This window comes from Pleurodeles waltl, chromosome 7 (assembly GCF_031143425.1).
Source record: "Pleurodeles waltl isolate 20211129_DDA chromosome 7, aPleWal1.hap1.20221129, whole genome shotgun sequence".
In the NCBI taxonomy this organism is placed as follows: domain Eukaryota; kingdom Metazoa; phylum Chordata; class Amphibia; order Caudata; family Salamandridae; genus Pleurodeles; species Pleurodeles waltl.
Genome location: NC_090446.1, coordinates 698,830,979 through 698,956,874, shown reverse-complemented (window position 1 = coordinate 698,956,874; position 125,896 = coordinate 698,830,979). Strand labels below are relative to the sequence as shown.

Sequence of the window (125,896 nt, the reverse complement as noted above, 5' to 3'; positions counted from 1 at the left end):
ATCCTGCCTCTGTCAGGAATCCACCACCAGTACACCGCCTATAGAACTGTAACATCTAAATATGGGCGGCTGGACGCTGCTAGCCTGATGGCTGGGAGGAGAACTCCATTGTGGCAGTCGGCAGCTCAGTTGCAATATATCTTCGTACAGGGGTGGACCACTGCTATCTTGATTGGAGTACTCGGGCACACTGTGGCAATTTTGCAGTAATACCGTCAAGATCTAAATCAGGCTCTTAGTCAATCATTCCGGAGCGGATGGTTAAAAATCAAGATAGTTCACAAAGGAAATAGATGTCAGAACGCAGGAACTTTTCACTTCTTTATTCTTAAATATTCTCCAAATCGTATTCCTTTACTAAAAGACCCAGCCAATGTGTTTCGTCCCTAACATGGGACTTCATCAGGGCAATATCTAGAGAAGTTATGCATAATTCCAACTGTTGCTGCAATTCATTGTACCTTAATTCACATCCAAATATGATATCACGAACTTTCTTGGATGACAAACAGGCGCTCATCATGCCAACAGCAATATCTTGCAAATTTGGATGCGAATTTATGTACAAAATGGATTGAAGCATTGGCTGGGTCTTTTTGTAAAGCAATGCAACTTGGAGCATATAAGAATAAAGAAGTGAAAAGTTCCTGCGTTTGGACATCTATTTCCTTTGTGAGCTATCTTTATTCTTGACCATCCACTTGGAAGTGATAGACTAAATTTGTTGTATGAAAAAATAAATTGTGGAAAATAAGCATTGCCCTCCCTCGGAGAGTTTGAGTAAATCAATTTGGGATTTGTTGGCTGACAGACCTCAGGGAGTATGCATATGGACCAAGACATCTGGGACACAGACCAGTGCAGTGCAATAGTAGAATTAATGCCTTTGGAGTGAGGAATTTATTCCTTCCAATATTGATGTGGCTTGGTAAAGCCCTGTTAGTTACACAGAAATGGTGCAACACCAGCTGTATAACAAAGGTGTATGGGATGCCTTAGTAGCACTTCTATGACTTTGATGCAAGGCCTAGCTAAGCGGTGACAAGCACATACAGCATGGTTGGAGTATCAATCATCCAGGCAATTGTTACTTCTCCCCTGACACCTGCAGTACATTGATCGTTTGTGTAGATGTGTTTTGTTTTTGTATGGGGTTTCTATTTTCATTTTGGAACAATTTTGTTTTCTCACTAATGTGAAACAGTGATTGAAAATGTTAGATTTTAGGCAGGCATTCATAAGATCGGAGCACTTAACTGCAGCCGTTTATTGAACACTGGTGTTACGCTCAATCTTGTCCTACCTAGCTATGTTTTACTACAACAAAAATGTTATTTATTATAAGCCACTGTAAAGCACTTGAGTCTCTCACCTACCAAAGGACCAGTTTTCAATTGCTCCAATGAGATTGTGTGACCCGCTAAGAAATTAGACTTGCATAGAGGTGTCAGGACTGACCAATTAAGGGTACGGCTGCTTTGATAAGAAGTGCTGATACTGTCAGTGACTAGCATTTCAGTCCTACAGAGAAGTATAGATACTGTCCAGTAGTGGTGTAACAGCCCTTCCTACTACCCTATTTCATTTGACCAGTGCATCCGACACTCATCCCCACCCTCTTCAATGTCTACATGGCACCACTCGCAAACATCATCCGATCCCACGGCCTCAACATCATCTCCTACGCGGACGACACTCAGCTGAACCTCTCTCTCATGAAGGACCCCGCAACCACCAAGACCAACCTCCACACCGGACTTCACGCCATCGCCAACTGGATGGAGGCAAGCCACCTCAAACTGAATTCGGAAAAGACCGAGATCATCATCTTCAGCTCCAACAAATCAGCATGGGACGACTCCTGTTGGCCTGCCGCTCTGGAAGCCACCCCAATGCCCACCACCCACGCACGCAACCTCGCCTTCATACTGGACTCAACGCTCACTATGACCCAGCAAGTCAATGCCATCTCATCCTCATGTTTTAACACACTTCGCATGCTTCGCAAGAACTCAGATGGATCCCCATTGAAACCAGAAGAACGGTCACCCACGCCCTCGTCAGCAGCAGACTGGACTACGGTAACGCTCTCTATGTGGGAGAAGGATCTGCCGCCGACTGTGGTGCAGTGGACACGGGGACGGTGGCGAGGGCAAGGTTGGCGAAGCGGAGCTGACGTGTCGGGGTGTGGAAGTTAAGACGCTCGTTGAGGTAGGCAGGTGTGGCATCGTGGAGAGCTTTGTGAGCGTGGGTTAGGAGTTTGAAGATGATCCTTTTGTTGACAGGGAGCCAGTGGAGGTCTCTGAGGTGGGCTGAGATGTGTTGTGGAGAGGGAGGTTGAGGATGAGTTGTGCAGAGGCGTTCTGGATGCGCTGAAGTTTTCAGCCAGTCCACCTTACAGTGAATTAATAATCCCCAGGGATGTGGCTACCTCTCTTATGTAGGACTGAAAGGGAAACTTCTCCACATGTGCCTTTCAGCAATCGTGTCATCCAGTTATCTTTCTCAGTAACCCATCTAGCAGCATGCTGAATATGTGCTGCACAGCAGCATATTTCCAGACCTGAAAGTCCAAGACCTCCCTCCCCTAATTCCTTTTTCAGGATTACAAGTGTCACCCTACTTCTCTTCCCTGCCCATACCAGGATCTACAGACTGTCCAACAGTCTGAATGTGGACAGTGTCAGAGAACAAAGCGAGTTCTGAGAAAGGCATAATGGAAGAACTGCGAATTTTGCAACTACCACCAGGCTCATGATTGACAAAGAAAGAGAAGTCCAGAACTTTACTGATGTTTCAAGGTCCATCACATCCCACACTATATTGTAGCTTTATTACTTCTGAGGCATGTGTGCCACCATGTTACACAAGTAGCAAAACCTATCTCCCATCCATGAACGTCAATTCATCAAAAGGCCAGGGGTAGCAGAAGTTACATCACACCATTTGACATTTACGTTCACTCACACACCCACCCACACACACACATTCTTACACATAAACACACAATCACACATACAGACCCTCACATAAACACAAGCTCAAATGCAAGCATGCACAAAGTATACACTTAAAAGCATTTTTTACTTACCTCTGCTTCCAGAGAGGGTCATACTCCAGCTAACCGCATTACATTTTTATTGCACTAAAAATGAATAAAATAATATTATTCACTATTACTGTAAAAAACAAACTGGCAAAAGAACAAGAAAAGTGGAGCCGCAACCAACGTCCATACATGTGAAATGCCCATGTTCCTTCCAGTATTTGTGCCACCTCTGAAGTCAGGGATCACAAATGCAGTGCCAGTTGTCACAAGGGAAAAGCCAGGAGGTTGCAACGGCGACCTCTAAATGACATCCATTCTCTCATCAAACTCCCAATTCAGGCAGTTCTGACAAGGGACAACATGTCAATTCCCCAACAGGAATGGGACACTTTTCTGCTAATTCACCTTCAAGCCAGAGACCTGCCTGAAGCTCTGAAAGCATGCCATTAGTCTAGGAATGGGGTCCCTGTGAAACTGCAAATAAGTGCAATATCACCATATATGTAGGATATATGAGTGACTTCCCCGAATCCCTCATTTCCCCATCCCTGCTGGAATCCGGATCAGTAGATGCTCAAGAGCCAATTCAAACAGGAAAGGGAAAAGAGGACACCCCTGCCAATTTCGTCCACCCAACTTCCACCCAAAATCCAATGGCCCTGGGGCCAGGACCAGAATCATATAGCCTCTCTGCAGAGATGGTATGACCCTACACCTCCCTGTAAGTTGACGTACCACATTGCAGCAGTATTGTCTATTAAGACCTGCACTGACTGTCTGCAAATGGAAGGGAGGAAGGCGTTAAGAGCCAGACATATCGCCTGCAATTCCAACTGGTTATTGTGCAACAACTGTTCTTCTGGAGCTCAAAGTCCTTTGATCTCCAGAACCCTCAGATTCATTGGAAGTGCATGAAATAGCAGTTTATATTACTTCCCTAACTCTCCACTAGACCATTCGAAGCAGGACTATACAATGGAACCTTGATGTGCGTGTATTATATTTGTTGAAAAACTCCTGCATTTCCTCAGATATAAAATGTGGTCCATTGTCAGTGAAAATAGATTTTAGTGCACCTTCAATACACAATACTTTTCCAAAAAAGTGTTCACATTGACTTCAGAAACGCATAACACATCCACTTTGAATAGTAATCCACTGCTACAATTAAATACTTTGAGTCAATTTTGAACAACTTGTATGGCCCAGCAAAATCCAAACCAATTTTTACCCTGGGACCTTCAGACTAAGGCATGGGAGGCAGGGATACCAATGCCTACTTCACAAATAGGCCCCTTGAACATTGTTTATATGTGTCTGAACCATTCCAACATCAACAGTTAACACATTGCTCACACTTTTGAACAAATCTTTTTCGTCACTTGTGATTTGGCTCACTTTAGTTTCCACACTTGGGCAAACAGCTTGAAAGTACCCTATTCTCTTACATAAATTACAATTTCTTTTCCTCTGAAGGGCACGCAGGATTATTACTTATGTGGCTTCTTGAACCACACCTGAAATAATAACTTATATTTTTCTTGTCTTGAGATTTAGCAGACTTGTTTTTCCTAGAAACAAGACATACACTGGGCTCCTCATATTAATTGACACACAACATACTGTCCTTTGTTTCTTCAGATTGCTTTTGTGTACTTAGGAGACCTCTCTATACTCTTAGTGATATCTAAGAATTCATTGAGTGTGGGATTCTTGCAACTCTTTTCGAGGTGCAATTGGACCCAAACTGGCCTCTGACATAAACATCAGGATTACTGCCATGTTCACATTTAGCTGCAACTAACCCAAGAACAACTAAATTGTCCTCTACTGACTCTTCCATTTTTATTTTCCTTTTGATAAATGTGTGCCTTTCTAACATAAGCAGTGACTCATTAGAGTAATATTTGGTTATACGAGCCACTGCTTCTGTGTATTCATCCCATGTTTCAGCTTCTGCAGCGGTCTGAACAACTTGAGGTAAATTGTCATACATCTTGCCCTGCATCAAATCAAATCAGGGTTTGTAAAAAGCAAATACTCACCCGTAAGTGTCTCAAGCCACTATGGGCGTTTGTCCTCTGAGCTTCAGTTGAAGAGCCAGGTCTTAAGGTCCTTCCTGAAGTGAGGTAGCGATGTTGACTGCCTGAGGTGCAAGAGCAACGTGTTCCAGCTCTTTGCGTCGAGGTAGGCGAAGGATCTTCCACTAGCTGAGGACTTCCATATGCAGGGTAAGGTGGCTAGTGCTTGTTGAGCAGAGAGGAGTGGCGAGGATCCCCAAGATGATTGAATAAAGCAGTACATCTAATCGCATCATATTTTTTACACATTGATAACCATATAGTTTTCGAAAATCCTAAGCCATTTTTTCCATAACATTGGTGGTTTTCCTGGAAGCTGCAAAAAAGGTTGCGTTGTTTGCATTTGCCATATTTTAAAATGTATTGTAAACAGTTAATGTACTCACAGTACTCAATATATCTGCCAAAGTACATGCCTATTCTTAAACTAATCCTAAAATAAAGTTACCTGAGTTTTATATTTTTCTTTATTAAAATCCAAGCGTCACAGGGGAAGCAGATGAGCCATTGAGGGTGCGCGTAGCTCCAAAACATGTTTATCTGGTACAAACAAATGCAAACTCAAAATACTTAATTCCTGTCTTGCTGTGTTTCCCAATCCAAAATGGCTGCACGTTGGCCATGTGATGATATTAGCAGGCAGCCCTCCCAAGTTTCCCAGGTCCATGTGTGATGTGCTGCTCCAATTCAGTTTTTTCTTTGAATTCTGGGACTTGTAGTCTTGTTTATTTTATGATAAAACCTGGACCAGAGCACCACATTGGCGTGGTTTCTCTTGTCCTTCAGTCATTTGCTGCTCGCCCTGGCCGCTGCAGGCTACCTCCCTGAGGTTGGGAACTCTGGGGAGCAGCTGTGTGACTGGTGCCCCGCAGAACTCAGAAACACTTCAGAAGTTGTCCTTCTCTGCTAAGCCACTTATGGGGTACTACAGGGATGCTGCTGCCTCGCTTGGCAAGAGGATGGTGATATCATTGTGGGGTTGGATCTGTGGAATTGCTCACAGACATACCTTGGTTCGTAGTTGCAGAATGTCAGTGCTGCAGTTGCCATAGACTGATCGGGAGCCCTCCCTCAGAATGAGTCGGTTACTCTCTTCCAGGGAATCACCAATTTGCAATACATAGCCTAGAATCTGTCAGAGTATCTTCTGTCCCACTTCATGATTATTAAGGTGGAGTCTTCACACAATGAGGCCCTACACCCAGCCCCAGACCCGCCAGGAGACTTTCCCGTACAGCGGCTCGGTGGGTCTTCATCCCCCAGCATTCTGCACTACTTGGGCAGGCCCTTGCTGCCTTAGATAACCATGGGCCAGATGTAGCAAAGGGTTTTACCTATTCTGTGTCTATGGGAAAATGTGTTCGTACATATGGCCCCATGTTCGCTTTCCCGAAGCGCAGGACGGACCCAGGCTTTTGCCTGGGTGAAGACTGGTCCAAGACGGGCTGATCTCAGCCCATCAGAGCCCGTTAGAGGCTGGACAGGGCCCCCTCTCTTGGTTTCCGGACTATGACCCTTTTGGAACAATTGCCATTCGGCGATGGTCTGTTGACAGCGCGTTTTTTTCCAGGGGCTATGGGGGAAATAAAAGGCAGCTCAATTAGGGGATACAGCTCCACAAAATAAACAGCCAGGCTCTACAGTTGATAATTTTTTGGTAAGGGCTGCTGATTAGGCCACTAATGAGATTAAACTTGCTGGGCAGAAACTTTCATTAACTGCTGAAACTCTCTTGGTGTCTCCTTCATTGACAACGGCGAATTTGCCATAGGTTAATGGACGTCAAGACAGTGCAACCCCTGTAGCTCAGACACTGGATCCCGGAATTATAAATGAGGTTCAAGGGGCTGGGAGGTGTAAAAACCGAGAGCTGGGGGTCTCTGCTTTTATGCAGCAAGAGGAGGGTAATATTATTTTAGAAAACACTCAAGCCCCTGTATTACGCCTCTTGGAGGTAGAAACAGAAAGATCATCCAAGTGGCCGAAAGGAGCGCCCAAGTTGGACTTTAAAAAGGGAAGCAGCTGCAGGATTCGAGCGGGCAGCAACATCTTATACGACCCTCGCCTTTCCCTGCTGATTTTTGGAAACTTTTTAAGTCTTGCTTAAATGATGGTTCTAGATGTTAAGCTTCACCCGGTTCGTGAGAGTCTAGCTAGTATTGAAGCCAATTTAACACAGTTAATTCAATCATCAAACTCTTGGAACAGCTGTTTCTGGGTCAGGTATATCGCATCCAGCACTTTCGGTCTGGCGTCCCCCTGCAGCCACTATTTCACAGCACTTATTGCAAGAGGTGCAGCATTCTGGTAATACAAGTTTTAGAGGTCCTGAGGAGGTGCTTAGTAATACAATTCAGCCCATTAGACCAGGGGGAAGAGCACGTTCCTCTCAATCTCCTCTCAAAGGGCTAGTTCTCTAGCATACAACCAAAATGGGAGACTAAGGAGGCGAAGTAATGCTATCAACTCAAGCCCTCTACCTGTTATTGATCTTCCACTAGCTTCGTGCTCCTATGTTATAATATTGGCTAAGGTACAACGGCTACCTACAGGCTCCTTGGAAACAACAGCATCCTTAAAGAGTAAGGTGTTGTTTTGGGTAAATCGCATGGTAAATTCTCATCGGGATTTGGCCCATGAGATTTTATTTGTAAGACGAGTGGGTGGTATTGACCCTCGTGAGAAAGGTTATCCAGGAGATACTGTAATTGTGAACTTTCACAGGGGAATATTTTTATTCAAAGTATGTACAGGCATGATAAAATCTGATCCTTTGATGATCCTACCGCTTGGGCATTTTTATTGGTACTTATATCCATTCACTCATCACCCTAGCGGGGTGAAGTGTCCAATCTTTACTCAGTCTAGCAGGCAATTAGTCCCTTTACTCCCATTGGAGAATCGCTTTTCTGTGTTGTCCGATTTAGAGATGAACAATTGACTCCATCAAGGATAGTTCGGTGTGCTCCATATATTACAAGGGGAGGACAGGAATGGTCTGGACCAACAAAATCGCTTTTAAAGGCCTGCTTTAGAAAAATGTAACCTGTTAATGCCCAATAGTGCTGAACAAGGTGTGCCCTTTTTGTTCTGGAATGTTGCGGGAATTCGTAACAAATTGTAAAATGAGGACTGGTTTACTTATTGGGAATTACAATGTGATTTGCTGTCAGGAAACTTGGGTGGTGGATAACTTAGCTATTAATGGTTTTAAATCTTATTGTATGAGTGCACCTCCAGCTATAGCGGGTAGAGCAAAGGGGGGCCTTGTAATTTTTGTGACAAATGTTATTAGGAATATGGAGAATAAATTAATAAACTCGAGGCCTTGTTATCAAATTTTAACGCTATACTCCACTGGTCAGTTTAATATTCTTTTAATACATTTTTAGTTTAACTTTTTCTCTTCACATCCCTTTTGCATCATTGAAGAGTCGGGCAAGAAAATTGTGGATTGTGCTGATAGAGAACATTTTTGTATCAGATGTTCAGAGGGAAACTAACAAAAATCCACCTGCCTTCACAGGAAGGTGTAAGGGGTCTACGATTGATTTTATCCTGATATCAAGAGACTTTGCTCACTGTGCTCTTGGCTATGAAGTCCTCCCACTTCCATTTAGCAACCATAACCCCATTGTATTAAAACTCCATCTTTATCAGCCGGCTAGTTCATATGGACAAATGGCATCAATAGCTCACACAGTAAATAGGGGGGGGGGGTTGTTTACGATGGGGCTCCATTGACTCTGTAAAGTTTTGTGAAAATGTAGTTGCTAATAATTGTAAGGTGGTGTTGGGTTTCCTTGCTGAAACAGAGGATCGTGTATATGTTTTGCATAATTTTAAAGGACTTCATAAAGCAATATTCAACAGACTCATTTCTAAAAACCTCTAAAAGGTCAAGTGGGTAATTCATGTTTCTCACACGAGTGTACAGCAGCACTGCAACTACCTAAAATAGGCTACCAAATGAGTTCTGCGTAATACTGCGGATAGCAGATCAGCAAGGTCAAATTATAAACAAGCTTTAAAACAGAGAAAACATGAAATCTGGGTGAAAGCTTGGGATGATTTATATAAGGCGGTACAACTGAAAGATTCTAAATTATTTTGGAGCGTAGTCAACTGTCCATTTTTTGCAGACAACCTGGCTAGTGAGATTACATGCCACATTCCGGACCAAGACTGGGTTGACCATTACTCTGCAGTTTTTAATCCTGAGAATAAGGAGGGATTGACCACAAACAAATGTGGGTATGAGTTCGAAGATGGTTGGGTTGCAGATTTGGTAGATTTAGCATCAGTATTGGATGTCATAGTAAGCGCCACCATTGGTAAAACTCCTGGCCCAGATGGGGTCCCAGTTGATCTGCATAAATCTAATGTAGACCTCTGTGCCTCTTTGGTTACAAATGTTTTGAGGGCAGCAATAAATGGTGGCCTGGTCACTTCATGAAAGGAATCAATAATTGCCCCTATCTACAGGGAGTGCAGAATTATTAGGCAAATGAGTATTTTGACCACATCATCCTCTTTATGCATGTTGTCTTACTCCAAGCTGTATAGGCTCGAAAGCCTACTACCAATTAAGCATATTAGGTGATGTGCATCTCTGTAATGAGAAGGGGTGTGGTCTAATGACATCAACACCCTATATCAGGTGTGCATAATTATTAGGCAACTTCCTTTCCTTTGGCAAAATGGGTCAAAAGAAGGACTTGACAGGCTCAGAAAAGTAAAAAATAGTGAGATATCTTGCAGAGGGATGCAGCACTCTTAAAATTGCAAAGCTTCTGAAGCGTGATCATCGAACAATCAAGCGTTTCATTCAAAATAGTCAACAGGGTCGCAAGAAGCGTGTGGAAAAACCAAGGCGCAAAATAACAGCCCATGAACTGAGAAAAGTCAAGCGTGCAGCTGCCACGATGCCACTTGCCACCAGTTTGGCCATATTTCAGAGCTGCAACATCACTGGAGTGCCCAAAAGCACAAGGTGTGCAATACTCAGACATGGCCAAGGTAAGAAAGGCTGAAAGACGACCACCACTGAACAAGACACACAAGCTGAAACGTCAAGACTGGGCCAAGAAATATCTCAAGACTGATTTTTCTAAGGTTTTATGGACTGATGAAATGAGAGTGAGTCTTGATGGGCCAGATGGATGGGCCCGTGGCTGGACTGGTAAAGGGCAGAGAGCTCCAGTCCGACTCAGACGCCAGCAAGGTGGAGGTGGAGTACTGGTTTGGGCTGGTATCATCAAAGATGAGGTTGTGGGGCCTTTTCGGGTTGAGGATGGAGTCAAGCTCAACTCCCAGTCCTACTGCCAGTTCCTGGAAGACACCTTCTTCAAGCAGTGGTACAGGAAGAAGTCTGCATCCTTCAAGAAAAACATGATTTTCATGCAGGGCAATGCTCCATCACACGCGTCCAAGTACTCCACAGCGTGGCTGGCAAGAAAGGGTATAAAAGAAGGAAATCTAATGACATGGCCTCCTTGTTCACCTGATCTGAACCCCATTGAGAACCTGTGGTCCATCATCAAATGTGAGATTTACAAGGAGGGAAAACAGTACACCTCTCTGAACAGTGTCTGGGAGGCTGTGGTTGCTGCTGCACGCAATGTTGATGGTGAACAGATCAAAACACTGACAGAATCCATGGATGGCAGGCTTTTGAGTGTCCTTGCAAAGAAAGGTGGCTATATTGGTCACTGATTTGTTTTTGTTTTGTTTTTGAATGTCAGAAATGTATATTTGTGAATGTTGAGATGTTATATTGGTTTCACTGGTAATAATAAATAATTGAAATGGGTATATATTTGTTTTTTGTTAAGTTGCCTAATAATTATGCACAGTAATAGACACCTGCACACACAGATATCCCCCTAACATAGCTAAAACTAAAAACAAACTAAAAACTACTTCCAAAAATATTCAGCTTTGATATTAATGAGTTTTTTGGGTTCATTGAGAACATGGTTGTTGTTCAATAATAAAATTAATCCTCAACAATACAACTTGCCTAATAATTCTGCACTCCCTGTATAAGAAAGGTGATCGAAATCTGCGTGCATGTTATTGCCCACTTTCTCTGATAGATACAACAATGAAGTTATTGGGCCGGGTAATTCTGAAGAAATTAGAGTCCTGGGCAGAGGAAAATCCTCTTTTTTAGCCAAGTACAATATGGTTTCCGCTCTGGATTGGAAATGGCAGAGCAGGCATTAAATCTTAGCCTGATTTTTGGTAAATATGTGAAGACCAGGAGAGGTGTGCTGCATATGGCTTTCATGGACCTCTCCTGTGCCTTCAATTTGGTAAATAGGGATTTATTGTGGGTTCTGATGGAGCAGGCAGGTCTAGAAACGCCATTATTAAATCTCCTAAGGGAGATGCATCAGAATTGTTCCACCAGAGTGCGATATATGCGTAATAGGGATTCTACATCCCCCTTTAGGGTGGTAAGAGGAGTTAAGCAGGGCTGCATAGTTGCCCCCTTTCTCTTCTTATTTTATATTAATTCCCTGGATACAATTTTAAGCAGATGTACTGAGGGTGTACCAAGGATTGGAAACAAGCCAGTACCAGTATTATTATATGCGTATGACGAGGTTTTGTTGCAGCGCACCGCGAATGGCTTGCAAAAACATTTGGAATATTTCAACAATTTCATGTTGTTAAGCTTGAGGTAAATCACCAAAAGTCTTTTGTGATGTCATGCGGCCCAAAACTTTTGAAGTCTAAGACTTTTTAGGAGGGAGACCCATTGTAACCACATCAACCTTTTATTATTTAGGTATTTTATTTGAGTCAAATGGGAAGTGGGATAGGGTAATAGCACAGAGTGCAAAAAATGGTAGGAGCGGGAGAGGCTATATTTAGGTATGCAAAAATATTAGGAAAAAATACCGTGCTGGGGTTGGTTCAGCTCTATAAAAGCAAATGTTTAGCAGTAGGAACTTATGGAGCTGGAGTTTGGGAGGTCAGAGCAATGGGGATACTCTAGGCCACTAAAAATAGCTATTTGTGTAGGTTGGCAGCGATTTCTAGAGCAACTGCAAGTTTTATTGTCCATACTGAATTGGAGTGGGCCTTATTGAGGATAGGATAAGATTGGGCCTTTACTTTTGTGGTTGAAAATATGGAGTACTCCTCAAGCCCATTTTTCTAGAAGTGTGTTGGCTGACTGTCTAAGGTTGGACAATATGGACTCTTTCATGGATGGCTTTTATAAAACGTACCTATCATAATTTAGTTTGTAGCATTTGCTTGACAATCCTGAAAATATTGTTGCTAACGATAAAGCAAAACAGAAAATAGAGCTTTATGATTCGACCAAAGACGAATTTAGATTGGTGGGTGTTCTAGGTATGCCTACAGTCATGAGATATATGTAGATTTGTTCAATATCTAGTATGGCGCCATATTTGTTGTGGATAGTGAAACCAGAATATAGATTTTATTTTACTAGATTAAGGCTGAATATAATCCATCACTTAGTGGCTTTCTCGGTCTGCAGTACTTGGCATACATCATTCCCTCCATGCCCTTGTGATGGGTTAGCCAAACAATCTACCCCACAGCTACTTTGCACGTTGTACTCCTTCATGAGGTCGAGATTTCTGCGCCCTATTTTGCAGCATAAACACCTTACATCGTACAAAGAGTGGCTAATTTACTTGCACACCATGTCTTCTGTTGATATATGTACTGCAGTGCTCAGTTATATAATTGCTGCTATTGCCATAAGAAAAGGCAATGCACTTTAATGTTTTAAATATTGTTCTGACATTGCTGCTAAACGTATTTAACAAATAATTGTTTTTAATTTCTGATGTGTTATTTATTTGTGCTTTTATGGCCCAGTATTTTGGCCGAATAAAGTTTGATTTGAAGTGCGTGTACAGCTCCAGGCACGTAATGCGCGGCGAAAGCTCATGAAGAGCCAAACAGCTTACTGTCAAATCATAGCTGCCAATATTTCAGATTGCTATGTGAGAAATTTTCATAATTTCAGTGTAATTATGAGTGTCTTTTCAACAACTATGACTGTCACTATCTCGAAAGCAAGATCAACAAACAGCACGGCATTGGCCTAGCCTCAGGAGAGGCACACTGTATTATTTCAAAAATAAAACTATCACTGACTTAGCTCACTCACAGTATAAAAATCATTGATGAGTGGCTGACCGCCCTGGTGTCCGGCATGTCGTCCGCAGTTGCATCAGTGGCTCTAGTCTAAAAAATCTAATAATTAACATATCATTATTTATGATTTATGAGTAATTAGCACAACAAGTGCAGGTTTACTTTAGGGCAGTTAGAACTTAAGATCCGCTCATCTCTCTCAGGTATTTACATCTCAAGGCAAGCCGGTGCTGCGACAACAAGTGGCAACCAACCCCACCCCTGAATGATTCTGGTTGCACACACTGATGGTGACAGTGGTAGGGGCCGCTGATGAAGGGCGGCTGCCGTGGTCCAGGCTCCTTGTATTTCCTAAACCAGCAGAGCTTTCTGCAGAGGCCTGTGCAAACAGAAAAGCACTTAGTTAAATAAAATGATAGTTGTTCAGCCTTGAATTCACTGGAAACAAAAACACAGTTGCATTTCCTCTCCTCCGTCTTCACTGCGCACATGCAATGAGAAGGCATTGGTATGACTCTGGGATGAGGAATAAGGAGTAGGGATGAGGTATGAGGAGTAGGATTGATGGAGTATGTATGAGAAGTATGGATGAGAAGTAGGAATGATGGAAACAAGTAGGGATAAGAAGCAGGGATGAGAAGTAGGGATGATGGAAGAGAAGTAAGGATGATGGATGAGAAGTAGGAATGATGTCTGATGGATCAGAAGTAGGGATGATGGATGATTAGTAGGGTTGAGAAGCAGGGATGATGGATGAGAAGTAGGGATGATGTATGATGGATGAGAAGCAGGGATAGTGGATGACAAGTAGGGATGATGTATGATGGATGAGAAGTCAGGCGGATGGATGAGAAGCAGGGGGCGAGAAGTAAGGATGAGGAGTGAGGAATGAGGATGGCCTAAAACGGATGCTGTATGCACTGCTGTTCAGTTGCCCACTCAACTGAGCCAAAACTTTTTAAAATACCGCCAGCTCGCACCACAGGCGGCAGCAGACGGTTGGACACGTGATTCACCCTTCGCCTATTAAATTTTGTCTCTAAGAATTCACTCACACTGTAAGCCAAGCCATTGGGCGCACTGACTCCTGTGACCTCAGTAATTCCACGTGGGATTGGGCCCAGGGGTGTGTCCTGTGTTAGTTACAATACATTGTAGCAGAGGAGAGCTGCGAGCAGATCATGAGCCAGCCCCAATCCTGCCAGGAGCAGCAGGACGCACCGCGCTCTGCCACTGCAGTTCAGTCATGGTGCATTAGAGCATTTTTTTATGTTGTGTTTTTTTTCTTTTTTATGTTGCTGAGTACAATTTCAGCCTGTTCACCACCAAGCATCAATATCCAAGGACGGTCCTGAAAAGCAAATCTCCAGTTGGTGGTTTTCACCCCTACAAGTTGAAGGTATCTTTTTCTCTCATTGGCAATATGTAGAGTGAGGATCTTTAAATAACAGAGACTCGAAACTCCGATGTTCCTGAATTGTAGTGTATTCTGTAAAGAGACCATGACCACTCCCAAGGACGTCTCTGCTTTGAATGCCTGGAAGAACTCCAGAACATTCACAGCTGACATCCATAACATTCTACAGTATACTTTTATAGACATACAACAGCTGCTTACCCAACAATAAAGTTTTGCAAAAACCATGATTGAAACAAAATAAGCACTGACAAACCCAAGAGGTTGGCTGAAAACACTAGAGCTGTTGTATTTGCCAATGCTTGTTTCACGAGGAATCATGTTTTCCTTTATAAAAGCAGGACTAGCCGGAACGAAAATATATCTGAACTGGAGTCTCTACCCAAGCCTGGACCAGTGTGACTTTGGAAGACCTGCAGATGACCTTTTTTAAGTTTTGCCAACACAGCGCTTGCGCTGTGCTAGGGAAGTCTAATGTATTTTTTTTTTAATCTTAAAAGAGGCCTAATCTCCACACATTACTAACCCCTTCTCATGATTGACTGGCTCCCACGTGGGTCTCACATCCCTCTTGTTTCCTTATACTTACCATTGGCTGGCTCCTACATCACTCTCGTTTCCTTACCTACTATTGATCAGCGCCTCTTTTTGCCTCCATCTTTTTCCTGGGCTTCGAGTCTTTGTGCCATCCTGCAGTAGAGTCTTTCCCAAGTACTGCTTCCTGTGGCTTGTGTCATTACACTGCAGGGTCCTGCAGTGCAGGCACTCTTTTCTTCACCTTTCCACATGCACTCTTTTCTGACTGCGAGCGTTGTTGATGGAGAAATTCCACGGCGAGAGGTGTCAGAGGCCTTGGGCCCTGGCACCGGTTTTAAGGTGAACATAGTCAGGATGAAGGAAATCATCTTCCTGGTGCGGTAAACTTTGGGGAGGAGGTCCTAATTCTGCCCGACCTGACTCGGATGGGTGAAGGATGGCAAGTAATGTATTTGTTTGGTACACTCTTTGTGAGTGTGAAAGTGAGACTCCAGTTCACAACACCTGCTCTCGCTACTAAAACCGCACACTTAGCCTCTCCGTATTTGCCTGAAACTGTAATGTTTTCGCTTGCTTTAGAAACTTGAAGAGTAAAAATATTTTGTGACTCGAAACTCTGCATTTTAAAAGGTCCAGATGCATTGTTGTCTCCAATTTTGCTTCATCCTTCATTGTTGCGGTAGATTATTCTTTTCAATTTACATTTCAGTGCTGTTTCATGGGGAGTGTTGTAGTTAGTATAGCACAACTTTGGACCAGGAATGTTCCCCTTTTGAGAGAGTTTTGTCTTTTTTATATTGTTTTTTTTAACCATATTTGATTATTGTGTTTGTGATTTCTTTGTTCTCAGCGTTGGTATAAAGTATGTAATGCCTTATAGTTTTTGTCAACACGACTTCAAATAAAGTGTAAAAACAAAGCAATGTCAAGTTTACAGAAAAGTGCAGGACTGGGGTGGAACATTTCTTATATAAGGGGGATTGAAGAGCGTTGTTCTTGACCAGAGGTGAGGATATCTTTTTTAGCAGGAGTAGATCTGACTGAGATTTTCTGGGCGACTTTCCAAGGAGTGAGGAACACCACAAAGTAGGGCAACAGATATAATGTGGAGGCCCGGGCTCATACTGAATGCACAGTGGTGGCCAATGATGGGGAACGCACAGCTGCTTCAAGGCAAATGTTTTCAGTTGTTGCAAAGAATGCACACTAGTAGCTAGTGTGCAGTGAATGCGTGATAGCGACTGGTAGCAGTGGCAGGTAGTGTGTAGCTTACGGTAGTGGTGAAAGTTCAGTAACAATTTACTTTATTAGCTAGTGACTGCACAATGGCGGTTAGGAGCAACTGATTGTAAAGTGGTGTAGGCAAACGTGTGACAATAGGGACAGTACTGTGCATAGTGTTGGCTATACGCAACAAATACACATCAATGTTTTGGCCGCAGTGAATGTATTCATGTGACTGAGGGAGTGAGAATATACTGTCTCGGCTGGAGAGACAGGTCTCTGGCTGTGGTTAATGTTGAGTGTAGAGCAGTGTCAGGTGTGATCCAAAAGCTGACCGTTGCTTAGTAATCACTGCAGTTCCTAATAATTATGTCAGGTGAGAGTATTGAATGATGGCTTCATGGTTGCAAAGAACGATGTGTCTTTGCCAGGTGTTTGCTATGGCGGAAGATTACAGACGAGTCTATTAATCTCTCCTTGCTGTGGTGGCCTCTTGTTTTTACACCATGTTTGTTGCTCGCAAGGGTAGTCACAATTTCAGCAGTTGTGGGCATTACCTTTGCTGTCCAGTTTAGGGCGGCTCAGTGCTGGCACCTATGTGAGGATTCAGTCACTCGAGCCTCTTCCACACTCCACTGTGGGGCTAAAGGATGGAAAACCAGGAATAAAAAAAAGATGAAATTCCAGATTCAATGCTGCATGATAAGGAAGCACCAAATGCCCGCAACTATTGTGGTTAGGCACAGCAGCACTCTGCCTCCTCTTGGGTGCTTTTGGGGTAAACTGGACACGCAGAGATTTAATTTGTGCAAAATCATACTCATGAATCAAAGGGGGAAGCCAATGTGATGCGATGCAGCTATTGAACACAGACAAACATTTAATTGTTACCGCTGCATTCAATGCACATACCAAACATCTACTGGTGAAGGATTTCGTGCTGTTCAATGTAATAATAATTGCCTTTTATTAGGTTATTCCCACCAGTACTTGATGTACACCTATAAATTCCACACTTCATAACTCAAAAAGTAACAGTATTTATTACTGAATGTCCATAGGGTGTAGAGAAGGTGGACATGGTGCAAAGTGGTTTGCCACCTTGGCTTGAGGCACACTGGGAGAGCTATTTAGGGACTTTAACAGTAAATAGAGAGCAGCACAGCAGGCTGGCGGAGCTAAGAATATGGCCAAGCAGGCTTGAGGTACACTTATGGAACTGTGTTCCAAAGCCTACCAGCAATATCTCATGAAATTGCCTAGACTTGTTCCAAATGTATCTATTTATTACTTTCCAATTCATGACTAGTTTGGTGTCTACTGCCCTGCTGTAAATCAGTGTAAAAATCATATTTCTCTGCCCTAATCAAGCTTGCGGTGCCCCACATTCCAACGTTTGAGTCTTGTCATTGGCTCAACATCCTGTGAGTCTGGGCAAATCACTCAATATCCCTGTGCCTAAAAACAATATGAATGTGTCATTATGTAATGTAACTGGTGCTCATGTAAAGTGCTCCAATGCCTTTGGGTCGAGTTTGCTCTATATAAAACTGCAAAAGAAAAACAACATCAAATAGACACCATTTCACTGGCCAACAAAAACTGATGCTTCCTTGTCTGGTAAATTACCTTTGTCTCCACCCATTCATAATTCCTTCTCAAGGGGTTAATGTCCTCTACCTGGGGTGATGATGCCCAGGTCCTGGGTTTTGATGTTCCTTTCATCAACCAACCGCTTCACAGGATGCCTTAATTCTCCCTCAATTGTTTCATGATGCAGTTCTAATTGGTGCACGCAGGTCATGCTCCTGAGCGCTTCTCTGGGTTTCTGTCTACGTGGAATGTAAACAAATCCCTCCATTTCTTGATTAAGTATTTCTAATTTACCATGAATTGATTTTAATGGATCCCATAGTGCAACCTAAGGGTTTTGCCAATGCTTGTTTTATCTCTTTCTCTACATGCTTCTCTTTATTTCGAGCAGTATAACATTTTCAATTCTATAAAGGACACGGAGGCGAGGATTATGCTTCTCTTTCTAAGCTTTATTTTTCTCAGCAGACAATAAAAAGAGATACTATATTAAAGCTACATTCCCCAGTAAACTATAATGATCACATGACCAACCATAGAGGATCCCCCCTATAAAACCTGGTGACATCAAAACGTGTCCTCTTTCTTTGCACTGGATATGTAACAATGCCTCTGAACATGAGACAACCATAGCTTGAACTACAGTCCCAAAGTCCTTAGAACACTCCCAACTGACAGAGGCTGGAACCAGGCCCCCCAAGGCAACCACGAAAATCCCACGTGATAATCCAACTCCAAATCAGAGGAAGGTGAGAGGATGAAGAATTCCCAGAAGAACAATCCAACAGCACCTCAAGTTTGCTTCTGCTCATTGCCTAGAGATAAAGAAAGAAAGCCATAAAAACTATTCCCAAAACTCACATACAATAATGTCATAACAGGGGGAATTAAAACTTTGTATATTCAAACATTTCAAACAATATAATTATACCTTACGATGTACAATAACATCTCAATAGAGTGGGAAAATCCTTGCCCCCATGTCCTTAATAGAATTGAAAATTCTTGATGGACAGCTAGAAAATGTTATATTCTATGTCAGGACTGGAGGCTCCGATTATCTGGTTCAAATCTGTGCCACCACCACTGACACTACATCAAATCAAATCATTAACATTTATAAAGCGCGCTACTCACCCGTGCGGGTCTCAAGGCGCTAGGGGGAAGGGGGTTACTGCTGCTCGAAGAGCCAGGTCTTGAGCAGTCTCCGGAATGCGGAGTGGTCCTGGGTGGTCCTGTGGCTGGTGGGGAGGGTGTTCCAGGTCTTGGCTGCCAGGTAGGAGAAAGACCTCCCACCCACCGTGGAGCGGCGGATGCGAGGAACGGCAGCGAGCGCGAGGCCGGTGGAACGGAGGAGACGGGTGGGGGCATAGAAGCTGAGGCGTTGGTTGAGGTATTCAGGTCCCTTGTCGTGGAGGGCTTTGTGAGCGTGGGTGAGAAGTCGGAAGGTGACCCTTTTGCTGACTGGGAGCCAATGCAGGTGTCTCAGGTGTGCGGAGATGTGGCTGTTGCGGGGTATGTCGAGGATGAGGCGGGCGGAGGCGTTTTGGATACGTTGCAGACGTTTTTGGAGTTTTGAGGTGGTCCCAGCATAAAGGGTGTTGCCGTAGTCCAGGCGGCTAGTGACTAGGGCGTGGGTCACGGTTTTTCTGGTGTCGGTGGGGATCCAGCGGAAGATCTTGCGGAGCATGCGGAGGGTGAGGAAGCAGGAGGAGGACACAGCGTTGACTTGTTTGGTCATGGTGAGAAGAGGGTCCAAGATGAAGCCGAGGTTGCGGGCGTGGTCTGAGGGGGTCGGTGCGGTGCCAAGGGCCGTGGGCCACCAGGAGTCGTCCCATGCGGTCGGGGTGTTGCCGAGGATGAGGACTTCCGTTTTGTCTGAGTTCAGTTTTAGACGGCTGAGCCTCATCCAATCTGCGACGTCCTTCATGCCGTCTTGTAGGTTGGTCTTAGCGCTGGCGGGGTCCTTGGTGAGGGAAAGTATAAGTTGAGTGTCGTAGGCGTAGGAGGTGATGATGATACTGTGCTTGCGTACGATGTCGGCGAGGGGGCTCATGTAGACATTGAAGAGTGTCGGGCTGAGCGAGGAGCCTTGAGGGACACCGCAGATGATCTCGGTGGGGTCTGAGCGAAAAGGTGGGAGGTAGACTCTTTGAGAGCGGTTGGAGAGGAAGGAGGCGATCCAGTCCAGGGCCTGGCCTTGGATCCCGGTGGAGCGGAGGTGGGTTATTAGGGTGCGGTGACAGACGGTGTCGAAGGCAGCCGAGAGTTCGAGGAGGATGAGGGCGACTGTTTCACCGTTGTCCATCAGGGTTCTGATGTCGTCTGTGACTGAGATGAGGGTGGTTTCAGTGCTGTGGTTGGTTCGGAATCCGGATTGTGAAGGGTCGAGAAGGTTGTTGTCTTCCAGGAAGTTGGTAAGCTGTTTGTTGACGGTCTTCTTTATTACCTTGGCAGGGAAGGGGAGGAGCGAGATGGGGCGGAAGTTCTTCAGGTCGCTTGGGTCAGCCGTGGGTTTCTTTAGTAGGGCATTGACTTCAGCGTGTTTCCAGCTTTCGGGGAAGGTAGAAGATGAAAATGAGGAGTTGATGATGGTCTGGAGGAGCGGGGCGATGATGTCGTCGGCTTTATTGAAGATGAAGTGAGGGCAGGGGTTCGAGGGGGCGCCGGAGTGGATCGAGTTCATGGTGGTTTTGGTCTCTTCAGTGTTGATGTGGGTCCAGGCGTTGAGGGTGATGGCAGGGGGTGTGGGTTCGGTGTTGCTTGGCTGGGTCTGGTGTCCGAAGCTGTCGTGGAGGTCGGTGATCTTGCGATGGAAGAAGGTGGTGAGGGAGTTGCACAGGTCTTGTGATGGCGTTGGCGTTGGGGTTGGAGAACTCTTTAACGATGCTGAAGAGTTCTCTGCTGTTGTGGCTGTTTTTGTCCAGTCTGTCGGTGAATAAATTCCTTTTGGCTGCGCGGATCAGGTGGTGGTGTTCGCGGGACGCGTTCTTGAGGGCGGTCATGTTGTCAGCGGTGTGGTCCTTGCGCCAGGCTTTCTCGAGGGCGCAACAGGTTTTCTTCGATTCCTTAAGGGTGTCAGAGAACCAGAGAGGTTTTTTGGTGTTGGCCTGTCGATGCGTGCGTCTGAGGGGAGCAAGGTTGTCTGCGCAGTTGGTGATCCAGTTCGTGAGGCTGAGGGCTGCGTCGTTGGGGTCGGTGGTGAGGGTAGGTTGGTTGACGGTGAGCGCGGAGAAGAGCTGTTCTTCGGTGTAGGAGGCTGGACTGGCTTGTAGTGAGTACCAAGGGGTACTTACACCTTGCACCAGGCCCAGTTATCCCTTATTAGTGTATAGGGTGTCTAGCAGCTTAGGCTGATAGATAATGGTAGCTTAGCAGAGCAGCTTAGGCTGAACTAGGAGACGAGTGAAGCTCCTACAGTACCACTAGTGTCATATGCACAATATCATAAGAAAACACAATACACAGATACACTAAAAATAAAGGTACTTTATTTTTATGACAATATGCCAAAAGTATCTCAGTGAGTACCCTCAGTATGAGGATAGCAAATATACACAAGATATATGTACACAATACCAAAATATGCAGTAATAGTATTAGAAAACAGTGCAAACAATGTATAGTTACAATAGGATGCAATGGGGACACATAGGGATAGGGGCAACACTTACCATATACTCCAAAAGTGGAATGCGAACCACGAATGGACCCCAAACCTATGTGACCTTGTAGAGGGTCGCTGGGACTGTAAGAAAACAGTTAGGGTTAGAAAAATAGCCCACCCCAAGACCCTGAAAAGTGAGTGCAAAGTGCACTAAAGTTCCCCAAAGGACATAGAAGTCGTGATAGGGGAATTCTGCAGGAAAGACACAAATCAGCAATGCAACAACAATGGATTTCCAAACGAGGGTACCTGTGGAACAAGGGGACCAAGTCCAAAAGTCACAAGCAAGTCAGAGATGGGCAGATGCCCAGGAAATGCCAGCTGTGGGTGCAAAGAAGCTGCTACTGGACAGTAGAAGCTGAAGATTCTGCAGGAACAACAAGGGCTAGGAACTTCCCCTTTGGAGGACGGATCCCTCACGCCGTGGAGAGTCGTGCAGAAGTGTTTTCCTGAAGAAAGACCGCCAACAAGCCTTGCTAGCTGCAAATCGTGCGGTTAGGGTTTTTGGATGCTGCTGTGGCCCAGGAGGGAACAGGATGTCGCCAATTGCGTCTGGGGACAGAGGGGGCATCGAGCAAGACAAGGAGCCCTCTCAGAATCAGGCAGCACCCGCAGAAGTGCCGGAACAGGCACTACGAAGTGGAGTGAAACGGTGCTCACCCGAAGTCGCACAAAGGAGTCCCACGTCGCCGGAGGACAACTTAGGAGGTCGTGCAATGCAGGTTAGAGTGCCGTGGACCCAGGCTGGACTGTGCACAAAGGATTTCTGCCGGAAGTGCACAGAGGCCGGAGTAGCTGCAAAAGTCGCGGTTCCCAGCAATGCAGTCTGGCGTGGGAAGGCAAGGAATTACCTCCACTAAACTTGGACTGAAGAGTCACTGGACTGTGGGAGTCACTTGGACAGAGTTGCTGGATTCAAGGGACCTCGCTCGTCGTGCTGAGAGGAGACCCAGGGTACCGGTGATGCAGTTCTTTGGTGCCTGCGGTTGCAGGGGGACGATTCCGTCGACCCACGGGAGATTTCTTCGGAGCTTCTAGTGCAGAGAGGAGGCAGACTACTCCCACAGCATGCACCACCAGGAAAGCAGTCGAGAAGGCGGCAGGATCAGCGTTACAGAGTTGCAGTAGTCGTCGTTGCTACTTTGTTGCAGTTTTGCAGGCTTCCAGCGCGGTCAGCAGTCGATTCCTTGGCAGAAGGTGAAGAGAGAGATGCAGAGGAACTCGGATGAGCTCTTGCATTCGTTATCTAAGGAATCCCCAAAGACAGAGACCCTAAATAGCCAGAAAAGAGGGTTTGGCTACTTAGGAGAGAGGATAGGCTAGCAACACCTGAAGGAGCCTATCAGAAGGAGTCTCTGACGTCACCTGCTGGCACTGGCCACTCAGAGCAGTCCAGTGTGCCAGCAGCACCTCTGTTTCCAAGATGGTAGAGGTCTGGAGCACACTGGAGGAGCTCTGGGCACCTCCCAGGGGAGGTGCAGGTCAGGGGAGTGGTCACTCCCCTTTCCTTTGTCCAGTTTCGCGCCAGAGCAGGGCTGAGGGGTCCCTGAACCGGTGTAGACTGGCTTATGCAGAAATGGGCACCATCTGTGCCCATGAAAGCATTTCCAGAGGCTGGGGGAGGCTTCTCCTCCCCAGCCCTAACACCATTTTCCAAAGGGAAAGGGTGTAACACCCTCTCTCTGAGGAAGTCCTTTGTTCTGCCTTCCTGGGCCAGGCCTGGCTGGACCCCAGGAGGGCAGAAACCTGTCTGAGGGGTTGGCAGCAGCAGCTGCAGTGAAACCCCGGGAAAGGCAGTTTGGCAGTGCCAGGGTCTGTGCTAGAGACCCGTGGGATCATGGGATTGTGCCAACTATGCCAGGATGGTATAGAGGGGGCAATTCCATGATCATAGACATGTTACATGGCCATATTCGGAGTTACCATTGTGAAGCTACATATAGGTGGTGACCTATATGTAGTGCACGCGTGTAATGGTATCCCCGCACTCACAAAGTCCGGGGAATTGGCCCTGAACAATGTGGGGGCACCTTGGCTAGTGCCAGGGTGCCCACACACTAAGTAACTTAGCACCCAACCTTTACCAGGTAAAGGTTAGACATATAGGCGACTTATAAGTTACTTAAGTGCAGTGTAAAATGGCTGTGAAATAACGTGGACGTTATTTCACTCAGGCTGCAGTGGCAGGCCTGTGTAAGAATTGTCAGAGCTCCCTATGGGTGGCAAAAGAAATGCTGCAGCCCATAGGGATCTCCTGGAACCCCAATACCCTGGGTACCTCAGTACCATATACTAGGGAATTATAAGGGTCTTCCAGTATGCCAATGTAAATTGGTAAAATTGGTCACTACCCTGTTAGTGACAATTTGAAAGAAATGAGAGAGCATAACCACTGAGGTTCTGGTTAGCAGAGCCTCAGTGAGACAGTTAGGCATCACACAGGGAACACATACCTATAGGTCACAAACTTATGAGCACTGGGGTCCTGACTAGCAGGGTCCCAGTGACACATAACAAACATACTGAAAACATAGGGTTTTCACTATAAGCACTGGGCCCTGGCTAGCAGGATCCCAGTGAGACAGTGAAAACACCCTGAAGTACACTCACAAACAGGCCAAAAGTGGGTGTAACAAGGCTAGAAAGAGGCTACTTTCTCACATTCGGGGATTTTGTTCCACTGTCGACGAGGGATGGGTTGAGTGCGGAGGTGGCGGGTCTCGCGTCGGAATGTGAAGTGGACACAGCTGTGGTCGGTCCAGTGTAGAGAGGAGGCGTGGCTGAAGGAGACGTGTTTGCTGGCGGAGAAGATGGGGTCAAGCGTGTGTCCGGCGATGTGGGTGGGGGTGTTCACCAGTTGCTTGAGGCCGAGGTTGTCGAGCAGGGCGGTGGTGTTGGGGTCGTTGTTGTGTTCCAGATGGAAGTTGAGGTCGCCTAGGAGAGGCGAGGGCGTGCGGGGAGACGAAGTCGGTGATGGAGTCGCTGAAAGGGCCGCGCGGTCCGGGGGGACGGTAGATGAGGGATCCTCTGAGGGTTGTCCTGGGGTCGGTGCGAATCTGGAAATGCAGGTGTTCTGCGGCGAGGGGGGTGTCTTCGGTTCCATTAATGGTTTGTAATAAAATGACTTAAAAGTGGATTCAGAGGACCAATCTGCTGCTTTAGTGATTTTGTCCAATCGAGAACCCAGAGAAAAGGATTTTGATACCATAGTGTCTCTAGCAGAATGAGCCCCAACACTGAAATATCATTGCCGGCCTCAGAAAGTCGCCAACGCATCCATCTACCCTAAGTGGCAGACGAAACTGGCTTGAATGGCTTTTGCAAGGCGATAAGCAATTGCCCATTAGCATCCAGACAGAACTTGCTGGTAGCTGCCTCATAAGCCTTAAGACACTGTACCAAACAGAGTTTATAGTCCTGGGGAAAAGACGGACAATAAATCAACTTGGTATTAGTCTTGGTTCTCCTAGAAATAGAAAAACATACTCCTTCCAGAGAAATTTGTCAATCCTTGAGATCCAAAGCCCTAACATCTGAGACCCTTTTACAAGAAATCAGACACAATAACATAGTTAGTTTTGCTGATAACTGTTTACGTGATAGATACTTATTATCATGCCATGATTTCCAAAACCTGAGCACTATACCCACATCCCATAAGGAAGTATATTTAGGTTGAGGGGGCTTGGAAAACCGAATAACCTCAGTAATTTGCACACCAGGTTTACCATTAACTGGGATATGACCTGCAGAGATAGCAGACCTGTAATTATTCACTAATCTATATGCCAGCCCGACTCAGCTAAAGAAGATAAAAAATGTATCATGAAACAAACATCTGCCTGAGAGGGATCCAAACCCCTTTCGCTACACCAATTAGCCCATCTCCGCCATGCCAAAGCATATCACTTGTGGGTATTACTGGATCATGATTGCTCAATGTAAGCAGAAGCCTGTAGCAAAATGGCTGGCTGTTTCAATCTATCCCTGAAACCCTCCAGGCCACCAACCACAATTGTTCAGAGAGAATCAGAGGATATTGAAGGCCTACTGGGTCCAGCAATAGATTCCGACGATGAGGAATAAGAAGGGGAGTTTCGAAGGACATCTCCAGGACTGAGGGAAACCAAGGCTGAGCCCTCCACAGAGGAGTCACCAACACAAGGTCGGCTTTCTGTCGACATACCTGGTCGAAAACCCTGGGAATCATACTGAACGGCGGAAAGGCATACCCCTTGTGGGATGAACAATCCTGCAAGAACGCATCCATCGCCAGGGCCTCCAGATCGGAACACCAACTGAAAAAGGCAGGAATTTGCCGACTGAGCCGGGAGGCAAAAAAGTCTACTGAACATGGACCCCAGGTGCGATTGAGGAGAGCAAAGACCCTTGGATGTAACCTCCAATCTCTGAAATCCCAGAGATGACGGGAGTACCAGTCCGCCAAAGAATTCCTGGTTCCCGGCAGATATTCCGCAATGATCAAGATCCGGTGTTGCAGGCAGAAATACCATAGGTCCTTGGCAATCTCTGCTAACATCTGAGAACTTGTATTCCCCAGTCTGGTGATATATTGGACCACTGATACATTGTCCATTCTCAGCAGTATGCAACAGTCCGACTTGACAGGTGACAGGCTCCTGATCGCAAAGGAACCCACCAGTCATTCCAGGCAGTTGATATGGAGTTAAAGCTCAGGCTCCGACCAATGACCTCCCGTGGAGAGGGGACTCCATCTGGCACCCTATCCCCATCTGCTGCCATCTGACTCTAGAATGACATCTGGGGTACTGCCAAAAATCGCCCTGTCATTTCAGGCCTCCATGTGATTTAACCACCAATTCATCTCCATCCTGGCCTCCTGTGAGAGCTGAATCTGGTCTGCATACGCTATCCCCTTCTGCCAATGTTGTATCTTGAGATGTTGAAGAGCCCCGTAATGGGGGGAACTCAGGAATATCGCTTGAATGGACGAAGCCAAAAGGCCCACAATCCGAGCAACTGATCTCAATGATATTGTCTGGTCTTGCAAGGCAGACCTCAACTTCCTCTTGATGTTCTGAATCTTTTTGGGAGGGAGAATCAATTGCGACAACACCAAATCTATCTGGAATCCCAAGAATTCCATCCGTTGGGATGGAACCAGACAGGACTTCGGTTGATTGATGACAAACCATAATTCCTGTAAAAGCCGGATTGTCCATGACAGCTGACGAGTAAGAGTCAGAGCGTCCTGAGCCATCAGAATTAAGTTGTCGAGATAGACTATCAATCTGATGCTTTTGGCGCAAAGAGCTTCCACCACTGGTCTCATCAACTTGGTGGAACACCATGGGGCCGACGAGAGACTGAGGGGAAGAACCATGTACTTGTAACATTGACCCTGCCAGAAGAACTGCAGAAAGCACCTGTGGGGAGCGAAAATAGGTACGGACAGATATGCGTCCTTTAGATCTAAACGGACCATCCAGTCACCCTCGTAAAGCAGATCTCTCAGGAGATGGATATCTTCCATCTTGAAGTACCTGAAAATTTTCCAAGAATTTTAATTCTTGAGATTGAGCACCAAACGAGATCCTCCGCTCTGTTTGCTGACCAAGAAAATGGAACTCACGAAGCCCTATAGATGGGGTCTGGACAGACAGATTGCATCCTTATAGAGCAAATATCAAATTTCCTCCATTATGAGCTTTTGATCGTGTACGGGAAAATACAGTTCTTGAGGAGGGGAAGTCTGAAAAGGGGAACTGTAGAACTCCAGTTTTTACCCGTGAACAGACTCCAGAACCCATGGATCCTGGGTCAGAGGCGCCTAATTGTGCACAAAATACTCAATCCTACCCCTCAATATTAACTCTGAATAAGGTACAGTGCTCACCTGAATATCCTGAATCCTGGGAGCCTCTCTGTTGGCCTCTGCCATAGTCCCTGTGGAATCGCTGACAGCCTCCCAAAGGACAGGTGGGGTAGAAGGTCTGGTCGGAGGAATGATCTTGCCAGTTACCACAAGAGCAGTTGAAGGTCTCACATGGGGAGCCCTGGTAGAATCTTCGGCCTGACGCATGGACCCTAAATTGTCTGGCCCTCCCAAAAAGGGTGTTGCAAAAAACCTTTTTGAAAAACAGATGTGCATTGTTCAACGTATTATATGTTGTAGCGAATTTCGCTAAAGCCTTAACAAAAGGACCTCTGAAGGGGAGACCCTGCGCCACCGGCCCAGACTCAGAGGACGCTAAGTCATTCAGTTTTGGGTCAATGCGCATCAAGATTGCTCTCCGTCTTTCTGTCCACATTGCCACGTTGGCATTACCCAACTGGCAAACAGCATGCTGCACCCAACCAATTAGAATGTCCGGGTCGACCTCTACACCAGACTCCTTAGACTGAAAAACACATTCTAATATCTTTGTAAGAGGTCCTGATACGCCCAATAACTTGTCCTGACAGGACCACCAGGTTCTAACCAGGCCCTTCTTGGGGTCTCTGGCCCACTTCTTCATGAAGTTTACCATTGTAGGATCAACCTCAGGAGTATCAGAAACTTACCAACCAGGTCTGGCCTCACCCTGACCTCCTTGTCGAACCCTTGCCGGAGATGAGACTGAACGTAGCTAGCAACCTCCGGAAGGGGAGTCCAATTAGTGGACTGGGATGCACAATCTCTGTTGGATTGAAGGTAAGAACCTTACGGGGGCTTGGACAGCGATCCGATCCGCGATCAAGACACTTTTCCTTGCTGGGGCCCAGGGAATCATCTTGATCGCTGTCCGATGAACCATTGGAGGAGTCATAACCTACGGGATCGGATAATTTGAAAGATTCCTCAGACGTTGAAGCTTGGGGCTGGGAGTGACTGTACCCATGCTCCTCCAGGACAGAAGCTGAAACTGTTCGAAATCATCAGAGTGCCAACGCTTCCCCTTAAATTTCCCTTTAACCTTGCCCTCAGATGGGTTGGTAGGTTGAGACATGGGCTCTGTTGAGGCAGGGAGAGGGGGAAGCCAGCCCTGCTGGTGAGCGAATCCCTTAAGATCCGAGATCAGGGGGCCTACGGCCTCAGCTAAGGCTTTTTTGACTGATAGCTGCACATTATTATCTAGGACTAAGATTGACCTCAAAAGAAGGAACAAAATCCTGATATTCTCCTCTATCTTCCTCATAGGAATCATATTGGGCCATGATGCCAGGCCAAACAGTAAATAACAGGACCAAAATGCACCAAAATAGCTATAAACCCAAGTCAAAAAGGAAGATCTTCCTGGAGTCATTTTGAAGTCATCTGATGACTTCAGCTGGGCTATTCCTGTAATTATCCAGTGAAGTCATCCTAAACCATCCTGAAGTATGCCTATAGGGCGAAATATTTAAATGAGATGACTCCACAGTCATCACAGTAACTACTACAGGATGGCCTTCTGATTACTTCCTTGAAAATGTGTGATTATCTTTAAAGACTACAGGATGACTCCATGACAGCTAGGTGCTGAGTGAAGATTACTTCATGATGACTCCATGACAACTAGAGGATGACAGCAGATTACTTCAAGATGACTCAATGACAGCTAGGGGATGAGTGCAGATTACTTCATGATGACTCCATGACAACTAGGCCATAAGAGCAGATTACTTCATGGTGATTCCACGACACCTAGGGGAATGGGTTAGATTACTCCGTGAGGACTTCATGACTACTTCAGGATTTCTTTGTGCTACTTCAAAATTATTTTATGACTACTTCTGGGTGCCACTTTATTACTTTAGCGCCCCAAGTGCTTCTGAATAGGTTACTATGACATGATTCCATGATGTTTGCGTCACTGTCACTTTTTGTGATTGATAGGTCTCCCTCCCACAGTAGTTCCTGTAGACTTGAATAGCAATGGAGTATACTAGTAAGCAAAAAGATATTAACATCTAGTGGGGAGGGGGAAGCATGGGACTGCAGGTGTAACAATTAGTGTATATCAAACATCATCCAGACACAATGTAGTGGTAATACTACAATTCTAATAACTTATCACAGCAACTACTAACTGATATACCATAAATTTAGAAATAACATCAAAATCACATTTTCATACATCATTCCTATTTTAAAGGGATTTGCAGCAGGTTTCTGTGATGTATAGAATCATTTTTTTTCCTCTAAATTGAAACTATTATGTTAATTTCACAGATGCGTAGAGCAGCACTGAGGAGCTAAGGATGAGAGAGTGTTGCGAAGTATTGTGAGTGGACTTCATATGCGTTCTGAGTTGGGTGAGTGGGCAATATTATCTATGCAGTAGGGTGTCACCTGAGAGTTTTATTGTGAATGGCTTTGGTGTGTATGGGTTTGCACGTTTATGATGTTGTGTAGGTGACTGGTACAGTGTGAGTACTGAGTAGGTGTGAGCAATGTGATAAACGGTGGTCTTTACAATGGTTGTTTGCTGTGAATAATGTTATGACAAATGAAGTTTGAATAACTGATATCAGTGGTAGTCAAAGAGTACAGGGTGTCCCAGGAGGTATTCTAATTATCTGTTGGCAAGTGCTCGTGAGAGTGGTTTAAGTTGTGCTGTATTTATAAGCATATGGTTTAAGTTGCTTTTGATGATTGAGTACTATAAGTAAGTGTGGGTGATGGACTGTGGAGTTGTAAGTAGTGGCAGTTACATGTGTGGCAGTAAGTAAGGCAAGCAATGAGAAGGGTTCTAAATCACAGTTGGAAGTGGTACAATTTGTGTTGTGAATAAGAATGGGCTTTAAGTGTAAATGGATATTGAACTATGCAACTACAGAGTGTAAGAGGATATTCATGTGGAAAGTCTATGTAGAAAGCAAAGGCAGACTGCGGAGAGAAGATACTAACATGTAGTGGGGGGGGGAAGCATGGGACTGCAGTTGTAAAATTATCATGCTAAGGCCACATATGTCAAGTGTTGAGTCCTGTTGGTGGATGGTAGAACAGTACAGCACAGGACGGAAGAGTAAGGATATGGTGTGTGAAATGTGTTGTGCAGAGCAGATTTGGATAGGAGATGTGAAGAGTGCATGTAAAGAGCCCAGGACATAGTGGATGCTGAGAGTGGATATGGAGAGCTCCTGCAAAGAGCATAACTGAAGATCAGATCTGAAGTGGGAGCTAGCAGCTATACAGCAGTTTCAAGAGATAAATAGAGAGTTATTTTAGAAGCTATAGGTGAGCAAAAGTGGAGTGTCAATGGATGTTTAGTGAAGATGGAAAGCTGATATAGTGGGAAAGAGTGGATGTAGAGAGTGAATTTAAAGGTTAGAAAGTTCACAAAGAGGAAACTTAAATGGTATTACTATCAGTTGTAATGGGGAGAGAGAATGAAAAGGGCTAGGAGTCGGTGAGTTTAGTATTTAACAGATAAGGTGGTGTAGAGGTGGATGTACTGCATGGAGAGTAGAAGTGGTGTTTGGAGTGGCTCGTTGAGAACAGATGTACAGGATTCAGAGAGGATATGAAACTTGGAGAGTGGATGCATAAAGCTTAGATCATATATGTGAGGTAAACAACAGAGGTATATAGTGGATACAGTGGGTGAACAATGTGTATAAACTAGCAGTGCAAGTGCTGGGTAGAATACACATGTGGATAGTAGAGATCAAACATGCAAACAAAAGTCAATGTGAGGAGTGTATGTACAGAATGTAGCAAGCATGTGGAGTGGAGATATCTGAAGGAGAGTGGATGAGCAGGTGTCAAAGCTGATATAAAACATATAGTAAGTTAATGTGATGAGCAGATATGAATAGTGGCAGTGCCACATAGATGGTAGATGCGAGCTGTATAGTGCAGGTGTATAGGGTGAACAATGGATGTAGAGTCTGTACAGCCAATATAGACAGAAGGATGTGACTCATGGGCAGACGTAGAAGGAAGAGGGTACATGTGCATAGTAGAAACAGCATGAGGAGGGTGAAAAGGGAACTATTGGGTACTGAGAATGTAAATGGTGAAGATAGCAAGTCATGAGTAGAAAGCTAACAAAGAGGGTAAAAAACATATTTGGAAGCTAATGAGTTTTGTACAGAGTGGCAAGCACAACTGGAGGTTGGAGAGGGCATGTGCTGAGAACTATATAAGAGCAGACGTAGGGGTTAAATGTGCTGGATGAAGAGTGTATATGTCAATCAGAGTGTTTATGTATGACAAGGGTGGAGAGCCAATGTAAGGTGTTGGTGTAGGAAGTAGAAGGCCAAGAGCCTATGTATTGCACTGAGTGAAAATATGGTGTGCAGAGAGATGATGGGGGAAAATAGGTCTTGCACATGGAGAGCCAATGTACATGATGGACAGCAGAAGTGGGACTTAGAGAATTGATAGAGAGGGGTTACAGTGGATGTGTAGGATGGAGAACACATTTAGAGGGTGGATATAGAGAGTGACAATGAATGCACAATGGAGGGAAAGGAGCAGACATGGATCGTAGAGGCTGCATATGGTAGGTCAAATTAGATTATTTAGAGGGTGGACAGCTGATACAGAGGGGAGCACAGTTAGTAGTCAGATGAGCAGAGGTACAGTGTGAAGTAGATGAACATGGTGGAGAGCTGATATACTGTGTGGTTAAGGGGTTCGGAAAGTGGAGGTGGACTGCAAGTGTATAGGGTGGAGAGAGATGGTAGTGCCTACAGTGCAAGAAAAATGGGTATGGAGAATACGTGTGGAACACAGTGGGTGTATAGCATGGAGAGTGCATCTTAGAAATGGAGAACATTTGGACAGGATAAAACGGGCAAGTTCAGGTTGTAGAGTGCATGTACAGGGCAGGGAGTGGGTGTACAGGGCAGGGTGGTTGTATGGAGCAGGGAGCAAAGGTTGACAAGAGAGCAACTGTGAACTTGAGGAATGTGGTGGACATATACACAGGTTGGCATGCAGATGTTGGAGGGAAGAGTACATAATGTGGAGGGCACAGTGCAAGTACATTTAGAGGTCAAATCCATAGGCTGGAGAGTATTATGGATGAGCAATCTAACGTAAGAAGCAAATGTATAGAGTGGAGAGTTAAGGTAGTGCTTGAGGGGAGAAAGGATAGGAAGTAGATAGCAGAAGTACATGGAGAGTTGAGGTGAGACTTAGATAGTGGATGCAGATGGCTCTGAATGGATGTGAAGGGTAGAGAACAGATTTAGAGAGTGGACAATGGATGTATTGTTGAAGTGCATGTGAAGACCACACATGGAAGTGAAGAGAACGTTTAGAAAGTGGATATTTAGCATAGAGAGGGTAGGTATAGGGCTGACACCAAGAGTACAAGGTTAAGCAGATAATGAGGATAAAAGCAGCTATGCAGCCTGATGAGATGGTTAGGAGAGTAGATGTGCAATGTAGAGAGAGGACGTAGACCATTGAGAGTGGATCTACAGGGTAGAGCCTGCACTGCATTTGTTGTATGGGTGTGAAGAACCCAAGAGTGTAGACAACAGAGAATGAAAATACAAGGTGGAGAGTGGGTTTACAGGGTGAGCATGAATAGGGTAGAGAGTGCATCTTGTGGATGGAGGGCAGACAAAGGGTGGACAATTCATGTGAGTGTCAGAGAGTGTCTGTATATTTTGAAGAGTGGATGCATAGGACATAAGTACAGGATAGAGAGTGGATGCACACAGTGGACAGCAAGTCTGAACAGTGTAGTGCAGCTATCGCCCTGCCACACAAATTTCATGAACTACCCTATTTTGCTTCTGCTAGCATCCCCCTGTGTTGCTCCCCCCCACTTACGCTTCCCATCTTACTTCTGCCTGCTCATCCTCCTTCCTCCATTGCTTTGGCCCCCCCTCTGTTGCCCCCTCCCCAATACTTTAAAAAAAAACATTTTTGATTGATTTTGTCTTTTTAACAATCTAACACAGATCAGTAACTAAAAATAAAAAAGCAGCTGAGTCATGTTGTTGGTACACACATGCATGGCTTGTCTGCCTACAAAACGATGTAGCCGAGAAGAAGTTTCTTTGAAATCTTTTAGATGAACTTTACCACAGCTTTCAAGCTATACATTTTACAGGTGCCAGGACTCTTAAGGTAGTACTGCATATATGCTTATGGTGTCAATTACTGTGGAGGTGGGTTGACATCTCGCTCATGCAAAAAAGAAACTAAAGTAATGCATGCAGTGCTGGGGCCCTTTCCTGTGCACGTCTGGCATCAGAGTGGAGCCCTGGACGTCCACTTTCTTACCTCCATACTCTGGTGCTGCACAACGCAGAGTTCACTGAAGTCTGCTGTGTTTAGAAGCATAACGTGCAGGCACAACACAAACCCATACTCTGTATCATCCCAAAATTGATCCCAGCTGCATCAATTTATATGAATCAATTAAATTAACATTTCAATTGATCTTTAATGCCTTGATGTCTCAAGATCGTCTTATGATTACTCTGCCTCACCTTGCTGTTTCTTGCCAGTCCATTTTCACTATTTCTCCCTGCCACTATTTCTCTCTCCATGCCTCCTGTGCCTCCCTTCCACACCTATACCCACTGTTCCTGCTGCTCACCACTGTGCAGTGGATGTTGAATCACCAAAATGCCATTGGTAGTGGAAGCAGTATTCAACACCTTTTAATTTCAGTGACATCACAGAAAAATACGTTATCGCCTTTGACCCTGAATCTTGCCAGGAAGTGAATTCACAACACCATAACCCTGTTTCCATTACAATAACTCACTTTGCTGAAGATCCAGAGTAACTGTGTGATTAATAAAATAACACAACACAAAGAAATGATGATTTTGGATACTACCATTCAGGGTGCTGACATAATACACCAAGGAAACATCACTAATTTCGCTTTGTCTTACATGAAAAATTATGTGTTCCCTTGCAGAGGAGGATAGAGTGCTACTAGGAACCTAAATTATTACCAAAAAACTGTCATAATGTTATGGTTACCTAAGTGTCAATGACAAATGTACTGATAAATAATAAAGAGTTGAAAAACATTTTTTTTTTAAAACCCAATAACTGTTCTGTCCAACTGCGGAAATGGCTTCATCAAATGGACTTGCAGTACATAAACCTGATGGCCTGAATGAAAACTGGTGGTTTCAATTCAGTTATGCAGTTGGTCGGAGCTGCCAGCTCTCATCTGTATTATTTGTGATAGCACTATAACCACTGGCCAATGTCCTGGGTCAGGACACCCACTGTTACGACGGGCTTGTGATTAATGGCACTGCCCCCAACCTACTGCTATACATGAGATTCATGACTGAAGATGTGCAGGGGGCTTTTAGAGCCTCTGAGCACTTAGGTGCAGTCTCAGGTCTACTGAAAGAAGTCCCTGTGTGTATCCTATCACTACAGAGGTGGCCAAACCTGTTGCATATGGGCACTCCCTGCGTCATGAATTGGTCACAATTAAGTACTTCAGGGCTCCGCATTTAGTGAACAGAAGAATGGCTTGTAGACAGTAACTGCCAGGCTCCACTGCAGGATGAAGACTTTAAGCCCAGTAGGAAGAAGGAGGAGCTGACCACCACTAAGCAAGGAAAAAAAAGTGACGTGGGAGCCAGCCAATGCTAAGTAAAGGTAAACTATGGGCGGGCTCTACATTTTGTTATTTTTATGTACAAGACATTTTCAGAAGTTTCATGGGCTTATCTATTCATGTGAACCTGTACATTTCAAAGCATACTATACCTCAGGCCACTGGAATTAAGTGGCAGGAAGAACAAAGTTTTGTGATCAGAAAATCCAAGTTACGTGGCATAATGCAGCACATTTTGTAATATCTCATTATTTTGTCACTTTATAGATGGTAGCACTATCTGAGCAAAGGTTTCAGATTATTAGTACTAGTTTGTTGTCAAATGCAGCAATCAGCAACAGAAAGGTGGCCTTCAATCTTTGCAAAGGGTTTATCTATTGTGTGGCAACAAAACTGACTATGTTCTTAGTAACATTTGAACTGCTTGAGCTAGAAGAAAATGTTTTGGTAAAAATGTACAACCCGTGTGGAAGATGATGGATTTTGTGGCAAATCCATACTTATGCAGCAGAGTAGCAGAAAAAAAAATCACAATATTCCAGTGGCTTCAACTATATCTTTAAAACAAGTTGCTTAACAGACATGAACAGAAAGCACAAACAAAATATGAAGATGAGGAACAGTAAGTTGAGCTCACACATGTAAAAAGGATCTATATTTACTGTGTACAAGTCTAAAAATATCCCAACACTTTTTTTAAAATCACTGGACCATTCACACGTTTAACCGAGTGTTTTGGTACACATTGGCATTTTAATTACTTCACGGCAGAGATTAGGAGATACAAACAGCTGTCTGGTTTCTTTTGTGAAAACGTATCTGGGGCTGCAGCAATAGCCAGGAACTGGTGACTGCCGCCTCACCCTGTCCCCGTCAAGACTGGGAAATAGCATATTTTTCAGGCAAAGGTCTCGAGTATGGAGCAAGGTGCCAAGCCCTCTGTGTAATTTATTACATCAGCTCAATAAAAGGGCTCCACACAGCTCACTAAATATTGAGATACCAATATAACGGAATGAACAGAAAATCATAAACTGTTTTGCCACCGTTGCTCACCAGTTTGTTGTTTGCAATGCTGAAGCCACAATCCAGGAGTAGGAGCTTTGCCGAGGGCACAGCCCGTGCCAGTTGAAAAACATGCTGATACCAGAAGGTTGTGCTGCAAATAGCGACTGCGAGATAGGACCTGGAAAAAGCCACAGCACTCCTTTTCGAAGATCGTTTGTGTGGGCATGGCTGCCTATAAAATTGGTAGCAAGGGCAAGTTTGCCCTGTGTAGGCATTGCGAGTTATCACACAATCTCCTTTGGACAGTACAGCTGTTTTTAGAAAATAAAGGTTGAAAAAGTGAAAGACACACAATACTGTGTTAACCTTGGACAAAAACGGATACTAGTCAGCAATTGTTCAAGTTTGTAGCAGCTGATGTTATAAAGTGTGTGCGACCAAGTAATTATGAACAGCTCAAGCTGTACTGTAATGGGTACTTTTTAAAAGACCAAATGCAGCGCCCGACTTTTCAGAAAGTTAAACATTTATTGCGCTTTTAAAAGTATGTTCCCAAATTAGCCTCTAATTACTTTGTAGCCAATATTAAACAATGCACGAGAATGCTTCAGATTTTAAAGAGTATTTTGAAACTGGAATCAATCCCGGAAACAAAGAAAAGTACAGTGTCCCACAATCGCATTACAGAATACTCTCGACGAGAAAACAATTTAGCACTGATGAATTTACCTCGCAGAAACTCACGCAACAAGAACTGGTGAGACTAGAGCTTGAAGTAGTGTGTAAGCTGTAATAGAAAGTGTAAATTAATGCCATTATTCTCCTCGGACCTCATTTATATCCTGTACTTTAGCATGTTCCCACAAACGTTGGCCGGCGCAGGCATGTGATGTCACTTCCGGCGCCACCAGAAGTGCGTTCAAAGACAGAGCAGCTGAATTCACTGACTACAAAATTGATGCAGATACTCGAACCAAAGTCAGCAACTCTGACCGAATGCTACATTCTCTAAAGTTCCCTTATTTTTCGTGTTCCTCCTAAAACGTCCTTAGTTATTTCAGGTTAAGCTGCTGATTCATTTTTTTCAATTGTTTTTTGTAAATGTCTACACTATTTGCATTGTGTTGTGTCATGTGTGGTTTACACAGGAATGGGGAAATTAGGTCAAAACAAGAAATCGGAGTAAATGGAAAGCGACATAGAAATATCATTTGATATGTGTCATGCCTGATATTTTACATACAACACATTGCATTTCGGAACTTGTAGTTTTACTCTTATGTACTCAAACCCCCCAGACTTCAACAAGGGTCCAGCATGTTTTGAATGGGGAAGATTGTGTGAAAACAATATCACTTTTTTCTTATTGCGACCTTAAACTTTGCTTTTGATTGGTTCTCCACATACATCATAGTGCATACTGCACACCGTGCAGGGGCTTCTGAGGCAATTAAAAAAATAGTACAAGGGGGAGCCTCATGCCTAAACCACATTGCAATTTAGTGCTTGAGAAATAACCACATACTCATTTTCAAATAATCCTCAAATCATCAGAAATAGTCTAGTCAAGTCAAGTCATCAGCTACTCATTGCAAAGTCATCCTGAAACCATCAGGAACACCACTGTTTCTAAAGTAATCAGATGGTAATTTTCACGTCATCCTCAGATCATTAGGCTCAAGTTTCTAAGCTCTGCTGATGACTTCAAGAGCTTGATGATGTCGGATGATGAGAAAATCACTTCTAAGGTAGTTGGATGATCATCCAATGACTCTGGGATGGCTTCTAAAGTAATCCTGTTTGACTTGGGAAGCTATCAACAAGGGGGAGTGTGTACCCAGCAGGTGAAAAAGTAGTTTAAAAAGTGGAGGGAGATGACTGCTCAACACTCTAGGCAGAAGCTATGCAAATATTTTACAAGCCTGGACACTCTCTGATGTCCCAGGACCTTAGGAGCCAAGGCAAGCACAGAGGAGAAAAAAACATACTTTTGGGTGGAAATCTATAATCAAAGCAATGAAGTGCACCGTCCGACGCTACCCAAAGCCTCCTCGCTGCTGAAACACTTGTTGGGCATTAGCGCGCATGCTGCTACATTCCCGAAGGACTAGAACACAGACGCGTCCGGCTCCTTCTCCCGCTCCACACAATAGCAGGTACGCGAAGAGCCTCATGACCATGGGGCTGAATCGCTCCACAACAGTAAAACAGCGAAATGCAAGCGTGATGCTGCGCGATTTCAACACGACCCGTATGATCCTTTTTAAACAACATACATGCTCTTGAATATATATATATATATATATATATATATATATATATATATATATATATATATTAAAGACGTGAATTAACTGTCTGCGGAAAAGAACCAGGAAGAGTTTTGATGTCACCAGGTTTTATGGGGGGGGGGGGGGGGGAATCTCTGTTGCTGGTCATTGGTCATGCGATCAGTATATTTCATTGGGAAATGTAGTTTTAATAAAGTTTCTCTTTTTATATTGGCTGCTAAGAAAAATAAAGCATTGAAACAGAAGCATAATCGGAGCCTATGGTCCTGACTGTGAAATTTTCTACATCGAAGCAGAGAAAAATATTCTGGAATCAGTGCCTCGTTGTCGGGGACGGGGCCGCTCAACTGCTGGAGAGCGTACTTTTTATCCGCTCATAACCGTTGCCGTGAAAATAACGTTGTCAATTTGTTTGGGGACCAGAATCTGTTATAAAAAATAAATCTATATTTTTGCTATTCTAATAAGTGAAGCACGAGAGAACACTTTAGAACGGTTGTAACGTGTTACAGGTGTAGCAGCTGAAAACATTCTAAGTCGGTTCCCTAATTTTTTGCCTTCTATGGTGTTATCATATCACCCACTTCAAGATGGTGGCTTTGTTGTGGTGAAACAGAGGCTCGGCCTTCGACGATTTATCGTTGTCCTTCTTCAGTTTCAATAGGGGTGTCAAGCACCTGAGTTTGCTGAGCTTGCTACCATGTGACCTTTAGTCATATGACAAATCTTTTGCAAACTGTTCATAGAAATCCACAGGAAGATAAAGCTGCTAGTAAGTTGCGGGAGCTTCTCTTTGTAAGGTACGAGCGAGTCTGTGCATGACATACCGATGTTCATATGTTTTAGGATTTCAGAATGAAGCCGTTTATATGTAATACAAAATAATTCAGAAATTGCATCTGTTTATAATTGAAAATTGCCTAAATGCTACTCTAAGGGCTTGTATCATACTTCGTCCTGATACTCCTCTCTCAGAACCATCGCTTGGTTTGTCTTCTCTTCCGACACTGTGTTGTCCTCATCTCTCCCGGTATCTCTCTTCGCTATCTATGTCAGCCACTATGTGGTGTTTAGACTAGGCAGTGGAACGTTACACGGAGTTTTATGATGAGGGATAGGAATGTTAGTGAGGCGCTGAGAATGTTCTAAGAAAGTTGGTGGGAGCAGCCGTGTCTGGTGGCTCTTGTAATTAAACTTCATCAGAAATTCGAGTCCTCTCCTTCATCACGCCAACTTCTGTTGGATTCCATCCTCCCTGGCAACAGAAGTAGTAATGGAGTAGGAAATACCTGTACGTTCCACTGCCTTGTTTAAACACCACGCACTACCTCTCCATTACCCCGTGACCCAGTCTTTTATGTATGATTGTTCAGGTTTTCGATGAAAAATCTCTCCCCGCCCTCTCTTGCCCTTTACGCACTTTAATTTTTCACCTTGCTAAATGCCAGTATTTGTAAACAGAATAAAAAAATAAAAAAAAGTGGGAGGTTTTGGATTTTCCATTATCCATATCCAATACATAAGTGAAGGGAGTCTTATGTGGGATAAAGGTAAGCAGAAGCAGTTTTTTGGCTTTTAAAACTCAGGAGTCTCATAACCAGCTTTGGGGGTGTTGGTATGAATGCACCCTCCTAACACGTCTTTCGCTGTATTACAAGTACTATCTCGCCTTATGCTTTATCTCTTGTACTCACCCCATCAAATACTCTCAATGCCTCTCTTCATATATACTCTGTTGGTTCCCTATTCCCCAGTAGGGTGACCTCCTGGCATCGAGGAAAGTTCTGGACAGGACTGTAAAAGATTCAGGACAAAGGGTCAAAATTCCTGACAAAAATTCAGGACAAAGGGTCAAAATTCAGGACAGAAATTCAAGACCAAACGTCTGTTTTACAGACACACCCAAGAGAGGCCACCCCCCATTACGTTATCAGTGCATTTATTAACTCTTTTTTAACATAGCACTATTTATTCACTGTGGTCTTTTTGTGATTGCCTCCTGGTATGCTACATTCGGGTGTCACATAACCTCGTTGTTCAGTAGTAAATTAATGCTTTTCAGCACTGTATCAAAGCCATCACCCCTACCCAAATGTACCCAATCTTTCTTGGAGAGAAAGTAATAGCAACATTTTGATTATTTTACTAAACATTTAAAAACCCATGGCAACAGTTTGGGAAACATTAGGGTAAGTAACCTTATGCTAGTTTAAACAATTTGAACAAAAACATCTGGCTCAACCCAACCGCCCAATGTATTTCAACCTAAAAAAAATTAATGAGGCAGGGCAGATGGTGTGGGCGACAGTTTCACACCTAATGTCAGGATGTGAGGTACCCACAACTTGCCTGTAGAACTTGATAAATAAGAAAGAGTAGAACAAGGTAGGACAGTTCCTAAAATCAGACAAGAAGGGTTCACCAAGACTATCGGAAGGTATTGCGTACCTGGGGAGTTGTCTCTGAAGATAAGATAGAAACAGAAGAGGAACTGTGAAGTAATTGACCAAGTAGCACCAACCCACCCTGGCAAACTCTTCTAGTGCAATGGTCCGCTCTTCATGCTTGTGAAGGGTGAACACAGGCAAGACCCCTTGCAAGGCTGTGCAAGGCAATTGCCCACTCTGTCCATGTCTTAAAATGGTTTTGCAATTGAGCAAAAGCCAAACCAGTGATCTGGGTTATCCCTAAGTGTAAAGTACACATATAATCTTCAAAATATTTGGGATGTGAATTGCACAAACAAAATGTAAGAACATGAGACAGATTTTAAAATGTAATTGGCGTTTCTTTAACATATGGTACTGTTTTCCTCTTTATATACAATTAAACCTCAGATTGAACTGGTAACCAGTTACCTTTCGATACCTAGTGTTTAATATTTACCATTTCCCCACTAATTTGCAGGATGGAAATCTCGGCAGAGCGTCATGGTCCCTGGCAACTCAGTTTGCTTTTTGGTCTTCTATTCTGCTTTCTGTAGTGGGCCATGCGCCACTAGTGAAGATCGTGTGCTACCCCAATGATAGTATTATTTTGCAAACCTTCCCCTGCTCGTCCTTCATTCCTTCTTCAAACACACCACGCATCTTATTTGTTCACTGGGGTGCCGTCGGGAAGCTCTTTCCACTCTAAAGCTACCTGTGACTGTGGGTGGATTAGGCCTTCTGGACTTGGAACGCTGTTATTTAGCTACACAGGTCTAATGGGTGGTTCGCTTGCTGTCTTCCCGCCCCCCCTTAATGAGATGGGGTTTATCTGTAAAGACTTTTAAGGAGGGCTTATTGCACTGCTCATTGTTGCCTACTGACCATTCTACAGAACACCATCCAGGGTTATCATGCACAGCTTTCTCGAGCCTTGCTAGAACTTATAAACTCACTGACATGAAGAAACCCTGTACTCCTGCACTACCTTTGCTAGGCCTTCACTTTTGCACAGGACAGCTGTGTTCAGAACAACTCTGTCAGTGGCACGCTGCAGGTGTCCTAAAATTGGGGGATTTGTTTCTGGATGGTGAGCTACTAAATTTCCAAACCCTTGTGGCAGACTAACATCTTCATCCCGGTCAACTCCTTACTTACAAGCACCTTAAACGATCATTAAATGCACTATTTAATTTCTACCACCTAGCACTAACCCTACATGATGTGTGCCAAAAAGCTCTACATCATAGGAACTGGCGGCAAACTGATAAGATAGGTGTACAGACCTTTCCTGCAACATGGAGACTCCTCCAGGTCTTCTCGTCATGCTACCTGGGTAATTGATATGGCCAAATCTCTTCAAGATACAGACTGGAATAAAAGACTGGACTTTCCCCAAAAAGTATCCCACGGCTGTCATTTTAAGTACATTCATAGAGCTTCCTTGGGAATGCATTTACCTGTTGCTTGCCATTGGCCTTGTGGTTTGTCACTCACAATTCGTTGCTTTCAATTTGCTGGCTTTATTTGTTTTAGGCTGTATAGCTTGAGTTGATCCCTTCCCTTCCCTTATTTACAGTATCTTTCCAAGTGCTCTCTTTCTGTAAACCGGCCTGTAAATCTTGTTCTTTCCTCATCACATTTGCTGTGCATTCAAAAAACAAGGTCAAATGTCAGGCTCTGTCTTCGGTGGGAACTTACTGTTTATTTTATTTTCTCTGACTTCAAAGTGAGAGGATTTATGTGACAATCTTGCTGGATACTGGGGGTAGGAAAGAGTTTTTTTCTATCACACCACAACATTTAAATAAACTGCAAGGATTTCACAATATATCCGAATTAGGAGTACAAATGAAGCTAATTTTTGTTAATTCTGAACTGTGCTGGAAAGAAATACCTATATATGATTAAAACAAATCATTACATTAGGTGATGCAATTTCCACACATCATCGTCTGTGCACTGTATAGTTTTATTTGCAAAACTATGTCTGTGCAAATGTAATGGCAATTTCAATTAAAAAAAAGTGTTGTTACCACACCATGCATACTCCACTCTACTCTGCACCACTCCACACCACTGCACCCTACTCTGCACCACTCTACCTTACACCACTCCATGCCTCTGCACTGCGGGACACTGCACTCTTCTCCACTCCACTCTATGCTACTTCACACTATGCCTCTCTACTCTACTCTGTACCACTCTATGCCAATGCACTTTACACCTCTCTACACCACTGCACTCTGTGCCTCTGCCCGCTATACCTGTCTAGGCAACACCAATCTACTCCACACATCTCCACTCTACGACACTCTGTAACACTGTACTTTATGCTACTGCACACCATGCCAATACACTCTGCTAGTGCACTTTACTCTAACACTCCACTCTATGTCCATGCACTCTACATCAATACACTGATTGTCACTCATCTACTCTGCACCCCTGAAGTCTATGCCACGGCACTCTACACCACTTTACTCTATGCCATCACACTCTAGGCCACTCCACTCTACCCTGCACCTCTCCACTCTGCACCACTTCACTCTACTGTGAAACAACCTACTTTACGCCACTGCACTCTGCGCCACTGCATTCTATGCCTCTGCCCTCTACCCTGCACCTCTCCACTCTATGCCACAGCACTCTACTCTGAAACAATCTACTCTAGGCCTCTGCACTCCATGCCACTCTGCCCCACTGCACTCTAAACCATTGCACTCTACTTCAGTGCCCTCTAAACAACTGCACTATACGCCACTGCCCTCTACTTTGCACAACTGTACTCTATGCCACTCTACTCCACTGCACTCTGCCACTCTACTCTGCAACACTGCACTCACTGCCACTATACTCTACACCACTGTACTCTGTACTACTGCATTCTGCACCAATACACTCTATGCCTGCACTCTATACCACTCTGTTCTGCATAACTCTGCTCTACGGCACTGCACATTACAGCAGTAGGCTCTACTCTGCACCACTTTACACTACTCCACTAATGCACTATTGCACTCTCTGCCGCTCTATTGTACGCCACTCCACTGCACTCTGACACTCTACTCTGCCCCATGTCACTCTGTACCACTGCACTCTACGCCACTGCACTCTATTCTGCACCACTGAAATCTACACCACTGCTCTCTATGCCACTCTACTCCACACAACTGCACTGATATTCTACTCTCCACCACTGTACTCTCCACCACTGTACTCTACACAACTGCATTCTACCCCAATACGCTCTACCCCACTGCACTCTGATACTCTACTCTGTATCAATCCACTCTACGCAGCTGCACTCTACAGCACTATACTCTACTCTACTGCACCACTCTTCACCACTGCACTCTATGCCACTCAAGTCTACTCTGCACTCTGCCACTGCACCACTCTACACTACTGCACTCTCTGCCACTCTATTTTATGCCATTCGACTCCACTGTACTCTGTACCACTCTACTCTGTCCCACTCCACGCCACTGCACTCTAAACAACTGCACTCTCACCAATGCACTTTAAACAATTGCACTCCACTCTGCAACACTGCTCCTATGCCACTCTACTCCACACCACTGCACTGACACTCTACTCTGCAACATTTCACTCTCCGCCACTGTACTCTACACCACTCTACTCTGTACTGCTGCATTCTACACCAATACACTCTGCACTCTATGCCACTTTACTCTGCATCACTCCACTTTATTCCACTGCACTCTACAGCACAATACTCTTCTATGCACTGCACCACCCTAGGCTATTCTACTCTGCATCGCTCTACACCACTGCACTCTATGCCAATCGATCTATGCAGCACTCTACGCTACACAACTATACACCACTCTACGCTACTGCACACTCTTACACTCTATTGTGTGCCACTCTACGCCACTGCACTCTGTGCCATTCTGCTCTGCACCACTCTGCACTCCTACTGTCTACTCTGCACCACTCTAATCTATGCCTCTACATTGTACGCCGCTGAATTTTATGCTGCTGCATTCAATGCCACTTCACTCTACACCAGTATATTCTGCAACACTCTACACCAATGCATTCTACATCGGTCAACTCCTCTGGATACCACCCACTATATGCCACTCTATGCAACTACACAGTATGCCACTCCTAAACACAACACTCTATGCCACTCCACTGTACTCCGCTCTTTGCCATTCCACTCTGTGACACTTCGCAACACCCTCCTCTATGCCACTAACTTTTAGCCATGCTGAACAGCAGCCACTCTCTGGTGTATAACATGGCTAAAACACATTGGCAAAGCTAATAACTCTTGGGTAGACAAGGCCCATTGGCTTTGTCAATGTTTGTTAGTACTATGAGGTACTGAGGTCCCTGAAAGAACTGTGAATGTGTAAGTCCTTATTAGTATAAACATGTATTACACACCTCATACTATAGGCTGCTACAAAATGTGCAAATACATTTAGGCTAAATTAAAAAAAAAAAAAAAAAAAAAGTCCTGAAATATAAATTTCAATAATATAGAGATTATATCTACTGCTAACTGTCCATTAAAACCATACACTCCACAGCTCAATTTGGAATACGCTTACAGTACCTTTTAAAAGAAAATATTTTTGCCATTTGGAAGCTTCAAGTGACTCCTTTGATTAAAGTCAATGCAGGTTTCCATGCCCCTCTACATTTTCAGATTTACCAGTTCTGCACATTTGCATTTCTTTCGAGGAGGAGACACCCTGGCAAGAAGGCCTGTTTCTTATCCGTCTGCCCCTCCCCCTTCCATCAGAGCACAGGAGACTCCCTGCCTTTCAATCCAGCTATGGAAACTGATCTGTCCTAATTACGTTTTGCCCTTTAGGAGAAAGGCTAAAATTATGGACAAATACAGTTCGTTAAGAGTTTCATCACGGACAATGGACGTCAGGGATAAATTACAGGTAGTCCATGAAAATTACAGACTGGTGGTCACCCTATTCCCCAGTTCTCGCTTGAGAATCCTCCTTGGAGGCTCTCACCTCATAGCCACCTTAGATTGTCTTTAGATCACCCTCCAACCGTGTATTATGTCTTTACAGACAACCCTGTACCCTTTAGACCCACCTTAAAGGGCCTGCCTCACTTTCTCTTTCTTACCTCTCACCTCACCAGTTCCTTCTGACCACTGGCTGACCATACGTGAATGACTCGAAGTGTAATGCAGTGTAGCAATAGGTACAGTGCAGTTTAGATCACAATTGACACTTTTAAAGAAAAGCGTTGTTTTTATTAGTTGTTAAAGATTTTACTGCATGTACATTTGGTATCCACTAATGCATTGCAGTTGACTGTCTTAGCTTTGCATGGAAATAAGTTATTTTCAGTTCCACACAGATTTTACCGCCTCAACGGGTCTGTGACGTTTCTTGAACAAATTAGAGATGCACTTTTTATTGGTAGCGACACACCCTTGTTTTTGCACTGCTGTTTTCAGTGACCTGGAGATTCAGATACTTAGGCTGTATTGGTGAAGTACAGTTTAAAAAGAGAGGTGATCGTCAACATTTTTTCCCAATATTGACAATCTCCTCAACTTTTAAATCAATAATGCATTATCGAAAAGGCATTCTCTCACTCCTCAAAAGTTTTTATTTTAAAACCCTTTGTAAGTCACAAAAATATTTAATTTCCAGGTCCAAATGACACATAAGTTGCCAGTTGTAAGCACTTGTGAAATCTGGCTACAACTCAAGAAACACTATTTCCTCCATCAACACAACATAATTAATGCCACCTACCCGCCCTGTTGTTAGGGAGTCACAGAAAGTGAAGTGTCAAGATCACTTGTGATAGAGGGATGAAAGGCTGGTGTAGATTTTGTGCATATTCAAAATTCGGCTAAAAGTACTTGAATGGGTCTTTACCTTGAGCTGAGGCTTAAAGCATCAAATATAGGAAAATATTGACGACAGTGAAGCATATTCTGCCCTACAGTAACAACACAGAGGAGCAAATCTGCAAAACATTAATTAAGGTTACAGTTTCAAATCCAATCTGTTTAGTTTTAAATCGGTAATCTCAATACAGCATATGTAAACATGATCTGGGCAAGGCAAAAAGGCAAATGTGAACTTATTTAAAGGCTTCAATAGGCAAATATCAAGGTCTGTTCCCCTTACGACAAGCTCCGTAATACAAAGCTAAAGTGACGCCAAAGACATGGAATTCATAAGTAGCAGGTGTCAGCGAATATTTCAAATAGAACAAAATGAAGGTTCCAGTCAGAATAAGGAGAAAAGTGCTCACCAAGAAACTATCGCTAAGAGCAGGGCTAGATATAGCTTTGGGACTCAGGAATAGGAAAGGAACGTCTGTCTCTGAAGGTTCACAGGAGCAAGACTGTCTAATACCAGAACACACAATTTAATCATTAAATTCAACAGAATGAAACTACTCCCAAGGTTCCCACAGAGAAGTATCAAATCACAATTAACATTCACAATAGGCCTGGTGTTGCCCACTTCTCACAAGAAGTACTGTGCAGAGTGAGCATGGGACCCATGTCTGGGCCTACACTTTCTAGTTAAGACGACAAAAGCAAAAAGATCAGATGATGGACAGAATGCTGAACAATGCAAATATTCACCACCAGTCACAGATCTGGGTTTAATCCATCATCCAGGACTGTGAGGAGTAATACCCCGAAACTGGTCCCGGGGTGCTTGTTTCCCGTGGGGAGCAGAGTCAAGACTGATATCATATGGTTGGGTGCAAATTGGGGTGGCATTAGGAGCAGAAAAAATGATGGATTAAACCCAGATCTGTGAATGGGGGTGAATGTTTGATTTGCCCCGCATTTATCCATCACCTGTTCTTCTTTTTGCTTTTGTTGCTGACTCTCTTCTTAGCACATAATTCACAACTTGGAAGACAAAGAAGAAAAAGCACAATCAGATGAGTACACATTTGGGTGGCTAGCACATTTGTTTGTTGTTAGCAAAAACATATAAGACATTCTTTTGGTGCGTTTAGTACGAAGTAAGCAAGTGAGACATTCTTGTTGAATACAGGTAATGAAGATATGCAGCAAAAAAACCATTGTGGTTCAAAAGAAAGATAAGCTCAGTATTTAGAAACTTAAGTAGAATATGAACTGTGCAAAGTTTACTCTGACTGCTACACAGCTATCAGGTTGGAGTCTAAGTCTGAGGTTGTCCGAAAGCACTGCTAACGACAATCTACTTTCAAGGCAATAAGCTTCCTGTTTAAAGGTGAATGTTTGCTATACTTAGATGTTGTTTTAATGACGTGTTAAGCATGATAGGGAGAACACGTCTAATTATTGTTTGTGTTTAATGAATAGAGCACAATACCAGAAAGGTGAAGCATATCTTTTTCTGTGAGATGTTCCCAATAGAAGTTTGACCGTTTAGAAACTTGAAGAAACATGCCAGATTCTGTTGTCCTCCCATGGAACAACAGTGCAAAGTTTTTTTTTTTTTTCTTTCTTCTTAACCCATTCCCCCCAATACCTCTTGTTACCTTTCTTTATCAATATTCAGCTGCTCTGGGAAGTGCTGAGGGGGATTGGTGGTCTATTGTCATCCATCGTTCCTACTGGGCCAGGGTCTCAGTGAATGGTTTCCTGCGTATTCTTACAAAAACCCTGGTGAATTATCTTCTGCCAAAAGTTGGTGATTTACAAAAGCAGGTGACAAGCCTTTTGGAATGAGTTGTGTTTCTGGCAATATACGGTGGCGGCCAGAGCGACCTTCCATATTTAACAATATATCCGAGTGCTGGGCCTACTGGAAAAGCCAGAGGGCCCAGCCATAGTGGCCTTCCTGGAATGCTGATTTGAAGAAACTGCTGATTCAATACAAAACCTCTCCCGCTTATACATTGTGGAAAGAGCACACGGAGTTCAAGCATAGCCTCTTTCTGCAGGAGCACCTATGAAACTAAAACTCATTGCCTAAAGTTACTGTCCGGCACAAGTTACAGTTTCGTCAGATAAGTATAACTGCAGAATTTCTATGGTTTTGTATGGGTAAAACCTCAGCTTAACTATAACGTACCTGTAAACTTTTTCGGTGAATTTCTATGATTTCTTTAACACGCATGTTAATATAACCAGCACTGCCTTTGGCTGTGTGCCAAGGAGGCTAACTGCAGGGCCTGCGGGCAGCCCTACTGCAATCACCCAAACCCAAGCTGCGCACGGCCGTAGGCCGTTGGATGGAGTTAGATGGTGTTAGATGCAGAGGGTGTTTTTTTTTTCTCTGTTCAATTTTTCTCTGTATCCGCGAATCTGCTGCAGATTTACACAGGGGACTGCGCTGAGGCCCGCAGAGGATCCATGGATCCGCAGATTGGACAAACAAAAATGGGCACTTTTTGCCCATGAAGGGTCCCTAAGAAACCCCTCTGTGTGTCCTGTGGGGTCAGGTTAACTGTATTCTGACCCTCCTATATGTTTTTGTACTATTTTTCCCACCCCCAGCCGATACAGAAAACAAAATGGCGACTGCAACTTTTCCGTCAGGTTGCAGCCAGCCAATCAGGGTGTTGCTTTTCCCCCGGATTAGCGGATTCACCAATAGTAGACCCGTGAAGCATCTGTGGCCCTATATACTTATATTGTTTAACCTTAAATAACGCCAAATCTACAGAACGGATTTAGACCTGATCACAACATGCATTTACAAAGTCGATAGGTTTCGCATTGTCTTTTTTTTCCTATGCGACTGGCTTGAATATAGTTACTTGAGTTATAGTTACTTGAAATAAAGGTGAATTTCAATGGTTTTGTACGTTTAAAATGTGAGCCTAACTATAATGTCTTTGTAACCTTAGTTTTTTTCAGTGAATTTCTATGATTTTTTTTTTCTTTTTTTAATGTAAAGTAATTTTCATTACTATGCGTTTATCCAGCCGTCACATGTAAGCGGGAGGGAAAGAGATGAAAACTACGCTTTCAGCAAGCGGGCACATTTTTAAAGCTCCCCCTTTCTGAAAGCCAGCTCCTATCAAGCAAAAGCAAACAGCCACCTCCCTAGGGTGGACACCTTGGGGATGTAGCAGTAATGCCGCCCCTGAGGGTGGTGGTTCCCAGGGCCATGTATGGCCCCACAAGGGGGGCTTGCGTTCCCCCTCCATCTTTTAAAATATTCTCAGGTGAGATTGTGGTTCCCAGGGCCCAGGGGTTCCGCAGGACCCCCCCATTCTTTTTTTAATATGTTGCCTGGGGAGGTGGTGGTCCCTGGAGCCAGGTATGGGAGGGTGGGCATATATTGTACATTTTGGCCAGGGTAGGTGGTGGTCCATGGGGTCCGCAGGGCATCAATGCCCACCTCCTATTATTATCCCGCAGTGCCCCTAGGACCTGGTCCACCCAGGAGCGAAAGCATTTTTAAATGCAGGAGACTGTTTTTTTTTTTTTTTATCATTAAGAGCTCTGCGGATCCAGCCGGTGATTTCTCTGTGATTAAAAAAAAAATGCTTTTGAGCCTTGTGGGCTCTCTTGTTTTTTTAATTTATGATTTTTTTGGGACTTGACTAAAGCAGAGTCCCAAATTGGCTGCCAACACTTCTTGTTTGAAGTGTTGGCAGCCAATCGGATCTCTGCATGAGATCTTCCCTGGATCTGAGACTCTAGCAATGTAAATTTCTTTTCCCTTTCATATCTCAGAAACTACTGAACAGATCCACACCAAATAAAAATATTTCCAGTAGCCCTGCACATAAGTAAAGCACTTCCATTTACCTTATTCCTCTCTCTGCAGCAAAAAATGAAAATGTTCCCATTTAGCATCCTAATTTAAATCTGCCATGCTAATTCTGATAAAATACCACCTGCACCACCTCACCATTAGAGTTACTGGCTGGCTAATACAATTCCCCCCCAACAAAAAAAAAACAAGTCCGCCACAGAGGGGGGAATAAACTGGAAGGGTCACCTAAACATATCAAGTGTTAAAACAGTCATACTGTAATAAGATTTTTAAGTTGGCCAGAATCATGGACATAATTGTAATAAGGAAAGATTATTCACACATATACAATTTATCATATAAACCTTTATCACAAATAAACTTTTGGCATTAGACTGTAATGCTCAAAACAGTCCCTAGAGGGCACCATATAATATAATTTGTAAGAAACCTGATCATGTAACCATATTGTTAACCCCTAGAGGACATAAGCCCATGAAAAAAACAGGAGAAAGTAATGCAGTGTAACCACATACTTCTCCCAGCTGTAAAACAAAAGTTCTAGCCATGAGAAAGCTTAAGACACTGAATGGTGGGAGGGGTTATTATTTTGGCGTCCCCACCAGCCTAGTGTGGGACCCAGAGATGATGTAGACAGAGCGTCTTGAAAGTGGTCCCGTTGTGCTAGGACCACCACAGGCTGAGTTATGAGCAAAAAGGTTTTGCAAATGTAATGCCCTACAAAGCATTATGGGGACTAGTTTTCATGCCACAAATATTATAGTATGTTGAGTGCATTGCTCAGAACAGCCCCTAGAGAACCCCACAAAAAAAAGGCATTCGTAAGAAACATGGTCATGCAACCATACAGTCAGCACGTAAAGAGCATAATCACATGAAAAAGGTATGAGAGAAAATAATGCAGTGTAATCGTATAGCTAGCCCACAGAGGGCATAGTGCATTATACATTTTCAAGGATAGCAGGCCTATTACAATGATACTGCAAACAAGGACCATAAAACATAACTTTTCTCAGTTGTAAAAAAAAAAAAAAAGTTCCAGCTATGAGAGAGCTTCAAAAGATAATGAATGGTGGTAGAGGGGTTTATTTTTCGGGCCCCCACTAACATAGTTTGGGGACCCAGAGATAATGTAGAAAGAAAGAGTACATTGTAAGCAGCGTTTTGAAGATGGTTCCATTGTCCTAGGACCACCACATGCTGAGGTTTGAGCAAAATGTTTTGTTAAAAGTAATGCTCTGCAAAGCATTATGGGGCAGGTTTCCACGCCACGAATATTTTAATATGTTAATATGATTGTAATGCTTAGAACAGCCCCTAGAGGACACCACAATGAAAATTTCATTTGTAAGAAACATGGTCATGTGACTATATGTCAGGTAAACTATTGCCAGTGTTGTTAAGTTCTTCCCTCAGGAAAAACAATTCCCCTTTTCCTTGTACCCACGTTGGTTGCAGCGGCGTCCTCACTCCTGTTAGCTCTTGCGAAGGCTGTTCTTAGCACTAGCTTCTTCAGGTTTAACTTCCACTCAAGATGGTGGCCGCAAATCTTTGTGAGGTCAGCGCTCTAGTGTTTCTACCTTAGTCTTGTGCTGAAGCTTCCCTCCACCTGTTTCTCTCTGGGAGCTGTGCATTTTTTTTTCAGCTTAACAGAATTTCAAGCAACTGCAGTAAGGAATCCTTTTGTATGATTTCTAGACTTGCCATTTTATGTATGTACATATATATTCAAAAACATTTCGTCTTGCAAACTTGTCAGTCTTAGAGACAAACCTCAGTGCTCAGACTAATTCTTAGAGACTGTGATTGAGAAAACTGAACCTTCATAAGGAGGTTTTGTTTCCTGTAAAAGATATTAGTAGATTGTATATTTGTGAACCTTTGAACTGTTCTCCAGAGAACCTTGGATACCTCTGATTCCTGGAGAAAAGACGATATTAAGTTAACATTGTTCTCTTAAAGAGAGGCTAGTCTCTCAAAAGATCCAGGTTAGGAGAACGATAGAATTGGGTGAATGTGAATGGCTGAACAGTTGAATGTGCAGTAGAAATGTACTTAACTATACTCACATCACCGATTGCAGGTCCTTCCTTTAAAGAAATCCCAATAAGAAGAAAGGTGCAGGTTACAGAAGCACACACTGAATATCTATCTTCAAGTGGGAAACACAGGCTGGAACTGGATCTGGAGGCGGCCTCTCTTTTTCTTTCCCCATTCTCCTTTCCCCCTAGCGGATGCAGGGTTCAGATAATCAGTAAAGTCTGAGAACGCATCTGTTGGGGGGGGAGTTTGGTAAAAGGCATCTGCTCCTGTGGATGTTTGATTTAATGGGTAATCTCCTGACACTATATAGTTAGCACTTGGAGGGCATAACCACACAAAAAATGGCAATAAATAATGCAGTGTAACCACATATTTAGACCCTAGAGGGCATAGCGCATTACACATTTTCAGGGGGGCAGACCTACAGCAAAGATATTACAAAGAAGGCCCTTAAAACACAAGCTATTCCCAGCTGTAAAACAAAAGATCCAGCCATGAGAGTGCTTAAAACACACTGAATGGTGGGAGGGATAATTATTTTGGGGTCCCCACCAACCTAGTGTGGGACACAGAGATGACTTAGACAAAAAGAGCAATCTGTGGTGAATGTTTTGTAGGTGGTCCCATTGTACTAGGACCACCACAGGCTGAGTTATGAGCAAAAATGTTTTGTAAAAGTAATACCATGCAAAGCATTATGTTGTGAGTTTCTGGAGTGTAGTGAATATTGTAGTAACGGATCTCCCGCTGTGCCGGGAAAGCCGGTTTCACTTTGAGGATTTCTATATTACTGTAAAGCGTTTACCAATTTCAAGTGTTTTATGGCGAGAGCCACAAGAAATAACTCTGATTGTTCACAGTTACCCAATGTGACCAGTGCTCCAATACCGCCAATCGAGTTCATGCTATTGTGCCTGTTTGCGCGGTGAGCGCCATTGCCGCTATGCAGCAACATGAGGAGAGACAAAGGAGAAAAAAAATAGTTCACCTACACTGGGCACACAGGGGCAGTCTGCAAGTTGTGACAAAACAGCCTCAAGGCAGGACAAACGTAAAGCATTTACCAATGACATCAAATGATTTTTGAAAGGCAAGCCCTGGAACGAATTAAAGTGATGGGCATGATTAAAAGCCAACTATACTCACAACAGGTTAAAGCACTTGCGCACTGGACCTAAAAAGGGTGATCTGCGGACCAAACGCTACCTTTTCCGTCCAGCGGTTCGAGCTGCAGAGATGTCTATGGTAATTAACATGGGAAATGCACTTTTTTGATTCACACTTTTTCTCAGCCCCTGCTTGACCAATCGTCCCAAAACTTTCCATGCACAACTTGACCCCAACTTGAAATGTTTCTAAAATTTTGTGAAGATTCGTCAAACGGTACCAAAGATATAAGCAAGTCAAAAACACTTTTTCTATGGAAACTAGGTCCTAACTATACCTACTGGCTACTGCCAGTAGGTGATATTTCATTTTATTATTAAATTAACAACATAATACAAAACATTTCCAGGGCGTTTCAGCGTGACACCTTCTACTGGGAGCTAGATATATATTTGCACTCACACCCAGCGGCCACCTATCTATGGACATTGGTGTGCTTTATATGAGCACCATATTGAATTGCATAAGGTCAGACTTATTTTATTTTAAGTATGGGATATTAAGTGATTTTTCCAGAATCAAAGGATGTTGAATCAAACTGGAACTCGATTCTGGTTCCTGAGTTCCAGAGTCAGCTGCTCTAGCCAGTTGACCACATACATATTTCTCAGTTTATGTGTGAAAGTAATACATAAGTGGTATGGCCCTGAATGATCATGGATAGTAAGCATATTCTCTGTTGAAATGGCTTTGTGAAGTAAAAAAACAAAATCAGCAACAAATACTGAAAGGTTCACCCAGAGTTTTGCTTAGGAGTGCTTGCAAGGGATTGTTTTTAAAACTGGACATGTTCAGTGCCTTTGCACAAACAGGGCTAATCATATTAATTAATACATACATATACACCAGGACTTTCACGACCCACAGTTTGGGAAATGCTGCTTTAGACCTTTGTAGAGAAGTGGAAGATGCTCTTTATATGAACCAGATTGGCCACATGGATGCTGGATGACAAGGCATTGCCACTGTCCAAGAATGTGAGGACCAAGTCTGATTTCCTTTAATGTAGTTGTTACAAAACAACATTGACCCCTCAGGAAGCAAATACAAACATAACAACCACAACACCCCTCATTTCTTACATGCAGCAACCTCCGCTGAAGGATCTTGCGAATGCTGAGCTGTTGTTCTTGATTGCAATGTTGTACTGCCACGGGGCTGCAGTGCTGTTAACAATGGCGTTATTTTATTTGTTTTCAGTAGAAACAATGAAGCTTATCATTTTGGACAACTATGACCAGGCCAGTGAATGGGCAGCAAAATATATCCGGAATCGGATCGTCCATTTTAACCCAGGTCCTGACAAATACTTTACATTAGGACTTCCCACAGGTGAGAAACTTGTTAATGTTCAATTTCCTTCCTCAAGCCTACAATTGAATAATTAGGCCAATTATGCTGCACCTATGTTTATTATTTAGGTTGCTGTTTTTTCCAAGAGTATGTGGATAGAAGTTGGGAGACGAAAGCTATAACATATATCGTTTAATGTCTTAAGATCTATACTGTGTATTTATGAAAAATGTCAAAAAAGCCTATTAGTACATTATAATGCTGGGTCACAAAACGTGTGCAAACAACAACTCCGTTCTGTGACCTTTAGGATGTGAAACAGCATTGAAGAATGTTGATTACAGCCAGGGTGTGTTATCTGAAGTGGTGAGGTATTTTTCTCATACTGCTGTAAAAGTTACGAAGGTGTTATCTCCCTTCAAGTAAACCTTGCTTGGTGGTTTGCCTTTCCACATAACTTTTGTATGGTGCATTCGCTGCTGATCTGTTGTATCTCTTGCTCACAAGTAAAAGGCCAACGTCTGAAAGCTCAACAAGTTTCCATAGGCTGCTTCCTTCCTTGCTGTTGCTGCTTGTAAATGATTACTTTGCATGTTTCCATAACAACCAGTTAGTCAGTTAGAATAACTTTTATTCGGGTGCATACAGCATCCATAAAAGTAAGAATAATTCATATACATTAAAATAATAAAAATATGCATGTTAAAAACAGTTAATAAGATAAAACATGATTACTCAGTTACAGCGAAGAGATAGCACACACACAATTAAAACAGTAGTGCCAGCTTGTTCAAAGTGCATTGTGCTATGAGCATGAACAGCAAATCTCAAAAATGTTGCAACATGTAAACTGGTCTTGTCATCTAATAACTGTAACAGAGAGCTAAAAGCTAACCTGAATTGTCTAATATTATAACATTTAATAATCGGGACTAAAAAGTTCTTAGTATATCTAGCTTATATGTATAGTTCTTTAGGAAATATGTATCGCTACTATGTCATAACAATAAATTACACACATACTCTTTAAACCTGTTTAACAAATTTATATTTACTCCTGATTAAGTATGTATGTGAATATATATCTATATATATATGTGTATAAATAAATACAATAAAATCTATAAATAAAACTCAAATTATAAATAAGTAAATTAAAGCTTAAAAAAATCAAACAAATAATAATGAATACATAAATTAAAGAAAAATAAAATAATAAAATGTGTGTGTGTATATATATATATGTTTGATGGCATGTGTAGCTGCAGATACACATGCTGTGCATATCCCACCATCTAGTGTTGGGCTCGGAGTGTTACAAGTTGTTTTTCTTCGAAGAAGTCTTTTCGAGTCATGAGATCGAGGGACTCCTCCCATTTCGGCTCCATTGCGCATGGGTGTCGACTCCATCTTAGATTGTTTTCTTTCCGCCATCTGGTTCGGACGTGTTCCTCTTCGCTCCGTGTTTCGGTTCGGAAAGTTAGTTAAATCTCGGAAATTCGACGGTATTGTTTGCGTTCGTTATCGGGTTAGTTAACGCAGAATCGACACCGAAGAAAAGAAGAGCTCCGGTAGCCCTTCAGGGCTTATATCCCCCAGCGGGGCCTGGTCGGCCCAACCGCGTACATCTTCAAGGCTAATGGAATGGACCCCATTCCGCTTCTGCCCCGAATGCCACAACAAGTATCCTTACACAGATCAATATCTGGTCTGTAATTTGTGTTTGTCACCCGAACACAAAGAGGATACCTACGAGGCCTGTTGGGCATTTCGGTAGAAGAAAACGCTACGGGACCGGAGAGCAAGAAGGCTTCAAATGGCATCGCACCGTCAGGACACCACGACGTTGAAGAAGAGGAGACTTTCTCCATTGCTGACTCGGACGAGCCCGAAATGGAGCAGACGCCGAAAACAGTGAGTAAACCAGCCCCAGCCAAAACTCACGCCAAAATTATGAAGACCCAGGGGACGCCACCGCCGGCAGGCCATGGCTTAACCCGTAAAAACGGTGACCATCCATCGGCACCGAAAAAGGGCACACACGTGTCGAAGTCATCCGACTCCGGTCGAGATCCCGGCACAGAGTATACTCGACACCGAGAACCTGGCTCCGACCAGACTCGACACCGAGATACCGGCTCCGAGCTAAGTCGGCACCGAGAGATCGGCACACCGAAACCGAAAAAAGTGGCTTCGGAGCCGAAAAAGACTGTAGAAAAAGTTTTGGTACCGAAACACCCAGCTCCGAAGAACAAGGCCTTTCAGCACAACTACAAGGACATAAATTTGGACAAGAGCTAGAAGCAGGGGAGCCAGATTATACACAAAGAAGGCTCCATATTCAAAAGGAAACAGGGAAAATAAGAACTCTCCCTCCTATAAGGATGAAAAGGAAGCTTGCTTTCCAAGACAAAGAAAAACAGCCACAAGCAAAAGTGGCAAAAGCAGTAACTCCACCTCGCTTTTCGCCACAACCATCACCACACCACTCACCGCAACTGTCACCAATTGCAACCCCCCCTATAATGCCATCTCCAACGCACACAGGGATGAGCCAGGATGACCCAGATGTTTGGGATCTATATGATGCGCCAGTATCAGACAATAGTCCAGACTGCTACCCAGCAAGACCATCACCACCTGAAGACAGTACTGCCTACACGCAAGTGGTGTCCAGAGCAGCGGCTTTTCACAATGTGACACTGCACGCAGAACCCATTGAGGATGACTTTTTATTTAATACTTTGTTGTCGACACACAGTCCGTACCAAAGTCTTCCAATGTTACCAGGGATGTTGAAACACGCGAAACAAGTATTTCAAGAGCCCGTCAAAGGTAGAGCCATCACACCTAGGGTGGAGAAAAAGTACAAGCCTCCCCCTACAGACCCTGTGTACATCACACAACAACTGACACCTGACTCCGTAGTAGTAGGTGCAGCACGTAAAAGGGCTAATTCACACACCTCTGGAGATGCACCACAACCGACAAAGAAAGTCGCAAGTTTGATGCAGCGGGGAAAAGAGTTGCAGCACAAGCGGCCAATCAATGGCGCATTGCCAATTCCCAAGCTTTATTGTCAAGATATGACAGAGCTCATTGGGATGAAATGCAGCACTTTATAGAACATCTGCCCAAGGAGTTCCAAAAGCGTGCACAACAAGTGGTGGAAGAGGGCCAAAGTATCTCGAACAATCAGATACGATCGGCAATGGACGCAGCGGACACAGCCGCAAGAACTGTGAATACAGCGGTCACTATTCGGAGACACGCATGGCTACGCACCTCAGGGTTTAAGCCAGAGATCCAACAGGCTGTGCTTAATATGCCTTTTAATGGACAGCAGTTGTTTGGGCCGGAGGTGGACACAGCTATAGAGAAGCTGAAGAAGGACACTGATACGGCCAAGGCCATGGGCGCACTCTACTCCCCACACAGCAGAGGCACATTTAGGAAGACACAATTTAGAGGGGGGTTTCGGGCCCAAAGCACAGAACCCTCAACCTCACAAACCAGACCCACATACCAGGGCCAGTATCAAAGAGGAGGCTTTAGAGGACAATACAGAGGTGGACAGTTCCCTAAAACTAGAGGAAAGTTCCAAATCCCAAAAACACCTCAAACTAAACAGTGACTTCAGTGTCACAAATCCCCAACACATAACACCAGTGGGGGGGAGAATCACAGATTATTACCAACATTGGGAGGTAATAACAACAGACTTGTGGGTCCTAGCCATCATCCAACATGGTTATTGCATAGAATTCCTACAATTACCACCAAATGTGACTCCAAGAACACACAACATGTCCAAACAGCACCTGGATCTATTACAACTAGAAGTCCAAGCATTGTTACAAAAAGACGCAATAGAACTGGTACCCAACCATCAGAAAGGAACAGGTGTTTGTTCCCTGTATTTTCTAATACCCAAAAAGGACAAAACTCTGAGACCCATCTTGGATCTCAGAACACTAAGGCGGTCATTCCGACCCTGGCGGTCATGGACCGCCAGGGCCGGGGACTGTGGGAGCGCCGCCAACAGGCTGGCGGTGCTCCCAAGGGCATTCTGACCGCAGCGGTACAGCCGCGGTCAGAAACGGAAAACCGGTGGTGTACCGCCGGTTTTCCGCTGCCCTGGGGAATCCTCCATGGCGGCGCAGCTTGCTGCGCCGCCATGGGGATTCCGACCCCCATACCACCATCCTGTTCGGAACAGGATGGCGGTATGGGGTTTCGTGGGGCCCCTGGGGGCCCCTGCAGTGCCCATGCCAATGGCATGGGCACTACAGGGGCCACCGTAACAGGGCCCCACTGAGAATTTCAGTGTCTGCATAGCAGACACTGAAATTCGCGACGGGTGCAACTGCATCCGTCGCACCCTTTCCACTCCGCCGGCTCCATTCGGAGCCGGCATCCTCGTGGAAAGGGTTTTCCCCGCTGGGCGGGCGGCCTTCTGGCGGTCGCCCGCCCAGCGGGAAACACAGAATAACCGCAGTGGTCTTCTGACCGCGCAGCGGTATTCTGGCGGCTCCCGCCGGCACCGCGGTTACCGCGGCCGGCGGGAGTCAGAATGACCCCCTAAATCTTTACATCAAATCAGATCACTTTCACATGGTGACACTTCAAGACGTAATCCCCTTGCTCAAACAACAAGACTACATGTCAACATTAGATCTCAAGAATGCGTACTTCCATATACCCATACATCCTTCACACAGGAAATACTTAAGGTTTGTAATCCAAGGAGTACATTACCAATTCAAAGTGTTACCATTCGGGATAACAACAGCACCAAGGGTATTTACAAAATGCCTTGCAGTAGTAGCAGCACATATCAGAAGACAGCACATACACGTATTCCCGTATTTAGACGATTGGTTAAGCAAAACCAGCACTCAGAAACAGTGTCTTCAACACACAAAATACGTCATAGAAACCCTTCACAAACTAGGGTTCTCACTAAACTACCAAAAATCACACTTACAGCCGTGTCAAATACAACAATACTTAGGAGCAACAATCAACACAAAGAAAGGGATTGCCACTCCAAGTCCACAAAGGGTACAAGCATTCCTAAACGTAATACAAAGCATGCACCCAAACCAAAAGTATCAGGTAAAATTAGTGATGAAACTACTAGGCATGATGTCCTCATGCATAGCCATTGTCCCAAACGCAGGATTACACATGCGGCCCTTACAACAGTGCCTAGCAACACAATGGACACAAGCACAGGGTCAACTTCAAGATCTAGTGTTGATAGACCGCCAAACACACACCTCGCTTCAATGGTGGAATCCTGCAAATTTAAACCAAGGGCGGCCTTTCCAAGACCCAGTGCCTCAATACGTGATCACAACAGATGCTTCCATGGTAGGGTGGGGAGCACACCTCAACCAACACAGCATCCAGGGACAATGGGACACTCAGCAGAAACAACTTCATATAAATCAGCTAGAATTACTAGCAGTGTTTCTAGCGTTAAAAGCATTTCAACCACTAATAGCCCACAAACACATTCTTGTCAAAACAGACAACATGACAACAATGTATTACTTAAACAAACAAGGAGGGACACACTCATCACAACTGTGTCTCTTAGCACAGAAGATTTGGCATTGGGCGATTCACAATCGCCTAATAGCGCAATACATCCCAGGAATTCAAAACCAGTTGGCAGACAATCTCAGTCGAGATCACCAACAAATCCACAAATGGGAAATTCATCCCCAGATACTACAGACCTACATCAAAAACTGGGGAGCACCGCAAATAGACCTATTCGCAACAAAAGAAAACGCAAAATGCCAAAACTTCGCATCCAGGTACCCACAGCCTCACTCCAAGGGCAATGCGTTATGGATGAGTTGGTCAGGGATATTTGCTTATGCTTTTCCCCCTCTCCCACTCCTTCCGTATCTACTAAACAAATTGAGTCAAAACAAACTAATACTAATAGCACCAACTTGGGCACGACAACCTTGGTACACAACACTACTAGACCTGTCAGTAGTGCCTCATATCAAACTACCAAACAGACCAGATCTGTTAACTCAATACAAACAACAGATCAGACACCCGAATCCAGCATCGCTCAATCTAGCAATATGGCTCCTGAAGTCTTAGAATTCGGACATCTAGACCTTACACAAGAATGTATGGAGGTCATCACACAGGCTAGGAAACCTACGACAAGACATTGCTACGCAAATAAATGGAAACGATTTGTTTACCACTGTCATAATAATCAAATTCAACCATTACACGCGTCCGCGAAAAACATTGTAAGCTAGTTACTACACTTACAAAAGTCTAAGTTAGCTTTTTCATCCATTAAAATACATCTCACAGCAATCTATGCCTATCTGCAAATTACACATTCAACTTCACTATTTAGAATCCCAGTCATAAAAGCATTTATGGAGGGTCTAAAAAGGATCATTCCACCAATAACACCACCAGTTCCTTCGTGGAACCTCAATATTGTAATAACACGACTCATGGGTCCACCATTTGAACCCATGCACTCTTGTGAAATTCAATACTTAACCTGGAAAGTAGCCTTCCTAATAGCTATCACATCTCTCAGAAGAGTAAGTAAAATACAAGCCTTTACTATACAGGAACCCTTTATACAAATACACAAACATAAAGTGGTTCTACGCACAAATCCCACATTTTTGAAAAAGTTATATCACCGTTCCACTTAAATCAAACAGTGGAACTTCAAGTGTTCTTTCCAGAACCAGACTCTGTAGCTGAAAGAGCATTACACACATTAGACATAAAAAGAGCACTAATGTATTACATTGATAGAACCAAACAAATTCGCAAAACAAAACAATTGTTTGTAGCTTTCCAAAAACCTCATGCAGGGAATCCAATATCCAAACAAGGCATTGCTAGATGGATAGTTAAGTGTATTCAAACCTGTTATGTTAAAGCAAAAAGAGAACTGCCTATTACACCAAAGGCACACTCCACTAGAAAGAAAGGCGCCACCATGGCCTTTCTAGGAAATATACTAATGACAGAAATCTGTAAGGCAGCCTCCTGGTCTACGCCTCATACATTCACTAAACATTACTGTGTGGATGTGTTAACAACACAACAAGCCACAGTAAGACAGGCAGTACTACGAACATTATTTCAAACAACTTCAACTCCTACAGGCTAAACCACCGCTTTTGGGGAGATAACTGCTTACTAGTCTTTGCACAGCATGTGTATCTGCAGCTACACATGCCATCGAACGGAAAATGTCACTTACCCAGTGTACATCTGTTCGTGGCATGAGACGCTGCAGATTCACATGCGCCCGCCCACCTCCCTGGGAGCCTGTAGCCGTTATAGGCTCATAAAAATAAACTTGTACATTTGTAAATATATCACTTTTAATCACACTATGTACATACATACTTACTTCATTGCATGGGCACTATTACTATATACACAACTCCTACCTCACCCTCTGCGGGGAAAACAATCTAAGATGGAGTCGACGCCCATGCGCAATGGAGCCGAAATGGGAGGAGTTCCTCGATCTTGTGCCTCGAAAAGACTTCTTCGAAGAAAAACAACTTGTAACACTCCGAGCCCAACACTAGATGGCGGGATATGCACAGCATGTGAATCTGCAGCGTCTCATGCCACGAACAGATGTACACTGGGTAAGTGACATTTTCTATATATATATTTATATATATATAAATAAACATAATATACATTTACGCTCTTGTAAGCTTTACTGTGTCTACCCATCACCATATGTCGTGTGTCTATCAATCTATCCTCCATCCCCACTCTGACTCATTCCAAACCCATTCTAATACTTTCATCTCCAAAATAACCCTGCCTAAGCTCTTCCCTCCTCTTCCACATCTAGCTCACCCAAACCTCACTTTACTACCATGATCTCACAAACAACCCTAATAAATTCTCCCTCATTTATCTCACCTTGACTAATCCAAAACCCCTCCTGCTACTATGATCTCCCTAACCCTTTCCACAGACTCTTCCCTCCTCCTTCTCTCTTTTACTCACCCCAAGCCTCATCCTATTACTATAAACTCCCAATTAACACTTCTGGAACTTTCCCTCCTCTATCCCTCCATTACTCTAGTCAATCCAACTTATAAACTCACATATCCTCTGCTCAAATTAACTCACTAAAAATACTAAAACGGAACTATGCTTAACATGTTCATAGGTCATTGCATAGCTCCTAGATAAGTTGTTATATTAGATACGTATGAATGCCTGCTTTCGTTTTTATATCACAATGATCAATTGTCTTATTATAAGCATTTCGCTATTCGAAAATTGAAGAAAGATAAATGAATGTTAGAAAAGTACACTTATTAATTAACTTAAAATATTAAAATCTTGAAAGTCTGTGTTTATACAATACTACGTTTCTTCTCATATTATTATACCCATTATTATATTCCTTGAACATATATTTCCTGACTATGTATTTCCATATCTATTTATTTACATACTTCTGCCGTACTACAGAAAAATAAAATACAAATAAATAAAATAACATCTATAAATAAAATTCACATTATAAATAATTACACCAATAATAATCATACATAAATAGAATAAAAATACATATATATAAATAATTTAATACATAAAAATAATATAAATGTACTCTTGTAAGCTTTAGTCTGTTTCCCCATCACCCTATGTCTCTATCAATAAATCCTCCATCCCCACTCTGCTCATCCCAAACCCATTCTACTACTTTCTTCTCCAAAATGGTCCTGCGTAAGCTCTTCCCTCCTCTACCTCATCTAGCTCACCCCAAACCTCAGTTTACTACCATGATCTCCCAAACAACCCTACTAAATTCCCCCTCATTTATCTCACCTTTGACTCACCCAAAACCCCTCCTGCTACTATGATCCCCCTAACCCTTTCCACAGACTCTTCCCTCCTACATATCTCCTTTACTCATCCCAAGTCTCATCCTATTACTATAAAGTCCCAATGAAAACTTCTGGATTCTTCCCTCCTCTATCACTACTTTACTCTAGTCGTTCCAACTAATAAACTCACATATCCTCTGCTCAAATTAACTCATAATAATACTGTACTCATATTTCCCTATACTAATCCACCCCTAATTCCTCTTGGGTTCCGGAGTAGCATGCTACTCACCGAAAAGCGCTTCAACGCCTCATCAGGGGTAGTAAGCGCTAAATAAATACTGTTACAAAACAATACAATACAAAACATGCCAAAAAAGTGCAAAGTGCAGCATGGATAGCCTGGACCTGCAGTCGCAGGGGCAAGGGCTAATATCAAGATTCTTCTGCAAGCCCAACGGGAAACACAGCAGATATTATACTGTATCAGCCCTGAAGCGGAACAGCTGCTTGCGTTCCCAGCACCCCCCACACACAGAAGAGATAATTGGGAGGTGAGCTTTCTATAACCAGCCCCAAATAAGCTGCCATGGTGGGCTCCCTCCCTCCCTTCCTTTTAAGTCTCTGGGAGCGATCAAAGTTATATGAAGCTTGCTGCTCATGTTTTTTATTTATATTACAGTTGGAGTCAGGTTCCGTGAAAACATGTTGCAGGCTGATCTTTTGATAAGTTGACTTCGCATATGCTAGCCAAAGAACCGAGAGCTCCCTGTCACACTCAAGGCAACCCTTAATGATATTCCTAATCAAACAGGCCTCCTCATTTCTCCATACTGCCAACCACAATAGTGAGGAGCACGCTCCTATGTAATCTTCTAAATTGGGAAAACCTAATTCCTCATGGCAGATTAGGTGTGAGGGCAATATAGGGCCAGAAAGAGCCTTCCTACAGAATCGATTTTCTTCAGTCTGAATGGCTTCACATTTGACAATACCCCATATCTCAGCTCCATACCTTGCATAAATCTGCAATACTGGGATAAGGGACCTCTCATCTGACGGCTGAGGTAAATCATAAAATGAGCCAATTGCCCTTGATAATTTTATACAACACTGCACAATATTAGGAGTCCAAGATCGTGTTGCAGAAAAAGTATCCCCTAAGCAAGAAAACGTGCTTGAGCACTTTAAAAAAATGGATACAAACGGAAGTGGAAAGCTGTTTACACTTAGTACCGCATGCCATGATGTAAAATTTAGTGAAATTTGTTTGTAGGCCCTGAGCAGCCATAAAAATCTACAAAGGAGTGTACCAACAGGTGCATTGCATTTGGCGTTCAAGCCATCAGCACTGCGTAGTCCACATATAGAAGTGTGGGAAGCAGCATGCCTTTAATTTTGAGTACATATGGGGTAATAGTATTTTAAAAAGTATGGAGCTCATTAATATTTAAAATAAATAAGAGTCGAGCCAGTACACACACCCTTGTCTCACCTCACGGGAAACATCTATGTCACCAGAAACCGCACCATGAGTACTAATTCTAATCCTGGCTTTCATGTCATTGTGCAAATATGCCAAAAAGCGCACAAGTTCTTCTTCCACCCTTTGGGAGAGGAAAGTTTTCTATAACTGATCGATCAATCAATCACAGACATTTATAGAGCGCGCTACTTACCCGTTAGGGTTCCAAGGCGCTGCGGGGGTGGGGTGGGGTGGAGACTGCTACTGCTCGAAGAGCCAGGTCTTGAGGAGTCTTCTGAAGGCGAGTAGGTCTTGAGTCTGTCGGAGGTAGGTAGGGAGCGTGTTCCAGGTCTTGGCGGCGAGGTAGGAGAAGGATCTGCCGCCGGAGGTGGTTCGTTGGATGCGGGGGACGGTCGCGAGGGTGAGGCTCGCGGATCGCAGTTGGCGGGTCGGCGTGTAGAAATTGAGTCTCTCGTTGAGGTAGGTGGGGCCGGCGTTGTGGAGTGCTTTGTGTGCGTGGGTGAGGAGCTTGAAGGTGACCCTTTTGTCGACTGGAAGCCAGTGGAGCTCTTTGAGGGTGGGGGTGATGTGGTGTGGCGGGGTGCGTTGGTGATGAGTCGGGCTGAGGCGTTTTGTATGCGTTGGAGCCGTTGGAGGTTTTTTGCTGGGATTCCTGCATAGAGTGCGTTGCCGTAGTCCAATCTGCTGCTGACGAGGGCGTGGGTCACCGTCTTCCTGGTGTCGGTCGGGATCCACTTGTAGATCCTGCGGAGGGTGTTGTAGCAGGAGGAGGTGACGGCGCTGACTTGTCTGTCCATGGAGAGTGCGGAGTCGAGGATGAATCCCAAGTTGCGGGCGTGGTCAGTGGGCGTCGGAGCCGTTCCAAGGGTGATGTGCCACCACGATTCGTTCCAGGCGGAGGGGGATGTCCAGAGGATGAGGATTTCTGTCTTGTCGGTGTTGAGTTTCAAGCGGCTATTTCTCATCCAGTCGGCGACTGCTTTCATTCCTTCGTGGAGGTTGGCTGTGGCGGGGTCGTTGGTGAGGGAGAGGATGAGCTGGGTGTCGTCGGCGTAGGTGATGATGTTGAGGTCGTGACGGCGGGCCACTTGTGCGAGGGGGGCCATGTAAATGTTGAACAGCGTTGGGCTCAGGGAGGAGCCCTGGGGGATGCCGCAGATGATGTTGTTGGCTTCTAAGCGGTAGGGTGGGAGGCGGACGGTCTGTGTTCTGCCGGAGAGGAAGGATGAGGTCCAGGCTAGGGCTTTTTCCTGGATGCCAGCTTCTTGGAGGCGTGATAGTAGGGTGCGGTGGCAGATCGGGTCGAAGGCCGCTGAGAGGTCTAGGAGGATGAGGGCGGAGGTCTCGCCGTGGTCGAGTTGGCGTCTGATGTCATCTGTGGCGGCGATGAGGGCGGTCTCTGTGCTGTGGTTGTGTCTAAATCCGGTTTGTGAGGGGTCGAGGACGTTGTTGTCTTCGATGTGGCGTGTCAGTTGAAGGTTGACGATCTTTTCTGCGACTTTTGCTGGGTAGGGGAGGAGGGAGATGGGGCGGAAGTTCTTGAGGTCCTTGGGGTCGGCTTTGGGTTTCTTGAGGAGGGCGTTGATGTCTGCGTGCTTCCAGCTTTCCGGGAAAGTGCCTGTTTCGAAGGAGGCGTTGATGATCTTGCGGAGTTGGGGCGCGATGATGGAGTCGGCTTTGTTGAAGATGTGGTGGGGGCAGGGGTCAGTCGGTGATCCGGAGTGGATGGAGTTCATGATTTTGCGTGTTGCGTCGACGTTGGACCAGGCGGTGATGGGGTTGGCGATGCTTGGGTTCGAGGTGGTCACGGAGGTGAGCGTGGTCGGGGTGTTGAAGCTGCTGTCGATGTCGGCGATCTTGCTGTGGAAAAAAGTGGCGAGGGAGTCGCAAAGTTCCTGAGAGGGCGGGATGTCGTTGACGTTGGCGCTGGGGGTGGACAGTTCCTTTCCGATGCGGAAGAGCTCTTTGCTGTCGTGTGCGTTGTTGTCTAGGCGGTCTTTGAAGGAGGACCTCTTGGTGGTCCTGATGAGGTGGTGGTGTCGGCGGGTGGCATCTTTGAGGGCTACGTGGTTGTCCAGTGTGCGTTCTTGGAGCCATTTCTTTTCCAGTTTCCTGCAGGCGCGTTTGGAGGCCAGGAGTTCGTCGGTGAACCAGGAGGCTTTCTTGCTGGCGAGGTTGCTGGGGGGTTTCTTCAGTGGGGCGAGGATGTTGGCGCAGTCAAACGCTGAAGTCAGTCCATGAACACCAGATATAAAGGTGATTGTTTGGCAACAGCAGACCTGTCAGCTCATGCAGTGCCACAGTGTGTCAAACAAATTTCGGCTTCCTTCACACGGTCACTTGGTGAGGAGCAGAAATCACATGGTGGTAGGCAAGGCAAGTTGGAAACCACTGCAGAGAGTGGATTTCCAGCTCGTTTTGAGGCTGCAATTGGGCGATGTCTATTAAGGGGTGTGAAAACATCCCAGGACATCACTAGCAGCCTCAACAACCTTTTGTTCTGTTTCTGTTTTTTTTTTCTGGTAGAAGGAGGAGGTTGATGGAGCAGAAGGCCCTCTTGGTACATTCTCAGCATAAACACAACCCCCCTCCCAAGGCAACGCCCCCTCCGCACATGGCCAACTTTGTGCACAAGTGGCAGGTTTGCAACAGTATATTTACCTATGACCAAGTGTCTCCATTGTCCAAAAGCTATTTCTGAACCCATACTGACAGGGATATAAAATTGACTGATCCTGAATCCACTCCTTGATCCTGTTATACAGGACACTTCGCTTCTTAAAACTTTAACCACTGTGGGGGATTAACGAAATAGGCCTATAGCAGCCTGGCTGGGACCGATCACCTTTTTTTGAATATGGGCACAATAATACTAGTTGTCCAAGAACTAGTTACCAGGAGTAGACACGATTATTAAAAACATTTCTCAGTAATGTGGCCCAGAACTGAGTGTTATATTTTATACGATCAATTGGGACACCATCTGGACCAAGAGCCTTGCCATGGACACTCTGATTAGTGTAATTCTCTACTTCACACAAAGTTACCTGGTTGTCTTGCTGATTGTTAATATCCAGTCAAAACTCAATATCTGAGAGTATAGCAGCATATATGTTTAAAAAATGGGCCTCTCCTTCACTAGCAATGTGGCAACTGATCAGGGAGACAGTTTGGTTCATTCTTCTCAAATCCGCGAAAGTACACTAAAGAATTTACTATCCTTCATGGTTGCCGCCTGTACATGGGAGTCCCATTGCTGTACTATTACTTCCCTCCAGAATTTAGAAGTGACCTCTTTGTATTGCTTGTGTAATGTTGCCACCACTGAGGGGAACCTAGGTTTGGCAACAAGAGCCCTGCATAGTGAACGATTAGCCACCGAGCAATCATGATTAAACCACCTTGGAGTGTTGCATATGGGTTGAAACGGTTTTTAAAAGAGCTTTTGTTTGTACAAGGCCAATAAAAGCTCTGACCACCTGATGTTCCACATCATCTTCCACTAAACAAGCCTCAACCAGCCCTACGCTCTTCTTGATTATTAAATTAAAAACTTGGACTGATTCTCAGAGTCTCCATGCCAATCTAAGTTTGTCTGTTGACGGCTGAAGGTTATTATCCCCACTATCCACTCTAAAATTCACTCTGAGCATCATTAAAAATGCTACTTCAATGGGATTATGGTCCCCAAAATTTGAAACAATTACTTTTCCTTATAGAAATATCTTTTTCAGATTACTTGTGATGAAAAAGTAATATATTATTGAAGAGCTGCCTCTGCCTCCATAGGTAGGTAGGTAGGGCAGAGTCACTTGTGCCTGCCACCGCCATTACATCGTTTAAATCAAGTTAGGCAAGATAAGTAATTAGCTCCTGACCTTTAGGGTCTGTGTTCACTAAGGAAATTTAGTATTAGGGGTGTTAATAAAAGCATTATTATAAAAGTTGACTAAATACGGGCTCAAGTCCCTATTAAATTACACAACCTGGAAACTACTATTGGGGGGTCTCCAGTGCTCGTGCTCAATCACTGATAGCTAAATTTACCCAGTCACTTAGGGCCTCATTATGAGTCTGGCGGTCCAACCACTGGCACTACCAGGTTGCCGACAGCCTGGCGGTGCTGGCGGTCTCAATTTGCCAGGGCAGCGCTAAATTACAACCTGCATTTCTGCCAGCCTTTGCAAAGGCTGGCAGAAAGGGGGTGCCGGGGCCCCTGCACTGCCCATGGGCATTGGCAGTGCATGGGCCCCCATGGACAGCTCTGTCGCGCTTTTCACTGCCCAGATTACGGGCAGTGAAAAGCGCACTGGGTGCGGTCACACCTGACGTACTGCAATATTGCCGCCGGCTGTATTACGAGCCGGCATCAATGTCGTGGTGTGATTCCCTGCTGGACTGGTGGGCGGAAACGCTGTTTCCACCCTCTGGCCAAGCAGAAAACTCGTAATAGGTACCGCTGAGGGTTGGCCGCATATGCGGTCATCCTGACACGGGCTTGGCGGGCAGCCTCTGCCACCCGCCAGTCATAATGAGGGACCAAATCCTCCTGAGGCAAATCGAGTGTGTGTGGCTGGGACACTAACAATGAAACCCATCACACTCTATAGGCCCAAGTTTCCTGGAACATAACAATATCATTGCACCTTATAAGATTGCCATGGGAAACATCTATTACAACGTAGTCATTACCACGCATGACTGTTGAAACAGAGCTATTACCTTACATATGCGTTTACCACACATGACTTTACCATAAATATACCTTTACCACTCATGCCTTTACAATGAAATTAGTTCTAATGGCATGAATGGTAAAGGCATGTGCGTGGTAAAGGTTTATGTGTTTTTTGTGTTTAGGATTAGGGTGGGTATGTTTTTTTTTTTTTTGGGTGTTAAGAAGTGTTTAGGGTGGTAAGGGCATTTTTAGGGTTTAGGGTGGCTCTGGGATTTTGGGTGGTAAGGGCATTTTTAGGTTTTAGGGTATGACTGGGATTTTAGGTGGTAAGGGAATTTTTAGGTTTCAGGGTGGTATGGGATTTTGTGTTGTAAGGGCTTTTTTTTTAGATTTTAGGGCGGGTATGGGATTTTGGGTGGGTAGGGCATTTTGGGGTTTTAAGGTGGGTATGGGTTTTCTGGTGGTAAGGGCATTTTTAGGTTTTAGGATGGGTATGGTTTTTTGGGTGGTAAGGGGTGTTTACGGTGGGCATGTTTTTTTGGGTGGTAAGGACATTTTTATGTTTTAGGGTTTGGGTTTTTTGGTGATAAGGGGTGCTTAGGGCGAGTATGGGTTTTTGGAGTGCATGGTTATTTTTAGGTTTTGGGGGGCATGGGTTTTTGGGTGGTAAGGTTGTTTTTAGGTTTTAAGGTGGGTACGGAGTTTAGGGTTTAGGGGGCATGGGATTTTGGGTGGTAGGGTTTTTTAGTTTTTTTAGGGTGGGTATTGGTTTTTGGGTGGTAAGGGCATTATTAGGTTTTAGGGTGGATATAGATTTCTTGGTGGTAAGAGGTCTTTAGGCTTTAGGGTGGGTATAGGTTTTTGGGTGGTAAGGTTATTTTTAGGTTTTTGGATGAGTATGTTTTTTTGGGTCATAAGGGGCGTTTAGGGTGGGTATGGGTTATTGGGTGTTAAGGGGTGTTTATGGTTGGCATGGGTTTTTGGAGTGGTATGGGTATTTTTCCAATGGTGTTTAGCACAGTGCTATCCTCGCCGAGCTAGATAGTGACAAAGTCTTTTGCCATTTGTACAGCAAAATCTTTAAGCATAGGATTGACACAGTGTCATCATCGCCGAGCTGTAAAATGACAAAAGCCATTTACCATTTATGCTTAAAAACTTTGCTAGATAAGCAGACATTTGAGGTGAGCAAATCTAGAGTGTCGCTGGTGTTGCAGGGAGCTCCTTACTAGAGCAGCTCTCCACCTAAATTGGGAACTTCCCAGAGTTCTCCTTTGTTTTTTGCATAATTTATGCGTCACTCTAACCCTGTAAGGGCTTTGGTTTGATAGATAGATATATATATATTGGCATATATACACACACACTCCTACTGGCAGTCACCATGTTTCTATTGAAAAAGCATTTTTTTACTTGCCTATATCTTTGGTGCCGTTTGACAAATCTTCACAAAAGTTTCCGAAAAAAAGTGTTCCAGTGAATCTTGTTGTACTTGGAAAGTTTTGGGGGGGTCCGTCAAGCGGGGACGGAGAAATAAAGGTTGTGCGTTTCCCATTATAGTTCCCATAGGGATTTTAGACATGACTACAGCCCACACCAAATTTGGCGAGACGCTTTAGGAATTAATAAGGGCTCAAAGCCCCGTCCACGTGACGTCAGTGTCTTTCATTGGTTCGTGGGCCTGCCTGTTAGAATCTGCTTGATTTCACCACCTTTTCCGGTGGTTAGCCCTCCTCGAGCGCATCGACCAAGTACAGAAAGCATACGAGGCTCGCTGTTTTCCATTCGGTTTGTGGACTACTTTTTCTCTATTTTCGCAACGCGATCTCGCTTGGCAGAAGTCGAGCGCTTTGCATAATATCAACCCTGTTACACAGTTAATTGCACTTTTTCTGGTTACGTACGTGGTTTGTGTTGCAAGAAAAGTCTGGTTAGGAGTTTACAACGCTATTAGCTCTAACACGAGCAAACGCGAGACCCCTTGGCATTGCAAATGCTTGTTGTTATTTGGTTTCAATCTGTTCAGTACTTTTTGAAACAATGAAGAAAACCAAATATAGATATCTAGAGGCACAAAAGGTTTTTGGATAATAACGAGCTAGTGCAGGAAAATGCAGAGCTCTGATTGGCTGCCAACACTTCAACCAGGAAGTGTTGCCAGCTGTCTTGGTACTTGGCTTCAGCCGAGTTCCACAAAAAAAGATAACAAAAAAGAAAGGGGGCAGGGTAAGGTCACCCAGAGGGACCCCGCCAGGGCAGAAATGCATTTTGTTAAAAAAAAATTGCCACAAATTTGTGGTGGATCTGCGAATCAGTGGCAAAAAGTGAGGGAAAAAAAAAAAGTCTGGTCTCTGGGTGGGCCAGGTCCAGAGGGCATTTTGAAATAAAGGAGCGGGGTGCATGGGTCCCCCCCCTCCCCCCAGGGCAGTGCGATGCCCTTGGGGACCACCACCCCCCTGGGGCTTTATAATGAATGCGGGGGCGCCCGGCCCTCTCTCCACGCAGCTCTGGGGATCGCCATCTCCCTGGGGCTCCAACCAAATGTAATGTAGGTGGGCCACCCTGCCCCCACCACAGCCCTGGGGATCAGCATCTCCCTGAGGCTATAATATAATGTAATGTGGGGGCACGTGGTCTCCTCCTTGGGGCTCCAATAAAATGTAATGCACCCCGCTGCCCTCCGCAACCCTGGAGACCACCCCCTCCTGAACTAAAATAATAGAGGAGGTCCAGAGCCATAGATGGCCCTGGATACCGCCTCCCCCTAGGGCCGGCTCCTGATATGTCCCCATGTGTCCACCCCGGGACATAGCTGTTTGCTCTGACTTGGCCAGAGCTTTGACAGCTCCCGCCAAGTCAGAGCACTTCACTTTCTGCAAGTGAGAGCTGTCAAACAATTCTCACTTCAGAAAGTGAAGTTTTCATCTGTTTCCCTGCAAACAGGGAGCTGCTATTTAAAGCAGCTCCCTGCTTGTGGAGGTAGTGCCGGCTCTCGCAGGACTCTAGGGGACGGACGGACGGACGGAGACACACACAGACACTTTTTTTCTCTCTTTTTTTCTCTTTTTTTTTTTTTCTTTCTCTCTTTTATTTCTTTCTCTTTTTTTTCTTTCTCTCTTTTTTTCTTTCTCTCTTCCATCCCATGTTGGGATGGAAGAGAGAGAGATTGTCATTACAATGGTCTCTCCATCAAGGACTTCACAGTCAGACTAGCAAGATGTGGGTAAAAATGTTATTGTAACGTTTGGATGCAGAGCAGAACAGTCACTTCTAGCCTAATGGTCAAGGTCTTGTCACTCAGTAGTCTGAAGCTTCAAATCCTAGTATCGCTTGGCAGTGTTTTGTGTATTCACTAGTGTTTGACTGTTAAACCTTTGTAGTGATGGAACATTGATGTTTCTTTCCTAAGATATGCGTAGGTTGAATCTCCTAGGCATGTCTGGAAACAGCAGAGTAAGGAGTCACCTGTTGTGTAATGGTTAAGGTCACAAACACTCACACTGAAAGTTGAGGTTTCTATTCCAGGTGTGTCTGTGGACTTTTCCCTTCTTGAATTTATTTTAAGCTTCAAAAGTTAAAGGTTCAAACTGAAAGGTGATCTCACTCGTTTTAAATGACAAATACATTTTTCTTTTTCATTTGTCCTAAATATCTCATTCTACGTATATCATTCATCAAAGGATAAAAACCTTCTCTCTCTTAAGTTCTCTCTGTCCATCTCTTTCTCTTAATTTCTCTCCCTCTCTCTGTCTCTCACTTCTGTCCCTCTCTCTCTTCCATCCCATAATGGTTTGGAAGAGAGGGAGAGATTGTTATTGCAATGGTCTCTCCGTACAGGGACTTCAAAGAGTCAGACTAGCAAGATGTTTGGTATGAATGTTATAGTTATGTTTGGATGCAGAGCATAACAGAGTCACTTTTGGCCTAATGGTCAAGGTCTTGTGCTGTCACTCAGTAGGCTGAAGGTTCAAATCCTAGTATCGCTTGGCAGTGTGTCTGTTTAATTCTAGTTTTTTCTTCTCTGTTAAACATTCCTAGTGATGGAACATTGAAGTATTTTCCCCTCAAAATCTATGGGTTGAATGTCATAGCTAAGTCTGGACACTGCACAGTAAAGAGTCACCTCTGGCCTAGTGGTTAAGGTCTCAGACATGCACACTGTAGGTTAAGGGCTCTAGTCTAGGTGAGTCTGTGGTCATGTCCTGCTTTAGTTTCTTTTCAACTATATCTAAGATGCATGCTGAAAGGTGATCTCACTCTTTTTAATTGCCAAAAACATTTTTCTTTTCAGTTTGTCTGGAAATATCTCATTCATTCAAGTATCATTCTTCAAAGTCTAAATCACTATCTAACTCTATCAATCTCTAATTTTCTCTCTCAGCGTAGGCTGGTTAAGGGGCCCTGCGGCCAACCGCCACTGTGCACGGCAGTGGTTGGATTAACATATAGTAATGAAAAATACTTAACGTTAAAAAAACACCATAGAAATGTGCTGAAAAAAACAAAGGTTATAGGGATTTTATATTTAGGAAATAGAATTTTTTTTAAACATAGAAATTCACTTAACAAACAAAGATTATAGGGATGTTATAGTTAGGTTCTGAATTTACTTGCACAAAACCTTAGAAATTCGCCAGTTATAGTTATTTTCAAGTAACAATAACTCTTGTCCTAAGGTAACTATAACTCTCACCCTTCCCATGCACTACTAATTAGCCCAGATATTACAGCATGCATAACATCTTTTATAACATCACTGATATAACTATAACTGGTGAATTTCTAAGGTTTTGTACGAGTAATTTCAGAACCAAACTATAGCGTCCCTAATTGCATCATATATGCCTTTACCAACCATGCCTTTACAACAAAATTTTCGTGGTAAAGGCACTTGCGTGGTAAAAATTTTAGTTGTAAATGCATGTGTGGTAATGACACATCCGTTTGAGTGGCCACGTTGTAAAGCATGCACGGTAGTTGCATGCATGGTTCTGTCATACAACCGATTGCCACTCTTGTAAGCAGATCTTAGAGCGGAGCCCCACCACAGTCAAGTTTAATATTCTCAACGAGCAACTCTTAAATCAGAGTAATGCCAGAGGTGTGGGGGAACACTGGATTGAGTTGATGACACTGTATGAATAGATGCTATTTCCATGTTGCCATAAGGTCCATTTTCCAGCCATTTTTAAGAAGATCTGCCATGTGACTCTCAATGTGATCAAGTCTATCTAAAATAGGTTTCAATGTTTCCTCTAAAATGGTGCAAAACTTTCCGTAAAGATAGTAATGACCTGCTGAATCTAAGGTTATGCAGTCGCACATCTGAATTCGCTGTGATTGAGGTTGTGATTGTGATTGAATCCAAGGAGAAAGCTGGCCTTTTTGCTGGACATTTTGTTTCCGATTAACGGCGGGGTCCTTCTAAGCGGGTTTTTGGGCCAGTTAGCTGCTAGGCCTTGGTGTAACTGATTAATAAGCAGCTCTAGATCAGTTTCCACGTTAACAGTCAGTGGCTCTCGGTCACTAATGGGAGCATTCACTTGCAACAAGGTCCCTGCTTCTGTGGACCCTGGGGTGGTACTATTAAAAAATGCTGCAGTCTCTTGGTTCATCCGTCAGTGAGCGCTGCTCCAATGATAACCTACGTTCAGTAAGTATAGTCTCATTGGAAATTATTCCCAAAGCCCTCTCCAGCATGCTATCTATGGTCACAGTTGTACACAGAGCAGTAACTGCCCTAACAGCTTTGCGTTTACCCATGACTTAAAGGGAAAGGCGCTCATCTACGCTGGTCACTGTGATAACTGCTGCTATCAGACACCAAAGAGAGTTGGCAAAGCTCAGCCTTATCCGGTCTTGCCCCGGGCGCAGCCCCCTCATACCCTACGCTGCGGGGAGCTAGAAGCTCCTTTGTATGTGTCGATCAAGGTCTGTATGTGGTCCGCTTCTCCTGGGTGCAAAGAAGGCTGGGGTACGAAGTCCCACCCCAGCCTGAGCTCACAGAGGCAGTGCAGTGGTTTGGACAGGCAAGGAAACTGCTTGAAAAGACTTACCGCAACACTCCCTAACATTCATTTATGATTGCTAGTACAGCATTCATGTCTTACTGGTCTGTTAATATATTGGAGATGTTGTGGAGAAGGCAGGTGTGACTATAGCAGTAATAGGTCGTTCATTTTCTGGCACTAGATTGGTTTTGCTTTGACCTCCTTCAAGAAAGTGAGTGCATGCAATGGCACCCATTCACTTTTGCTCACCAGAAGTTGCTGATTTGCAGAAAAAATACACTTGTTCCCATACTGTCAGAAAACGTTATTTATAACTCTGCTGGTAAGAAGGAATTAATGAAATTCAATTAAATAAAACATGATATTGCCTATGAAATTTGGTGGGCTCCTTCATGGGTGAATTGGGTTTTTAAATCTTAAAATAATTTACATAATCGGGACAACTCATGTAGTAAAACAATTCTTTGTTGCACCAATAATAGCTGTACACTCTACAAAATATACTACAGATGATTTTGCGTCATCCATGCAAACTTTGTGTTAAGTGTGAAAGTAAGAATTACAGTAACTGTTGTCAGGGTTACAGACTGCGAAGGGTGATCTGAACACCTCGGATACAGAGAACTACAGAACATTAGTTATCTTCTTCAAGGACTTTAGAAGGCATATTATGGATGGCTGGATGATTACACAAGTAGAGCCTATAAAGTCTGAATGAACAACTATGTGCAGTTCATGATGCCTTTTTCTGGTCTTTCAGGAAGCACCCCGTTAGGATGCTACAAAAAGCTTATTGAGTATCATAAGAACGGAGACCTTTCTTTCAAGTATGTGAAGACCTTCAACATGGATGAATACGTAGGTGGGTCACAAAAATTCCAATGCTGTGTGTTGTCATTGGGATATGTACATTGGCTGACGTGGTGGAAATGAGCAAGCCTTCTGAGTATGTAGTACTGTTGCTGAATTATGTATTGGCAAAGTGTTTCATTTTGCCTCAAAAGGTAGTGTGTGGTTTTTCTTACCTCATGCGAGAAGCTACCGCTTAACTGCTAAGGCTTTTCTTTTCTTTCATAGTAGTTGTACATGCTGTCATATGTTTGCATTAATGCACATTTGCTGACCCCTGGCTTCTGCTTGCACAATTAAACTAGTGAAATCCCTTGATTAAAGGGCTGCAGGAAGTGGCGTTAGGCAGCTTATCATGTGAATGTTACACATTACAATGGAGTTTTTCTCTTTTTATTTGTATCACAGTATACAAAAGACACAAATAAAAAATACCAGGTGCCCTTGCTTCCACTCGAGATTTATCTTTCTCCAATCACAACGCGCCCAAAATGGGGTAAACCACAATGGTGATAGTTGAGCATCTTTGAAAAGTATTACTGTTCAGGGTGATTCCACTGTGAATTAACACAATGAAGAGACGTATCCGATAGTTTGGGCTTGATTTAGAATAAAACTATATAGCCACCAAACTGCTTAGTTATGCTTTGGTGAATCACTGCAGCAGACGTTTAATGCAGATAAATGTTAATGGCAAAAAAAGTCGCTGATTTATTTAAATTCAGTAATACCTGGTGATCTCTGAAAATAGTGAAATTGTTTTACAGATAAATCAGGCTGTTAATTTGGAGTTGTGAATCCAGTACCTGGCATTATCTCCAATAAAACTGAGGCTGCAAATACATATTTTTAAAATGGACAACTTTAGTTGGCAGCCACATCTGTGTTAGGGACGGCAGGTTCAAAATCCTCCATCCTCATGTCCTTTCTTCCCAGTGACGCTTAGTTTGGAATCTGTTTTATATGCTGATGTATGGTCAACAAATGGTATGATAGCTTGAATCTCCTGGTCTGCAGGTCTGCCTCGCGATCACCCAGAGAGCTATCATTCCTTCATGTGGAACAACTTTTTCAAGCACATCAACATCTGTCCTGAGAATGCGCATATCCTAGATGGGAATGCATCTGACCTCCAGGCTGAATGCAATATGTTTGAGACAAAGATTGCCGCAGCTGGAGGAATTGAGCTCTTTGTCGGAGGTAAGAGTCTGTGAAGAAATGTATCATTATGTATTTTACTCAACTTGTACTGTGTTTTGGTTATACTTTCTAACAGACTATTTCCTTTTATAAGTCTCCCCTGCCGCTCTCTGTTGTCTAATGACCTATTTAGTATAATACTAATGCTTTGAGTAGGCTTTGGGTCATTCATCGAATTGCTCATCATTGGTTGACTTTATTGCCAGCATCGTTTCCTTGCTTTTAATTTGATGGCTTTCCTACGTTCTCTTGTGTTTGTCTCTGCCCTGGAACATACCTGTTTTACAGCATTTTTACCTGTGTTTTATCCTTCCATTACTTACAACCAGGGAGGTATTTTTTAAATTTTCCTTTTGCACTCCATAGAAGAGTATGTGTTTTTTAGCCTATGCTAAAAATGATCTCCACTGTGCAAGTGATAGCATTTTGCCTCTGATAGCCCATATTCCAAGAATAACCGCTGGTGTAACAGTGTCACAATTTTTCAGTGGTACCCTACATGCTAAGAATTACCTCTAATATTCCAGCTCAAGCATTTTTGATGTAGTGCCAGGGCCCACTGCGGACTTGTAGCATGACACTCACACCCTCTTGCTTACATTCTCTCAACTCACACTCACTCATTCATTCTCATTGACTATCACTCCCATTTGCCCTTGTGCTTATGTTTTAGTCTCACCGTTAGTCTTGCATATACTCGCTCACTGTTGCTCGTTCTCACTCATGGTTTCATACACTGCACACTCATTTACACTCACAATCCTGTCAGTCACTTTCACTCACCCTCAGATACACATACACACACTACTCACATTCACCTACTCACATTAATTCTCATTGACTTCCCCACATTCTTTCATTCACACTCACTTCCACTCACTCTTACCCTCACTCTGTCTCACTTATTCACTTGGACTCACTCATTTTCACTCAGTTTTTCTCAGTTTCACACACTCATTCAGTCTCATTCACTCATGTTCACCCATTCTACCACACACATAACTCATTCTCCCTCACGTTCATTCACACACACTTGGTCTCACTCACTTTCACATATTCTCACTAACTTGGACTCATTTTCACATATTTTCACTCACTCTCATTCACTGTCACACACACACTCATCCTCACTTGCACTTATTCATTCTCACTCACTATCACTCCTACACCTGTAATCCCTCTCATCTAATCTCACTTACTCTCACCCTGATACACTTATTCTCATGCCGTTCCACTCAATACTCAATTGAACTCCTAACTCACTTCCCTGTTACTCACTCTAACTTTCATTCAGTCCCTAAGAGCCAGGTGTCATATGCATTTTTGAAGAATCAGGCCATTTGCAACAGCAAAAATGCATTTTGGTATATATGAATTCCAATTTGTAATTCGGTAACATGGTACTGAATCACAGTTTGGAATTGTGAATACATACCAATTCGGTATTAGGAAGGGGCATGTTCAGGTTGTCCCTTCCTAATACCGAATCGCAGTGATATGGAGGAATGTTTTTTGACCGAAATGTGGTAGCAAAACATTTGCATTTTACCACCTACTTCAAGTAGGTGGTAACTCATTCGTGAAGGGGTCCACGAGGGACACTTTCCCCTTTGTGAATGTATGTCAAAGGGTTTTTTAAGAGCTGGCAGTATTTCCAGGGACCACTGCCTACTCTTAAAAAAAAAATGAAAAGAGAACCCTTCATTTTTCTTTTTTAAACACACCCCGTTTTCCTTTAAGGCCATGGTTCTCGACCTTTTGACTGCTGTGAACCCCCACTTAATAATCATTACTGGAACCCAAGGACCCCAATGAATTGCTATTGGAATCCAAGGACCCCCCCACTGAGTCATTACTTGGAGTAGGAGACTCCAGACTAAGCATTTTCGATGATTTGAACCGCAAAATAATTCACAAAAAATACAGAAACATGCATTTTTCAAACACACAAAATATTTAATTCACAAGCAAAAATAAAACAGTCAACATTGTAATGGTAAGGTTGGACCTTTTCTAAATTCAAATGAGGCCATTAGTCACCCATACTACATTCTGTTTGATGCACTTGCAGTGCTTCCACAAATCAAAACAAAGACACCAACTTAATTTTTAGCCTTCAGTTTTAAATTCCTTCACATTTATGGAAAATTTTAAAATGTTCTGATTTACATTTTGCTTTTATAATTTATTTCCCCTTTATTAATCTGTTAATATTATTTAATTTTCTAAGCAGTTGTGGACCCCCTGAGTATGCATTTTCTAATGGGTCACACATTGCAAACTGCCTCATTGATATTTATGAGGTATGTTGATTTTCGACCCATTAAAAAATGCTAAATGAAACTCAAAGAGTTTAATACATTAGAATAGCGATTACCTATTTGCCCGGTAAGGAAAAGATTTTGTTTGTGTTTGGAAGGGCAATACAACTATGAGCATTTGCCACCAGTTGAATTGGGTGAAAATGACATTGACGAATTTCAATTTGAAGTTATGGTATTAGAGAACTATTTTGATGTCCCACCCAGTTTTATAGTCAGTTGCCATAAGTTCTACACATGAGCACACCATCAGGATGAATCCATTGATAGTTAATTGGAGGCACTATGGATTGTAGCCACAGAATGTGAATTTGAGACTTTTACAACACAGTTGATACGGGATCAAATAGTTGGATGTTGGGAAAAGAAAGTTCAAGAGAAGCTATTGACACTAAAAAATCCAACCCTGACTTATAGAGATAGTAAAAAGTATAGAAATATCACAAAAGTCATGTAAAGAATTGACAAGGAAAGATCAGTGTGGAGTGGGTGTGGTAAAGAAGTCAGGGAACAACAAACACCATTTTCTGAAAAAGAAAAAAAAAGATAAAGCTCTAATCCATTTTTCAAGAAAAAAAAAACATTTGTTCTAGGAGTGGGTTTTCCAATCACACACCTAATGGTAGTCCATGTCCAGTGAAAAATGTCACTAGTTGAATCTGCGGAAATTAGGGCATTTTGCTAAGATATGCAACAAAGAGACTGTCAGTGCTATCTGAGAGAGGGAGTTCAGTGAAGGGTCAGAAGAGGAATCTAGGTTTGGAAAAGACATAGTTGTAGTGGTTCAAAAGGGTGAGTCAAATTGTGTTGATTCTTATGAAAATATCACAATTGACGATAAGGTGCTTAATTTATTGATTGATTCTGAGGCAGAATTACCATGATTTAAGAAGAATTAGGAAGATCAAGAGTTGAATCCTCCGGGTAGGAATCCAGTTTCACGTGACGGGAGGAAAATTTAGTTAACAGGATATTTTTTTGTCTTTTTTGGAGTTCAAGGGGAGAAGGATAAATGGGAAAGTATATCTTGCTAAAAAGGGGCTGGACATTCTCAGTTGATATCACCAAGGTATTTTTTGGGATGACCGTTAGGCCGGAAAGGAAAGTGTAAGAAATAGTGATTACGGAGGAAGATGAGGTTCCTACACTAAATTACAATGTGTGTATAGAGTTCTACATGTCAGTATTCAGTGACAAGATGGGTAAGATAAAAGGGTTCAGACACAAAATTTGGGTTCAATGAGAACCTGTCCCTGTCAAACACAAGTTAAGGATTGTACCTTTCAGTGAACGTGATGATTTAGCAGATATGCTTAAAAAAATGCCTAAAGATGATGTGATTGAACCTGTTGAGTCATCTTTATGGCTTTCTCCTCTGGTGATAGCTAGGAAGGAAAATGGACAACTAAGAGTATACACAGATCTCATGAGTTTGAATAATGTGATTTGAGTTCACTCACATCCTCTCCCTAGAATCACTGATATAATCACAATGTTTACAGGTGCTATTGTTTTTAGCTAAATTGATCTGGCATCTGCATACCAGCAGGTAGAGCTAGACCCTTCTTCCAGACATTTGACTGCTTTTGTTTCACTGGTAGGGACCTTACAATTCAAAAGGATGCCTTTTGGATTAGCATCCGCAGCTTCCGTTTTCCAACGGATCCTGGAGGATGTCCTGAAAGGAGTGAATGGGGTGGTCACTTTTCAAGATGATATTCAAATTGCAGGAAGGAATGTAGGAGAACATGATAAAATAAATGAAATCAGTTTTAAAAAGGTCATGAGAGGCAGGGATTGTAGCTAACAAGAAGAAATGTGAGTTCAAGAAAAACAGCATAGAGTACTTGTGACATGTCATTTCTGAGAAGGGGGTTCAACCGCCACCAAGTTTGATTGAGGCTAGAGTCAGTGCTCCCCTCCCAGATACAAAAGAACAAGTCCCATCGTTTCTAAGGGTATGTAAATTTTATTCTAAGTTCTTCAAATATTTTGCTACAAAAATGTCTGTCCTACATGAATTGTTAATGAAGGGGAGACATATTTTATGGGCTGAGAAATGCCAAAATGTATTTGTTATGTAGAAAAAGAACATTGAGTCGGCTGAAGTGCTATCATCGTTTGATCCCTCTAAGGAGTGTACCATCGCAGTTGATGTTAGTAAACAAGGTTTGGGTGCGACTCTTTCTCAATGTAGTGAGGATACCAAATAGACAATACGGTTTGCATCCAGACCTTTGAGGGAAAAGCAGAACACTTCTTCTATAATAGAAAAAGAATTGTTGGCCTGCTGTTGGGCAATTGTACGCTTCAGGTGGTATGTTTGGGAAGGAAGTTCACACTCAAAACAGATCACAAGGCATTGGTGAACATTTTGAATGGCGATGTCATAAAAAGCCGCACCCCAAGAATAGCAAGATTGAGTTCAACATTATTACAGTATAACGTTCACATTGAGCATGTGCCTGAAGGAAAAAATATAAGGGATGATTATCTGTCACGTTCACTTATGTGTGAAAACATTGAGGTTGACAATCAAAATGATGATGATAATGAGGAATGTCTAATAGCCACTATTGTGCACCTTCACAGAACCTTCACAGAACAGGATTGGAGTGCAGCTTTTCATGAAGACAATACTTTAAAGGAGGTATCTAAGCATGTAACTGGAGGGTGGCCAAAAGAAAAACAACTACCCACAAATGTTCAGCCATTCTACAAAATAGCAGAAGAGTTATCCATTGAATGAATATGAAGGGATGTTGATGCAGGGAGAAAAATGTATACCCCCATGTGGTGTGAGAGAAAGGATAATGAGTGCTCATGAAGGGCATTTAGGCCAAACCATCATGAAAAAGAAAGTTAGAGCGAATTATTGGTGGCCAAGCATGGATAAAGAGGTGAATGATTTGGGTGAATGTGTGTTTTTTGTGTCAATGGTAATAAAGCTTTGAAAATTAATCCTATTCATCTTCAACCCACCAAAATACTTAAACGTCATTGGTCTAAGGTAGCTAAGGAGTTTATTGTTTCTTTCAACTCTCTTCCACGGAAATTAAGATTTGCCATGGCTGTTGTTGATTATTACAGCAAATGGTGGGAGGTGGGATTCATGGAAGACCAAATACCAACGGGGTGAACAGTTTTTTGAAGAAAGTATTTCTTAGAGAAGGCTGTCACAAAGAAATTGTGTCCGACAGTGGTGTCCTATTTGTGTCAAAATCCATGCAAGATTTTTTTAGAGAAAAATGACATCAAGCATAGGAGGATCACCGTTACCACCTACAAGCCAATAGACTTGTGGAAAAGATGAACCGTACGCTGATGGACTACGTGCAGTGTTCTGTCCAGATTAAAATTGATGTGACACAAGTGATGGATAGCATGCTATGGGCTCATCGTTCAACCCTGAGTGGTACCACTGGCGTGAGTCCTATTGAGATCATGAGAGGGCATTTACCAATGTCTAAAATGTGTCCAAGATGGTTGCATTGATTTCAATGTAAAGCTGACCACGTGAAACACATTGATGGAATCATACGACCTAAAATAGAGGTGTCCCAATCTAAGATAAAAAAAATGGTTTGATTAAAAAAAAAAAAAAACGAAGTTAAAGATGTTTATCTGAGAATGGACATAGGGGATTTGGTGCTCATTAAAGATCCCAAACATGTTGTAAAAGGATTTTCAAAGTTCAGGACACTAATTCAAGTAGAGGCTGTGTCTGGAAATGCGATCTGTTTCAAAGGGAATGAATGGTGGAACATGGAAAGAGAAGTAAAGTTAAAACATCATTAGTGTGATGTTTCCCTTTCAAAGCAGATTGTCATGAAGCAGTTTGATGATAAGGACAACCAACATATTGGTATAAGACAAGAAATACAAGACATATTGAGAAAACTTTGCGATACGAGGAGGTAGAACGTATTACTGTACCAGACCCGTGAATGCAAGAAATCTTTGTCGTAAAGATGTATATTCTTATTGCTTTTTCTTTCCATTCTTGTGTTCCTTATTTTGCTAGTATTTCATTTTAGCCCTATTATCCCATTGTGGAAATAATTTGTTATGTTCAAAAGCTTTGTGCATCAATAAGTATTTAATAGGAAGAAGGGAGATATTGTGGTGATTTCCTGGTGTGACATACTATGACATATCAAGCATTCCAATATGAATGTAGAATGTTGGTAATCCTGTTGATGAAAGTTCTAATGACTAACAGTTGTCCTGATGCTGCCAAGGGTTGTGGCATACTTGAGTAAAGCCCTTCAGTCTACTGCAGCCTCATGTCTCATTTCTGGATGCGATATCGCTACAGGTATCATACTTCAGGGTAGTTCTTTCTCACCTGCACTCTTAAGGGCAACATGTATGTTGGTTTTGTTGATGTCACCTCTTGGATTCATAATTCTTTGTCAGGACTGGAGACGAGGATTATGCTTTTCTCTCTTCACTTTAATAGAAACTAACATTAACAGCAGCCATTTTATTGACTTGAAAAAAATAAAATTACTGTTCCCAGAATGCTAGGGAACCACAACAAGTCCAACATCCAATCAGGTGACAGGAGCCCTCCACATAGTCCTTCATTGCTGTCCGAACTCCCTTTTTCTTCATTGCTCAGCAGCCTCAGCTAAGTCACTTTTTCTTGCTCTCTGCTTAATTGTGTAATATGGCTGTGTAAAGGCATTAGCAGACCTTCATGTTTCCACTAACGCAGGATCTTCATTCCTAGATCTCTGTTTCAGGTCGCGGAACCAGTACACACTCCTCATGCAACATCCATCCTGATGCCCACCAAGGGCACTGTAGGCCACGTCTCTGTGGCTACAAGACTTGCGTCTCTCTCACAGAACAGAGAGATTGAAGCGCATGCCGCTGGAGCCTTCAGAGCTGCAGTAGTCTTGTCCGCCCTACCTGTGTGTCATCTAGTCCGGGTCTGTACTCCCTTTCAACCCAACGCCCCCTCGGGACTGTATTGTACACTTTACGCCCTGCGGGGTATGTATTAATGGCCGCACAGGCAGGATTCTGGACATGGTTCCTAGGGAAACCTCTCTATCAATACAGGGATGGTGTCCCTTGGGATTAGTCCCCTAGAGAACCCCCCCACCCCCCATTTTGGAAGACATATACAATGCAGAGCTCACAGAACACCTACGACGAGCAAAACTCTCTATCCTATATGCAGTGGGACGAAGAGTTCTATGAAGTTGCCCATGCCTCTGTCTACCACACCTATGCTATGGGGCCCCTAGAGCAGCGCCTCCCACAGCAAATAGTGCGTTAATGCTCTAAACTGCGAAAGCCTGAAATGCTTAGGCAAGAACCCCAGTGCCCCTCCTCCCCTGCCCAAAATGCATCGGGGGAATCCACCCAACCCCTAAAGAGGAAGTGTGACACGGGAGTGGATCACAATGCATTTGCACAATTGAAAAGGACCAAGTGCCCCCACTCGCTGAGCCTGCCAACCCTCCCATCACATACCCAGATCCCTCAGACTCTCTGGACCAGCAGGATGTTGGGGATTCCCAAGTGGATTCCGATGACAATGCATGCCCATCTAGATCCTGGCCACAGGCACACCCATATCTACTGGGTTCCCCAGTGCCATCATCACGCACTACGCACATTAAATTAGTGACCCAGAGTCAAATCCTAATCCAGAGGTAGCATCGGATATGTTGAATCCCGATGACATAATTCATCCCAGATCTGCAGAGTGGGTCCCAGAGGATAAGGAAGCAAAGTATGTGGCAGGTCATCTTTGCAACCCCTTAGAGAAGGAAGCACATAGTTGCCTTGGAGCTGACTGCCCCACGCCCCTTCCTAAAAGGAAAGGTTGCCCTGACGCCAGATATAGAACCCAAGATGGCCACCTCTTTGGCAACATTCATGAAAGACCCTAAAAGTCGTGGAGTTCTTGCCAAGAAAAGTTGCTGGATGCCATAGACTCTGACTAAAATCATACACATGACAGAGGAGACCAAGGCCACCGGCACCTTCATCCCTCCGGGTGTCCTCTCAGGGTGGGCATAGCGTGCCATCAAATTCTTAGAGATTGCAAACTGCGCACTTTCTATTGAACTCCGCAGGTCATTTTAAATGAAGGTTGATCCCAAACTGGGAGACCTCACCTTCTCCAAGGTGGGAGTGGCGGCTCACAGAGGCCTTTTTAGGGACCAGTTCATGAGGGAGTTAGGGAGGTTTGTGGCTACATTTACCTCCCTTGACAAGGTGCAAATCAACATCAAGTGCATGTTTACCCCTAAGGTTTTACAGGGGGCCAGTCGTGATAGGGGACTGCACGACTGGTCACTTCTCCTCTTCCAATCCCCCAAGGTACAAGGCTCTGGATGCAGACAGTGGCAGAACAATGTGTGCTTCAACTCATTCAACCCCACGAGAGGCCATCGGTTCCGCGGGCGAAGTGGCTTCAAGAGCCATTCCTGCAATTTTTCTGCCAACTGTAAGTTTCTTCCCTTCTTCCCATCTAAGGGTGGGGGTCCGTTGGGTACTGTTTTTCCAGGCCTGGATATCCATCACATCAGACGCCTGGGTTTAACAAACCGTAAAGGGCTTTCACATCAAGTTTTATGGATCCCCCAAATAAGGGTGTTGCCAACGTCCCATCTGCTTCTCCCAGCACGCTACAGCCCTTATCGACGAGGAGGTTGAAGCCCTGCTACGGAAATGAGCTTTTAGCCATTCAGCAACCCATCCCAATGGTTTCCACAGCAATCTTTTCCTGGTAATAAATCTTTGTGAATTCAACGAGTGGCTGGTCTATCGCCACTTCAAGATGAATGGCGTCCACCTCCTCAGATGTCTTGCTCACTTCAGATTGGATGGTACCTCTAGATCTAAAGGATGCATACCTGTTACTTCTGATATTTCCTCCACACCGTCGATTTCTCCAGTTCATCTGCCGGTCCCAGATGTTTGAGGTTTCTACACTTCCATTCGGCCATTTCTCAGCCCAATGGTGCTTCACAAAGGTCCTCAAGCTGGCGGTAGAGTACCTCCGGGCACAAGGAATATGGTGCATTGTCTATTTAGGCAACATTCTTCTTTTGGCTCAGTGCGGCCGGAAATTGGCCCTACAGCTTCAAACGACGGTAAGACTTCATCATCAACAACAAGAAATCTCTTGCGCTTCCCTCTCAGAAAATGACTTTTCTAGGTTTTTTGATTAACTCCACCACCACCTCCTTGAATCTCCCATCTTGGAAAATAGCGTAAATTTGCCACGAGCTACATCAAACCTTGGCCAAACCTCAGACTTCGCTGGCTGATTGCCTGCCTTGTGGGACAATGTCGTCATTGATTCAGGTGATTTTCCTGGGACTCCTCCATTATCGAGCCTTCCAGCACCAAAAAGCTCATCATCAGAGGAAAGGTCTAACTTACTCCCAGTCTGTGCCTCTATCAGAAGAAGCCAAGGAAGCAATAACCTGGTGGCTCACGCACATGGAAGCATGGAATGAGAGATCCAGTCCAGACCTGATCATAGAGTGAGACGCGAGCAGGTCAGGATGGGGTGCCTGGTGTGTGGACTGCTCCACAGTTGGAAGTTGGTCACCACAAGAACAAAGCTTGCATATGAATTGTTTAGAGCTCCTCGCCGGTTCATTTGTAGCTCAAAGTTGGATGAAAGACAGGATTCAAACCTGCGTCATCGTAAAGATGGTCTGTGCTATATCAACCACTTGGGTGGAACTGAGTCCAGGGCTGTGGCAGAATTAGCGAACAAATTCTTGCATTTCTGCCTGGACAATCATATTTCAGTCATAGCAGAAAACCTCCCGGGTCAGGCGAACCAGTTGACATATTGGCATTTCTGACACTTCTGGGACTCGAGTCTATGGAAGCTGGACCCTCAGGTCTTCCTAATTCTTTCGCCTCCCGTCTTGATCACCAGCTGGCCAGGTTCTTCAGCTGGAAGCCAGATCCCATGGCAGTGCCAACTGGCACATTTCTCCAGGACTGGAGTCAGGAGAAAGAATATATGTTTCCCCCATCTCATTGATTACCAGAGAGTGGGCCCAGGTGAGGCGACAACGGGTGAAGTTGGTCATGGGTACGCCATTGTGGAGGTCTCAAGGGTGGTTCGAGTTCTGTTTGAACTTTCTTGGGATTCTCCAATCCTGCTTCCCTTATTTCCAAACATTCTGCTGCATCTGGATCTTGTCCCACACAGGTTGGTACTGGAAGAGTCTCTCCAACTGTTTGCCTGGCGGATTACAGGTGACACTGGTTGCTCCCAGGACTTTTGGAACATGCTGAACTCCTCATCTCCAAGGCCTGGGCAGACAGCATGACCAAAAATATTGAGCGGCCCGGACACTTTGGTCACCTTGGTCTTTGTGACGGAGTGTGGATCCCTTGAGCTCAGATTTTAGTCCAGGTACTCAATTGCTTGTTGGGTCTGGCTGAGGAAGGCCTTGCATATCATTTCATTAATACCTTTAGGTCAGCCATATCAATAGGTCATGCTCCTCTTGATGGCGCCCGATCAAAGGACATCCCTTTGTTTGCAGATTACTAAGAGGCATCTGCCTTTCCCTTCCACCAGAATCCATTTATTCTGTGCTGTGGGATATTAACCACGTCCTGAATCTTTTTCTTTCTTGGCAACCAAAGATTCCTTTCCCGGAAAGAGCTCTCATCGAAACTGGCCATGCTTCTGTGTCTCGTTTCATGTTGACTTGTCTCTGATGTGAGAGCCCTGGATCTGTCTGGAAGGGTGCTTTCCCCAGAATGGGTTAGTAGGCGTACCAATTCTAACACTAGGATAATCTTGTATCCAGTTTTTCGGGATGTCCCTAAGTTTTGTGTAGTGTAGTGCCTCAAATCCTATGAGCTGATGACAGAAGACGTCTACCCTCTGGGCGAAGACAACTGATAATAGCATTATGCAAGCCCTTTAAGTTGATGTCATCACCTACGATAGGACAATGGGTTAGGTGGTTAATGCAGAAGGCTGGTATTGATATTCAGACATTCAGAGCTCATTCGGCTAGAGGAGCATGACCTTAAAAGCTTTTTTGCTTGGATTCACATTTGGAGGACATAATGAATGCAGCAGATTGGTCCTTGGACTCCACCTTTAAGAGGTTTTACTTTAAGCGGGTATTAGAGGTGGCACAGTTGGTGGTAAGTAAGCTTTGAACTAATAGAATCCTTGTCTCCGGTCCTGACATAGAATGAAAAGTTGGCTAGCTTTTGTAAAGGAAAGTTTCAATTCTATTAAGGACCCGGAGGCGAGGATTAAAATTTGCCTAACTTTCGTAAAGGAAAGTTTCAATTATATTAAGGACACAGAGGCGAGGATTATCCCACCCAGGCGAGGAATACTTATTGCTTCACTCGCCCATTTTTTGGGGGTAAGTAATTTCATTTTCAGCTTGCTTGACAGTTGTTAAGTATGTACTCAATAAGATCATGTTTAGACATCTCACATGCATTGGTTATAGTTTTGATGATTATTTGGTGAGGATTTTCCCTCCGACAAGCCATTTACGATGTTTATCCCTTCATAGGATCTGATGGTTCGAAACAGGACATGTGAAACATGCTCTGTGCCGTGATTTGCCTAAAGAAAGAGGGAGTCTGGACAACAGCGAAGGAGTATGTGGAGGACTCCTGTCACCTGATTGGATGTTGGACTTGTTGTGATTCCCTAGTGATCTCAGAACAGTAGTTTTATTTTTTCAAGTCAATAAAATGGCTGCTGTTAATGTAGGATTCTATTAAAGCGAAGAGAGAAAAGCGTAATCCTCGCCTCTGTGTCCTTAATAGAATTGAAACTTTCCTTTACGATAGCTTGGCAAATTCTCATTATTATTTAATAATAATGACTACATTTGTTGCACATATCACAAACTAATATAGTCTGTACAGAAAATAGATGTTTTTATCCAACTCAAGTTGTGTGCCTCCTGGAATAATGAAAAACGTCGATTTGTCTATAATATATTTCTTACTGCGACCTGCAGATTTCTGAGGAGCCACAGAAGTTGTTTTTTGTCTCCACAATATATATCCTTTTATGTGTCAGAGTTATCTTACAACGCTTTGTTTTCAATTTCTCTCCTCTTGTGTGGCTCACAGGCATCGGCCCTGACGGTCATATCGCCTTCAATGAACCGGGGTCCAGTTTAGTCTCAAGAACACGGGTGAAAACACTTGCCATGGACACCATATTGGCCAACGCCAGATTCTTTGACGGGAATCTCTCCAAAGTGCCTACGATGGCACTAACAGTTGGTGTGGGCACAGTGATGGACTCAAGAGAGGTAGGAGGTTGAAGGGGTGAGCTAAATAACCTGAATACAGTATATTGTAGAGTGCTGGATGTTGCTTTTATTATTTCGCATTATGGCCCTCATTCTGACCTTGGCGGTCGGCGGAGAGGCGGCGGTCGGACCGCGAACAGACCGGCGGTATTAAAAATGGCATTCTGACCGCGGCGGTCACCGCCGCGACCGACCGCCACTTCCCCACTCCGACAGCCACGGCGGTCATGACCGACGGGCTGGAGTCTGCGCACTCCGGTCCGGCGGTCGACCCAAGACCGCCAACGGTATCATGACCCTGCTTACCGCCGCGGTTTCTGGCGTTCGGGAACCGCCATGCGAACCATGGCGGTAGGCACTATCGGGGCCAGGGAATTCCCTCCCTGGCACTGATAGGGGTCTCCCCCACCCCCCACTGCCCCCCCGAGTCCTCCCCCCACACCCTCCACCCCCCTGCTACCCCCCAGAGGTGGTACGAACCCCCTCCCCACCCCCACCCCGACATGCACATACACGCACCCCGACATGCACACACCCCCAACATGCACATATACACACCCCCTACACACACACATACACAACGGGGACACATACCCGCACACATACATGCCGACATGTGCACCCGCCGAACTACACACATTGCCCATAGGCACAGCAGCACTCCCCGCCCGCATGCACGCACTCACACACCCCCTCTACACACTCACACGCACACCCCCATGCACGCACACATCACACAACACCCCCCCACCCCCTCCCCTCACGGACGATCAACTTACCTTGTGCGTTGGTCCTCCGGGAGGTGACAGGAGCCATGGGGAGGTGACCGCCAACAGAAGACCGCCACACAGAAATGTGGGTCGTAATTCTGTGGGCGGTGTTCTGCTGGCGTGGCGGTGGAGGTTGACCAGTCTCCACTTTCCCGCCGACCGCCAGTGTGGCTGCTGGCGGTTTTCCGGCGGAACGCTCCCAGCGGTCAGAATGCGCACAGCGGCATACCGCCGCGGTCGGCGATCTTCATCGCGGCGGTAACTCGGCGGTCTTGCGAAAAGACCGCCAAGGTCAGAATGACCCCCTATGTGTTTTTAGCATTGGTAATTGAGACATGCTTATTGAAATACAATGTTTTTGTCACGTAGAGTTTGCGTCCTTTAAAGGGCACAATTACTTAGCTCCCTTTCTGCTTTCTGCAAATGTGTATTGAGTCTTAATATGACAATCTGATGAGAATAAAGTATGTCTCCCTTTGTTCATTCCAGTGTAGTAACCATTTTTTTGCGGCGCATTCCCCATTTCAGGAGTTTTAAATGGACATTGAGATATTCGTTAATTGTCGGAATCAGCCTCGTATCTTCCCTGATGAAGAGACTTTTCTGTGGTCGTGGGTTTTTCCCGTGTGTATTTTTGGAGTCGATTTGAAGCCTCTTTAAAGTGGAATGCTCATGCTGCTGTTTCCTAAACCACAATTGTTTTTTATAATAAATTGTAAACGTTTAGATGCCGAAGTTCTCCCATGTCAATTGAAAATCGAATCCTGGCTGTGACAAACATCAAGGGCCAGGCAGAAGGAGATTTGTGCTACAGATACACTTGTGTACTCGGCATCTGGTCCGAATTGGGAAATAAAAGTAGTCCTGGCACATTTTAGCAGCCCAGCCCTCATACTGCATGCAGTGAGCAAACAAGCCTGACTACTGTAAGAGGGAGTTGGGGTACAGGGGTTTCCGTCCATTGAATATGTTTAAAAACATGCAAATGTGGTGTATTTTACAGCAGACTTTTCATTATGGAGCCTTGCCCAGTCGTTCAGTGGGTGGATGAGATTGGATACATAGCTGCATGCCTCAGTGTCTAAGTGTATGAATGGATGAGGGAATAGTTGGTTGGGTGAGAAGTGGGTGTATAAGATAATTCAAGAATGGATGACAATGCATAAAGATTTTGAGCTACGTGGAGTAAACGATCTCAATGTACTGACCAAGAATAGGTGCTCTGGTTTTCATTTTAGCTTCTACATTAAAACATCACCCTGCCCAAACACTGCCACCGCCAATCTTGATCAAACATGCATTGCCCAGGTGTATTTAAAGCAGTGCACTGTTTTAGGGCCTCAGAGAATCAAACACAAAGCACTAAGCTCTGATCTAAAACGGGAGAGAGAAAGAAATAACTATGTGGTGGGCAAACTGAACAATGTGAAACCAGGATGCATCGCAGCAATCCCAGTTTTGAGTTAACAACTTTGACTGGTTCTTGGCAAGTACTTTTTTTTTTTTTTTTTAACTTTGCCTCGTTGTCTTTTAACTTTGCCTCATTTTCTTTTAACATCACAAGAGCACCTTGAAATAAATCGGTTCAAGGTGTGTGCAACACAAACATGAAAGACTATAATGTTTCTCCATCCACATTAACACTCGAGGCCACTTGTAGTGGACAAAATAGAACTGACTTTCTTATTGGTTCACTAACACTATCATTATCCGGGAAGTAGCAGTGGAGCCAGGAAAGTTTCAAAGCTCATGATTAGAATGACTTCTAACAGTTGTCATTCAGTGGCATGGTATAACGTAATATACTAAACTGAAATGCTTTGCAATGAGCACATTATAAGGAAATGCTTTGTTTTGATTTCTTTTTTTTTTAGAGTCTTTATCATAATTGTACTTGACTCTTTAGGACAAGAAACAGCAGACACCTGAGCCCATTTCCCCCTTTCCATTCAACGATTACACAAGGTTCTATAATGAAAAATGTGTTGCAATGTTTGCATTTTTTTAAAAGTATTTCTTGGAGGGGGGGAGAGAACGGCACAAGCTCCGCCTCGTTGCACTGGTCTGGTTCGCTGCACTTGGGCACTATGTGCATTATAAGGGCAAATCTTACAAAACTTGCCGGGGCTGCTTTTAGTTCCCCGTCCCGCCCTGCCTGCTTTTATTGGGAAAGAGTGTAATCCTCCACTTTGAAATTCGATGCTTTTGAGCATTAAAACTGAAAACCTTGTTTCAGAGTTTTCGAATTTACTGGAAAGGTAAGCTCTGTACTGCAGCTAAGATGCTGTTTTTACCCCTTAATAATGGTCCATGATTTGTGGGTCTCTTTTGACGAGATGACCACGTCCATCTTACATTATGAGAGGCACTTTGGGAAGTGAGGGTGCTTTTGGAATGTCATTTCTCTGCTCTCATACCAGAAATGTGATTGCCACGTTTTGTTGTTTGATGTTTAGGTTATGATCCTCATCACAGGAGCTCATAAAGCTTTCGCTTTGTACAAAGCCATCGAAGAGGGCGTCAACCACATGTGGACTGTGTCTGCCTTTCAGCAGCATCCGTCCACAGTCTTTGTATGTGATGAGGACGCTACTCTGGAGCTCAGAGTGAAGACGGTTAAGTACTTCAAAGGTAGGGCCACCTTCTGTGCTTTGCATATAAATGTGTTGTAGGCAGCTTTCAGCATGATTTTAGAGGTAAATGCACCCTGTATAACAAAGTTGACAATTGGTGTGTGTGTGATCCCCCTGTTGGAGTCTGCAAACACCAGCTAAAATCTGTAACCTCTTGCTTGGAATTGGACGTCATTATTATATTATTATATTATATAAATAAACATAACTCTCTCCCTCCCCTTTCTATCCCTCGGAGCTAAGGTACACTGGTTTAATTATGGGTCATCTCTATCACTTGGTCCCATGACAGACATGACCCCACTTATCCCCACCCTCCAACCTGACTCCACAGCGGCTGTGGTTCAGCGTGTCATCTCCAAAACCATAACTGCTATAAAACGCTTGACGGAGTCGGCTCATGTCTGGAGTTAGTCAAGCTGAGCATTCCTAAAATCGAATGCTTTCCTAAGGTAACAAATGCTCTCCTACTAAAAAGTTAACCTAAAGCTCAAGCATGGCTGATCAGCCTCCAACATATCCCTTTGAAAATAGCCAATTCCACCATGACACTGTTTTTGAACTACTGACTTTCTTTCTTGGATAAAGTCTCGGAAGTAGCAGCAATAATAAAGATCAGATCACATAACATGCTTTACTACTGGAGATCCTTTTTAACTCCTGCCAAAGATCTAAAGCCAGCCCCTTGAATAATGGTGCAAAGGCCAGGTGATATTGTAGTGGTTTAGGAGCCCTTTATGCAATCAAGCACAGAACTTTGGCTATGTCGGATTTTCACCTTATGTCTGAACTAATCAGAATGTCACCTTCAGTGTGTGCCATGGATCTTTGATGCTCTTTTACATCTATTGAGTATGCTTCACCCTTATGCTCCCGCTACAAAGGTCCTCCGCAGAACAAAAGAGCAGCCTGGGACAGATTGCAGGCCAGAAATTCTAGCCTCTGTACTAAAGTGTATGTCTCCAACTATATGTATCCCAGCCGGAAGGCAAGCAAACTCAGATCCTTTAAGTTGGACTAGGCCTCTACCAAAGAAACACATCCTAGTCACCTGCAAAAGTTTGCAGTTTTGATGTCCCTTCGAGGCAAACTTTCCTCTACAACAACCCCTTATTCTCCTACATAGGTTCACCTGGTCCTATCGGTGTCAGTGTCCAGACATTTTGTGCGAAATTTGCTTAATTTGCTTTTGCATATGTAAAAGAAATTCCAGGAACATTATGCAAAAATAAGTGAAATACAAATCTGTTATTTAGCCTGAAATGAGTGTCTATTTTTGAACTGAGGATGCATTTCAGAATAATAAAAGTGCAAAAAACGCAAGTGATGTGAGTAACAGCTGCTTGAGTTGTGGACATTCGCATTATTCATGCGCACTTTTGGTAAAGTTTTCCCGCGAACGGCGCATAATTACGAGACCTGGCTAAACTTCACTGTAATGTGAAATTACACAAATTAGCATGACCATGACCACTACCATCAAATCATTATATAGTCTAGTCATCAAGTTACACATTGCACACTCTTTAATATCTCTTCAGAAGAGGTAGGGGCCTACCAGCTGTCCAGATACCAAGGTTAGAAATGCAGTGTAGGATTAGCTTTAACCATGCTGTGAGCCGCAACTTTTGCCAAGACGGCCATTGTAATAATGTAGTCTTCTTGAAAAGGGAACTTATATTAGCGGCTTGGCTATAAACTATTATCTTTTTTTAAAATTTTTTTTTACTTGTTTGGTTTTGGTCCAGAACATCCTTTTAGCTGCTTTTCCTGTTTTGTCTTTTTCCTTTGATTTCTGAAATAACAGTTGATTTCCTGGAAACTGCTCTTAAACATAAAATAACTGGTTTGATTTTGTTTAGTTTGTTGCTGAGGTACAAACTGATGATGCTTCTAAATCAAGTCTATAGTCTGCGAGTGGTCAAAGTGCAAATGTTCTTTGATCAGGCTTTGCATTGGTTCTGGCTGTCTAGACCAGACACTTGCATGTATTCACTGTGGCAAGAGACCAAAGTCAAACAGGTTACTTGGAAATGGGAGCTCTTTTCCATGTAATAAGACACTTCATAATTCTAAGGCTAATGTTTGAAGAATGTGTATCAACAAGAGAAATATTGTTGTATCAATCGTTCTTTTTTTCCCTTTATGCATTTTGTAATTTTGTCAAACATTTGGTAAGGTAAAAATCCACAAACTGCAGCATATATTATCCAAGAGCACGTAATAACTAAATATTTCGGGAGAAGCATTTCATTTGTAGTATTGCAATGAAGAACAGCACGGGATAGATTCGTTCTTGTTGAGGAAATAAATAGGAAACTTTTTTTATTAACGTAAATCTCTCAACTGATAATAACCTGGAGTTTATTTGCTGTCTTTTGCATTGGAATTTGTCCATTCATCACATGACTGCCTTTTGGTTGAAGAAGCATTTATTTCGAATTTCTAAATAAAACTTGTATCTTCTGTTCAGCACGCTATTTAGTAGTTTGTAACCTTTATAGTAACTTTGGCTAACATCATTAAAGTCTTCAGTGGGAATGCAATATTCATATCCACCTAAAAATACAGGAGGACTCTGAAACCGGATTGCAAATCACAGAACACCTGGTCCTTATCCAAAAGTAATATGTAGGAAAACTTGGCATCAAACATGGATGACAAACATATCCACCTCCATTTCATTGACTTGCCTTCTTCCAGTGGGAGGCCATGTTATACCCTTGCAAACAATGTGCACACTCAACAAATTCTTTTCAACATAGACTTTCATCATTCTCCAAATTCAAAATCTTTGTGTACCTCTTCAGTGGCTTGCCCAGGTCTTGGCAGTGAATGTACCCATAACTGTGGAATGTAACAGGATGTTAGATTGTGATCAGGCAAATATGTCGAACCTCATACCTACTGACCAGATCCTCAAAGATATCATTCCATCAGAGTAACTCTGTTTTCTGGCCTACAGACGTTTGGAAGGGCAGCATGTGTTTAAGCTCCAGTCTCTGTGTTCTGGAACCGGGAGATCAAATACATTTAATAAAATTATGTTCGGAGCATATTTGGCTGTAGAAACACCAGCTTAGCATTATACTGCCTTTAGTGTTTCGGTTAGATGTTTGCAAGTTGTTTTTCTTATAAGAAGCTTTTAAAGTCACAAGATGTGCTGTGGCTCCTTGTCTTAGACATTGTGCATGGGCACCACTTCCATGTTCCTTTTCTCTCATCCTGTTCAGCATGCACTGAGTTGGCTCCAAGACTGTTGTGTTCCAAACACCTTCTTAGTTTGCCTTGTTAAGTTTCTTTCTCATCACATCAGGCACCAAGCTTTGGCATCATACCAGATCATGCATTGGCAGCACAGAGGATTACCATTGCCGAGGTGGAGTGTCTAGGGCCTAGCCCCCCTTGGAGGTAAGCATAGTTTCCACTCTTCTGTTGCCTGAAAATGCTGCACTGACTCACCTTTCAAGATCTGTCGTTGCTGCCACTCTAAATATCCTGTTGCAGATTAGCACAAGGGCGTTATCTGCCTGTCAGAACAATGGCTCATGCTCGGCGTGCCTCACTCTTCATTCGAAAGGCAATTTGGTACCAAAGAGAATGCTGCTGGGCACACAAAAGGATGCAGCAGCAGGTAATCTCCAGCAACCACAACATCCATTGTTGCCCAAGAAAAGGAGGAGGCCGGAGCTTCTGGACTCCCAGCAGTGAAAGAGTCACCCAGCCCAGAGACCGTGTCATCCATTGAATCTAGTAGCCAGCGCATGGAGGGTGCCGACTCTGCGCATTAGGTCGCCCTCACTTGAAGACCACGCCCAGGGTGATGAGTATGCCTTTGGCCTAAGAGACCTATGCCTCCAAAGGGAGGTCATTTAAGAAACCCCATGTCAAGGCAGAGCACTGCTCCCACAGGAGTCTGCCCTGAGCACAGGAGTCGAGAAATGGGTAGCCACAGGCCCTTGCCACCTTCGGGCTCCAATCAGCACCCACAAAAGACTTCTGACACCACCAATCCTGCAGCCAGTGGCATTGCCCCACATCATCTGTCTAGCCCCTGCAGCTCACTGGGTGTCGAATACCAGAGCCCCCACACCAAGACTGCACCAGCCTCTCCTTTGGTGCCTGTCTACAAGCAGTCATCAACATCAAAGCCTCCCTTGGCTTTGAAACCCTCCTCTGATCCGAATACATGGCAGAAACTCTGTCCACCATTAATGGCCAGTGATGAGGACAAAGTGGCCCCAGTCTTGGGGGCAGGTCAGCAAAAGTTGGACGCTAGGGAAAAGCTCCTTTTAAATTACTTAGTCATAGGCAAGATCGCTGCAAAGGCACCTCCATTGACTGTACCACCTCCTTTGGGAGCCTTTTCCTCAGAAGGGGAGGCTCTCCTTCGAGTGGAAGGCTTCTTCAAGGCTTTCCTTCCCAGAACCAGTGCCCAAAAGGCGCATGGACACAGCCACTAGCCCGGTCTCCTTACCACACATCCTGACTCCACCACCTCCCCCTCCACCAAAACTGGTCTCAAGGACCTATCTTCCATTGTCTTCGCCAGAGTCACGTGAGGGTCACCCTTCTCATAATAACAATTGGGCAGTTCCTACGGTGCCTTTGACCCATACGACCAACCCATAGGCAAGCGTCTCCCCGATGATCTGGGCAACGACTGCAATGTTCATTCCCCCGGGAGCTCCATCTCTGATTGTTATCTGGTGAGGGCCTCATCCCTGATGATAATACAGCATACCACAAGACCGTCCAGAGGGTGACAGCCTTCCATAAAGTAGATGTAAGGAAATGCCTCCTTGGCATGGTTACCCCCTGACTTTTTGCCTTTGCTGATGCCAAGTTATGATTTGGAAGTGTGCTGAGGCCTGCTAACCAGGCCCCAGGACCAGTGTTCTTTCCCTAACCTGTACCTTTTGTCTCCACAATTGGCACACCCTGGCATTCAGGTAAGTCCCTTGTAACTGGTACCCCTGGTACCAAGGGCCCAGATGCCAGGGAAGGTCTCTAAGGGCTGCAGCATGTCTTATGCCACCCTAGGGACCCCTCACTCAGCACAAACACACTGCTTGCCAGCTTGTGTGTGCTGGTGGGGAGAAAATGACTAAGTCGACATGGCACTCCCCTCAGGGTGCCATGCCAACCTCACACTGCCTATGGTATAGATAAGTAACCCCTCTAGCAGGCCTTTACAGCCCTAAGGCAGGGTGCACTATACCATAGGTGAGGGCATAGGTGCATGAGCACTATGCCCCTACAGTGTCTAAGCAAAACCTTAGACATTGTAAGTGCAGGGTAGCCATAAGAGTATATGGTCTGGGAGTCTGTCATACACGAACTCCACAGCACCATAATGGCTACACTGAAAACTGGGAAGTTTGGTATCAAACTTCTCAGCACAATAAATGCACACTGATACCAGTGTACATTTTATTGTGAAATACACCCAGAGGGCATCTTAGAGATGCCCCCTGAAAACATACCCGACTTCCAGTGTGGGCTGACTAGTTTTGCCAGCCTGCCACACACCAGACATGTTGCTGGCCACATGGGGAGAGTGCCTTTGTCACTCTGTGGCCAGGAACAAAGCCTGTACTGGGTGGAGGTGCTTCTCACCTCCCCCTGCAGGAACTGTAACACCTGGCGGTGAGCCTCAAAGGCTCACCCCCTTTGTTACAGTGCCACACGGCATCCCAGCTAGTGGAGATGCCCGCCCCTCTGGCCACGGCCCCACTTTTGGCGGCAAGGCCGGAGGAGATAATGAGAAAAACAAGGAGGAGTCACTGGCCAGTCAGGACAACCCCTAAGGTGTCCTGAGCTGAGGTGACTCTGACTTTTAGAAATGCTCCATCTTACAGATGGAGGATTCCCCCAATAGGATTAGGGTTGTGCCCCCCTCCCCTCAGGGAGGAGGCACAAAGAGGGTGTAGCAACCCTCAGGGCTAGTAGCCATTGGCTACTAACCCCCCAGACCTAAACACCCCCCTAAATTGAGTATTTAGGGGCCCCCAGACGTAGGAAGAGAGATTCCTGCAACTTTAAGACGAAGAAGGACTGCTGACCTGAAGCCCTGCAGAGAAGACGGAGACACCAACTGCTTTGGCCCCAGCCCTACCGGCCTGTCTCCCCACTTCGAGAAAAAGTGCAACAGCGACGCGTCCCCCAGTGTCCAGCGACCTCTGAAGCCTCAGAGGACTACCCTGCATCTAAAAGGACCAAGAACTCCCGAGGACAGCGGCCCTGTTCCACAAAGACTGAAACTTGCAACAAAGAAACAACTTTTAAAGGACTGCACGTTTCCCGCCGGAAGAGTGAGACTTTCCACTCTGCACCCGACGCCCCCGGCTCGACCTGCAGAGAAACAACACTACAGGGAGGTCTCCCCGGCGACTGCGAGCCAGTGAGTAGCCAGAGTTGACCCCCCCCCCCGAGCCCCTGCAGCGACGCCTGCAGAGGGAATCCAGAGGCTCCCCCTGACCGCGACTGCCTGCTTCAAAGAACCCGATGCCTGGTAAAGACACTGCACCCGCAGGCCCCAGGACCGGAAGGATCCGACCTCCAGTGCAGAAGTGACCCCCAGGTGGCCCTCTCCCTTGCCCAGGTGGTGGCTACCCCGAGGAAACCCCCCCCCCTTGCCTGCCTGCTTCACTGAAGAGACCCCTGAGTCTCCCATTGAAACCAATTGCAAACCCGACGCCTGTTTGCACTCTGCACCCGGCCGCCCCTGTGCCGCTGAGGGTGTACTTTTTGTGCTGACTTGTGTGTCCCCTGGTGCCCAACAAAATCCCCCTGGTCTGCCCTCCGAAGACGCTGGTACTTACCTGCTGGCAGACTGGAACCGGGGCACCCCCTTCTCCATTGAAGCCTATGCGTTTTGGGCACCACTTCGACCTCTGCACCTGACCGGCCCTGAGCTGCTGGTGTGGTAACTTTGGGATTGCCCTGAACCCCCAACGGTGGGCTACCTTGGACCCAACTTTGAACCCTGTAAGTGCTTTACTTACCTGCAAAACTAACAAATACTTACCTCCCCCAGGAACTGTTGAATTTTGCACTGTCTAGTTTTAAAATAGCTTATTGCCATTTTAGCCAAAACTGTACATGCTATTTTGTTGATTGAAAGTTCCTAAGATACCTGAGTGAAATACCTTTCATTTAAAGTATTGTGTGTAAATCTTGAACCTGTGGCTATTAAAATAAACTAAGAAAATATATATTTCTATACAAAAACCTATTGGCCTGGAATTGTCTTTGAGTGTGTGTTCCTCATTTATTGCCTGTGTATGTACTACAAATGCTTAACACTACCCTCTGATAAGCCTACTGCTCGACCACACTACCACAAAATAGAGTATTAGAATGATCTCTTTTTGCCACTACCTTACCTCTAAGGGGAACCCTTGGACTCTGTGCATGCTATTTCTTACTTTGAAATAGTACATACAGAGCCAACTTCCTACAGTAGATGTGCACATCACCCAAGAGGAGGGTGATTTCCCTTTTTACATTAGGGTCCGATTTTCCTAAATTTCTCAGTGATGAACACGGTTCACTAGCATGCCACTGCCAAGCCCACAGATGCTGCTTCGTTCCAGATGAGGACAGCAAGGAAATAGGCATGGCAGGCAAGAAGATGGCTGTAGAAGCGGCACACATTGCTCCATAGCCAGTTCAGTGGCACTCTTGTCATGTAAGACAGGGTACAATTGGAAGAGATGGAGGATCTTCAAAAGCACCTACCAAAGCATGATAGGAAGCAGGTGGAAGATAGTGTCTAAGAGCAAATGCCAGTATCCACTGTGCATTTGATGTTACAGACTCAACCTCCGGGGCATTAACGCCACCGTCTTATTTAGAAGTACCTCTAGGCTCCATATCTCCGGGTTTAAACTCTAGGTGCAATAGCATCTCCTCAACCTCCCGTTTTGACTAAGAGCACTGTTTCGGGCCTCAGATTGATGAGATGCTCGAAAAGATCAAAAAAAGATACAGAGACATCAAAATACATTGGGGCACTTCAGTTCACTTCCTAAAGAGGCACCTTTCAGCCCAGAGGTACAGGTGATGACCACCTCGCATAATCACCCCACTTCTTCCGAAGGCAGCCACAAGCTAATTACCACCAGGCCAACACAGGGTATAATAGGGGCTCCTACAAAGGCAACAACCAGGGTATGGGTGGCTCCAGCATGGGAGCTACCACTTGCAAGCAGTGACTTGCCACACATCCCCCCTGATCATACGTCACCTGTAGGTGGGAGGTTACACAAATTCTTGCCTTGCTGGGCAGCCATCATGTCAGACAAATGTGTTTTAGATGGTGTCAACCACAGCTATTGCCCCATACTCCATACCATACCACCAAACATACCATCACAAACTCACACCCTCAGTCAGGAACACAGCTTCATTCTTTATAAGTTAGTGTAGACCCTTTTGCAAAAGGGTGCAATAGCACCAGTGTCCCGAGAATGCCATGAGTTGGGTGTAGTCTTGCTGCTGCCTATTTTCTAAAAAGGACGGCTCACAACTACCCTCCAAGACCCCAATACATCATATCAGGACACTTCTGCATGACAACCCGGCAGGACATTATCTCACTCCTTCAGCAAGGAGAGTTTAATGGTCCTAGATCTCAAGGAAGCCCATTTCCACATAACCATCCACCCTGCACATCTGAGATGCCTTTGCTTTGTGGTAATTGGAAAACACTACCTGTTCGGAGTACTCCCATATGGGGTCCCTACATCTTCAATAGGGTTTTTCAAGTGCTTAGGGGTGGTGTGCATCTGCCAAGGGAGGGCATTCACATAATCACCTTACTTAATGATTGACTGTTCAAGAGCAGCAGCGAGCTGCAGTGCCTGGAGCACACTCAAACAGCAGTGATCGTTTCTGCACAGCTGAGGTTTCACCATAAAGGCTGCCAAGTGCCACTTTCAGCTGCTGCAAATAGTCATTTCAAGGGTCAAATTTAAATGCAGTCAGAGGCAAACCCTACACCAACCAGCAAAGTTTCCTTGCTTTTCAGAACATGCTTCCTTTTCAGCCCATTTGTCAACTGACAGTTTGTAGTCATGCGCTTTATAGAGATGATGGCCTCCTGCATCGTATTCGTCCCTCACACTGGGCTACTAATTCACACCCCTCCAACAGTGTCTTAGGGTTCAGTGGGCTCAAGTGGAGAATAACTGGGAAGATCTAGTGTTGGTACAAGTAAAGGCGCTTCAATCCCTACAATGTTGGAACACTAACAACCTGGTACAAGGCAGGCCTTCACAAAGCCTTTGGCAGATCCTGTCCCTCAGAAAACCATTACAAAAGATGCCTCAAACATAATATGGGGCACACATCTCCGCAAAATCACAGTTGTGGGGGATGTGGGGCTCTCACCATCACAGTGACATAGAACTGCTTGCCTTCCTGGGAAATATCCCACAGGTGGATAGCTCCAAAGCAGCTACCTGGTGAACATCACACACCTGTAATAAACATTATTGTGTGGACAGCCTTGTCTGTCAACTGGCCCTCATCCGCCAGGCCATGTTAAAGACATCATCTTGCACATCTGCATCATCCACATGCTAGCCACATCTTCCTGGAAGATACTGGTATACAGAATATTCTAAACATGCGTATCTACAGCTGCATATATGAGCGGAAGACGGTTTTCATCCTATAAGCATATGTTCATAGTGTATACATTTACATGCACACACACTCCTCCTGAGCAGCATGTGGCTCTGTCACAGATCTTTCTTGCACTAGTTTCCACTGCACAATGCACTTTATACAGATTACTATTCATTCATACTCCATACATAACTTGCTGTCTGAAAAACAATTAAGATGGAGTCGGTGCCATGTGCATGTATAACTAGAGGAGGAATTGCACCACATCACGTGACCTAAAAGACTTCTATGAGAAAAAATAATTAGTTGCAGATGTCTGAACTGGTATGCATATACCAAGCATGTGAATCCACAAAACTACACACTAAGAACAGATGCTTAGCGGGCAAGTAATTTTCCTTTCTAATTGTTTCCTTTAATGCAGTTTATAACTAAGATATACAGTTAACAAATCCAAAATCTGAACAACTCTGAAGTATCTACCTCATGTTTGTAATGTGCAGCATAAACCTTCAACTCACCTCTTCTCCCTACATGATCCCCCAAATGACTGATACACTCATCCATTTTGGCTTTTAACTGAAAGTATACTGAAGAAAAAGGGAACACAGCATTTCGGTCTTCATTTTTGAGGAGAGGCCCATCCCCTTAAGCTCCCACATAAAAAACAAAAAATAAAACTGAGTGCTCAACAGTCTACATTCTCATTCATTTATCAAATTTGGAAATGGTGCCGGGGTGGCTAAATACATGCTATGTTTGGTCTCGACCACCCCCTATTTAATTTTGTATGTGCATTTCACAACACCACCAATCTGTTCCTAGACATGTGTGACTGTTACTCTTGCTGCAGGCAGAAATTCATCCATTTGGCCATGTAAAGATTATCAGTCTTTTCCACCTGATGACACTTTATGATAGCACATGAAATAAGGTGCTGTTCTAATAATTACTTCAGAAGGTGTCTGGGTGATGTGAGAAAATTGCCTCGTGCCTTGCCGGGATCAAACAACACTGACAGCAAACACCTCCCTCAGTTGTCATTGAGGTGTTATGGTGACTTAATAAAACATGATTCTGAATACAGAGTGATCTGTAAATGTCACCAGAACTCCAAGATAACATTAAGGCACCATACTGCACATGTGTTGCCAGACCGCCAGGGTCACCGACCACGGGAGCACCGCCAACAGGCTGGCGGTGCTCCGTCGAGCATTCTGACCGCGGCGGTTCAGCCGCGGTCAGAAACGGAAAGTCGGCGGTCTCCCGCCGACTTTCCGCTGCTCGGGAGAATCCTCCATGGCGGCGGAGCGCGCTCCGCCGCCATGGGGATTCTGACACCCCCTACCGCCATCCTGTTCCTGGCGGGTCTCCCGCCAGGAACAGGATGGCGGTAGGGGGTGCCGCGGGGCCCCTGGGGGCCCCTGCAGTGCCCATGCCCATGGCATGGGCACTGCAGGGGCCCCCGTAAGAGGGCCCCACTGTGTATTTCAGTGTCTGCAATGCAGACACTGAAATACGCGACGGGTGCAAACTGCACCCGTCGCACATACCCACTCCGCCGGCTCCATTCGGAGCCGGCTTCCTCGTGGGGAGGGGTTTCCCGCTGGGCTGGCGGGCGGCCTCCTGGCGGTCGCCCGCCAGGCCAGCGGGAAAGCCTGAATGGCCTCCGCGGTCTTTCGACCGCGGAGCGGCCATATGGCGGTTCCCGCCAGGCGGGCGGCGACAGCCGCCCGCCGGCCTCGGAATCAGGCCCTATATGTTTATTTTGGCGTAGCTAGCTTAAATGTGTTTTTCAAACATGTAGAAAGCTGCTTATTGGAAACAATTATTGACACACTGGACTATGCTGTTTGGGGTGTCTGTGAAATAAATAAAATAAAAAAAATAAAAAGACGAGAAAAAGACTTGCCTCCATCTGCATGAATGTAGAATTTACTAACATTAACACATTCTGCTTGTAGATGAGAAAGGTTGTTTGGAGCCAGCTATTCTCTGTAAGATGCAAGTGTTCAGGTTTTATTTACCTTTTATGAATAGAATGTTGTTTAAACAATGGACAACAGCAAAGCTGTGGAGGGCCTGTTAATAAGATGTTGAAACCCATGTATCCGAGTGGCGCATTAACTATTTTCCACATTTTAAGGGTTTTTAGATCATTACATTTTATGCAGTAGAAGCACCTAAAATGTAATAAATTTATTTTTACTGAAAAAAAACAAAGGTTAAAGTGGAATTATATGTAGGACTTCTAATAATAGGAAAAAGTAGTTTTAAAGCAAAAAAAAAACCCACCGAAATTCACCATTTAGATGTAACTAACCTAAATATAAATTGCACCACCATAGAGTATGCGTCATCTTTGATGCGTTATGGGAGGTCGTAGGCAGTGCATCCCATCTGTGCAAGGTATACTTAGGTCTGTTATGTACAACTGGTTAATTTAAGTGATTTTATTTTTTTACATATACCTCCACTTTAACCTTTGGGTTTTTCAGTGAATTTTTAAGTTTTTTAATGCTAATAATTTACTATCTTACTTGTGTATAACTCAACTTTAAGGTTTGTTCTTTTGTGAATTTCTATGTTGTTTCTTTTAACATTAAGCAGTAGCTTATTACGATACGCCATTGGCTAACTGCCCCACCATAGGCTGTTCATGACTGGGGTTGGCAACAGGGCCTGGCCCTTGGCCAGTCTTTGTTCCCAACACCTTGCAGGTGGCCAGCCTCCCACCAAAGACAACCTTTGTCCTTTGCACAATGCAAGCCTGGCCAGCCCCCCCCCATGACCAGTCAACCCCCCACAGGTCCCTGCTCCATAATCTTCCTTTATTTATTTTTTATTTTATTTTGGGCCTGGCTCTCTCGCTAGTTTCACTGGGGCACATGGGGGAGCAATGCTGAGTCCTTCAAGTGTCCCCTGGGACTGTTGTGTTGAAATATTTTTGGGCCGTGGGAGAGCCCCTACCCTCAATAATTGTCTAGGGGGGTAAGGGTATCCCCCACCCACCACTACCTCCATTTTTTGTTTTCAAGCTTCAGGATAGAGAGACTGGGTCCCCGTGCCCTGTAATGGCAATCACAACATTTTCTTTCCTATTGCAGCCAGCCAATAAGATCATTCAGTCCAGTGGGACTGAACTTGTCTATGGGGACAGAAAGCCCTTGTGAACCAATCAAAACACAATGTTTTCTTAAATTTCAGTCCTGCTTGCCCAACCGTACAGATCGCTCTTTTTCCTCAAAAATGGATGAACAGATTTACCCCAAGTTGAAAAAAGCATGCTTCCTGGGCTTGACAAATCTGGTGTAATTCTGTTTTTTTCTGTCGTTGTGTAATTTTCCTTATGGAAATTGGACCAAGGAAAAGAGTTTTGGGGCCCTTGGTCACAACCAAGACTACATGGTCGCCAAAACATGTTGAGCTCGTTGCTGCTGTGAGATAAATGAAGGTCTATTATGAAGAACAACTCTTCTCTCTGTGGTTATCAAACAATACATCTAAACATAAAATGATCAAAACAACTAACATATCAACTTATATAAATACATTATTGACAAATATTTATTAATGATAATATACAATGAATCCAAATCAAGTTCACACCAGACATGAAAAAACAGAAATACTTTTTAAATAAAATACACCCAAGAATCAAGACACAAACATATACACAACAAATAACACAAATGACAAAAACCTCATAATATACACAACATAGTTCAAAAGAAATATATCAAACTGATAAACATATCAACCATGTATGAAAAAAATAATCACTTCTCAGATTAATCATGAGATATAAGAAAATCTAAAACTTTCTCTTTCATCCACATATTTTATTCTCAACTGTCCTTGGATAGTCCTTTACTTCATAGAGACCTTTGGTTCCAAAAAGAAGTTCCTGGTCATAACTCAGAAATGTTTCCTCAAATTTTTATTTTCCAAAATCCTCAACTGCGTTGACTAATAAACCAAAATGGGAGTCTTCAGCCAGCCAACCAACTCCAAGCCGACGCGCGTTTCGGTGGGTCGCAACACCGCCAGATATTTTTAGCCACCTTCCTCAGGGCTGTGCACAAATACGTGCACGTATAGGCTGGAATCTTATCTCTCTATTAGTCTCTTCATCATAGTTGTCTCAAATCCAAAGATAATTTCGAGCAAAACTGCTCAGTCTGGAACAATTTCAATCGCAGTCTTTTCTCACACAGCAGGCTCAACCATTGTTTTGCTTGTTTTGCCGATATACCGACTATATAAATGAAGGACACCTTGAACATATCAGGAAACTGTCAGTGCTTCCTTTCGGACCGAATTGAGTATTGTCTATATTGAGGGATGCAAACCTCGAAGAAGCAGTGCACTGCCTCCAATCATGTATTTGGCAAGTAGCAGGAGTAATATATAATTTCTATATATGTTCCCTGAAAAAAAACACAAAGGTTACAGGAGTGTTATAATTAAGTTGACACTTTACCAGAACAAAACCATAGAAATTCAGCAGTTATAGATATACTTCTAGTTATACTTATGTTAAGAAACTATCACTCGTTGCCTAAGTTACTTTCCAGCAAGAGTGAGAGCTTCTTCAGATAAATATAACTATAAGTATTACTATAACTACTGTATTTCTATGGTTTTGTACGGGTAAAACGTCAACTTAACTATAACGTCCCTATAAACTTTGTGTTTATAAAGTGAATTTCTATGCTTTTTTTAACATGCACCTTAATATAACTGTGCGCTGCAGGGTAGGCCACAAGGCCTGGCCTATGGGCAAGCCCTGCAGCCAACCCTTCTGGATGCACCCAAAATCCAAGCTGTACACTGCCTTTGGCTGTGTGCAGCTTGGGTTTGGATGCAATGGGTGTTGTTTTGTTCAGTGTTTCTCTGGATCCGCTGATCCACCATGGATTTACACAGGTGGGCATGCTGGACCCCTCGAAAGACCCCTGGATTGGGGGAAAATAAATTGGAAAATTCTTTGCACACGTATGTGTCCTATGGGGTCAGGATACCTGTATCCTGACCTCCTATGTGTTTTTGCACAGTTTCTTTCTCAACTCCAGCCGATGTGGCAAATAAAATGGCAGCCACAACTTTTCTGTCAGGTTGCAGTCAGTCAGTCGGGGCCTTGCTTTTCCCTGGATCAGCGGAGAATCCGCGACCCTATATATCTATATTTACACCAAATAATTTTTAAAAAGCACTCTTTCTGGACCAATATCTAGCTTTCTGTCAAATTTAGTGTCATTCTGTTAAGTGGTTTGGGCTGTAGTTATGTTCAAAATGTGAAAAATCCCATAGATGTAGAATGGGAAAAAAGTGTTTTGGTACCCCCCTTTTCCTTGGCCTCCGCTTGATGGATCACCCCAAAACTTTCAAGACACCAGCTAAAGTGAGTGTCCTATTAGTTTTGAAAATTTCGCAAAGATTTGTCAAACAGTGGCAAGCCAAAGTTATTGGCAAAACAAAAAACTCTCCGTCTATGGGAAAAATGGTCTTAACTATAACTACTACCAACTGGCTATCACCAGTAGGTTTTTATATATATATATATATATATATATATATATATATATATATATATATATATATACATATACATACACCTACTGGTGATAGCCAGTTGGTAGTTATAGTTAAGACCATTTTTCCCCATAGACAGAGAGTTTTTTGTTTTGCCAATAACTTTGGCTTGGCACTGTTTGACAAATCTTCGCAAAACTTTCATATATATATGTATATATCTGTAGCAAGTTGAAAGAGGCATGCTCAATGAGTTGGAATCATCTGGTGCAAGCGAGGAAGGACGACTGAACCTTCCAAGGTAATCCAACACCAACAGAAATTTGCCACACTCCAGGAAGTCAAGTTACATGTTTCGCTTGGTACAGCTCCACCAACGCATTGCCACCTAACAGTCTTTGTCACGGTTGATAAACCCAGTCATCATGATAAATCATCAAACTCAGGACCAAACAACCCAGAGGATTCTGTAATGATGAGGAAAATCTTGTCCATTTATAAAATCAGAATGAACTCTGATTAAAATTTTCAACATCTGATGCTTACATTGTGAACCATACCATTACATTATGGCCACTGAGACCTGAATAGTTGATCCTGACACCCCCAAATCATCTGTGCAGATTGTTGCCCAGCCACTTAAACAACCATGATAAACACAACCTACTGGAACAATGGCCACTGATGCCTGAATGATGACTCTGTTACAATCTCAAAAATGTGTTCAACATTTGTATAAACCCTCGTGTACTGGGAAGCATGAAATAATGATTTGTAAGTATGGCTCATTATCACAGTGTATAACATCATCAAAGAGACTCCAATGTGTCCTTACTGCCAGTTTTATATATTACTTTTTCAATAGTAGTCAATGTATGCTACAAGATCACACAATTTTGTTTTGATATGCACAGTTACAAACTTGATAATTTCTTTATTAAACTTTAATTGTTTGTCAATAGGTCTATGATTGCCGTATAGTTGGCAACATGGGATTGTGTGTAAATAATAAACACTTAAAGCAGGAGCTAAGGAAAGAAGCCAATGGATGCTGGCAGGGGTCTCGGGGCTCCTAAGCCAGCTTCCAACAAGTAGCTGTGTTGTAAGTGCCCCAGGTGGGGACCATGGCTCCCACTTTAAAAAAAAAGGCCTTGGGCCTTCCCCTCCAGCCCGCAACATTGTAATCTGTGAGTCTGGATCACCCACTTTAAAAAAAACAAAGTGAGCATAAGGAGCTGCTTATTCATTATTATTCACTGCTCCATGCAAGGAGTGCCAATATCCCATAATCCCCTAAGGGTTTTTTCAGTTATATTTTCTACTCCCAGTGGTGCTCCTAGAAGGGGCATCACTAACCATTTTTTAAGCAGGGAGTGTAGGAGCCCCCAGAAACATTTAGGAAACACACGGTGTCCTGGGTCATTAAACACATTGCTACAGGAGAGCTTACCATATTTTCTTAAAGCAGACGGGGCTGGATCTGTATGCTATTCAACTGGAGTGCAAGGACCCTTTGAGGTGGGTTCTAGGGTTGCATTTATTGTCCTAAAAAATGTTTTTTTTAAAATAGACTCAGACATGTTGACTTTTTTTTTTAATAAGCCTTTATTGAAAATATTTTAACAATCACTTATATATTGCAATGTGTGAATTTTTAAAATATACATTTGATTATAGTTGTTGGTGACTTTCTGACGAAGACAATAAATGTGCTTTATATTGTTTGTGTGCAAACCCCTTAATAAAGTCAATGGGTTTGCTTTTTATATTTTGGTGTTCTGACCCTTTGACAAAGTCAGTAATTCTGCCTTACCTAAAATGACATCCTTTATATTGTTACATCGCATGTTAGGCTGTACCTGCCCGCGGCAGGTATGGCACAAGCGGAGGGGTTGACATGGGGCTCCAGACGTACATAGCAGGAGATTGGGCACCCAGTGCCACGCAGAGCGATGGACAAATTACCTGATGTTAAAATAAAAAATGCAGAAAAAACAGAAGTTCATAGTGCTGTTATATTTCAGAACTGTATAAATTTCCTGCTTACAAAAAAACCCTTAGAAATGGACTAACAAAATCGCATTTTAAAGGCACGTTATAGTTAGGTCAACATCTCAACTAAACTCTTGATGTTCACCAGTTAGTTATCTCAAGTGACTATAACTCGCGCCTTCACCATGCACTACTAATTAACTCCCATACGACATCACTCATGACATGCTGTATGAAATCATTATAGCATGACTCGAACATATGAAATAATATAATTGATGACAACAGTGTGCTTGGTAGGGGCATGAGTTATAGCTGATTGAGAATACTATAACTGGTGGAGTTCAATGGTTATGCTTGGTTAAAACAGTATGTCCTCTGTGATACTTTTACCTAACTAAAACATCCCTTTAACCTATATATATATATATGTTCGATGGCTTGTGTAGCTGCAGATACACATGCTGTGCACAGTCCGCCGTCTGGTGTTGGGCTCGGAGTGTTACAAGTTGTTTTTCTTCGAAGAAGTCTTTTCGAGTCACGAGACCGAGGGACTCCTCCCACTTCGGTTCCATTGCGCATGGGCGTCGACTCCATCTTAGATTGTTTTTTTTCCACCATCGGGTTCGGACGTGTTCCTTTTCGCTCCGTGTTTCGGGTCGGAAAGTTAGTTAGAATCTTGGAAAAATCGTTGGTATTGTTTGCGTTCGGTATCGGGTTAGTTACAACAGATCGACACCGAATTAAGAAGAGCTCCGGTGGCCCTTCGGGGTTTTTTCGATTCCCGTCGGGGCCTGGTCGGCCCGGCCACGTGTCTCTTCAAGGTTGATGGAACGGACCCCATTCCGCTTCTGTCCAAAATGCCATAGCAAGTATCCATATATAGATCAACACCTGGTCTGTAACTTGTGTTTGTCACCGGAACACAGGGAGGATACTTGTGAGGCCTGTCGAGCGTTTCGGTCGAGGAAAACACTCAGAGACCGAAGAGCAAGAAGACTGCAAATGGTGTCGGCGACGACAGGACAAGGGTGTTTCGAGGAGGAGGAAGAAACATTCTCCATCCAGGATTCGGACTCGGAGGAGGCCGATCCAGAAGAAACGCCGAAAACCGTGAGTAAGACGTCGAAACAAAAAACTCACGAAAAGACTGACAAAGCCCAGGGGACGCCACCGCCAACAGGCCATGGCTTAACCCGAAAAGTAGGTGACCGTCCATCGGCACCGAAAAAGGGCGAGCTGGTGTCGAAGTCATCCGACTCCGGTCGAGATACAGGCACGCAGCAGACTCGGGCCCGAGAGAGTGGCGCAGAAAAGATTCGGCACCAAGACAGCGGCACCGAAGTTAGTCGGCACCGAGAGGGCACCACGGCGAAAAGAAAAAAGATTTTGTCGGAGCCGAAAAAAGCAGCAGAAAAGGTTTCGGTGCCGAAACATCCGGCATCCGAACCGAAAGTTAGTTCCTATTCAGAGGAACAAGGACTGTCCTCTCAAATGAAAACACACAGATTTGAAGAGGAATTACAAACAATAGAGCCAGATCACACGCAAAGGCGGCTCTTTATTCAAAAAGATACAGGGAAGATCAGCACTCTTCCCCCAATCAGAATGAAACGAAAACTTGCCTTCCAAAGCAAGGACAAGGACAAACAGCCACAAGCAAAAGTGGCTAAACAAATAACACCACCACCATCCCCACATCACTCTCCACAACTATCACCGGTAACCACTCCACCAATGATGCAATCCCCAACACATACGGGAATGAGTCAAGATGACCCTGACGCATGGGACCTCTACGACGCACCAGTGTCAGACAATAGTCCTCAGTGCTATCCAGCAAGACCCTCGCCACCTGAGGATAGTACAGGCTACATTCAAGTGGTATCAAGGGCAGCAGCATTTCACAATGTCAGCCTTCACTCGGAACCCATTGAAGATGACTTCCTTTTTAATACACTGTCGTCTACGCATAGTCAATATCAAAGTCTGCCAATGTTGCCAGGAATGCTAAAACACTCCAAACAAGTGTTTGAAGAGCCTGTCAAAGGGAGAGCCATTACTCCAAGAGTAGATAAAAAATATAAACCGCCACCAACAGACCCAGTGTACATCACACAACAGCTATCACCAGACTCTGTTGTAGTTGGAGCAGCGCGCAAAAGAGCCAACTCTCATACTTCAGGAGACGCGCCACCTCCAGATAAAGAGAGTAGGAAATTCGACGCGGCAGGTAAAAGGGTGGCGGCACAGGCAGCAAGCAAACCAGTGGCGTATTGCAAATTCGCAAGCTTTGCTAGCCAGATATGATAGGGCCCATTGGGACGAGATGCAACACCTTATTGAACACTTGCCAAAGGAGTTTAAAAAAAAAGCACAGCAAGTGGTCGAAGAGGGACAAAATATCTCCAATAATCAAATTCGATCAGCAATGGATGCTGCAGACACAGCTGCTAGAACTGTCAACACAGCAGTAACGATAAGGAGGCATGCATGGCTGCGTACATCAGGATTTAAACCAGAGATACAGCAAGCTGTGCTGAATATGCCATTCAACGGACAGCAGTTGTTTGGGCCGGAGGTGGACACTGCAATTGAAAAACTTAAAAAAGACACTGACACGGCCAAAGCCATGGGCGCGCTCTACTCCCCGCAAAGCAGAGGCACATTTCGAAAAACACAATTTCGAGGGGGGTTTCGAGGGCAAAGCACAGAAGCCACAACCTCACAAACAAAGCCCACTTACCAGAGCCAGTATCAGCGGGGAGGTTTTCAGGGACAATATAGAGGAGGACAGTTTCAAAGAAACAGAGGAAAGTTCCAAAGTCCCAAAACTCCTCAAAACAAACAGTGGCTTCAAGGTCACAAATCCCCGACACATAACACCTGTGGGGGGGAGACTAAACAAGTTTTACACACATTGGGAGGAAATAACAACAGACACTTGGGTCTTAGCAATTATCCAGCATGGTTATTGCATAGAATTTCTCAAATTCCCTCCAAACGTCCCACCGAAAACACACAATATGTCAAAACAACATATAGATATTCTAGGACTAGAAGTTCAGGCATTGCTACACAAAGAAGCAATAGAATTAGTACCAAAAGATCAATTAAACACAGGAGTTTACTCACTGTACTTCCTGATACCCAAAAAGGACAAAAGCCTGAGACCGATACTAGATCTCAGAACATTAAATACCTACATCAAATCAGACCATTTTCACATGGTTACTCTACAAGACGTAATCCCACTGCTCAAACAACAAGACTACATGACAACACTAGACCTAAAGGATGCATATTTCCATATACCAATACATCCTTCACACAGAAAGTACCTAAGGTTTGTATTCCAAGGGATACATTACCAATTCAAAGTGTTGCCATTCGGAATAGCAACTGCGCCAAGGGTTTTTACAAAATGCCTGGCAGTAGTAGCTGCACATATCAGAAGGCAGCAAATACATGTGTTCCCATACCTAGACGATTGGTTAATCAAAACCAATACGCTAAAACGGTGTTCACAACACACAAAATATGTCATAGAAACCCTACACAAACTAGGTTTCTCAATCAATTACGCAAAGTCACACCTGCAGCCGTGCCAAACACAGCAATACTTGGGAGCAACAATCAACACAGCAAAAGGGATTGCTACTCCAAGTCCACAAAGAGTACAAACATTTCACAATGTAATACAAACCTTGTATCCAAAACAAAAAGTACAAGTCAAAATAATACTAAAACTACTAGGCATGATGTCCTCATGCATAGCCATTGTCCCAAATGCAAGGTTACACATGCGGCCCTTACAACAGTGCCTAGCATCACAATGGTCACAAGCACAGGGTCAGCTTCTAGATCTGGTGTTGATAGACCGCCAAACATACATCTTGCTTCAATGGTGGAACAGTATAAATTTAAACCAAGGGCGGCCTTTCCAGGACCCAGTGCCACAATACGTGATAACAACAGATGCTTCCATGACAGGGTGGGGAGCACACCTCAATCAACACAGCATCCAAGGACAATGGAACATGCAGCAAAAACAGTTACACATAAATCACCTAGAACTGTTAGCGGTATTTCTAGCGCTGAAAGCATTTCAACCCATGATAACCCACAAATACATTCTTGTCAAAACAGACAACATGACATGACAACAATGTACTACCTAAACAAACAAGGAGGAACACACTCAATACAGTTGTGTCTCCTAACACAGAAAATATGGCATTGGGCGATTCACAACCACATTCGCCTAATAGCACAATTTATTCCAGGAATTCAGAATCAGTTAGCAGACAATCTCTCACGGGATCACCAACAGATCCACGAATGGGAGATTCACCCCCAAATACTGAACACTTACTTCCAAATTTGGGGAACACCACAAATAGATCTGTTTGCAACAAAGGAAAACTCAAAATACCAAAACTTTGCATCCAGGTACCCACAACATCAGTCTCAGGGCAATGCGCTATGGATGAACTGGTCAGGGATATTTGCTTATGCTTTTCCCCCTCTCCCACTCCTTCCATATCTAGTAAACAAGTTGAGTCAAAACAAACTCAAACTCATACTAATAGCACCAACATGGGCAAGACAACCCTGGTACACCACACTACTAGACCGGTCAGTAGTACCTCATGTCAAACTGCCAAACAGACCAGATCTGTTAACACAACACAAGCAACAGCTCTTGAAATCCTAGAATTCGGACACTTACACCTCACACAAGAATGTATGGAGGTCCTAAAACAGGCTAGAAAGCCTACCACTAGACACTGCTTTGCAAATAAATGGAAAAGATTTGTCTTTTACTGCCATAATAATGAAATTCAACCCTTGCACGCATCTACAAAAGATATAGTAGGATACTTACTACATCTGCAAAAAGAAAAACTAGCTTTCTCTTCCATAAAAATACATCTTGCTGCAATTTCAGCTTACCTGCAAATTACGCACTCAACTTCATTATTTAGGATAAAAGCGTTTATGGAAGGCCTAAAAAGAATTATACCACCAAGAACGCCACCAGTTCCTTCATGGAACCTCAACATTGTCTTAACACAACTCATGGGCCCACCTTTTGAGCCTATGCACTCTTGTGAAATGCAATACTTAACGTGGAAAGTTGCATTTTTAATTGCCATCACATCTCTAAGAAGAGTGAGTGAAATTCAAGCGTTTACCATTCAAGAACCATTTATTCAAATACACAAAAATAAAGTTGTTCTACGAACAAATCCAAAATTTTTACCAAAAGTAATCTCACCGTTCCACTTGGATCAAACAGTAGAATTACCAGTGTTCTTCCCACAGCCAGATTCTGTAGCTGAAAGAGCACTACATACATTAGACATCAAAAGAGCACTAATGTACTACATTGACAGAACAAAACTAATTAGAAAGACAAAACAACTATTTATTGCCTTTCAAAAACCTCATACAGGAAATCCAATTTCAAAACAAGGCATTGCTAGATGGATAGTTAGGTGCATTCAAACCTGCTATCTTAAAGCTAAAAGAGAACTGCCTATTACACCAAAGGCACACTCAACCAGAAAGAAAGGTGCTACCATGGCCTTTCTAGGAAATATTCCAATGAACGAAATATGTAAGGTAGCAACATGGTCTACGCCTCATACATTTACCAAGCACTACTGTGTAGATGTGCTAACTGCACAACAAGCAACAGTAGGTCAAGCTGTACTAAGAACATTATTCCAAACTACTTCAACTCCTACATGCTGAACCACCGCTTTTGGGGAGATAACTGCTTACTAGTCTATGCACAGCATGTGTATCTGCAGCTACACATGACATCGAACGGAAAATGTCACTTACCCAGTGTACATCTGTTCGTGGCATTAGTCGCTGCAGATTCACATGCGCCCACCCGCCTCCCCGGGAGCCTGTAGCCGTTTAGAAGTAGATCTTAAACATTTGTACATTTGTAAATATATTACTTTAACTTTTTATTATGTACATACGTATTCATTCCATTGCATGGGCACTATTACTAACATACACAACTCCTACCTCACCCTCTGCGGGGAAAACAATCTAAGATGGAGTCGACGCCCATGCGCAATGGAACCGAAGTGGGAGGAGTCCCTCGGTCTCGTGACTCGAAAAGACTTCTTCGAAGAAAAACAACTTGTAACACTCGGAGCCCAACACCAGACGGCGGACTGTGCACAGCATGTGAATCTGCAGCGACTAATGCCACAAACAGATGTACACTGGGTAAGTGACATTTTCCATATATATATATATATATATATATATATATATATATATATATATATATATATATATATATATGTTCGATGGCATGTGTAGCTGCAGATACACATGCTGTGCACTGTTACTGCCATCTAGTGTTGGGCTCGGAGTGTTACAAGTTGTTTTTCTTTGAAGAAGTCTTTTCGAGTCACAGGACCGAGTGATTACTCCCTTTCGGCTCCAGTGCGCATGGGCGTCGACTCCATCTTAGATTGTTTTCTTTCCACCATCGGGTTCGGACGTGTTCCTCTTCGCTCCGTAATTCGAATCGGGAAACTTAGAAAATCATAAAAATTTGTCTGTATTGTTTACGCTCGGCACCGGTTTAGTATCATCACATCGGCACCGACAACAAGACCGCTTCGGCGGCCCTTTGGGGGTTCCGCATTTAACCAAGGCCTGGTCAGCCCTACCAGACCTGTCGTCGAAGACTAATGGACCGGACTCCCTTCCGTTTCTGTCCGAAGTGTCACGCCAAGTATCCTTTTACAGACCAGCTTCAGGTCTGTAACCTGTGTTTATCGCCCAAACACAGAGAGGATACTTGTGAGGCCTGCCGAGCATTTTGATCCAAAAACACCTAAAGGGATCGACGCGCAAGACAACTACAGATGGCGTCGAAGCCGACACAGCATCTCTACGTCGAAGAAGAAGAGATGCGGATATCCATTCAAGGTTCGGACTCGGATGAATCCGACGGGGATCAACCTTTGATGGCGGCGCAAAAAGTGAGTACACCTGCCCCGTCCCACACCCAAGGTCAGAGCAAAAAACAAGGCCTCAGGGACTCCACTGCCAGAAGGCCATGGCTCGACCCACAGAAAAGAAGGTGACCAAGTAACATCGGCACCGAAAAAGGCCAAAACATTGCTGAAGACTTCCGACGCCGGTCGAGAAACCGGCACCGAAAAGATTTGGCATTGAGTGCTCGAGGCGAGCAAGCCTCGAAAGAGCCTATCTGAGCCGAAAAAGACAATTTCGATGGGAATTTCGGAAACGAAAAAGCCGGCTTTGGAGCCGAAACGGACTTCCTACACGGAAGAGCAAGGGCTCTCTCTACAGCTCAAAGAAAGGCACAGATTTGAGCAGGAACTGGATTTAGAAGAGAATGACCAAGCTCAGCAAAAGGTTAGAAATCCAAAAAGACGTAGGGAAGATACAAACCATCCCTCCGCTCAAGTCAGAAAGAAAACTGGCTTTTTATGAGACTGAGATGCAACCAAAAGCCAAAGTGGTTAGAGAAAGTTCACCACCCCCACATTTCTCACTACAAACGTCCCCACTTTGATCACCACAGTTGTCACCAGTGGGTACACCAATGGCACAGTCACCCACACATACTGGGATGACTCAAGACGATGCAGACCCCTGGGATCTATTCGACCCACCAATATCAGACAACAGCCCAGAGTGTTATCCAACAAAACCTTCGCCGCCAGAGGACAGCACGTCCTACAAGCAGGTACTGACCAGAGCAGCAATATTTCACAAAGTAACAATGCACTCTGAACCGGTGGAGGATGACTTCCTGTTTAACACTCTGGCATCCACGCATGCATCATACCAAAGTTTGCCAATGTTACCAGGCATGCTTAAACACGCACAGCAGGTCTTCCAAGAACCTGTAAAAGGGAGAGCCATCACGCCAAAGGTTGAAGAGAAATATAAACCACCCCCGTCAGACCCAGTGTTTATTACTCAACAGCTCCCTCCGGACTCAGTGGTTGTGGGGGCTGCAAGGAAACCGGCAGATTCGCAGTCATCAGGGGATGCGCCACCCCCTGATAAGGAAAGTCGTAAATTCGACCAGCAGGGAAAAGAGTGGCACCGCAAGCAGCCAGTCAGTGGCGAATTGCCAACTCACAAGCCCTACTTGCCCGCTATGACAGGGCGCATTGGGACGAGATGCAAGACATCATCCAGCACTTGCCGAAAGAGCACCAAAAACGTGCCCAACAAGTGGTTGAAGAAGGACAAGCCATATCAACCAACCAAATCCGCTCTGCACTAGACTTGGCTGATACAGCGGCACGGACTGTCAATACAGCAGTAATAATTAGAAGTCATGCATGGCTGCGAAGTTCTGGGTTTAAACCAGAGATACAACAGGCGGTATTGACTATGCCGTTAAATCAACATCAGCGATTCAGGCCGGAAGTGGATACCGCAATAGAAAAAATGAAAAAGGACACGGACACAGCCAAAGCCATGGGCGCGCTCTACTCCTCTCAATATAGGGGGAACATTTAGGAAACCACAGTTTAGGGGAGGATTTAGACAGCAACCATCAGAACCATCCACCTCCCAAACAAAACCCACCTACCAATCTCAGTACCAGAGATGGGGGTTTTGTGGTTCCTACGGAGGACAGTTCCCAAAAGGAAGAGGGAAATTCCAGCCTGCCAAGCCAACCCCTAGCAAGCAGCGACTTCAATGTCACACTTCCCCAACACATATCATCGGTGGGGGGTAGATTAACCAAATACTACCACAATTGGACACACATTACCACAGACACGTGGGTCCTATCAATTATCCAACATGGTTACTGCATAGAGTTCACAAGATTCCCTCCAGATGTTCCCCCAAGAACGCACAAAATATCTATACAACACTTAGACCTATTACAAATAGAGGTCCAAGCACTGCTAGCAAAAGAAGCAATAGAGCTAGTACCCTATCACCAGAAAGGAACAGGAGTTTACTCCCTGTATTTCTTTATCCCGAAAAAAGACAAAACGTTGGCCTATCTCAGATCTCAGAACACTGCATCTCTTCATCAAATCAGATCATTTCCACATGGTTAGACTTCAGGACGTAGTCCCCTTACTAAAAGAAGGGGAATACATGGCAACACTGGATCTCAAAGATGCGTATTTTCACATACCCATCCATCCATCTCACAGGAAATACCTCAGATTTGTAATACAAGGCAAACATTACCAATTCAAGATGCTGCCGTTCGGAATAACAACAGCCCCCAGGGTATACACAAAATGCCTAGCTGTAGTAGCAGCTCATATAAGGAGACATCACATGCACGTATTCCCATATCTAGACGATTTGTTAATAAAAGCCAACACTCCACGACAATGTCACGTTCACACGCAATACGTAATAGATACTCTACACAAACTAGGGTTTTCCATAAATTACCAAAAATCACATTTACAACCATCCCAAATACACCAATACTTTGGAGCAACACTCAACCCACAAAGAGCAATTGCCATTCCAAGTCCACAAAGAGTTCAGTCGTTTCAAAATATAAGATCAAGCATGCAACCAAACCAACAATACACGGTCAGGTTTGTGATAAAACTACTAGGCATGATGTCCTCACGCGTAGCTATTGTCCCAAATGCAAGGATACACATGTGGCCCTTACAGCAGTGCCTAGCAAATCAATGGACACAGGCACAGGGTCAACTCCAAGATCTAGTGTTGATAGACCGCCAAACACACTCTTCGCTTCTATGATGGAACCCTGTAAATTTAAACAAGGGGTGGCCTTTTCAAGACCCAGTGCCTCACGCCATTATCACAACAGACGCCTCCATGATTGGGTGGGGAGCACACCTCAACAATCACAGCATACAAGGTCAATGGGACAGTCAACAAAAACTACTTCACATAAATCACTTAGAACTGCTAGCAGTATTTCTAGCATTAAAAGCTTTTCAGCCCCTTCTAGCCCACAAACACGTTCTTGTCAAGACAGACAATATGACAACAATGTATTATCTAAACAAACAGGGGGGGACACACTCGTCACATCTGTGTCTCTTAGCACAAAAAAATTGGCATTGGGCAATTCACAACAACATTCGTCTGATAGCACAATATATACCAGGCATTTAAAATCAGTTAGCCGACAATCTCAGCCGAGATCAACAGCAAACTCACGAATGGGAAATACATCCCCAGATTCTACAAGATCACTTCTACCACTGGGGGACACCAAACATAGATCTGTTTGCAACAAAAGAAAACGCAAAATGCCAAAACTTCGCGTCCTGGTACCCGCACACTCAGTCCAAGGGCAATGCTCTATGGATCAGCTGGTCAGGGATATTTGCTTATGCTTTTCCCCCTCTCCCGCTCATTCCTTATCTGGTCAACAAACTGAGTCAAAACATACTCAAACTAACACTTATAGCACCAACGTGGGCTCGCCAACCGTAGTACACCACACTGTTGGACTTATCAGTAGTACCCCACATCAAACTACCAAACAGACTAGATCTGTTAACATAACACAAACAACAGATCAGGCATCCCAATCCAGCATTACTCAACCTAGCAATCTGGCTCCTGAAGTCTTAGAATTCGGATATCTAAACCTTTCGAAAGAGTGTATGGAGGTCATTAAACAAGCAAGAAAACCCACAACAAGACATTGTTACGCTAATAAATGGAAAAGGTTTGTTTTCTACTGCCAGGCTAATCAAATTATGCCATTAGACGCCTCCACACAAAACATTGTAAGTTATTTACTACACTTACAAAAGTCAAATCTATCCTTCTCTTCCATTAAAATCCATCTGACTGCAATATCTGCTTATCTGCAGATTAAACATACAAAATCGCTTTTTAGAATCCCAGTTATTAAAGCCTTTATGGAGGGATTAAAAAGAATCATACCCCCAAGGACACCACCAGTATCTTCGTGGAATCTTAATATTGTATTAACACGACTCATGGGCCCACCATTTGAACCCATGCATTCTTGTCAAATCGAATTTTTGACTTGGAAAGTAGCTTTTCTAATAGCCATCACTTCACTTCGAAGAGTTAGTGACATACAGGCGTTTACTATTCAAGAACCCTTTATACAAATACATAAACATAAAGTGGTTCTCCGTACAAATCCACAATTTTTACCAAAAGTCATATCACCGTTTCATCTAAACCAAACTGGAACTCCCAGTCTTCTTTCCACAACCAAACTCAGTAGCAGAAAGGCCATTGCATACATTAGACATTAAAAGAGCGCTAATGTATTACATTGACAGAACAAAACAATTTCGTAAAACAAAACAATTGTTCGTAGCTTTCCAAAAACCTCATGCAGATAACCTTAAATCCAAACAGGGCATTGCCAGATGGATAGTCAAATGCATTCAGACCTGTTACCTTAAAGCTAAAAGAGAATTACCGATTACTCCAAGGGCACACTCCACTAGAAAGAAAGGCGCCACAATGGCTTTTCTTGGTAATATACCAATGACAGAGATTTGTAAGGCAGCCACCTGGTCTACGCCCCATACATTTACTAAGCATTCCTGTGTAGATGTGTTAGCAACACAACAAGCCACAGTAGGACAGGCTGTACTAAGAACATTATTTCAAACAACTTCAACTCCTACAGGCTGACCACCGCTTTTGGGGAGATTACTGCTTTGTAGTCTATGCACAGCATGTGTATCTGCAGCTACACATGCCATTGAACGGAAAATGTCACTTACCCAGTGTACATCTGTTCGTGGCATGTTGGGCTGCAGATCACATGCGCCCTCCCACCTCCCCGGGAGCCTGTAGCCGTTTTAGTTGCATGTAAATTGGCCTAAGGGGTCAGAGTATCCCTATCCTGTCCCCTTATATCATTATTTTTTTTTTTTCTTACTTCGGACAGAGGACCAAGTCCCAGAGTCCTGTAATGGACATTTTTCTCATGTTGCTGGCAGCTAGTCAGAGCAGTCGCTCTCGCAGGAGATGGCTGAACTTCTTTTATTTTTTGGAAAGTTTTGTGAAGATTTGTCAAACGGGGCCAAAGTTATTAGTAAACAACGCTCTTTCTATGGAAAAGCAGGCCTAACTATAAATACTGAGTGGCTATCATCACTAGGTTAGAAAATCTATAAGAAACCATTACTCATGCTGTTAAGTGATGTTAGGCCATGACTTATAGTTTCTTAACATAAGTATAACTATACCTGCTGAATTACAATGGTTTTGTGTGGGTAGAATGTAAATCAAGCTACAATGTCCCTGTAACCTTCGAGGTGTGTGTTAAAACATGTGGTATTTCATGTAGAAGAGAACCTGTGTTGCTTTGGACACTGTTTGGTCATCTGCAAATTAAATGCTTGCCCTTGTCTTTTCAAGGTTTAATGCACGTGCACAACAAACTTGTGGACCCCTTGTACAGCATGAAGGAGAACGTGAATGAGATCAGCCAGACAGCAAAGAAGCCGTACAGTGACTGACCACCTTGTGCTGGCGATTGACAGTGTTCCCCTACAGCTCAAAATCCATCCGAGGCCAAGTAGAGCTTTTGATCAGATTTTGCTTCTTCAGAAAGGTCTTTGCTTACTCAGTGATTATAAGTCAGAGAAATTGAATTAGAGTTTTAACTTTTATCTGATCTTAAACTGAAATTCTAGATTTCTGCTGCTGTATAGATCTTCTAGTGATTTTGTAGCCTTTTTGCCACTCAACTAGAAATGGCTGAATGAAGCTGTCCAAAGTGGTGTGCTCAGTTATTCAAACAGTACTGTTGAAAAGTATTTAGCAAGGCAAACCTCGAGTATGGTTCTATATGAAACCTGCTGGATTCCACATGCAAAAGATCTAATTTGAGCAAACCTTTTCTTAATGAATTTTCCAATTTCATAAATGTGTAAACTGTGCATTACTAATAGCTCATAAAAGCAACTAGTCCTAGAAATCTGTGATCTCCATGCTTTCTCGTTTTTGTAAGCTTTAATGAAATATTCACTATATATTAATCTGAAGATCAAGATACTGTAATCTGGTGACTGTGTAGGGTTTGTTCGGGAAGTTAAATAAATAGCTGCTCATAATGTTTTATTTAAAAGATAACTGAATGCACTTTCTGAATATACATGGGAACCTATGAAAATGTGACGTGAGTAAAGGTGGGATACATGCAGTCAGCCCATTCTGGATTCAGTAGAAAGCATTATTACAAGGGACTAATCTTAGAACAAAATAAGGGAACCAGAGTAAGTGTAAGATTGTGATTATATTTAAAGACTGGTGGTCTGAAACCAGCCAATGGAATATCAAATTTTTAAACATTTTATAATGTTTAGTGATTCTTGGATGATTCTTAAACCATCATTGAGGCCTTCCTGTGTTTGCATTTTCTGAAGTGAAAAATCTTCTAATCAATAACATATAATGTACATTACAAACACTTTGTATAGGAAAATCTACTATGTTTATCTGTCTATTTAGTAGTGATACTGTGATCCCTTTTGAGTGTATGCTTTTAGAAGTCCATTATCATTTTAAGACTTTGGTGCTCTTGTCGTCTCCACCCTGCCCCTTTTGTCTGCTCCACAGTGGTTCTATCTTCAGCCATACACTAACTTTATTGACTGAAATTTGTAGGTTACAGTACTTGGCCTTGTGCTCCACTGTATGTTTTGCCTCTTTTTGTTTCTCTGCTTTCCTTTGTTTTTTCTGTCTTGTTGAGTTCTATGAAAATAGTGGTTCGAGTTTCAGTGCATCACTTACTGAACTTCAGTTAACCTTCTTTATCCTTTCTGTATACATGATGTGATATTTTGTCTTTGATCCTTCTTGGCAATTGTAATGTGTAAAGAATTATGACATGAACACACAAGTGCATGGATATTTTTGCCTATGTTTTGTAATGGGAATATATTTTATATAAAGTAGCAATGCAGACTTGGCATTAAAACCATATTTGTGATTATTTTGCATATTTCTTTCTTCTTAGTTTTATTTTGATTCTAAGAACCAAAAGGTTTTCTCGATTTTAAGAAGAAGTGCTGATGATAATGAGATGGGAATGAACAGTTATTGGCTGACAGAGATTGTGGAGATCAAGGTGAAGTTTTTTGAAACACAGACTTTTGGTCCTGTTTTTATACAGAATGGAGATTTCACACATTGTGCACCCCCTCTTTCCATTATGATAAATTCCCTGATGATACTGAGCTTATGCTTGGGTGCAATTCAGAACTCCTCTTTTCTGAAACATTTTACAGAATTCCTCTGAGTTTCACATTTTGTGGAAGTTTAAATTGAATGAGTAGATGTTTTTTCCTAAGTCGAACGTCCAAAATTTCAAATATATGTCTAAAATTTATTTCTTAAATTCTGTGGCCAGATATGCCACAATTTCTACAAGAGGGAATGTCTTGTATAATTTAACCTTGGGATGCAA

The 125,896-nt window shown here is 43.8% G+C and overlaps 1 protein-coding gene and 1 long non-coding RNA gene across 4 annotated transcripts; one reads left to right on the top strand and one right to left on the bottom strand.

Moving 5' to 3' along the window:
• Nucleotides 1–18,480: 18,480 nt before the first annotated feature.
• On the bottom strand, nucleotides 18,481–37,134 carry LOC138247306 (uncharacterized). The gene is made up of 2 exons (XR_011194425.1): nucleotides 36,959–37,134; nucleotides 18,481–18,864 (listed from the first exon to the last, which is right to left on the bottom strand). It is a non-coding gene; the product is annotated as an uncharacterized lncRNA (long non-coding RNA).
• Nucleotides 37,135–39,187: 2,053 nt separating this feature from the next.
• GNPDA1 (glucosamine-6-phosphate deaminase 1) lies at nucleotides 39,188–125,429 on the top strand. 3 transcript variants are annotated; one of them, XM_069244705.1, is made up of 8 exons: nucleotides 39,188–39,292; nucleotides 55,061–55,192; nucleotides 76,968–77,069; nucleotides 78,074–78,256; nucleotides 90,691–90,875; nucleotides 94,102–94,276; nucleotides 97,595–97,689; nucleotides 123,844–125,429. In XM_069244705.1, exons 1-7 carry the CDS (start codon nucleotides 39,238–39,240, stop codon nucleotides 97,675–97,677), a joined length of 915 nt encoding a protein of 304 aa, XP_069100806.1. In that variant the 5' UTR covers nucleotides 39,188–39,237; the 3' UTR covers nucleotides 97,678–97,689; nucleotides 123,844–125,429. The 3 variants fall into 3 exon arrangements, with proteins under 3 accessions (XP_069100806.1, XP_069100805.1, XP_069100807.1); XM_069244704.1 differs by lacking the exon at nucleotides 97,595–97,689; XM_069244706.1 differs by lacking the exon at nucleotides 97,595–97,689 and having other exon boundaries at nucleotides 39,190–39,320.
• Nucleotides 125,430–125,896: the final 467 nt, after the last annotated feature.

Bases quoted from the DNA above. Each gene is read 5' to 3' on its own strand.
- GNPDA1 (XM_069244704.1), top strand. From the start codon at position 39,238: ATGACAAATCTTTTGCAAACTGTTCATAGAAATCCACAGGAAGATAAA. The intron at 78,257-90,690 runs GTAAGAGTCTGT...TGTGGCTCACAG, and splicing joins AATTGAGCTCTTTGTCGGAG to GCATCGGCCCTGACGGTCAT. The intron at 90,876-94,101 runs GTAGGAGGTTGA...TTTGATGTTTAG, and splicing joins CAGTGATGGACTCAAGAGAG to GTTATGATCCTCATCACAGG.